Consider the following 121,506-nt stretch of genomic DNA (forward strand, 5'->3'; position numbering starts at 1 on the left):
ATGTTTTGTTTATAAAAAAATTCATTATATTCCTTATGTTTTTTCACCGAATGTTTGAGGAACATGAGATTTTGCATGTCTTTAAAAATTGATTCGAAACTAATTTGATCTGATTTTGTTTTTCTTCTAAAAATGCATAAACTTTTTTTTTATATTCTACGTTTTGGAATGTGTGTAAATTTTTCCACATGTTGTTGACTAAGTTATTGACTAAAGCTTTTATTATAGGCAAAGGACACGTTACAATTTCACTTGCGGTTAATCTTTTCAATCCACCAATTATTACAATACGAATATTTCTTAAATTAAAAATTAAAATTAAAATAATTATAAATTAATTTTTATTAAATAATATAAATATACAATAATATTTTAATTTAAATTATTAAAATTAAAAATTAAATGTTAATATTAAATAAGATGAATAATTTAGTATGTAGAGTTAATCATTTATCTTAATTAAAAACTTAAGAAAAAAATATATAATTGGATATTATATATATATATATATATATATATATATATATATATATATTGATAAAAAGTAAAAAAAAGTTATAAAAAATAATGATGAAATAGTTCAAAAATCTCACAGTAAATCAGTCTTCTTCTTCATTACGTTTTTGTGGTTTTAAACCATCGTATAAACGTATTAACTTAGAAATGACAAACAAAATTTGTATAGTAAAATACACAATGAATAATAAATAAATATTTTTAATGATATCGAATATAGTTATTTAATTATTATTTTTTGTTGATGAGGTAGATATAGGTGTCATCATCATGCACATAATAAATTGTATTTGAATATTCTTTTCAAATTGAGTAATAAAGTAAAGTTAATAGTAAAAAAAATATTAATAAAGAATTATGAAAAATTGAGTTTATATTTTTTATTTGAAATTTAAAAAATAATGTTTTAATTATTTTAAAATAATTTTATATAAAATTATTATTATTATTATTATTATATATATATATATATATATATATTAGATATCTGTGAATATTTTTTCACATGTATCTCACAAAATACTGAATGAATAATAGAATACATTTTTTTAGACGAGATAAATAATAAACAGACATTATCAATATCCAATCATATCTGTTATTTCTAAATAACCTTTTAACATTTTTATCTTTAAAATTTCTACTCCCATATTTTGTACTAAATAAACCCTTACTTACAATATAATTTTCAAGACAATTATTAAAAGTAATAAAAACATAGGAACCAGTAATACGTAATTAAATAATAAAAGAAAAACCTTTCCAAATGTATATAACAATAATAATTGCTAAGGGACGATATGGTTCAGGAGTACTCTCTCCCTTAATTCTTTCAATCATTTTATGAAAGCAATATAATTAAAGAGTCACGAAAGTATTTAAAATGATTAACTTTAAAAAAAAATCTTGTGTAGTACTTTTTTTTTGGAAAAATATTTTCGATTAAAAATATTTCAAAACTTTATATAAAAAATAATAGGATTATATAGGTTTCTAATTTTTAAACTTTAACTTGAAATTATGATTGATATTCAAATTTTAAAAAATAATGAATTAGTAATTTTAATTTAATTATAAGTTAAATTTGTTACCATGGAGCGTAGTTGTATTTTATAATAGTATATAAGTTATTATATTTATTTAATATGTTATTATTTTAATATTAGTTAAAAATACATTATTTGATATATTTTTGTTTTAATATTAATTGAAAAATATATTAACATGGAAAAGAATATAATTAAGATAAAAAAGTATATATTTATTTATTTTAAATTAAAAAATATATATCAGAATTAAAATAAATTTTAATTTTACGTATGGACTGAAAATTCATTTCTCCCACCATAATAATTAGATAAAGTTTCAGAAGCGCGTAAGAAAATTTTTAACACTTTGCAGCGCGTAGATGTTTACACTACAGAATCTGGCAAAGCAAAGCACAAAATTTGACGGTGGCATGTTCTGGTCAATCAAATCATTATGTCGCATGCAAAATCCAATTTTTTTATTTATATATAAAATGTGTTATGTAAGCACAAGATACAACAAATAAATCTACTCCGTGTGTTTCGGAAATTTAATAAATTCTGTATTTTAGTTTCTGAGAGTTTGACGTGTGGATTTAATTGAAATATGAATTTAAGAAATTTTAAGACATAGTAAAAGTATGAGAGACATCTTTGTTATTTTATTTTTTTCATATAATTTCTTCGTCTATCAGTTTATTTATATATATAAATATATATATATATATAAATAAATAAATAAATGTAACGAAATATAAATTAAATAATTTTACGTGATTCTTTTAAAAATAAAGTCACAATATTATTAATCTGAAAATTTCTCTCTCAAATACAAATTTAGACGAAATACAAATTTAGATAAGTCCAAATTTAAGCAAATATTTATTTAAACAAGTCCACACAAATTCAAGGAGTAATTATCGTACAACTTTTTCGGATTTTAGGCATTAATTACTTTAACATCTAATTTTACCAAATTTTCAGTTTAATCTTTAATTTATAATGTGTTCATTTCTAACTTTTATTTTATTTTATTTGTATCGTCTCTTTAAAAAAAACTAGTACAGATTATATTTTATAGATATCTTTAACATAAAAAAAGTTGACAGAGTATTGTTCAACATATTTTTCTTTCACATAAAGCTATCATCGAACAATAATTGAAGGAAAATAGTTGGTAACTGTTTTCTTCCATGCTGAGTATATTTTCTTCACTTTAATCATCTTAGCTTAGAGTTTCCTATTAAATCATAATTTCCTAATTACATTATTCAAAATTTGTTTACAAGTTAATGAAACTTTTACTAGTGCAAAAGCAACACCTTTTTTACCATAACCATTTGAATATGTATCAATTTCCATCTGAATTTACATTTATGAAAGTGTAAACTTTTCAATCTTCGACATTTTTACTAAACATACTATACTTAAAAGTTAACATGTTATTTTAATTGGAATTTAATTGTTATGAATGAAATAAGAGTTCGGTTGAATTACTTGATTTTAACTTATTTTATTGAATTTCATGTATATTGGACTGATTGAATATAAATTTTATTCTATGGACTAAAATGAATGTATATGATGAAGATGAGTATTTAGAATTAGATTATACTTAAGTAACTTATTTTGAAGTACGAAATTTGTTTTTAATTACATTTACAAGATTTAGATAAATACGAGTAAAAGCAAATAGGGGTTGCTTTTTGAAGTATTGATTGATATGAGATTGTTTTGAATTGAAAGATTTAGTTTACTTTTTTTTAATACTATTTCAATGATTTATTATATTTAAATGTAGTTATATGATTAAATAGGATAAATTTCATCTAATTGATTATATTATAATACGAAAAAAGTTATTATTGAAAATTATTATTAAGTTGGCGAGACAATTTCTATTATTAAAAGATTCACAAAAATATTTAATGAAAAATTGAATAAAATATGTAATTTTGATTTTGAATTATGCAATTTTGGTATTTATATTTTGTAGAACTATCATTTTAAGTCTCTCAATTTTTGTATGCAATTTTAATATTCTTATTTTGCTAAACACGTAGTTTTGATCCTAAATGTGTTCACCTAAATTTGATATTTAACTTTTCTTAATTCATAAGTTTGTTCAATTTTTAGTTTTGGAAATATTTATATTACATTTGACCTTTACTAACTATCGTCTTTGTTTTTAATTATGGTGTCGGTATAACTATTCATCGTGAGAAATATTCATTATAATGGTAGGAGATATTGAACATATGGAATATGCCTATCTTTTCCTTGTAATTTGAAAAGTAAATTAATAGATGATTTAATTAATTAAAATATACAAAAATATTATTAAAAGATTATACTTTTGGTAGGTTTAGTGATTATTATTTCTCATTTAATTTGTACAAACTAGTCTGAAAAATTAAAATAAACTTATTGATCTCAAGTCTTACAAATATAATTTATAATTTATTAAAAGATAATTAATATAAATGATAATTTTCGTTTCTAAATTAAAATTTCATTTTCGTATCCAATGATTATAATAGTATAAATTTAAAATCATAGTATCAAATATTAATGGGATAAATTTGAAATAAATATATATAATATTTTATAATTAAACATAAATAAATTTTTATAACAACCAAAATATTTAAAATTTAAAAATATTTCAAATATTTCTTTATTAATTTATTTTGTTATATACTGATAAAAATTATATTAAACAAAATTACGTAGAACAAAAATATTAAACTAACAATAACTATATTTTTGACATAATACTTCAATTTATATTGAACGGTGTAAAAAAAATAATGACAATAACATAAGAATGAATTAGAAAATAAAAAAAAATTATATATTAAATCATCAAAATAGTATTATTGATAGTAAAAATAAACAAAAAATATAAATATTAAAATTATCAAACGATTTGATATTTCATTAACAAAATTGCACACTAAACAAAATATAAATATATTTAGTGTGATAAAATAAAAAATACCTTAAAAATATGAAAAAACTAATCAGACGTCAAAATAATTAAATTATTAAAAGATAATGAAAGTTGTTATAAAAAATAAAATTCAAATCAAACAAAATTCAAGAATAAAATAGAAAAAAAAATCAAATTTTTATATTACTACTAGTAAATGAATTGAAGACTTAAAATTCAGAATTAATTTTTTTTAATATAAAGAAAATAAACAAAAAAAATATTAAAAAAATTGTGAGATTTGAAATTTTTTATCATTGAAATTGATAATATTCTATTTAAATATAACAGCACAAAAAAAACATATAATTAAGATTCTGATAAAAAAAATACATTGAAGAGGTTTGTGAATTTTGTAAATATAGAAAAAACTAAATAACTTAGAAGATAGAAGAGATAAAATTATATATATATATATATATATATATATATATATATAATATCAAATAGAAACCAGTTCAAACTATACCTCGAAGAAAGAGTTATTTTGCCATCTATGTTAATGAACTTGTTATCAAACTGTATTTAAAGAAAAACAAAATTAAGTTTACAAATAATAAAAAAATTGAAACTAAAACTTGCTAAATTAAGAGTAAAAATTTTAAACTTTATAAAATATAAGAACTAAAACTTTAAAAACCAAAATTACAAATTCTGTAAAATATAGAAAACAATTTCAATTAAAATCCCGTCAAAATATTACTATTCACTTAATATATTTTTTTCCATAAAGTTTTGGAAATATGAAACATAACACCACAAATGTATGTTAGATCAACATCGTACAAGGTGACAGTTACATGCATCTGCGCAATAACTGAGACAGAGAAAGAAAAACAGAGACCAAACTCTGATCTGGTTTGGTTGTTTTGTTTTATTGGAATAAAACTTTATATATATATATATATATATATATATATATATATTAATTAGTTAAATGGTATTTATTATTGTTTGGAGGTGTCACTTTGTTATCTACTTTAAAAAAAAAATGTTAATTAACTTTTAACTTACGAAAAGATGTCTCAATTAAGTTATTTTTAAGAAAAAATTGTTAATGACATCAACGGTATTAATATTTGAAATGATTTATAAAATTAAGTATTGATATTTATATTAAAATTTAGTGGTAAAAGTGATAAATAAAGTTAATAGCATTAATATTTTTTTGTCTGAAAGGAATCTAATTGAGACACTCTTTGAAAAGTTAAAACTCGATTGACATATTTTTAAAATGGATACCAAACTGACACATTCGAACGAAAAAGTGTATACCATCCGACTAAATATATATATATATATAAAGAGAGAGAGAAAGTTGAATGAAAAGTTAAGTGTGATGGTCACATCTCAACTACAAATATGTTGATGTTCATTGCATCCATCCATGGAAACAAAAAATGTAGGTCTAAAATTTGACTTTTGCAACTTCAATTTAAAGTGTTCATATTGCATAAAATGTTTAAAATGAAAGGGAAGAAAACAAAATACACAGTGTTGGGTGAGTACATTTTTATGTTTTCCTCAAATTAAATATAAAATTTTTAGATTAGTTGTTTTATATTTTTCATTAGTTTATAGTGCTTTTTAAACTAAAAGTTGCGTGGTAAAAAATAAATTTAAATTTAATTTGAAGCCATTTTATTAATTTAAGAAAATATAATATATGAATTTGATTTAATCAACGCATGAATGTCATTTAATGATAATAAAATAAATAAAAGTATTAATATATATATATATATATATATATATAAGTTTAATTTAAAACTTTCAAAAATATCTTAATTAAAAAAAGTAAAATATAATCTATAAATAATGATATTAACTTAAGAATTCAAACATTAACTACAGGAGATAAAATGTTTGGAAATTGTATATTATTGCTGGATAATATTTTGAAAAAAAATATTTAAACAAAAATGAAAAGTGTAAAACTATGTTAAAATGTATTTAATAAATTTATAAAATATTTAGTAAATACATCGTTGTAATAAAAAATTAAAAAAACTTAATAAAAAATCTCTTTGACCTTAAATTCAACTTTCAAAATGCTGCATAATTTAATGAAATTATAAAATGACTGGTTAGTAAAATATTTAAATCATAATTATAAAAAGACCTTAATGATTATTATTAAAAATGCATTTCTTCTATTTCATTTTTTATTGTATTGCTAAAATGTTACTATAATATTTTGTCTCAACGTATTTCTCTTTTTTAACGACTTTAGCTAACAAATTGACTTCGGTAAGATTACTATTTTTTAGTTTAAGAAAATAAATTTTAATTAAATGAAAAATAAAAATATTTTTTTTTTAAATTTAGAGGGTCAAATATATTTTTAATCATTCAATGTGAAATTAAAATTCATTTATATGTGAAACATTGAAATATTTTGGTTCTCAAATCTTAAAAATTAATATTAACCTAATTATGGTAAATGTTTTTAATGTGCCAAAAGTGTTTTTTTGTTAGCATTTAAGTTATTTTGAGCGTTTGACACATTCAGATCTTACTGCCATTAATGTATCAAATTTTTTGACAAAGATGAATTCCAACTTTAAGTCAAAGTTCAAGAACTTGACCGAAAACATATTCAACCCAAAATTAAAACAATAAATTTTTTAAAAAACTATTTTTTTTCCTAAATCTTCAACATTATTTTAAAGAGATTGGACTAATAATTCAATATTTTTAAGAATATATTACAACATAATAAAGATAACGAAGATGAAATACACTTCATTATATCAAAATATTGACTTGAGTTTGTATTTTAAAAGTTTCTTTTTTGTTTTTGTTTATTTATTTTTTTAGGATTTAGGAGATATCACATTACTTTTTTTGCACACCAAATTATCTACATGTTATGTTATGGGAGCAAACTTGAACCTATAATTGAAATTAAGTTTCTAAGTGTGTGAACTGAAATTGGATGTTTGGTTTATTGAACTAATGATGCGATTTTGAATTGGAAATGCATATCGGATAGAATTATTTTAAATGTAATTTTGGTGTTGGATAGAGATTTGAGTCGTTGTCTCTGAGTTGACTAGTCAGCTCACTCAAAATAGGACGATTCAGTATCAAATTTTCAATCCACTAAGTCATTTTAGTCCAATTCGTATAATTTGTGAAATTGGAAGACCAAAGACGACATAAAGTGAATTGACCCGCTAGGCTTTTTTAAAATTTAAAATTAAAAAAATAATAATTTAAAAGATTAAATTTTCTATATTATATATATTTAAGGATGCAAACATGTAACATTATTGTAACTTAAATTATTAATATTTACAAATTAAGTTGCAATTATTAGTATAATAGAATAATTTAAATTGTAAATATAATAATTATTTTAATTTATCTAATTAAAAATATTATTTAATCAATTAAAATTTTTTAAAATATTTATATGATTAAATATATACATATATGTGTGTGTACACATGTTATAAATTCTAGCCTGTTTTATTACAGTTAACTAATTCAAACAAATCTATTTTTTGATGAGCCAATAGTAATTAAAACTGATTTGTCTGATTTGTCACTCTTATTATTGGATAACAAACAAAAGAAAACAATTTGAAAAAAGTAAAATTGTACTAAAGTAGTCTAGTTATACTTTTACCATTAAATTTTAATATAAACATCAATACTTAAATTTTTAAATTATTTTAGATACCAATACCATTAACGATGTTGATGATTTATATCAAAAAATGGCTTAATTGATACATATTTTCAAAAATCTAAGTTAAGACTTCACACTTTTTTAAAAGTGAATATCAAAATTACACATCAAAACAAAACAAAGTAAGTATTATCTTACTAATTAAATCCAATAAACGATATAACATATAAGATAGAGAAATATCAACTATCAGTATCAATACTAATATGAATTAAGGTTTGTAACGAGTGATTAGTGTGGTGTCAAATCAAATTCGCTTTCCGTAAATGTAGAATTTAGTTTTGTTGGCCCATCAACTTATGGAACTCTCTGGTTAATCAGAAAAATGAGTTATATATTTCAAACTTCAAATGCAGCCATACACAAAATTTTATCTAATTTGTTAAGCAGTCAAATCCAACGGTGTCCACAATTATGTTTCTCTATTTTTCAGCCAAAAATAGTGCTTATCTATAAAATAGGTCGTGTAAAGAACCTCATGAGAAATTTCAGAGAAAGAAAATAAAATATATCAAAAGAAAAAACAACACAAAAACCAATACAAATTCTAAATTCAATTTTCTAATCTGCTTTAATACATCCAATAACTTTGATTTTAATGTTCAAAAAAGAATAACAAAATAGATTTAATAAAAAATCTAGACATATATACAAACAATACCAAACAGAAAAAAAGAAAAACATAATCAAAATTCGAAAAGAAACCGTTAGAGGTATTTTTCAATAAACAAAATTATGTGAGTTAAAAAAACGTTCCGTCTGAATCCATACATGAACATAACTGTACTCTTAGGCTCGTGTTATTAGTATCTATAATTTTATTTAGTTGGTACTAATATATATATTTAATAGGCTAGGCAAATTATGATATTATTCTTAAAAGTTTTAAATTATTCTTGATAATATTAAAGCAGTATCTTTATTAATAAATGTAAACAATCTACACAATAAACAGGAACTTTTCAGATGAAAAAACTCCCTAATAAATAAGAGGGAAAAAGAAGACACGTATTAAATGTTCTGACTAAGATTTCCATACTTGACTACATCAATGACAAAAAGTTGAGAAAAGTGAGAAAGAAATTTGATTTAAACTTTGTTTTTTATTATCAAGATAACTAGAAAAAAGTTATACCAGTTTAACCCAAATTAGGTTTACTTTAGAGTTTGAAATAGAATTAATATGTAGTTGTTTGTTACTAATAGATTTGATCTTGATTTTTTGTTGAAACATGTTCTGACATGTCCGTGGAACATTGGCAAGTACAAAAGACATAATGATCACAAGTTAATTTAAAAAAATACAAACGTACCATAATCATCGATCTTAGATAAATAATATTTATTCTTTATAGTTAAAATTTTCAACTACCTATTAACACGTGTGTGGTAGTTATAAGTATTTTGATAGTGTCCCTTAATTTTGTGTTTGGGTCTCTTTTGTGTGGCTCTCTTTCACCGGTCAACAAAAAAATGTGAACAGGAAAATAAGTTTGTTTCTAAACGCAACCCCTCTCCTCAAAACTACCCATTAGATGCAATTTTTGTTCTTCATAAAAAATTGTTTACTTTTAATATGAATGGACAAAATCCTCGTCAACAAAATGATATTAAGAATTTGTTGATGTAACCAATAATAATGGCATATGTGTATCTATGTTTTGACATGTATGTATTTACGTCAGCACATGGTATATACATGTGACAACATCCTTTCATATCAGTAAATTGAAGACACCAGAGGCGCATCAGTAACACAGGAGCCATCAGAGAAGATGACGACAACGAGGATAAAAGGAAATGACAATGATGACGAAACGACAAAGGAAGAGAGGGGAGGAGAAGTTGGAAGAAGAAAGAACGAAAATGTTGAAAGTTTCACATCGAATAAAGATAAGACAATTTCATAATATAGAAGTAAGGTGCAAATCTTATTTTACAAACTAGTTTTGTGGGAGTTTAGTTAGACTTAAAACTCACTCTTAACAGAAAGATAAAAGGAAGAAGTAATAGAAGGGAAGATAAACTAGATCGTGATAATTATCAATAAATTTTAAGTGTTACTAATAAATTTTGATCGTCGGTAATATCAAATTTTCTATAAAATATTAAGATATAGACAAAATTTAATTTCATATTAGAAACTAAAAACATTTAGATTTATTTTTAAGAGATATAAAAGAATATTAGCTTACTATTTTCTTCACTTAAACACAATCTAATTCACGATTTTTACATATTTAGGGATATCTTTTTAAAGGATCAAAATATGCAAATAATATATCTTAAAACGTACTAGCTTCTAATATTTTATTTTATTTAAAAAAAAATCATATTACAAAACTGATTTTATCTTAAAGGCAAATTAAACAATGATACCCTTTCATTTCACAAAAGAAAAAACATAAACTGAATCAGTTTACTTTGTCTCTTATATGAATTTCTCTTAATGGTGAATTTATTGATCGTTCAAAAGGCCCTCAACAACCAAAAACTGAAAGAGGAATATAAGGCAAAAAGATTTGATAAATAAATTTCAGGCTTAAGTACATTGTCATAAAAAATTTAAAAATTGTGAGCTTAGTATCTAACAATTTTATTATTATTATTATTATTATTATTTTATATTTTACATTTGGTCTTCCTAATATGTATTATTTGTACCGAAATGATAAGTCACCGTATAAAACATATCATATAAAAATATCAAAAACAAAAACAAAAATTTTAAAATATTGTAAAGATTATATACTTAACAATAAACAGTAATTGTAGTTGAATAAAAATAAAGAAACATATTTTAGAAATCAAATACAAAATCTGTAAATATTTTAATAATCACAAGTCAATAAATATATTTACTAAAGACTAAATGCAAACTTCTTAAAATTTTCAAAAAATAAAAATATAGGCTTAAATACCTTTTTGGTCCTCATTCTCGTAGTGTTTGTTGCGAATGATCTTCATTTTGACAGAATATTTAAAATGATCATCATTTTTACCAAATGTTTAAAATGGTCATCATTTTCGCAATTTGTGTTTTATTTGGTCCTTTATTGTAACGCCGTTTAAATCATTAACGAAGCATTGTACATGTGACACGATTTGTATTAGGGTGTGTTATGTGTACAGGTGTGGTAATTAGATATTTGGGGTTAAATAAGTGAGCTAGGGTTTTGGTAAGGAATGTTTCGACAGTTGGTGAGTTTTGGCAATCTTGTTTCTCCATTCCCAATTGGTGTTGTTGCAATCTTCTTCTTCCTGCAATCCCACTATATAGGTATGTTACGATCCCAATCTTTTTTCTTCACCTCTGGTGGTAATCATTGGAGGCAACCGTGTTGTATCACTTCGTGCACTGTTGGTGGTTCAACGAAAAATGGATCAACCCCGATTTGTAGCTACAGAGAGATGACAACTTTGAGGATGACAAGAACTCCAAAGAATATTGGTAGAAAATGTTGGGTACAATCTGTTTTTATTTTTGTGTTAATAATAAATTGATTTTAATTTTTGGTTTATTGATTTACAGAGTGGTGGTTCCAATAATGTGGGCTGCAACTTTTTGCAAAGGGTGGTGTTGATGAAAAGATGTCATCATCATGACACAAATGAGGCAGATTAATGATTTTAAAGTTTTGTACTATTGTTAAATGAAGAAATGAATTAGTTTGATTATGTTGATATTAGGTCCCAACATGTTCGAAATGACATCTTAATCTGAGCATTGAAGTAAGTAAGAAGTTAAATTCATAACATTAATTCATCTTCATCAAAATGCACTACATCAATGTTTGGCACAAGTGAAATTGAACGAAGTTTAAGGAAAGTCAAAATGTAGTATACTGCTTGACTCTCCACTTCATTCTGAGATCAAGAAAGATGAAGATGAAGAAATTTCCCTAATTGCAAAATTTCCCCTAAATTAATAAATTAATATTAATTAGCCACCTGTACAGTACACGTAACACACCCTAATACAAATCGTGCCACCTGTACAATGCTTCGTTAATGATTTAAACGGTGTTACAGAAAAGGACCAAATAAAACACGAATTGCGAAAATGAGGATCATTTTAAACATTCGGTAAAAATGAGAACCATTTTAAACATTCTGTCAAGATGAGGATCATCCGCAACAAACACTACGAAAATGAGAACAAAAAAGTATTTAAGCCTAAAAATATATTTAAATATAAACTTTAACTTAATTAATGAACTTCAATTTTTTTTAAATTAATTACTTTTAAAACACCGGATCTACTATGATTTTTAAAAAATAATTAATAAAGCACACTTAAATTGAAACCATATATCCTTAATAAACAGAAGTCATATTTTAAAACAAATATTTGTTTAGAAATTACATTTTTTTAATAATGATTTTTCTATTAATTAAATTTTTATTTAAAATTTACAATTTAGAGACTTAAAACTTAATTAAACTTTTATTTAAAACACATTTATTTTAGTAATTTGTGTAAATAAATTTCTAAAATTGTAAAAAATTCCACGAATACAACTTCGACTAAGAAAATAGGAAAACCATATTTTGATAATTCTTTTAAAAAATCACCTAAGCACTTATTTTATATTAAAATAATAATAATAATAATAATAAAAGTTTTAAATGTATTTGTTTTTATCATTACGTTAGTAAGGTGAGTTGTTATTTTAAAAGGTAGGTGAAATGAAAATTTATCATTGCCCAACAAAATAATGGTAAGATTACAAATATATCTATTGAATCTAAAAATCTCTTTAACCTAAAAAATAATTACCATCCTACTGAAAGAAGTGGACAGTGCCGTAACTCATACTTACGTTTATACAAAATTTAACACACAATATCCTAATTGAACACGAATACACGCAATCTCAGAAACATATTATTTATAGTAATCTAAACAAATCAAACACACTAAATACGAAAAAATCCCAGAATTTGAGCCAAAGTTCATAACTATTTATGGTAGTAGGTTTTGCTTATTTCTTTCTACCTCAACACACATTAATTAGATGAAAGGAAGCTCCACCCTCTTCTGAGTTTTCTTCCCTTCTACTCAAACGTGAATGAAAATGGAAGCAAAAGGTCCATTTATTCAAACTCTGAAAAATCACTTCCTCCTAATAAGTTACACACTCGCTTTCCATTCCTTTCACTCCACCCTCTTCCTGCATGCAACAACATCTCTATATAGTATCTCTAAAACCAAACAAACACACCACAGAACAAAGCATTGTTGAAGGCAAAAGAAAGAGAGAAAGATGAACCCAACATGGGTTTTTGTGGTGAGTGTTGCAGCCATGTTGGTTGTTGTTGCGAATGGACAATCGTCGGTGAAGCCATTGGTGAAGACGGTGAAGGGGAAGAAGGTGTGTGACAAAGGGTGGGAGTGCAAGGGTTGGTCTGCTTATTGCTGCAACGATACCATCTCTGACTACTTTCAGACCTATCAGTTTGAGAACCTCTTTGCAAAGCGCAATTCGCCGGTGGCACACGCTGTTGGATTCTGGGACTACCGTTCTTTCATCACTGCTGCAGCACAGTATCAGCCCAATGGCTTTGGCACCACCGGAGGAACCACCAGTGGCCAGAAGGAGGTTGCCGCTTTCCTCGGCCATGTCGGTAGCAAAACCTCTTGTGAGTGATCACTTTTCTTTCACATATATACCACATTTCATATAGAGTCTAAGTCTCCTATACTATAAAAAATGAGAAAATTTAGCATAGAAGACCATAAGTTTATTGTTTTTGGATCATGTTCCGCTGCACCCAATAAGTTCACGTCGCTTAAGAGTCGAGGTTAAACGAAGTTTATATATTCTTAATTCTCTCTGCCATTCGAGATGTTTTTCAAGGTCAAAACTGTGTGATGGAGCTCAAACGCTCCAAAGTCGGAATCAGAATATTGACACCACTGTGGTAACGAATAACTCCCCTTCAACTTCTCTTGTCCTTGACTTTTTTTCCGGTACACCCATTAAATCTCATATTGCTCAGAAGTCGACCGTAAACTCCAAAGGGGAATACCTCGTATGTCATTAGTATTCTTTCTTCTCGATTAGTTCTGGCCTTGATAGACCAAACATCTTGGGATGTCCTTGATCTTATATACCATGAAGTTGTGTGGTAACCATTGTAGGAATAATGTTTCAGGTGGTTACGGGGTGGCTACTGGGGGACCCTTGGCCTGGGGTTTATGCTACAACAAAGAATTGAGTCCTGATAAATTCTACTGCGACGAGTACTACAAATTGACCTACCCATGCACTCCTGGTGCAGCATACTACGGTCGTGGTGCAATCCCACTTTACTGGTTAGTCAGAAGCATTATTTCATGCAAAGATTTTACCAAATCTGGAGCAATATATAGTCACGATCAAACAAAGTCCTTGTGTTTTTGTCCTTTGATAACAGGAACTACAACTACGGAAAAGCTGGGGAAGCCCTGAAGGTGGATCTGCTGAACCATCCAGAATACATAGAACAAAATGCAACCCTAGCGTTTCAGGCTGCGCTGTGGCAGTGGATGACCCCACCGGAGAAGCACCTACCTTCACCCCACGATGTGTTTGTTGGGAATTGGAAACCCACCAAGAACGATACTTTGTCCAAAAGGGTACCTGGGTTTGGTGCCACAATAAATTTACTCTACGGGGACCAAACCTGTGGGCAGGGACCTGATAATGAGGCCATGAACAACATCATTTCTCACTATCTTTATTACCTTGATCTCATGGGTGTTGGCAGAGAAGAGGCAGGGCCTAATGAAGTTCTCTCCTGTGCTGAACAAAAGGCTTTTAAGCCCTCTGGTTCACCATCTTCTGCCACAAATTGATTCTTCCTTGTTGCCTCAGATTTTTGTTGGCTGGTCCATTCTTGAAATCCTGCTAAAGATTCTTAATAAAGGGGGCAAGTAGACAACATATTTCAACTACGTTGGCCTTCGCATGGTGAGAGTTAAACAACGTTTGGAGTGGACACTGATCATGGTTAATTTGTGTATAGATTCTTACTTTGCATACAAATATCTTGGCTTTTGAGATGTCTCCTTTCTCTTGTATAATTTGAATATATTTTGGTATAATGTATACAATTGAATATTTGATCATCAAAGACTGTACCAATTTTGTTGATATTTGGATGTTGTGCAATCAAAATGATACCAAGCTTCACACGAATAAAAAGCTTTTTCGTAGACCCCATACAAAAAACTTATCATTTTGTCCTTTTCGAATTGTGTAATCTAAAAATTAAAAAAATAATTCAAATTGTACAATTTAGAAAATATTTATGTTGTATAATCTGAAAGTAAAAAATAGTTTTAAAAGAAAATGATGGGGTGTAGGAAGTAATTACCTCGAGACAATTGGAACACGAGGACTAGTTAAAAATGTTGCGTTCTTCAAGCCCAATATGCTTTCTTATTGGGTCCTAAAATCAGTTCTGAACGGGCCTTTCAAATTTTTTATTTCATATGTTAAACGAAAAAAACAATTGTGTTGGCAATCGAAATATAGAACGCACTACGAAGAAAAATTAATATATTTTCTTAACACCTGAACCAATATTATAAAGTAATCTATTAACTATGAACATTAATTTAAGTAATTTTTGCTTCCTTAAATTAATAGACACATATGTATGAGAAAGTTCGTCAGTAATATTTTAATTGCTAATGTAGTGATATCAAATAGTCATGTAATTGTTATCATTCAACGTTTTAGTACATCTATTTGAGAAGTTATATATATGTTTTTAATACTTATAGATTTATCTTCGATTTTTTTTATCTCTTAAAGAAAATTTAGAATGAATGAGAATCAAGTGCTGACAAATCTCTACAATTTAATGTGCTTCATAATCAGGTTCTTCACGGTGTTCGTAAAAAAAATCAATTGCTTTTAATAAAGTATGAGTCGTAATGGTTGTTGAAAAGTATTGAATAAAAACAACTAAAACTTCAGACATTAACACATATTAAAGTGTTTTTTCAATCGTCTACAAAAAGATATAAAATTATCCATGGTTCAAAAAAGCAATGAATAAAAGGAATAATCTGCATAAGAAATCCATTGTTTAAAAATATTATTTAAACCTTCGAATAAAGGAAAGAGAGGGAAAAAAAGGAGGATTTTTAAAAGAAGAAGAAGAAAAAAATATACTTACTTTGTTAGTACTTTATTATTTACTTACTCATGTGCTCTATATAAATCATTAAATTAAATATTCACATTTTAATTTCATAAAAAGGAAATAGGTTACCTTTACTTAACATAGTTTGAACTTAAGTTCTCAAAGCTATTTTGCTTTGGCTCTTTTCTAATGTAACTTTTTTGAACTTAAGTTTCAAAGCCTCCATGGATCTTTCGTGATGAAGCTTCTTTTACCAAAAGTTGAAGCTTTGGATTGTTGAAGATAGAAACTAATCCCACCAACACATCTAACAAACCTACCATTTTAACCTAAAAAGAAAGTATAGATGAAGAAATAGGAAGAAAAAATGAATGAAGGAGAAGAAAAAACTCACCTTGTGAAGAAGGGAATGAAGTAGTAAGAAGCTTTATATATAGTTAAAGTTCATTAGATGGATTAAACTTGAAGAACCTATGAGAGTGGAAGATGCTTGGCCAAGAGAGAATAAAAGTATAAATTTTCATTGTTGTTGTGTATGTGTGTGGGTGGGTGTTAACATGATTTAAAGTTTGTGTTTTTAAGTTATATATATAGCTTTTAAAGTTATTTCCTTAATTTTGAAATAGTCATAATTTAAGTTCTTTGTCTTTCTTCATTTAGTCAAACTTCAATTTTATTTCAAAACACCAAAAATAGAGAGTGGAAGAAAGTTCAAAAAGACTGAAGTGGTTTATTTTTTTGTGAAAGACAAGAAAAATGTGATTTACGAAAGAGATAACTTGCATTTTTTTTATAAATGAAAAGAAATAAGCGAAAATTATCCACATAATGTCATACATATTTTAATATTTATATTTTATAATGATAATAAATGATATTTAAGATAATAAATACAAATTAAATTAATAATAATAAATTATTTATTTATTTGTTTAATTTTATTGTTTTCAATCAATTTAAATGATCTCATTTTTTTTTTATTTCTCAATTTTCCATCTTTCAAGCCAAACAGAGATAAAGGAAATCTATCCAAGGAGATTAAGTTTTATTGAAGTAGGTTTAAGGCATTTACCAAATTTAAGAAAAAGGATTTAACCATTATGTTAACCAAGTTTAATCTCTCATTATATTATATTAGGTTACATCAAAGTAGAATAATAATTTAATGAGTTTAGTATGAGATGTATCTTTGGTCCACATTAAATTGTTCCTTATGTATTTACTATCATACCAATTAAACAATAATACTTTATTTTAGAGTTTAAAATTTTTATAGAAAGTTATTTATGTGGTTAATAATCTTATACTCATATCAGTCTTCGTGAAATGTTTGAAAGAAATAATTTGGAAGAATCTCTTACCATGTCGTAACATTTTTAGTTTTAGGTTGATCAAATTAACCGTTGAAAGTCACACAACTTTATAATTAATTATATTTTTTTGTCTAATTAATACTTTTAAAAAAACATTAATTAAGTTAATGAAATGAATAGTAAAATTTAGGTGCTATACTTTTGCAATTAAAATTTTCTTCAAAGATCTCCATGAAATCATATAGGGTCCAAGACATACTAAAAATGAATCTTATCCAATTTATCATTTCACCTATTTTAGGTATATAAATCCTAAATTGTAAAATAAATATTTTTCTCATAAAAACAAATAATTTTATAAATTATTACAGTAAGCACGTCTAGTCAAAGAATTTGTAAGAAAAAAAACAACACTCCTGTTTAAGATAAGAACACGTAGAAAAGACTTTGTGTTTTGTTTACTTTAAAATATTAAAACTAATTATATATGAAACCTCTTTTTACACATATAATTTTTTTATTATATAAATAATTTACTCATTATCATTGTTGGATGTACAATTTTATAAATTTTAAGATGAATTTACCAAACAAGCTAGATGCTCATGAACAAAAAACTTTTAATCATTTTTCATCAATTATTTTTGAGTTTTATAGGATTAGCAATTATAATAAATAAAGTGATAGGATACAAATGAAAACATATAAAATTCAGAAAATAAAGAAATAAGATAAACATTTAAAACAGACAGAAAAAGAGTCTATATTTTTTATTGGTTTTTTTGTCTTGTTTTTTGACATTAAAAATATATTGTATTAATATTTTAAATATTTTTTTAATATATTTTAAAATATTAAAAGTAATAGTAATCGATGTATTATAAAAACACAATAAACAAATAACACACATAAAATAAAATAAAAAAAAAATCCAAATTCAAAAGTATGATAGTCATCATAGTGGATAACTTAAAAAAAAAAAACTAAAAAAGAGTTAATGTTTGGTCTGCCACTACCTCTTCAGGGGCTTTATTCTGACAACAAAATTCTCTATATTTGTAAATATAAATCTTTATCATCTCCGAAGACAAGTACCAACATAGATATTACTCTTCTTGTCTCATTTTACATGTCTATTTTAAGTGTTTCAATATATATATATATATATATATATATATATATATATATATATATATATATATATATATATATATATATATATATATATATATATATATCATTTTTTCTTACGGTTTAAAATCACGAAAACTAAAACGATTAAAAATGAATAAACTGAGATTAAATGGCAAAATATAGAGACCAAAATAAATAATTTAATCTTTAACGGACAAAAAATATTAATAATTTTAAATAATATCCTACTACAACTAATTAGGTTCACATCCATATCTGAACTCTTTGAATAACGATAAATTTATAAAAAGATATGCATGATTGAGATGCTATGTAGATCAATCTTTTTGAAAAAATGAAGTAGCGTAGAATAAAATCAAAGCATGTATGTGGATAACGCAAAGGTTGTTTCAAAATTGGTTATTCATATGATTTCTATCTCTTATAACTACCATGATTTGATTGATCCATTAAATCTCATGAAGATGTTACTTGCAATATTCTCAAACTCTTAAGTACCAATTTTCTATCTAGAAGGACCCACAATGCATTATTCCATCGCGATCGATATTATAGTAAAATAAAAAAAGCAATAATTAATATATTATTAGGTAAGTACAACTTTTGAAAAGTCAACTCAAGAGTTTGGGTTGATAACTCAAAGCATGTAACAATGAATAAAGTATTGTTCCTTAGAATGTTAACATGAGTTAACTTCATCTTGCAAGAAAAGTTTGAATCGGATGAAAAAACAATGTGTTCACGTCTCCTTGTACAGATTTAAGGATAAGAAGGTATACCAGATTGTTGAGCAACCATGTTTGTTGTTTGTAGAATCTTCATTGAGAGCATTGGTAGTGAATAAATTTTGTGATGACGTGGTTCTCGTCGGAGTCCAAATTTTTTATTGATTTTTTTGATATTATTTTTTATTAAAAAAAATACTATATTAATATTTTAAATATTTTTTTAATATATTTTAAAATATTAAAATTATGGTAATTAATGTATTATGAAAACATGGTAGAAAAATAACATCAAAAGAATTAAAAGAACCCGACAGAGAATCCATATTCTTCTCATCGGTATCAGATATGAACCATCCAACTAGGTTTATGTTGTGTCTAAGGATTGTGGATTTGGCTTCAATGTGCACACTCATAGCTTGCTAATCTTTGTTCTAATCCAGAAAAAAATTGTCAAAATCCACACAGTTGATGGATAGGATTTGTGGGCCCATTTTATTTATGATCCAATTGGGTCTGGTTAGGCCCATTTCCTTTTCCACCTCAACAATTTATCCGTTTTCTTCTTTCGCTTTCATTCTCTTTGTATTGCATGAAAGATGTACGCAAGTCTCCATGATAGCATTGATACATGATGTTGTTAGCCACCACAAGAACTTTTATATATCCATCTCATATGTAATTTTTTCTAAAATTACAATTCATTGAATTTTTTTCTCTTAATATGAAATTAGAAGTGATTTTTTAGCATTTATTGTAATAACTTTTTGTTTTCTTCCATAGATGTCATGGATGAAAATTCTAACTTATGCTAGTAAATTTTGAAATGGTTCGACCTTTTCTACTATTTTTACTATTTTTTTTTTGTTTAAAATGATCGTTAATTTAGGAAGTACTCGTGTTATTCGTTATTTTTCATGTTTGTAGTTGTTTTTTGATATTTTTTTCTCATATAAATATGAAGCTTCTAATATTTTTATTCAAAACAGTTCAAACTCAACTTAGAACCAAAGCTAAGTATTTAAAATCTAACAATGCAAAAGAATTTGCTTTTACCAATTTTCTAGAAGGACGAGAAACCCTCTTAAATTTTCTTGTATCGAGAGACTTGAACAAAATTCTATAAATGTGAGAAAACATTATCATCTATTGTCATTTCAATTATGGAGGAATGTATGTCCATTTTTGTTTTTCTAATTAATAGGATTTCTTTTGCCATAGAAATTAACTTATAGCGTTATATATGGATTCAAACTATCAATCACCGAAAACTAAATAATATTATTATGGACAATTATACTATCATTTTTATTTTTTTATTTTTTTACTTTCACCCTTTATTTTTTACGTGATTTAGTATAAATTATTGATTAATATACTATTATCTTTTTATTATCTATTTTTTTAAAAGAATCAACGACACACGTTAAATAATGTCAGAGAATAAAGGATAAGAATCAAAGAGTGAGAGTTAAAGTATAATTTTTCTATTATTATCTATAATATTTAATTATATTTTATTTTAGTAGTAAGATACAATCAAAAAATTGTATATTAATAAATATAAATTTTATTTTATAAATCGATTTTATAAAATTGAGTTAAATTTAAAATTTATACTAAAATTTTATCCTACTAAAATTTATTAAATCTATTAATTGAACTATCTATAAATACCTACTTTTATACTTTGAATATTCATAAATGAACATAAAAAATCTATATTAATTATGAATATGTTTAAATTATAGCATGCACAAAAATATTTATATTAATCAATTTTATTAGATTAAATTGAACTTTAAATTCAATTTTTAATATTAGAGAATCTACTCTAATTATGTAATTATGTAGTGGTCCTGTATTGTACACACATGCATGCCACCACACCACATAAATATTTGACAATGAATTGAATTATGTCACTATGTATTAGAAAGTAGAGAAGAAAAGCTTGCTTTCATTTAATTGATAACCCATTCTTACGTATCTTCCCTGGAAATAGGGTTCATATATATTCAAATAGAAACAAAAGTGAGCCACATAATATAGATACACATTTTAATTTTTTATTTCTTATTTATTTGTTTATATTTGATATTGACTAGAGATAAGATAATTCTATAATATATAACACTTTATAAATTGATTTTGTAGGATTGAATTAGATATAAAATCCAAATCAATTTCCTTCACCAAGCTTCCTTCTGGCATACTGATTAGATACTTGAATTTTATTCCAGATTTCTTCCTAAAAATACATAAAAACCAGAGAGATTTTAACAAAGAAAACATCAAAGAAAAACACGACAACAATTTGATTAAGATGATAAACAACAAAAGTCTAAATTAACTTAAAAAAAAATGTTTGGAACCTGGAACCCATATTAAGTTTTTGTTATCTATTTTTTTAGAATCTAGATTGTAATTTTTTATTCTATTTGTAGGGACAGTAGAACACCTTGTCATTAATGCATAATTATCTGTAAACAATATTTCTGATTACATGTTTACGTGGTTAGATGTATTTTTCACATCTATTAAATATTATGCATATCAATAACATCTCACTAAATAAATTCTATTAAAATACAATAATGTATAAATATGCAATTTCAAATTATATACTATTTATTTACTGCATATTTATCATATTATTATAGCTTGTTATTTAATTTACGTGTACATGTTTCTTTTTAGTCCTAGAAATGACATCCGAGGTATTAGTACAAGTATATCATTAACAATTAATATAATACTCTTTAATAAAAATATTTTAGATGGTTAGATGTATTTTCACATCTATTAAATGCGAATATATTATTACATTAGTCCTAATTATAATATATTAACCTAATTTATCGTGACATTACATTCTATAGCTATCTATTACGGTTTGAACATATCTTAAAATCTTATATACACTTTTAGAACATTATTGGACAATTTCTTGCATGTTCAAATATTTGAGAAGTGAAAGACACAAAAATGACTTAATATAAAAAAAGAAAAAATAAAAATTGGTTGCCATGACTTGCTACTTTAAGTTTTCAAATGAAAGCATAGTTTTTTTTTTTTAAAAAAAAAAGAAAAAAAATGAGTCAAAAATGCATGTCCCCTAGTGCCATCTAATCAAATGGTTGCATAGTCTCTGTAAATTCTGTTAAACAATATGGTCCCACCCTACATAACGTAACTTCAGGTGACTATGAGTTTTTTAGTTTCTTGAGTAATTAAGAAGGAAACAAACAGAGACAATGTACATTTATTTGTCTTTTTTTTTTGTTTATTTTGAAAATTCATTATTTCTATGAATAAGCTTATCACCAAATTCTTAAGTTAAAGTTGTATCGAATTTTATTATTTGTTGAAAATCAAATCTCAAAGTAGAGATTGATAGACTACATATGTTTATAATTTTTTTAATAAAAATTTTATAATATTAATGGAGGAAAACTCAACAGATTAAATAAATTAGTAGAAAATAACTCTTCTCATGTATATGTTTAATTTACAAAATTTTGTAAAACTATTCATGACTAAGGTAGTAATTAGGTACTATTCAATCTCTTTTTCTTTTCGTATTTCGCTTTATAATGCCCTCTTTTCGAAGTTAAAGTTTTGAATGGCACTCACAAAAATTTTGCATATAAAAGAAACAAAACCTGAGTTATTTTTACTTGCACATAATTACTATTTCCACTTATAAATATAGTAATTTCTATCAGTATTCTATAGATCTGACACAATATGCATATTATATTAGTATTAGAAAGTAGACAATATATTAAAATAGCAAACCATTATACTATAATTTTGCCATCATCTAGCTCACATTTATGGCTTTTAATAATGCTGTGTCGTACCCTTTTTTGGTTGATTATAGCTCTAACTAAAAACTATAGCCATGAAAAATGTTCAACTACAAAAAGAGTTTACCATAATTGCTTCTTTTTTTTTCTATGCTTCAAAATTAAGCTTTCCCTTTTAAACTTATGGTGATTCATTCATCATTTGTTGAACTTTACCCACTCATGAATACAATACTTTCTTCATACTTAAGCGTTTCATAGTGTAATCACTTTTCAAAATTCTTTTTGCGAAAGAGAATATTACCTAATGCAAACATTGGAGCAAAACTAATATTGCTCATACCAGAAAAAGGCACAAAACAATGACTTATATTCAAATATTTTTGTTCACATAACAACCTCGAAAATTCTAGTTCACAGATGTCGTGTTCGTGGTCTTCCCAACACCAAATTATTCAAACATTTGTGTTTTTCTTTCTAAAAAACAGATCATATGTGTGTTCTTAATTCAGAATTATGGAAAAAGATGAGACGAAAAATTTGTTCATGATTTTTTAAAGAATAAAAGTTGGATTGGAGTGGCACCTATTTCTAATTAATGGACTATCTTTTCTGTCATTGTAATAATAATAATACCTATTTATATTATTTTAATTAGGTTGGTTTGGCATCAGTTGCTGCATGAAGAGTTTGGTAGTTACGTTCTATATTTTTCACTAATAAAGAAATTTAACATTACCAAACATTTTTGTTAAAAAGATATTTTTTTATACTAGAATCATGTTTATAATTAATTATAAAAAATCACGGCACCCATTTCGTAGAGGATGAGAATTTCACCCTATTACTCTTTGTTTTTTTGCACTCTTTTAATTAAGTCATTCTTTACATTTTTCTCTTTGTTATGCGAGTGGAATTAGTTTTTTTAATATTTTATATTTTTTCAACTTTAAACTATTATTGTATTGAATACTATATATTATCTGGAATATCAACTTTATATATTAAGCAATATTTTGTTACGAATACCTTTATTTTAGTAAAAATAATACATTTTGTTGTTAATTAGTGAAAAAGTGTTCATTTTTTTTAACTTTAAACAAACAAACAAACTGATTTTCTTATAATTTTACTAGACGTCAAGCAAGAAAAAAACTATATATATTATATCGTGTATTAGTGAAATGATTATTTTTTCTCAACATTCAAGCACGAATTAATGATTCTGTAATTAATGCACCAGATTTTCGATCCAATCTGATAAATACAATATTATGTTTGCACAAATTAAAATGTTGAACTAGGATGATCATAATCTTTTTCAAAAATCAAATTTTAACCACACGAATTTGCATTCCAGTGGTGGCATGTGGAGTTTGGAATCTTGCTTAAGAACCTCACATGCTTGAGTTGGTTGGCTATCACATAATTCACAGAAAATGAAACCAAATGGGACGTGGTGTTCGCAGATAATTTCAAATTATTTCTTTGGTCAATGCTTTCAATTTTTATATTCGGAACGTCTCTTAATTAATGAAATTCATAGAACCCTACGATTTATTCTCTATTATTATACTATTGCACTTTATAAAAGATATTATATACACTAATTATAGATAGATATATATAGCATTACCTTATCCAATCACAAACACAAAATGTCTACAAACCTATCTATGTATGCACTTCTCAAAAGCACGTGGGACCCTTACAACTTGGCATAGAGTTTGATTTACATGCATGCATATATTTATATTTAACAAGAAATCAATAATCATATTTTATTAATTATTACAATTTTCTGGGGTAAGTAAAGACTCACCCACCTCTGTAGAATAATCAGAGCTGTTAAAAAACACAACAATTTTGGACCAAAATGCCATGCATAGGTGGAAACAGAAGTAAAAACACGACAAAACACACATATTTTCTTCTAATGTTGTCACGGGCTTTTGATATTATTTTTCTGATGCTTTAGTCAATTGCAGAAACATCACGGGGATGAAAGTGAAAGCGTTTATTCGTGAATCATAGGTAAACTCCCAAGTATTTTCAACGTTCTGAAACTGGTGTGCAGATTTATTTTCTGATATGTATTTGAGATCCTAAGGGTTGGATTATAATAGCGAATGAAAGAACCAAAAAAATAGTGTTCCAAACATTATCGGTGAATAACAAAAAATGAATGGATATTTTGAGCTAACGATAAAGTAAGAAAGTGAGAGATTCTTTCGTCCGTGAGTGTCCATAACTCGATTCTAAAACGATTAATAGCTCTCTCTGTTTTTTTCTTTAAATTATTTTATCTTCTACGTTTGTAAGTTATGGCGTGTAATATATTTTAATGAATGTATTTTAGCATCTACAACCACACTAGTAAATGGGACCAACCCAGCCACCACCCACTGAGCCTAACTACGTGTTACACTCACTCACTCTCTCTTCTCACGAACCTTGTTATGGTTATATAATTAACCGACGTGGAAACGCAATCATCAAAATTTTATTTTTCTCTCTGCGCCCCCACACCGAAATCAAACTCTGCAAAAGACGCAACGTTCCATCTATATATATCCCACACCACTCACTATCACTCTTCACTCCCTCTTCTTCCTTTTCATTTTTTTCAATCCATGGCTTCTCAGAACCACAAAAAATTACTACCCATTTTGCTAGTGCTGCTCTGCGTCGCACTGTCCTTCCCAAGGCCAACCCAGGGGAGGGTGCCCTTTGCATGCGACCCTAGCAACGGACTCACGAGGGGGTTCAAGTTCTGCAACACGCACGTCCCCATCCACGTGAGGGTTCAGGACCTCATAGCCAGACTCACATTGCCGGAAAAGATCAGGCTCGTCGTCAACAACGCCATCGCCGTGCCCCGGCTCGGTATCCAGGGCTACGAGTGGTGGTCGGAGGCGCTTCACGGCGTCTCCAATGTGGGCCCCGGCACCAAGTTCGGTGGGGCCTTCCCCGGCGCCACCATGTTCCCCCAGGTCATCACAACCGCTGCTTCCTTCAATCAATCTCTCTGGCGCCAAATCGGACGGGTCAGATATCTTTTTATCCTTTCATTCATTCTGCTCCTCTTTATTCTATCATATCCCTCGCACGAAACTCATAACCTCAACTTTTTCAATATTCATTTCGGTTGGCTAATAAATAACTAAAAGTAGATTCCTTTATTCTCCTTTTCGGCCATTCATCATAATTTTACTCATTTATCCATCACCTTTTATATCCTTAATTAATACATTACATACATTTGCATGCATGCCTTTAATACAATTCCAATATAACACCACACACACACGACCCACTTAGGTAAAAGTGCCTTCTGCATATCATCATCATCGTCATCGTCATTACATGTTTCTATTTATAGTGCTCTTTCACTTTAATTCAATGATATGACAAATAGATAAATTCCCACATCTTGAATAATTACTGTGTAATTATAAAAACTTTTCTTCTTTTGTATAAAAATTCACTATATATATTACTTTGGTTAATTACTTACTTTCATAAGTTTTGAATGTACTTTCAAGTTTTGACTCGGTAATAAAATAATCGAATCGGGACTTTTTATACATTTTTCTACTGTTTAGTAACAAAACATCTGAAGAACGACAGAAAAAGTTTTTGTTGGACATGTAGATAAAAAAGGGAGTGGATATATATTTTTTTTATGTTTTCATCCAAAAAAATTTTATGTTATTTTTCTGAATGCGTGTGTATATATATGATTAAGAATGTGGTGGTACTGTTTTAGCACTCGTTATACACTCACCTGATTTAGCTAATTTACATGGTAGCTGACGAATTGTGTCCCAACCACCATGTGGCTTGCATGCATTTTAATATGAATATATGAACAATCTGACAATAATGTCATTTTAAAGGTAAAGAAAATGATGATAACGTTGAAAATTCATGAACCTAAATTGTCAGCAACTAGAGGGTAAAAGAAGTCCATTACGCCATTGATTCATTCATTAACTACGAAAGCAACAATAGATGGTGGTTTCGCTTGTCCTTGTCTTCAGTCTCTCTTTACGTCATTAGTTAAATATTCATCGGTTAATAAGATTGGAATAATAATTAGTTTCACTTTGGTGGTGATTAGTGGATCCTTTTCATACTTACATCTAAGTTAAATATATGTTGAGGAGTCGTAATTTCTTTTACGTGTATTCACTTAAAAAGTTTTCCCTTCAAAATTAATTAAGGTTAGTGAAGATACAAATCAATTATCTTAATTTGCATGCTTGAAGTTGTTGACTGAAGCATGAAATTTGATCTCATCTTTATTAATTATTTGTTTGGTGAATAATTGAAGAACAAAGTAGGTCTTCGATGTTGCCCACCACACCACACCAACCCCTTGCCAAAACTTGCGTTGATCTTTCCACAAACGTCTTTTTGCTTTTCATCCTCGTTTTGGTCCAGGGCTATACATGGCTAATGATTTTAATGATCATGAAAAAAAGTTGCGATTATTGTTGTAACAACGAGAGTAAGTAATAGCCAATTACATTAGCCAAAGTTGTTATATTAATATATTATTGGTGAAGTGAAGTTCTTCTCTTTAGATGAAGTGATGATGAAAAGAAAAACCATTGGATGCTGATTTGAATATTTACTTTGTGATATTTAGATTCCAGAAAATGTCAAAAATGGGGTGTTTTGTTTGTCTCTTAGTGTCAAAAGCAACTTTTTATTATTCCGGTTGGTAGTTTTAGCTAAGAGACAGAGAATAAACCGAGAGATAAAGATTTTTCTTTTCAGAAAAAAAGAAAAGAAGAGTGTCTATTGAAGCAACTAGGCAGAATCACAGTGGTAGAGCCAGATTTAGGAGACAATGGTAAAACAAAAATATCTCTATATTTTTTTTAAAATTTTGAATGAACTAATTAAATCTCTCTCTAAAAAAATAATTAGGATTTAATATGATAACATTCTAAATAACTATTATTGTTATTTTAATGTTTTAATTAATCACATGTGTACAAAATATATCCAGAGGGTCTAACATTTTTAATATTTCAATAAGTTTTAATGAATAAAAAAAAAGGATAAACATCTAAAATGGTCCTTCAGAATCGAAAGCGATGATTGGTGGATATTTGTTTGATTAAGATATTCATATAAACAAGTACTTGATATTTAAAATACATGTATAAATTTGTATTTATATTGAATACGAAATGCCACATACCTAAATAGATACGTTTTCCAAGAATTCATGATACTTAAATGAAAACTTTAATGAAGAATTGATATGTCGCATATTGAATTCATAGGTAGTAATTTAAGTATATATTTACTAAAATAGATGTACCTAATGTATGGACCTACAGCTAGAATCGAAAAAAAAAATGTAGGTAATTAATGATGCATGAATAATATGCAGGTGGTGTCTGATGAAGCAAGGGCAATGTACAACGGTGGACAGGCTGGTTTGACGTATTGGAGTCCCAATGTCAACATTTTTCGCGACCCACGGTGGGGCCGCGGCCAAGAGACTCCCGGCGAAGACCCAACCCTCGCCGCAAAATACGCCGCCAGCTATGTCCAAGGTCTCCAAGGCGACGGCGCCGGCAACCGCCTCAAGGTCGCTGCTTGTTGTAAACACTACACTGCCTATGACCTTGACAACTGGAACGGTGTCGACAGGTTTCATTTCAATGCCAAGGTATTATTATTATTATTTCTTTCATTATTTGTCAAATTATTTTTACACACGAAATTGTTGGCATTGTGGAGTGCCTCCAATGATCACATGTTATGGCTATGTTATGTCTATCTTTCTATGTTGCCGAGGAAGCAAGGCTAAATGTGTGTATATTAATAAAGTGGATCTACCTGTCCATGTTGTCCTTTCGATTTAAATTAGTTGTTTTTGTATGATTCAAGAGAAAAATGGAACTCATGCAAGTTGTTGTGACAACGACTTCCCCCCACTTGCAAATTAGTTGGATAAGTCACACCACACAATTGCCATAAACCCCTTCTATTTTCCCCACATTCATTATGGTGTGACGTGACCTTAATCAAAAGGTGCCAATAATAATAAAGCAAAAACAAGCCTTATCTTAACCTAAATAAACTACTCAAAGTAAATAAAAAGGGCGGGCTTTAAAGCCCAAATAAAACCATGGGCCCAAATTGAAATTGTGTTGTGGGATATTTTTTCACGTGCAGGTAAGCAAACAGGATCTGGAGGACACTTACGACGTGCCATTTAAAGCGTGTGTTTTGGAAGGACACGTGGCGAGTGTGATGTGTTCTTACAATCAGGTGAATGGCAAGCCCACGTGTGCCGACCCTGATCTCCTTCGCAACACCATACGCGGCCAATGGGGCCTCAATGGGTTAGTCCAATATACTCAATTGGGCTTTTGGGTTTCCATTTTACCGATTTTCTGACGATATTTTTTTTATTATTCACTAAAAATAGGTACATAGTCTCGGACTGTGACTCGGTTGGGGTTTTCTATGACAACCAACACTACACTAGAACACCCGAGGAGGCCGCAGCGGAGGCCATAAAAGCGGGCCTGGACTTGGACTGTGGCCCATTCTTGGCCATCCACACCGATGCTGCCATCAGGAAGGGACTCATTTCCGAAAACGATCTTAACCTTGCGTTGGCCAACCTTATCACGGTCCAAATGAGATTGGGCATGTTCGACGGCGAACCCTCGGCCCAACCATACGGAAACCTGGGCCCCAGAGACGTGTGCACCCCGGCCCATCAAAACCTGGCCCTTCAAGCAGCCAGAGAGAGCATTGTTTTGTTACAAAACAAAAGAAACTCCTTACCACTATCCCCTGCGCGAATCCGCACCGTAGGTGTCATTGGACCCAATTCGGACGCCACCGTTACAATGATAGGGAATTATGCGGGTTAGTTAACCACTTAACAAGCTAATAATCAACAATTAATATCCTATTTGTTATGAGAAAAATGTTAATATGGAATTAATTAATTGTGGTATAGGTGTGGCGTGTGGTTATACGAGTCCTTTGCAAGGGATTGCGAGGTATGTGAAGACTTCACATCAAGTTGGATGCAGGAATGTGGCTTGTAGGGGAAACGAACTATTCGGGGCAGCAGAGACCGTGGCTAAGCAAGTTGACGCCACTGTCTTGGTAATGGGCCTTGACCAGTCCATAGAAGCCGAAACGAGAGATAGACTTGGGCTTCTCTTACCGGGCCTTCAGCAAGAGCTCGTTGCCAGGGTGGCTAGGGCCGCCAGAGGCCCAGTCATCTTGGTGATCATGTCCGGTGGCCCGGTTGATGTCAAGTTTGCGGTAAACGACCCAAAGATCAGTGCCATTTTGTGGGTTGGTTATCCTGGTCAAGCCGGAGGAACTGCCATAGCTGACGTCATCTTTGGTCAAACAAACCCAGGTAAATTTAGTCCCACATCGGCTTTTTCATCGGTTTGTTTTACATAACGTGTGAATATAAACGTAGAATATTCTGATTGAGTTTTTGTGACGCAGGAGGAAGATTACCCATGACATGGTACCCTGAAGGGTATCTGTCTAAGGTACCCATGACAATCATGGACATGCGTCCGAACCCAGCAACAGGGTACCCAGGAAGAACCTACAGATTCTACAAAGGGCCTGTGGTGTTCCCATTCGGACATGGATTAGGTTACTCAAGGTTCAGCCACAGCTTAGCCATGGCTCCAAAAGAGGTGTCGGTGCCCTTAGCCACTCTCCGAGCGTTGACAAACTCAAGCCTTTCGAGCGAAGCAGTGAGGGTGAGCCACGCCATTTGTGATGAAACATCGGAGATGGAATTCCACGTGGACGTGAAAAACGAAGGCTCCATGGATGGCACCCACACCCTTCTCGTATTCTCGAAACCACCACCTGGGAAATGGTCTCAGATCAAACAACTGGTGAACTTTGAGAAGACCCATGTTCCTGCCGGGTCGAAACAGCGTGTGAAGGTTGGTGTTCATGTCTGCAAACACTTGTCCGTCGTGGACCAGTTCGGGATTCGAAGAATCCCATCTGGTCAACATGAACTCCACATTGGTGATCTCAAGCATTCTATTTCTGTCCAAACTGTGCAACAGATTAAGAACTGAAGCATTCGTTGTGCCATTGATTAATCCTCTGTCAAGCAAATTTGACAGCTCTAGCCAAGTTTTGCAAATAGCAAAAAAACATCATATGAAGAATAAACAGAAAGAAAGATGTTACTATAATCTGTAAAATGCAAATGTAAAATAAGGATATATAGGTCACAACTGTAATTTGTAAACCATGTATCATTATTATTCATACTTCATATGTGAAAAAGGGATTTAAACAAACTTCAAGTTCTCTTTTTTCTCTTTCTTTCTTTTTTTTTCTCATTCAATCTTGTTTGAAACGTATCATACATATTTTTATTAGACAATTGAACCAATTTGGTCAACTTCAAAATGCATGACTGGTTAGAAATTTGAATCAACATGTGTTCGTTGTTTAGGCAGATGAATTTGACTAATAAATGTATTTGACAACTCATAGTAAATCAAATTTAAAGTTTAAACCAATTTCTGCTCAGAAATATAAAGTAAAATAACAAAAATATGAATTTTTAGGTCAATTCTTTTGTCTGTTTGTGAAGAGAGAGAGGTTGCTTGAAGCTACCAGAGTTGCACTTTGAGTAAACTTCGTTTTCTATATTAAAAGTTAAATATAGGTAAGAGAATCTACACTAACTCTTAGTTAACAAAATGAACTAAACCCATAATAAAACTGATACATTAAAGAACGGTAACTTAAAATAAGTTATTCCTTGTAAAAAAACACAGTAATTTGGTAAAAAATCAGAGTCACAGGCATGGTTGGTACCACGATGGATATCTATAAATGGTGAGAGGTATTCATTTGCAATTAATTAAGAACAGGAGATAAGGATAGGACTACAGTAGGACAATAATTTTGTACGGATTAAATCCACCGTCCAATAATTTTACACTTTTATGATATATATATATATATATATATATATATATATATATATATATATATATATATATATATATATATATATATATTCTTCCCCATTGTACATTTACAATTCTCAATAGAAAAGAGAGAAAAAAGAATATTTACATGTTTTTTTATCATAAAAAAATACAATAGTAAGAAAAGAAAAGGACAGAAATATGATAAGATGATTGAAATGATGAAAAGAGACAGTGGAGGTGATAGTTTTGAAAATAAATAATATAGTTTTTTGAAGATATATTATTAATGTGTTAGGGTGAAATTAATAATTGTAATAAAAGGTTAGAGTAGATGAATGAAATATTAATTGGGGTGACTGTTATTGAACACGAAAAATAATTGTTAGGTGGTGATAGTGTATCTTAGGCTTAGCTGGTGGATCTTGTGGTTAAAGTATCTCTACAAAATAGAGTGTTAGCTTGATAGAAGTTGCTGGGGCCTTTGACAAGTGGCAATTGTACAACATTTCCTAATTTCCACATTTTTTTATTTTTTTAATAAAACTTTAGAAGTTTAACATGTCATTAGATTAACTAAATTTAACATATTACATGTTAAATATGTTTTTTTCTCTTAATTTTCAATAAATTTTAAATTAGTCTATTTTAAAATTTTGGACCAATTTAGTCTTTTATTTTTCGAAATACGTGAATTTAGTACTTTTAATTAAATTTTGTTAAGTTTATTTAACATTTCGAACGTGTTTCATAATAATATTTGACTTAACATTAAAGTGAAAATGTGTCAAACAATATAAATAACTGAAATATAATTTTGAAATGCACTTGAAATGTCAAATAAACTTAATAAAATTTGATTAAAAGATTAAAAGAACTAAATCTACGTATTTCGAAAGATGAAGAACTAAATTAGTCCAAACTTTTAAAATGAACTAATTCTATAATTCACTAAAAGTTAAGAGACAAAAACATATTTAACTCTAAAATAAATATTGACTACATGATTATGAATTAGAAATGTATTTTTTTTATCTGAAATTTTTTGTTGCATAATTGTATTGCTAATCCAATATTGAAAGGTTTAATTTATCTGACAGTATTTAATACATACATATATAAATTATTTAAACAAGTACATATTCTTAAAAGAATTTAACGTCTTCTTAACACTAAAAACCATGAGATAAATATTGATTGATACAAGTAGAGTATTTTTTACATATTTTAATCAAATGGCCCATTCAAGACCGATTGAGGGTAACCCTTGAATTGAAAGGACAAAAGAAAGTAATAAAACATATTTCTTTTAAATCTTTATTATATTAAAATGAAAATCTGTATACATAGATACCCTTATTTAAAAAAAAATAGTTTCAATATATTTTTAAAAAATTACAAGTAAAAAAAGTATATATATATATATATATGTATGTATATATATTTATATTATATAATATTCTCATTGTTTATTATTTTGCTTTATAAAATGTGAAAATTGACAACATATTGTGATATAACTTTATTTGTTGAACTGACTATGTTGACCAAAATAAAAATAAAAATAGTATTTCATTGCAATAAATTATACTAATTTCAATAATTCTGGCAACATTAAATTTTGTATTGAGCCGGTATCATAATTGATTGTAACAATCTTTATCACATTAATAGCATACGTAATTTAAAATTAGTATTGTTGTATTCATTATAATTAATAATTGGACCTTAAGTATTAATTATTTAAATTATACTACAATTATTATATATTTATACTTTTTAAATAATCAGTAATATAAAAGCTAATTTTTGAAAAAAAATCATACTTTTATTTTTAATTAAAAAAATAAGCATAACGAGCGAACGGATTTACGAATTAAGATCCATTTTATTAGATTTAGACAAATGCAAATTATAAAATAAAAAACTCATATATATAATTAAACTTTCAAATTTTAAATTTTATTATTAAGAGAATAACGACTAATACAACATGATCACTCATAAACTTAACTAAGATATATGTTAATATAATAATGAAGAGTAATTAAAGCTTGTAAAAATAAGTTAGGTAAGACTTGTTTTAGAGATAAATTTTTAGTTAATACATTGTATTACGTTTGCGCAATTTGCTGTGTTTTTAAGTGAGAATATGACACTTGTGTAAGGTAATAGTAGAAAGGAAAAGACAAATAAAATTAGGAAGACATTTTTTACTACTACGTAATTATAGAATTGGGTGTTACCAGTTGTACATGTTTACTAATATAACTAATGAAATTTAATATATTTATTTAAAAAATTAATTAACATTCCAAAACTATACATAAAAATATATTTAATAGCATTATTTTTAGCTTATACTTATATTAATGATTTAATATTTTTTTATATTTATTTTTGACTTAATAATAAAAAACATTCAAGAGAAGGTACTCTATTACGATCAATAGTAAATTACAATGACAAGATAATATTATTCGGATTTGATGGACTCTCCACTCACAATATTTTATTTGATTGTCTTGATGGTGCTTATTGGTTTTTCTCCAATATCTTGAAAAACTAAAAAACAATCAACCGTTTTTGACTTTTTTGTAGAGACTGATTATAGTTCCATGACAGCGACTATGTAAATTAAAATGACTCAAATAGTTAGTTTGTGATTTAGGGGCTATTGATTCTAAAGGGGTATAATTATATTCTGATAGTAAATCAACATTACATATAACTCAAAATCTGATTTTTCATGAAAGAACAAACTACATTGAAATTAATTGTCATTTTTTTTTTTCATAATGGAGTTGATATCATTTGTCTTTCAATATCTTCACCAAAGAACAAATAATGCATTTTTCATGAAAAAACAAACCATGTAAGTAGTAATATTTTACAAAAGTTTGAGAAAAACACAATTTGAGTTTGTTCTTCATAAGTTAGACATTCAAGATTTGTATGCTACAATTTGAGGGGATATTGAAATACTATTATTATGACTATTTATTTTATCATATTATTGATTAAGAGATATATTCTTAACTTATATATGAGCATTACGGTGACATTTATGAACATTATTTGATGGGTATGTTTAGTAATTGTAATTTTGTCATACTTTGTAGTCTTTGAAATTTTATGCAAAACTATAATTTGTTCTTGTTTTAAATTTTGATAAATATTTTTATCCATAAACTTTAATAATGAATTGATGTAATCCTCTTAATCCAATAATATTGATTTTTTAGGTATTAAATGATGTTTCAAGGTGATTTTTGAATTGAACGTGTTAAACGATGTAAATAAATCAAATAACAACTAAAAACACCGTTTGATACGTCAAAAAATATAATGTAATTGAGATGGAATGACAATATCTATTTATGTGTAAAGTTTGAAAACCAAACTATATCAAAACTCGGGACAAAGAACAAATTTCAATTTTCTATCTTTCACACTATATCCATATATATAATAAAGGTAAAGGTAGAGTAAGAATTTGATAATAATAACGTCTCTTTAAATTTAGTTGTAATTATAATCGGAAAAAAACAATACTAAAGTTTCGATACACCTCTAATTTACTCATCACAACTTTTATTAAACATTAATTATAACCATCTCAGTTACACTTCTAATTTGTCAACCACAAACATAATAAAAAAATAGTAATAATTACCTTAAATATACTTCTAATTTGAATGTTATTAAAAATCAATATTAAATTAAAATTAAAGTATCCAAAGATTAACAAATTTTAACATACAAGTATTTCCTATAAAAAGAATTACGTATTTATGATATTTTTATTACACTTAAAGATATCAAATGCCATGCGAAGAACATTTCCTAGATTAAAATAGTATTATTTAAAGTTGAACTTTATCAAAAATGAATATATTAAATAAATCATAAATTTTTATTCTAATTAGTCTTACTAATTTTAAGGGGTAATATAAATAATTTTTAAAATTACTTAACTTTTTGGTATTTGATTACAGGTAACGTTTTCGAAATTACGCAAGGGGGCTCATATACCTTAGAATCGACTTTGAGATTTAAAATTTGGTATTATTGTTAATTTTCCTTTTAAAGTTTTTTTTTTTTTAATTTTCATTAAATAAATTTTAATAACGATTACATTAGTTTAAACTTTTTTTTCCTCTGGCTTTGGCCTTAGCTCTTTAAGTGATTCTTAACATGTTATATTATATATATATATATATATATATATATATATATATATATATATATATATATATATATATATATATATATATATATATATTTTTAAATATATTAATCATAACAATCAAAATGTTTTATACCATTATATGAATACATGTAAGGTAATAATGTCAAGTAACAAATACCTAAAAATAAAAACTATTAAAGATTAAATACAAAATTACTAAATTTATTAAAAAAAATACATTTAAATAATTTTATTTTCATTAGTTACTTAAACTATGATTAATCGAACCAGCTTAAATAGTTAGTTTTTTTTAATAGTTAAATATGTCCACTACATTTATGAACCAATATTAACAATTTTTCAAACTTCCACCAATTTACATATTCTAAATACCTTTAAGTTAATTTTATCAATTTAACAGTTAAAATTAATAAAATTATATCTTATATAGATATTAACTAATTAATTAATTAATATAATTGGGTTATCAATGTGTGAGAGTCAACTCTAAAACCTAACTGTGGAACTGATTCATCAAAATCTCCTCTACTATTTATAAGTCAAATTAACGTTCAATTTTGAAATCATTATTGCTTAAGATCTCACACTACATAGTAGTTCTAAACAAACATTGGAATATTAGGGTTTTTGAGTGAAAAAAAGAAACGATTTAAAGATATAATAATAAGATGACATGAAATCGTAAGTGAGAAAGTGTCGGTAATGAAGATTAGCAGCACATGAGAAAATTGTACGTTTGGGGTATCAGATGGACCAAACGATGCTGATATTCTAACGTCTCAAACTACATCACTTTCTCTTCTTCTTCTTCTTCTTTTTTTCTTCACCATTTTTCATTTTCAAAACCATTTCTTAAACCAAGTCACACCAACAATAATTTCCTTGGATCTGGTCTCACTTTACAAAAATTATAAATGTTCAACAAAATAAAACACGTGCCATCTAGCCACTGCAAAACGCCCACGTAAACACTTTTATACGAATGGATATTAGACATAAAGGATCCAAATTTAAGTAATTATTATTATTATTAATATTTTTTGGTGCCTTATTTCTTAGCCTCTCTTCGTATAAATGGACGCATATTCTTATCTAACCCTCTCACTCATACCCCTTATACCTCATTCTCTATACTTTCTTCTCTTTAACACTTTCTCTCACTTTTTTCTCCTTCTTGCATCTCTACCTTCCTCTTACCACAAGGTAATTATCAACATCATCACCCTTTTATCTATTTTCATTTCTTTTCTTTTTTTTCTGTCTTTTTATATAATTGAGTATTCCCTTAAACCATTTGCTTGCAACTACTTCCTCCTTGCTCGATTGGGAGACTACTCTGTTTCTATTTCTATTCTCTGTTTTCTCTTCCTCTGTTTTTCTTCTTCGCTTTTCACACAAATCAAAGGTTGCATTTTTGCAGATGAATAATAGTCTAACTTTGAATATTAGTTTCTCTGGCTTTTTTTTACTCACCAATTGGGTTTGTTGAATAGGTAAACAAAAAATGTCAGGATGTGACAAGGAAGACTATTTCACCGCCCAAGATGCTGAGGTACGTAACACAACCAAACTCCAATTCCCATTTTTTTTTTTTACATTTTTCTGCAAAAGGGTCTTCATTATTTTCTTCAGAATAATATTTCGATATAGGAGTTAGAAATAGGATAAAAGTTGCGTGGTTTCATGGTTGTTGTGAATAATGTGAATGAATGCTGTGTGTGTGAAATGAATGACATTGCAATTTGAAAAACTGGAACAGGGCTACCACACGTAATGCAAATAACACCAAAAACTAGAGAAGAGAATCAGACGGAAAATCTAAGTGTCTATTTCTGATTCAGTGACAGAACTGAACTGCACGTGTCTGTTTTCCTTCGTGTACATTACATTGTACCCATGTACTCCTTCATCATGTACTTTTGTGCCGTGTATCATATGGGTACCTCTGTTTTTTTTTTTTTTTTTTTCGATTAGGTTACAGAAATATCAAACAAATCATCACGCGTGATAGAGAATATTGTGTAAATTCAAAGTGAGATTCGAAATGAAGAAAAGAGAATTTAGGGTGAAGATATTTTTGGTGGTGCTCCAAAATTGTCGGTTACTCTGTTCTAGGTTTTAAGGTGTCCCTACCAAAATTGATGCTTACAAAACTCACTGTGCAAAACAAAACAAACCTAACCAGCTTTTGGGCTGTCAAGCAAATCATGTGAACTTCGTTTTCCCCCAAACATCACCTTCTCATGGCCATCATTGGAACATAAAAACAGAACATTATTAAGGTATTATGGAATATTCTCTTTCCCCACCCACGTGAAAGGGTTTTCTTTCTGAGCTGCGTTTAGCTCAAGAGACTCTTTCAAATTCAATTTAGGCTGTAATTAGGTTAGTGATAGAATTGGTCAAATGTTTGTGTTTTTTTTTTTTTTTTTGTTGGTTGACAAATAGGTAATTTTAGCTTGTTGGACATCTTTGTTATGCTTTCAAGATTCAAATTAAAGAAGGGTCCAATTGCACAAAATAATTTTCCACTAGGAAAACATTGACTGGTGTACAACGAATACCTTTTCTGATATCATGGTTTTTCTTGTTGAAGACAATTCTATTTGGTGGTTGGTGAGATATGGTCCCAGGATTCAAAATATAACATCTGTTACCTTTACATTGTTTCGTTTTGGTCATCAACTATCAATTTTTTAACATTACATTCTCTTCCTTTTCTTTTCTTTTCCTTTCTTTTGGTTTGATTTTACAATTTCTGATATCAGACAACATCTGGGGGGAAGTATGGTACACTTGTCCCAAAGAAGAAGCCTTTGATATCGAAAGTAAGCCAATGCTGGAAAAATTAACTACATTTTCTTTTTCATTCTTTTTCACATAACACATTCATTGTTTTGATTTCTTTCTTACTCAGTTGTATCTAATTAAACTCTATGCTTCTTTTTGGGTTTAAAAGGATAATGAAAGAGCCTTCTTTGATTCAGCAGACTGGGCATTGTGCAAGGTATATTTGAATTTCACTTCTTAAAACTGAGAAATTACTTTGATAATGTTCCAAAACCTTTTCTTTTCCACAAATATAACTCTTTGTTGTGTCTAATCTCAACAGCAAGGTGCTGGAGTGAATCAGCAATCTACAGCAGCAGTGGAGACACTGCGACCAAAACTACAAGTATGTTTTGGAATTTTAGTACTAAGCATATTAAGTTTTGGAGTTTCAGGACTAATCATTAAGTTTTGGAGTTTTAATTAACTAATTTTGTTTTGTTTTTTGTTTTTTTTCTTACAGAGAACTCCACACCAGCAACTCCCTCCAAGACGACCTGCATGCACATCTGGTTGAGATAATTTCGTGAATAACTCTAATATGTAATGCTCCAACTGCAGTAATTTTTTGCAGCATTTGCATCATGAATGTGTAATAAATAATTTAAAGTCCATTGAAATGCAGGGAGAATAGATTTAATAAGTGGAACAAGGATTGCTCAGTCAATTTCAGTGTTGCAAAAACTAATGATGTTCCTGATCTCTATGTATATTACAATTTACTTCATGTTTTCTATTAACTAGCAGTTCAATAATAGTTTCATTTCGATTCCCTTTTGTTTCTTCCTTTCGATCTGTTGAGTGCAGTAGGAATTGCAGATAGAACAGGATCAAATCTCAACATAACATGAAATTGGGAGAAAATTCTTCACTTAATTATCCATCAGTAATACTAAGTTTAGATAAATCCTTAAACATGATTACTCTCAAAGTCATTTTAGTCCTTAAATCATATTTTGATTACAATCTTAACCTTTCATTGTAAGCTAATTCCTTTGTAATAGAATGGTTAAATATGTTTTTTTTCAATCAACTATAATACAAAATCGAAATTGATTCCTCCTTTAAATTTTAATTCTGTTTGGTCTCCAAATTTTAGAAATGATTGAATATAGTTCCTTTACCTCAACGAGATTGACGTGTTAAACGGTGCTCCAATGTTGTATACCACGTTTTTCTTCCATTTGAAATCCTCATTTTCCATCTACTTCATCTTCATTCTACCCCTAATTTTTTACAACAACATTTATATGCATCTTTGCCATTCGTTTTGACCTCCGCAGTTAATCATACGACTATCGAAGTTTCAAGGATGGACTAATTTTAATTTTGTAAAAAAAAAAATTAATCCATTTTACAATGTTTGAAACAAAAGACTAAGTCCTTCTAATTTAACGTAAAACTAAGAATCCAACACAAGAATAGAAACTAGAAGATCAAACAGTAATCTCAAGCAAATTTCATTTTGACATGTTCATCCTTTTAGGCAATCTATGAATCAAAATTTTCCACGAAAAGGCTAACAACTTAATCAACAGTAAATTTGGAGAGAAGAAAAGCATATCAATTTTTGTAAGAATCTGGCATCTAACTTTTCTGAAAAGTTTGGTACATTGCTTTTAATTTATGAAAGAAGTTTGATTGTGAGCATGTGAGATTGTCTAATTTCCGTACTGATCAGTCGTCTGAGCTTTCATTGCAAATAGAGAGTGAAGCCAATAAGTTTCTGAGATAAACCAATAACTCACCTTCATACACAAGGAATCTCTTCCTCAATCTCTGTTTCATGCTTAAACATTATGTGACAGCAATCACCCTATGTGGCCTACACCAACATGTTTATCTCCCAATAATTGATGATACAACCTTTGGACCCATCACAAATATATATCATCATTTCATAGTTTCCTAGCCACTCCTTTTTGAAACCATTTTGGATTTACATTTCTCACATGTTTGATACTGCATAGGTCCCTCCACCATGTTAGAGCAAGTTTAAGGATTCCACCTGTGATTGTCCATCACAAACCCAAACACTCCCTGTAACATATAATACAAAGCTTCTCCTTTTTCAACAAGAAACATCATCCACTTTGGATCCATTTTGCCTAAGCATCTAGCTTTTCAACAAGACTCTTCCACTTCCCTTTGGATAACATACTTTATATATTTACTAACTCCACCTTTCTCTTTCTCATCTTCCTACAACCTCCACAAAGAAATCATCATCATGCAAGCTTAGCGATGTATCTATAGAGCATCAAATACAGTTCAACAAGAAATTCAAATATAGGAAAGACAAAATACAAAAAATAGGAAAGAAACATAAAGCATAAACACTCAATCATAAAATGATTGATAAGTTAACAAGAACATATATTACTTTGAATTAATAACCGGTAGAAATCCCACATTGATTAGAAAAAGCGAGTTTATAATATATAAATGAGTTCAAACCTCATTTTACAAATTTTTTAGGGTTGAGTTAGACTTAAAGTTCACTTTTTAACATGGTATCAAAGCATGAGTTAGATCTATCCTAATGAGATTTTTTGTTTGTTGGGTCTATTGTGTCACCTGTTATCGAGAGATTTGTTTTTTGTCAGACTTATCATAGTCATGAGTTAAGCTTAAAGTCCACCTTTTGTGTTAGAGTCATATAGAGTCTATCCTAGTGAGATTTGTTGTCTGTTGAGCCTATTGTGCCACCCGGAGGATTTGTTGTTTGTTGGACCTATCAGAGTCATGAGTTATACTTAAAATCCACATTTTAACATGGTTTTAGAATCATGAGTTAGAGTCAATTCTAGCGAGATTTGTTGACAGTTGGATCTATTGTCCCATCTACTATCAAGAGATTTATTATTTGTTAGACAGAACTATCAGAGATAAGATTAAAAGTCCACTCTTAACATGGTATAAGAGACAATAGTTTGAATTTATTCTAATAAGATTTGTTGTTTATTGTGTCACTCGCTATCTGCAAATTTTTTGTCTTCGACCTATCGTATCACATATTATAGTGTCGCTATCGGACTATATTGAGTTAAGCTTCAAGTTCATCTCTTAACAATATCAAATATGAAAATTAAAGTTAGGAAGAATTTCACTATAATTAAAACTATTTATACAAGTTAATAAATTACTACTTATATCGAGGATCTAGTTAAAGTTACTCCAATAATCTAATTAATTAAATTCATGGTCTAACAAATTATTTAGGGTTAAATATGTTTTTGGTCCCTCAAGTTTGAGCGAAATTTGGGTTTAGTCCCTCATCAAAACTTTTGACCAATTTAGTCCTTCATCTTTCAAAATGCGTGAATTTAGTCCTTTTAACCAAATTTTGTTAAGTTTATCTAACATTTCAAACGCATTTCATGATAGTATTTAAATTATTTATATTGTTTGACACATTTTTGCTTCAATGTTAACTTAAATACTATCATGAAATGCGCTTGAAACGTCAGATAAACTTAACAAAAATTGGTTAAAAGGACTAAATTCACGCATTTTGAAAGATGAAGGACTAAATTGGTCAAAAGTTTTGATGAGGGACTAATTCCAAATTTCGTTCAAACTTGAGGGACCAAAAACATATTTAACCCAATTATTTATAGACTTTTCTAACTAATGTTTACACAAACATAGAAATAATTATAAAACATTACACAAAAGTCTAGTACAATATTAGCTATTTAACTTCATATGTAGGCAGGCTGAAGTGTCTTTATTTATTTATTTATTTATTTTTTAACTTTGTTAATTCTTTAGACTTTTTACTTTTGAAGAGAAATAGAAATACAATGACGAGTTTGTCAACACAGAATTCAATATTACAAATTGAAATGCATACCTTTCTACGTAGCTAACCTTTCTATAGGATCTATAATTAGTTACTAAGTAGCTTGGCTTCTTAGATTAGCTTTCGACCTTACACTTAAACAATTAAATGGACTACTCCTAATTTTATATCTTTTCACATGGTAGCCTTATGTCATTACTTCTATAATGTATTTTTTAATGAATGTCCCATAAGTGTCTTTCTAAAAACATAATTTTTTAATGGTGAGATATCAAATCCATTCATGAAAATAATTTTAAAAATTATAATTATATTTAAAAAAATAAGAATTAAATTTTGTAGACTAAATTCAAAAAAAAAAAAAAACTTTTCCAAAATTTGTTGAGAAAGTAAATTTAAACAATTAAGAAAGTAAATTAAAAGAAAATAGTAATGATAAATTAGTCGGAGGACTTTTAATTCATTAAGCATTGATACTATCGGTAAAGAATATTTCTTGAATAAATCGTAAATCATTTATAAAATTAATTTCATCTCTTCTATATTTTGTAATGGATGAATTTACATGTGTATAAACTAAATAAATCATAAATAAATTCTTTCGTCATCTTTAATTTAAAATATGATTCACAAATGATCTATCAATTTTTCTAAAGATACAATTTAAAACTCCCTTAAGTTTTTTTTATTAAATATGTTTTTGGTCCCTCACCTTTCAATAAATTTTGGAATTAGTCCATTTCGAAACTTTGAACTAATTTAGTCATTCATTTTTCGAAATACGTGAATTCAGTCATTTTAATCAAATTTTGTTAAGTTTATTTGACATTTCAAGCACGTTTCATAATAATATTTGAATTAACATCAAAGCAAAAATGTGTCAAACAGTATAAACAACTCAAATACAATTTTAAAATGCATACGAAACATCAAATAAACCTAATAAAATCTGATTAAAATGAGTAAATTCATGTATTTTAATAAATAAAAGACTAAATTAATCTAAAATTTTAAAATAGACTAATTTCAAAATTTACTAAAAGTTAAAGGACAAAAACATATTTAACTTTTTTTTTTCTAGTATCTTACAACAATCACTTAAAAATATCATGCATTCCTCTTTTCACGTGGGAAGGTATTTGAGAATCTGCTCTATACATAGTGAGTCGGTGACATATAAATTAAAACTCACCAATACACTGTTTTCGAACAAAAAAGAAATTAGCAAAAGTAAAAGAGAAAAGAAAAACTTGTGGTTAATAAATAAGCAGGTGCATTTGTGTTTTGACGGCAACAAATGTTACTTAAGGCTGTAAGAAAAGTATTACAACACAAGTAAAACAAATTTTAGGTTTGATTTATGGAACAGAAGAAGAGAAAAGTTGGTGGCTTGCAATACAACTGCTACCCTGTCCTCATATTTTTAGTCATGTCTTCCATTAATTTTAATGGCGACTGCCATCAAACCCTTTGACTATAGTTTTCCTCTATCATCAAAAATTTCTTCTCATTTATATCACTTAATATCTCCCTCATGATGTCCAATATCATTAAATTAAGTATAGAGTTAAATATGTTTTTGGTCCTTTAAATTTTAGTGAATTTTAGAATTAGTCTATTTATAAACTTTGGACCAATTTAGTCATTTATCTCTGAAAATACATGTTTCGTATGCATTTCAGGATTGTATTTGAGTTGTTTATACTGTTTGATATATTTTTGCTTTAATGGTAAGTTAAATACAGTTATGAAACGCACTTCAAATGTCAAATAAACTTGACAAAATTTTGATTAAAAAGATTAAATTTACGTATTTCGAAAAATGAAGATTAAATTGGTCCAAAGTTTTGAAATAGACTAATTCCAAAATTCACTTAAAGTTAAGGAATAAAAACATATTTAATCCTTATATATATATATATATATATATATATATATATATATTTTGAAATCTTTCAATACCAATTAATGTTAGTTTAAGATTTATTTTCTAAAAAGTCTATTCTTTATTGAATTTGTCGATTTAAAAATATATAAATCTTCATGTACAACAATGTCTGAGGTCAATGTTTATTTGTTATCTTCTTAATTACGTTGAGCCGTTTATCCAGTTGGAGGTTAACTGTGATTAGAAAAACACATGCAAGACAAAGAATGAATATGTTCATGCGCAACTTCGCTTTATTAATAAAGTGTGATTAAGAAAAAAGTGAATTTAAGTGGTTGGTAATGCTGTCAACTAATTAACTGTTTCTTGTAGTTATGTGCAACCGTGGTAACTTTGCATTGCTATATAGTGTGCTCAAATTCAATTATTTTCCAACGTAAAATTTTGGATATTGTACGTAATAATAAGCGTGGACGATGGCATTCGGAATCAGTTTCAAGCGTTGGATTTTAGCTTTTGTTCTTCTTTACGTTTGTGTGTTTGGGAAAAACTTTGGTACGCCATTAACAACATTAGATGAAACTTTGTTTTATTTGATTTCATTATTTTTTTTTTTCGTTTCACGTATTAAGCCATATTTTGACAGGATATGCTGATGAGGACGGGTCGGAGGGAGAGGATGGTGGTGATGGTGAGATCGGTGGCGGGTTCGACGGTAATGGTGGTGGAATCGGTGGGATCGGTGGGGCTGGTGGGGCTGATGGTGGGTTCGGTGGTGGGGCTGGTGGTGGGCTCGGTGGTGGGTTCGGTGGTGGTGGTGGGCTCGGTGCTGGGGGCGGAGTTGGTGGTGGGCTTGGAGGCGGTGGTGATCCTACTCAAATTTTCTCTAGAGCTTTGCAATGTTTCAATGATAGATATGTGAGTGCCTAATTTATACTACTTTTTTTTTATAATTTTTTTCCTCTTTTCTTATTTTACATATTACTTTTAGTCCTTCATTTCAAAGAGTTGAGCTAATCATTTTCATTAGAGTATTGACTATAAAATTTGATGAAAAAAAAATCTTTATAATTAATTAAAAATTCACTAAAAAAAAATCGTGTATTATCGAAGAGGCTCTTATCCAATTACTTCTGGTCATTCCGAATTTTATTATTTTTAATCAATTTTAAATGATCACGAAGAGATGGCCAGTCAAAACATCTCAAATAATATATTAGTAAATTTCTCATAAAAAAGTTATTAATTAGCAGTCTGAAATAATTTATTTGAGCCATATATTGTGTATATATTACTAATTTTTTTCTAGTAAAGTAAAAAAACAATGAAAAAACTTGAATATCTATTATATAAAGATTGATTGAAATCTAAACAAATGACAATACGAAATTATGTATAATTTTTCCTTTTCATGTTTATATAAATTTACAAAATTGTATTGCTAAACCCCCTTAAATTTTGGTCAAACTATACAAAATGCTATTCTAATCTCAATTATAGTTTCAGTTTAACCTTAAACTTGGGGGATTGTTTAGTAATACAGAAAAAATAAAAAAGAAAAATTTAAAACTCTACAGTTAAAACTTGAAGGATATATATATAACACTGTAAAATATTTACGAGTGCATGCATGTACTGAACTTGGTCTTTTTTTCAAATAAGGGTTAATTGTTGTGATAGAGTTTGATATTTTGGTGAGGGGTATCAGATATATAGCAGGTGTGAAGAATCATGCAGATTAAACGAGAAAGGAACCCTGAACGTGCCTAAAGAGAAAACTGATATGTTCTGTCAAGGACCATGTCTGTCAGAGACTAACTTGGTCCTCAATTGTCTGAACAACGTTTTCAGCAACTTCATGTTCTACAACAAAGCAACCATACACGACATCAGAAACACAATCGAAGCTGCATGTGGCTATGGCTCTCAAAGAGGTACATCTTTTGCTTTAATATTGCAGATCGAAACAACTTCGTCATGTTCATGTTAGAAATTTAAGTATGAGTTTAAGTCCCGACGGTGAATAAAAATGAGAAAGTAGATCGATATATAAGGATAAAAATCTAAAATCCATTGTCTTAACATTTTTTGTTAAAAGTGATGTCAATACTTTATATGGTTGGATTTAAGTCTCATCGGTGTTGTATTTTTCGAGTAAAACTCTCTCTATAAACCTAACAATCGGTGCTAATGTTTTGGTAATGCAGGAAACTTCAATGTGGCAGAGCACATTCAGAATGAAGGAAACAATGCTGCTCCAAAGGCTACTACTAAGCATGCTGTAATGGGACTTGCTGTTATCGTAATGGGACGAGCTCTGTTACCTCCAAATTTCACATAATATTATGCTCATAACACTTATCTATGCTTCGGATTTTCAGTTTTATGTGTAATTAATCACTCATATGATATGTAGTATAATAACCTATATACATGGGAAAACAATAGGTATTATGTGTGTATTATGTGTGGAACTGATTAATGATATATTAACTATTTCGTATTGGAGCATTTTAAAACCTCTATATCCATTTTATTGATGTTTACTATATTCTTTTTCCATAGTCTTCTGTTATATAAAAATGATTTCTTCATTAAGAGAACAATTATTTTAATAGTTTATACGATCCTATATCTATCTCATTTGGTGATGTTAAACATAACAGAAAAAACCCAAAAAGAAAAAACAAAAGATTATTATGATGGGTTGGGGCATTCCGAGAATCGAACTCGGGACCTCTCGCACCCAAAGCGAGAATCATACCACTAGACCAAATGCCCACCTTGAAATTGTAAATATCCTTTAATTAAACATTATTATTATTTTATATTGTTATTATACTGTTATAATTATCAAATATATCTACTATATTATCAGTTCTGAAGTACTGTTTCCCACTTTTCACATTAAAAAATATCTTTTCCATGAAAAATTGATTTTGCAGTGCAAATTCAAAAACCAAAAATTTGGAAACATTTTGTCCCCTAGAAATTGAGATATGCTTGTACAACCAAGGTAAAAAAGGTTTGGGTAATTTTGGTATCATTTTTTGGTAGCTAGCTTAGGAGAGGTTTTGTTATGCAATCAGAAATCCAGACTTAAAAACTAGGGGTGGCAATGCGGGCCGGCCCGCCCCGTTTAGGCCCGCCCCGCATAAGGCCCGCATATCGCGGGCCGGCCCGCCTCGCCCCGCACATTTTATGCGGGCCGCATACTCTGGCCCGCCCCGCATACACGTTGGCCCGCGGGCCCGCGGGCCGGCCCGCTTTTTTTTTTATTTTAATTTTTTAATTTATTTATTTTTTTTATGATAAAACTTTCAATGTTTAAAAATTGGAAAACTTTAAGAAGTTCACAAAATTAAGTAAAGACTTTGGGGAATTAGATGATAAATTGATAATTCAACATTTTCATCATATTCATACTATGACATACACAATGTATTCTTTAAATTTTAGCACATTAAAAATTACATAATACTTGTCTTTTCCAATTATACAAAAATTTGAAATATTAATGCAAGAGTCCATAAAAGAAGTAATTAATATACACAAGTACAAGTTTTTTTTTTTTTAAATTTTATGCGGGCTTGCGGGCCGGCCCGCGCGGGCCTGCGGGCTCAATATCCTGGCCCGCCCCGCGTTTTTTTTGCGGGCCTGCGGGCCGGGCCCGCGGGCCAGGCCCTAATTGCCATCCCTATTAAAAACTAATGGAGGGTGAACAAATGAGAAAGTTGTGCAAATTGCATTAATTATTTTTGAAGTTTTGTATGCTTTTCAACAAATTATTTTACTAACAAGCTTAGATTAGATTCACTTTTACATTGTTAAAGCTTCCTTTTTCTCTTTTCACCATTAAATGCTATAATTTTGTAGAAGTAAACTAAAACCAAGCTAGGGTGTGGTGTAAGGATTAGAGTTTTTCTTACATTGTATAAACCCACTTTGGCTAGCCCCAACCAATTGCAGACAAGTCATAAGCCATATACATTAGATTATACTTCATTCAGTTTTAGTAGCTCAAATATATCAAACTATGTGCAATGTGTCAGTGAAAAAAGCAGCAGTTTCATTATCCAAACAAATATTAATAAAGACTTGATAATGCATTCTACTTCTATAAATGAATCAATATGAAGACAACATTTCATAATCAAACAGCCTCAAAATCAATCATTAAGATGTTTACAATTGCAAGATTTCAGTGACAACACCATCAACCAAAGAATTAAATATTTGGTCCACAACCTCTGATCCGAGTTCAGAAGCATCAACCTCATAATCTAGCCATCTTCCAAACTGGCTGCTCATGTCCTTGCCCACAAGCTCATCCACCATTGAGTCTCCCATTCCTCTCCAACATGAGATATCCTTGTACACATCTTCTGCTAACCATTCTTTTCTTTTAACCATTTCAAGCCCTTTGGTCCACATTTTGAATCCTCCACCCACATAACGCCTGCATCTCAAGTCCAAACATTCACTTACACAATCAAATGTAACTTTCCTTCTCATCCTAGCCTCCTCATCATGCTTAAACCCTCCCTTCCGACCTTCCAACTGTTTGAATAGATGAGGGTTTATAACCTCACTAGCTTGGCCAAGGGAAAAATCTATATACATCAACTCAACAGTACTCAATATATCTTTCACATAATCCAACTCCCACGTGCTTGAGCTGCTACCAAACCTTGTGACGGTACTTGTGTGCTTCATCATGTTCCCAGCTGAGGTTGAAGAAGCTGAATCGGATAACTCAGCATCAGTTTCACAAGCATAGAACTTCCTTGAAAAATTCAAGCCTTGAACTTCCTGAGCTTGAAAAGATGACCACAACTTGCTTCCTGAAAGTGGATAGTATTAGCATTCTTGAGTCATGAAATAATTAATTTCAAAATAGGTAATTGAATGCCATATTTAGCATAAAACTACCTTCTGTACTAGTAACATCTGTGCTCAATGAAGATTCACAGCTTTCAATTGAAAAAGAAGGCTCGAGAACAGAGATTGGACTTGGGTGTCTGCAATTGAGTAACTGTGGCTCCATCTCATCAATCTGTAAACAACTTGAGTTAATCACCTAGTCAATGTGCAGAAATCATAAGGAATATTCTAACATTAGTATAAGGGTGTGGGTGATTAATACTGATTATTCAATACAATTGGACTTGTAATTTTTACCATTTTATTTTATCATTACAAAATCGGTATTGAATCAATTGCCTCGTAAAAGTTAGCTTTTTGTGCATTATAAAAATCAGTTGTTTATCATAAGATTTAATCACGCGTCTAAGTTGGCTAAAAGTACTGATAATATCATAGAACCAGCTGCAACATAAAACCAAAAGAGTGACGATTATTTCAAGCAAGCAACCAAACACCAAAGGACACCAAAGGATCATTAAGCCATGAAATAGCCAAAGAAATTGAATGTCGTTTCACTTTATTCGCACATAACTACATTTCTCAGCTACAATGTACTTTAATTTTTTAAAGTATACTGACTTCGAAGTGAAATGCCCATTTGTATATAAAAGTAACATGCAGCATCAAAACTATGTTTACCTGTAACTATATATTTCTTGGCAAACAGGCAATGAATCTATATCTTTTGTTTTCTTTTATAAGGATATTTACAACATGAAACAAACAAGCCTAACTTATTATTTCTATCTGGCCATTTAACAAGTGATCGTATACTGTTCTAACTAACATGCTTGAACGAGAAACACAACAAAAGAAAAGTAATAAGAATTAGAAAGAAATTTGTCACTTGCCCATGAGTTCTGCTTCAATGATAATTCAGGAAGACCCCTGAAGGAGATGTCTGAATCATAGTTGTTTCTTAATTTGTCTGTAAATAACACATCTTGGTCTTTTTTCTGTTGCAACCTTGGATTGAGGTTAACTACATTCAAGCCGGTTACTTGATCATCTGATACAGTAGGAGTAATGGCAGGTTGTCTCATTTTAGAAGAGTCATGACAAGTTGTTTCCATACATGTTAATTCTCTCAATTTCTGTTCCAAAAGGACACCCAAGGCATCACCACCACCAATCAAATTGTATCCTATTGGGGACCTTGTATTGTCTGGGTCAAGCAACACCCTTTTTATGCGTTGATCCAGGGAAAGACCATTATTAGTAGTTTGGGCAGCTTGTCCAGATGTCTCAAAACCGGGATTGCTCCTTGTTAATGGTGTGGTGAATGTGAATGAAACTACATCCATGTCTTTCTTTTTTACATCTTCAGCCCAACTATTTTGTTTATTACTCACTAGGTTAGACTTAGCAGGCTTTTGAGTTTTTTCAATGAACAAATTGTCCACAACCCTATCATTCCAGTCCTTGTCTGTAGACCTTTTCTTTCTAGGAAAATTGTTTGTGCTGGTGTATAAAACTTCCTTTTCACTATCAGTCACCTCCATAGCTGACTTTCTGGATCCAACTTTAGATTTTGCAATGGATTTATTACTGGAGCTTCTATGACGTCCGTAAGGGGAATCCCCAGTCAGAACTTTTCTACTGTGGGAATTGGTAGTCAATGGCTTTGATGGTAATTTGTCTTTGTCAGTAGAATAATTCTGTTTCAGATTATTCTGTCTGAGAGCACCAGATGAATTCTGAGTAGAAGATTTCTTGTGCAAATTTTTCTGCACGTTTGTCTTCATTGGTTGGTTGGATTTCAAGTCAGGATTCTCCTTTTGGGTCGTCATACTCCTTCCACCAGTCATACTCAAACCTTCCCTTCTTTGAACATTCACTTTTGCTTGGATTGCAAGCGAAATGGACTTCCCCTTATTATTCTTCAAAGAAGAAACTTCTTCCTCATGTGTAGGAGATTTGATGGATATATCCTCAGATCCATTCCAGCTTCTGTTCAAAGATTGCCCTTTGAGATACTTGGCAGCATTTGACTCGACCGATCTTTGACAAGATACGGAAAGCCTGGCCGTTCTTTGAGAAAGTTCTCTTTTCTCTTTTAGATCTCGAGCTCTAGAGGTCATGGAGGATGGCCCAATTAGAGGTCCCTTTTGTGAAGCCTCCACCTTATCTTTTAGTTCTCTCACTCTCAGTGGTGCTGATGATGCTACCAGAGGTGTCTTAGCCCTGGTACTAGCTTGGGAACCAGGCTCAATAATTCTTGCCGCAGCCTCCATTATATATGCAGCATTATTGGTGGGAACAAAGCTGGGACTCTTAATGGGGGACAAAAGTTTATGGTGTGTAACAGGAATTGATTTAGCTGATTTTGGAGGCAACACTTCTGTTTGGAACTTTTCAATTGGCCTGGTAATGGCCTTTTGTGGCTTTGGCTCAATGAAGCTCCTAGATGAGCCCTCAACCTTTTCAACCAGCTTGCCAGAATATGGGGTCTGATGGTCATGCTGGTGACCAAAGTTTTTCTTGAAGTACTGGGCATCTTGAAGGGACCGGGTATCAAAATATGGGGTAGCATAAGGATCAGAAAAACTTGAAGAAGGCAAAGAATCTAATCCCATAAGCCTGGCAACAACACTAGGAGCCCTTGTACCAAATGCTTCATCATCTGTAACAGATGAAGCATAACTATGATCACAACTTCCTCTTAGACTCGCCCCAACTCCATTTTCATCTTCATCAACCTGTGAGAATTAAACAAAATAACCACAAATTTCATAAAATAAATATATACACAGAAACAACAGATGAATTTGCAAGACATATAATACCAGATAGGAGGACTGTGTCATTGGCATTGCCACATTGTAACCGACTCTTCTTCCCTGTTTTAAAGTCTCTGCAGATGATTTAGAAAAAGAAAAAAAATCACCAACAGTAAAACACAAAAAAAAATGACTAGACCCATAAAATTTTGGTGTAACCGATTCCAACAAATTTACAAGAGAAATAAAAACGCCAGTATGTTCTATGAATACAGTAAATTTACCTGGCAAATCTGACTTGGCCGCAAATAATTTCTTACGGGACTTCGACGTCCAGTCAAACAACTGGAAAAAACCACCAACATAACCTCCACTTTTCGTCCCTTCTCTTTCAAATCCCATTTTCAAAGCAGAATGCAGTAGTACACCTTCAACACACAACAACAAAGCCTCACCCCACTAGATGAGACCAGCTACATGGATCACACGTCATTTGTCTCACTTAAAGACAGTAAACCTTCATGACACATCAGGAAAGCATTGGCATGAAAGATTAACATCATTAGTCAAATGATAAGAATATTAAAGATTTACTGAAGCTAACATAATGATAAGAATATTAACAGGGAACATCATAACAAAAACTTCAAACAAACACAATCATGGAGATTTGAACAGTATGTTTCTCTGTATCTCTAGATCTCCTTTGGAGGAAAGCAATTCACATAATATTGCACCAAACCTAAAATCCACTGCATAGTTCATATTTAGCTTATGTAAATCTCCTTTTTGATAACCAACCAGACAATCAATAGTCAAATTTATCTAGACAAAATAGTATCATAACTTAGTTGGTGTTGCTAAACTTGAAAGTAATCATATTAAGTCCAAATCAATGCAAATAGACATCGATAGCCTGGTTCAACTAACTAATTAAGAAGAAAATTCTAAAGATCCAGAGCAAAAATTTGAGTCAACCCAAATGTGGAAATAGCAATCCTAATAATTTTTTATCATTGTTAGAAAAAAGAAAAGGTTGTTTGGATCTTAAGTATTTTACAAAAGTCCAATCCTATACAGCCCTATCGACGGATTCAAAAGTTTGAACAGAGACATACAGAGGCTGTAATTACACACAAGCATTTCTTCTCACCCAAATGAATCAGATATAAACGTGTTTCCCATCAAACAACGAATGGAAACCCAAAAACAGGAAATTCAGGCATTTCAAAACATAAAAACTTGAACTGAATCCAAACACTAAAAATAACACACATGATGACAATACAGTACCAGCAAGGAGAAAAGAAAGTGGCCAAATTCAAACGCAAATCAGAAAGGAAGAAGCCAACGACAAGAACCCATTAAGAGAAATGAAGAAAAGCTGCAATCTTTGGAGACTTACGTTGAAACAACGAGTTTGGTCAGCTAAGTATTTGAGTGGAGTGAAAGGGAAGAAGCACGCACCCACCGCAAGAGCACTGTATTGTTTCACTGTGAAAGACAGGGAGAGCACTTAATTGAAGCAATGAAATGGATAATCACAGTCACAGAGGAGAAGTTCAAGCAAACGGAAAAATTTTGGGGAATTGAGAGAGAGAGAGAGAGAGAGAGAATAGAGAGAGACAGACACAGTTTGAAGTGTTAATAAATGGAGACAGAGAAGAGAATTTTATTGCATGAAGGAGTAAATTTAAAACTTTGCATCAAAATTTTAAAAAATGTATATTTTGAAATACGTTTGGATTATATAAATAAATAAATATAAAATAGGAGAGTTTATAACGTCTCTCTAGAGAGGGATGGGATTTCAAATTCCAAACGGAGAAAAGGGTGGTCCAAGGGAGCTTGATAACGTCACCGAATCTCTGGATTTCGAGGTTTGATTCACCTATTGAAAAATGACACGTGTACCACTCCCCGTATTGGAATGTGTCCTTCAAATATAAGGCAGGTAGAATAGTAGTTCGCTCTCAAAGTCGTGTGTTGTCTGTATATTGCTTTTTATAAAAAAAAAAATAATTTAAAATTTTAAATATTACTTAAAGAATACAAATAGATAATAAAATTATAATTTAAATCATTAGTATCTACAAATAAATTAAATTGCTATTGTTGATTACAATAAAATATTTTAATATACATAAAATTAATAATTCTCTCAATTTTATTTTTAAGTAGATGGATTAATACTTCATCTAGAATAGAACAATTCAAATCGTCTCAACCTATTTTTGATGAATTAACAATGAAATCAACCAAAATAATCAAGTTTGTCCATTCTAACACTTAAATAAATATATTCTCAAATGCAACTAATAATATGCATCAAATTAAAAAGAAAAAAATTGATTACAATTTACAATTTATAAATAACCTTTTCTATTTGTCTTATTAATTACGAATAGGTTCATAGATATTAATTTATCCAAAGATTTTATTAAAAAAATGATTTTATTTTATTAACATGTGACGTTAATATAAGGCAGACATTAAGATAATTTATTTGTTCACATGTTATTTTATTTATATATTGATGAGAAAGTGATACTTTGTATTTTCATTTTTTTAATAAAAATAATAATGATGATTATTTAAGAATAACATTGAGTGATTTATGATGATGAATTTGGAAAAAAGTGTGTGAATAAATTTTGATGAATTTAAAGATGAAGTTTTTGTTATTTCTTTTAAGTGATTTGAAGGTGAATATATGAGAGGAATTAAAGCTGGAATTTGTAAAAAATTTATAATTTGACTGATATGATAAATTAAAAAAATATAATAGATAGAAAAGAAAGGTTACCATTGTTAGTTTTATTTATTATTATATTATTATCATTAATTATTATTATTGTTATTATCATTAATTATTATTATTGTTATTATTAATTCTATTAATATTATTATTGTTATTATTAATTATAACACGAATAAAAGGGCACAACACCACCTCACGTAGTTTGTATGTAAAAAAATAAGTTTGCAAGTGAAGGTCAATAAAGTGAATTCATTGAAAACACTCACAAATTCCTCTCTAATTATAATATATCCACCAAAGTAAACATATCATAAGTATAGAAAAATTAGTAAAAATATATGGTAAAAATGAATTCAAATGACCATGATAGTAATCAAAGTGAACTCAGCTTATTTACCTAATAATCGAAACGAAATTGGAAATTTCAATTTGACTTTAATTAATTATGATTGTAACAACATGGAGAAAGCAATGTGACTTTGAGTTTATCCTTTCTAAGTGGGAATTTTTAGTCACTCATCATATACTTTTAGGAATTTAAAATGAGTTTAAGTTTGATATAAGTAAATTTCAAAAAGTTGAAGTTCGTCAAAAAAATTCACAAACTTAAAATTTTCAGTTGAAAGTGATATTAATATTTTACCTGTGAGTTGAACTCATATTTGATTAATATTGTGCATTCCAACTAATTTTTTATCAAAAGACTCATCAAATAAAAATATATAATAGCATATTTGATTATTGTAATTTTCAATTTATTTTTTATTGTTACGTGTAATATGTTAGACTGGTGAGAAGAGATGAATGGATCCACTACTCTATTTTTCAAATTAAAGTTTAAATACAATTTTGTTTTGTATTATATTATTTAAAAATACAAATAAGTTGTGATGATAATATTATAACTTAAATTATTAAAATATTTACAAATTGAGTTATTATTAATTATAATAAAATATTTTAATAGGTTAAAGTTTTGAAAAATAGGTTAAAGTTTTGAATTCAGTTATTATAAAAAACCAATTTATCATGTTCTATTTTTGACGCATCGTCAAATGGGACTAACCCACATTCTTATACATAGTCTTATGGAATTGATTTAAGTTAAAAAAACAAATTTTCTATTTTCCTAATTTTTATAAATAAAAAAATTATTATATTAATCAACAAAAAAAAAAAAAAAAAGTGCTCCAATTTTTAAGTTCCCATTCTCAGTTTTCTTGGATACCTCTCCCGGTGGCATTCTCTCTTAAATGAATATTGACATTACAGTGGATACCTATGTGACATTTATTAACAATTCAATAGTTTCAACGTCTATTTTGACTTCTTTATTTTTGTTTTCAACTAGCTTCTTCTTTATTTATAAAAAAAGAAAATACAACAAAAAATGAAATGTTATTGTTGATTATAATTTATAGATAATAACTAAAATTTGTTGATATACACGATTTACTAATAAACTAACGAGGTAGAAATTTGTCGATGAAATGTTCGTTGATAAAATTTATTAATGAATACAGTAATCTATTAGTAATTATCGACCTTTATAAATTTGTCAATAAATATTTATTTGTAAATTTATCAGTAAAATGTACGATTGAACGGAGATAACATATATGTAAACATTAAACAACAATGAAGATGAGTCACTGAAAATTTAAAATTTGTCCATGAATATGAATTCTAAAACTAAGATTCATAATAAAGATAAAAGGTGAAACTATAAAATCTAAACAACAATGAATGCGAAGATCTAAATAGAACTATTATTATCTTATACAAAATATTTCTTTTATAACAAAAAAATATATATAAAATTAAATGGTGTACTTAATCAATTGAAAGGTGTAAATAGGAAAACCATAAAAGTTTTGGGTACAATTTGTCAGAATGGTCCAATAAAACATTGAGATATGTAATATCCAATCCAAAACAGATTAGAAAAAGAATCAATTATTTTGACAGACACCCAAATTAATACAATCACATTGATCACACTGGAAAGGATATCATGAAGTATATTAACCAAAAAAATTGAATTTCTGAGAAAATATTATTTTACAAAAAAAATATCAAATGAGTGATAATTAATTTTGAAATAAATTAAACTAACCACACATTATAATTAAATTAAACAAGGTTTAAAAATATATAAGACATTATGCTAAATAATCTTTAGCTTATGGGAGGAGAGTGAATGAATCCGTAATAATATCTGATTCAATCCGTCTTGGGAGATTGGGTTGGGTAGTTATGACTAGGTATGAATGATTAATTTATGAATAAATAATACACGAGATGAAAACACCATTTTTTCTCAAAATATTGCCTTAGATTTGGATAACATACTCTATGAGTAAAATTTTTTTTTAAATTTGAAATATTTTATGATTAAATATGTTGTTTATGTAAAATTTGTTGAAAGAAATTAAAATTCAAGAATTTTATTAGAGAAATTGGATTAATTAAAATTAAAGAATTTCAAATTCCATTTGAAAGACAAGAATTTAAAATGTTCATATTTTTGAAATTCTTATTTTAGTCTTCGTAGTTTAAGTTAACTTGATTACTTATTGATTTAACTTAATTGAAGTTCATGTAGACTCGATTCAATTTGAGATTGACTTAAAACAAGCCTTACTCAACTTGGCCAAACTTGACCCGAATTTCCTTGGTCCCACTTGGACCCAACCTTACCTAGCCTGAGTTGGACTCAGCATGGGCCTAACATTGATTTGAACTCGAGTCATCTTAGTCAAACTTTGGCACAGTAGACTCAGTTTGACCTGACATGACTTAACCTTGATCATGCTAGACTTAACCTAGTCTTGACTAGACTAGGAATGACATGGGCCTTGCCTAACATGGTTGAACATGAATTCACCCTAATTTGATGTGGGTTGTCCCGACATAGCTTAATGTGAACCTAAACCAATTTTGCTTGACTTTGGTTTGAGCCAAGTTAATTCGATCAAGGACCTAAGCGAACTCATCTCAAACTAGGGTTGTACCTAAGCCTACTTGACTCGACTATAGCACATGCCTACCTAGCTCAAGTTGGGTTTGAATCGACTTAACTTGACATATGCTTTGATCGATTTGTCTTAGCCTTGACCTTCGCTAAGTTAGCCCGACTATTGAGTCCAAATTACTGCTATCTTGTTTGGATTTGACACAATATAACATTTCATAATGTGAAAATAATATATTTAAACATAAGTTGAGAAAAAAGTTTTGCAAAAGTAAAATGAAAAGAATATTAAAGATTTTTAACAAAAAATAAAATCAATCAAGATAAAAAATATATATCAACATTGATTTTTAATTTTTTTTATCAAATATTTGATATTTAAATAGTTGGTTTTGAATTTGGTGATAATTGAAATACTTTATAAAAAAAGTTTAAAATTCACTATATTTGAATTGTCTTATCCAAATAAAACATTTGAAAAATGAAATAATTTAAACTAAGATTAATTTAAATTTAATGTATTTCTAAACATGGTCAATGTAGGCAATATTGTCTTTACATGAAAATTTTATTAAAAAAGAACAAAAAGAACATAAAAACATACGATATTATATCAAACTCATAATAAAATTACATTGCACACGTAGAAGAAAATGCTTAGTATGAAAAAATTAAGTAAATAATATTCATGAAAAAACAACTCAATAATCAAATTCATCAATATATCACCACATTTATTATCATCAAACTCTCTCACATTTTTAAATTAATTATTATTTTTTACAAGTCCTTACTTTGATAGATTTAATATTAACTTTCTCTAGCCTACTTCTACCAAGTTTTGTCGTAGTTTGAATCAATTCATCATTCTATTTGATATTAGAATCAGCTCTCTCATCAAGTATATTATACCATCTATAAGATAATTTTAATTCTTCCACAAAAGACTAAAAATTGTCTCATAATTACTATGAAGTTAATCGATTAATTTCAAATTTAATGTATTTGAATGTCTTAAAATTTATAAAATCCAGTGAGGTATTTCAAAGGTTATTATTTAGGAATTAATTATTTGTGGATTAGGAATAAATTATGTGAAGAGGTAGAATTATTCGTTCATGAAAAAAAAACGGTAAACACTCTTCATTGATTTATGATTTTAATATTAAATATTAAGAAACAAAATTATGCATAAGTATGTTAAATGTTTATCAGTATTTATGTAAACAAAAAAAAAAGAATATTAACCAACTAAATCAATACTATTGTATGTATAATATAAACGTGTTATATTTATATTCTGACTTCTTATTAATAAACTATATTGTTTCCAACAAATTAATATATAAAATCTTTATTAATATTTATATTTAAATATTAACAACTATAATATCAAATTAAATAACTAAACAATGTATTGTACATGTAAATGTTCTAAGTATTTGACAGAATTAATGAGATGAATTTCCACTGTACACACTCATATATATAACATAAACCAAATTTTATTGAGAAAAAGGACCAAATTACAGAACGAAGTATGCATTATTTCATGAATACACTATAAGTGAAAAGCAGAAAAGAGAAAGACGAGGCAAAATCACGAAGACACAAAACTGATATGATAGACTTTGAAGTTGAATCACGAAAGCAAAAACACAAAAAAATTAAGTTTTCACTTCCAACTTGATTCTGGTGTAGGAATATTGTGATGAACCAAAAAATTGTTTTATGATAGATTCTTGTGATCTATCTACATAAAAAACAAGGCAAAATTGGTGATTTTGTTGCTGTCTTTGAGGATCAGCAATTATGGGTCACTGTCCCATACTTTTTCTTCGTCAACCATGGTATCTTTCTCAGTGATCCATTCATCTCCGTCTCATAAGAGTTGTCCTTTCCCACGCGCCACTGCCTCTTCATTTCTGACTCTGTCCTGTTCATATAATTTGTGTACCCAGAAACCACCGTGGACGGCGGTGCATTGCTTGTACCACGACGGCGACGCATATTTTCGCACTGCATGCCCCAATTGCTCACATACCCATGACCAACATAATGACCACATTCCATCTCTTCCATCTATCTCGTGTATATCTTTAACCGTATATGAATGACAACTACGTATATACGGCGGTGATATACACCGAAAGATAGAAAGAGAGATGAGAATGTCTGGTGAGAATCATAATAGGTGCATCTTAAAATTTATACGGATGAAACAAAATTCTAAAAATAACAATAAAAAGTAAAGACAATTATAGCTTACCTATTTGAGTTTAGAATGATTTAGTCACAAACGTGGAATCATAAAGCTCATGTTCTACGAATTTGGTGGAAAAATTTTCTAAGGCGACACATTATATATATTTAGAACGAGGAATAAGAGGAGGCCTTGGCAACTAGGGCAAATATAAGGGAAGGGTCTACCTTGAATCTCTCTGGGTTCATTCATTTATAGTTTCATAGATTTTTTTTTTCTAAAATGAAACATTAGTTTATATTTTTTTTGAATCTTAAACTAATAAACCATTTTGAATATTAAATTCAACAAGTTAGAACCTCAAAAATAGGACTTTTAACTGTTAGTTAAATTATAAAAATCTTGTCAAAGTACAAAAGAATAGAGAAGAAAAATCAAAAGAGAATTCAAGGTAGCTCTTGTTCTAGAGAATTCCAGACCATAAATATGTTGTTCCATCACCAGAATACATACATGCATAGATTTTTCTCTTTCCCTAACAAATAAAAAGAAAACTTTATAAACTATATAGCTATTTATTTACAAAAACAAAGAGAGAGATATATAATATACGACACATAACATAACCTAACCCTGATGATACAAGTATAGGGTTGAGATGAAATACCCTTAACAAAGGGTGTGTACCTACAGAGAGAAGAGAGGAAAAAAGGTACTATATATAAATCATGGTGTTGGAAGCAAAGCCAAAACATCCCTATCGTGTAATTTGGGCAGCGAAAGTGATAAGCACAAAAAGTAGTACTGGGAAGGTTTTTGGGTCCATATTCAGCTTCTCTTACACCTGCCAAATTCCTTGTCCCTAAAATTGAAAGCTTTGTTAGCCAAACTCAAGTTAAGATCAACACCACCATTACCATCATCACCATCATTAATAATATTGTGTACTTCCCTCACTCTGTCAATGCTAACTGCACCTGCACCCATTGGCCTCACTAACCCAACCCTACGATCATCATCATCATGATCAGTGTCCCACGAGAGCCATGGTCGCTGAGCCCTGTCACGTGGACCAACCAACGGTCTTGATCCACCGTGCGGAACCACGATCGGAGAGTGAGCCGGCGGTGCCGTGAGGCGTTGATGGTAGCGAAAGTAACCGAAGGGTGAGAGAGCAGCTTTCTGGCGTTCTCTCTTGTGAGCGTTCTGGTGGCCACCGAGAGCTTGTGAATTGGCGAATTCACGGTAGCAGAAGTGGCACTTGAATCTCTTGTAAGGGCAATGAGGAGGAGGAGGAGGAGAAACGGCGGTTCTCGCTGCCGCCGCCGCCACCACGTGAATCTCTTTGTTGATGGGGTTTTCCGATGAAGTTAACGGAAAACCAAAGAGTTTCAACGTTGTTGATGAAGAAGAAGAAGCCTTACCTTGAGTACTGTCATGAATAGGGTTTTCTGATGCACCACTCATGCTGCTTTCTTATGCTTCAGTGGATTGCTTCACTCACTCTTCTGCCTGCATATATAGCAATAATAACCCTATTTATCATAATTAAACCAGATAAACATTGTACCAGGTTAATTAATTTTGTCTGCTACTGTTACTTAACCAGAAAACTCGTTATTAGTAACTTTTCATGATCAAGTTAAAACCCTTAAAACCAAATTCATTTCATTGCAGAAGAATATATATATAATAAAACGAAATTTATAAATTTTACCAATATAACGTACAAAAAACTTGTCGATAAATATTTAGGATCGATGATGGGACAGAACTAACTCTCACTGAGTTCTGTAAATTTCAACATTGGTATAAGTCTTGCGCATAAAGTTTTGACGTGACACTGCAAAAAGAGAAAACCCACCTCTGCACAAACCCTATATTTCCAAAAACCTAATTCACCATGGGTAATATTTTGTATTTTCTAAATAAACTGTATCAACTATTGATACTCAATTATTCTAATTGAAGTCTTTTATATATAAACTATGTTAAACATTCGAAGATTTGTATTAAATGAAATTAATCGGGCTAATTTGTAATCTTAAACCATAAACATTGAACAAATTAGAGAGAGTGATGAAAAATTTCTTTCTCAGCTACATTTTCTGATCTACCATCTTCAACAACGGATCATGTTGTCTTTGGCCTATCTCAACCTTATAGTAGGTAAAGAGATTTAAAAGGTAATTTTGGATGTAAAAAAAAGTAAGGGAAAAAGGCTATGAAAATTTAGGTGTTGGATATGGAATCTGAAAAAATCAGGAGAAATCTTCATATATTCAAAGTTTGTTTCCCATCACATGTTAGACAAATGGAGTCTTAAGTCTCTAATTAATTATGAAATTATGATGCCTGTAGTGCCACTGATCAAATCAATGGCGAAAGCTATAGCTATATATGTCACGATATTAGGTTTTTTAATTATCAAGTAATCACATTTAATTTTTATAACCATGTATGTTCCTATAAACGATGCAAAAGGTAATAAGACTTAAATAAAACAAAAGAGTCACTTTCGAAACTCTCACCTTCACATTAAATAAAATCCACCGAGTATACACTTTTGTAAAGTTCAGACTTTTAATCATCGAGTTAAGTTTATGTTGCTTAATTTCAGTTATATGTTGTGTTATTCATTAAAAAGACCAGTTAATTAATAGCCATTGTTAAATGAGTTAGACGTGTCAAATGTTTTTTATGTTGCAATTATTTTTTTTAAAAAGGTTAATATGTTTTTGGTCCTTTTTTTTTTTAATGAAAATTGGAAGTTCTTCTTGGAAACTTAAACCAATTAGTTTTTCAACTGTGTAAATGTATAGATTTAATTTTTTTTTTTATCAAATTTTATTAAGTTGATTAGATGTTTCAAACACATTTTATTATAGTATTTTATTTTTTTTACACCGTTTGACACATTTTGCTTCAATGTTAAATGAGAAACACGTTTAAAATGTCAAATAAACTTTAAAAAAATTATTTAAAGAATTAAATTCACGCATTTCTAAAAATGAACGACTAAATTGGTTTAAAATTTCCAAAAAAAATTAATTATAATTTTTACTAAAAGTTGAAAGACCAAAAACATATTTAACCCTAAAAAGGAATTCATCTCATCTTATTGCAATACTAAGCATGTACCTTAATCAGACATTAGATGAATTTTGACTAAATCCTGTTTTTCAAAAATTTAATTTGATTAGGATTCAAGTACGATAAAATGTTGTATCAAATTTACGAGTTAAATATCTATTTGGCTTAAAGATACCATACTCTTTTGAACTTTAAACAATTAATAAATTTACATTGAAACTTGAAAAAATAGTGTGCATAGCCTATGATCACAGTCATGTTTTTATGTATACATTTAATTAGAGTCTAATTTGATTCATGTACTAATTATATATTTCACCAATTTAAGATACACAGAATTTCTTACAAAATCCATATATAAGATATATACAGCAGAAAGCCTCAATGAAAAAAAAAGAAGGTCGCATTAACATAAAATTTGAATGTCATGTACATTGCTACACAATGTGTCACTTGGCTATATAAATGAAGAGTTTATATATTTAGATTTTTTTTATAAATACTTATAAAATAAAAATAAATAAAGATGGTAAATTATTTTTTTAGAATTAAAATTAGCTTATAAAAATTATACAAAAAAGGTCTAACAATTAATATAGGTATAATTTAGTTTTAGTTTGTGAAAGAAAAAAAAATTGTAAGTGCGATAAAGTTTTTGGAGATGGAGGCAAATGGAATAAACTTTAATAAATTTTGTCACGAAGAAAATAGACTAAGATTTAATAAATTTGAATTTTCCTTTAGTTTGGAGTCTATTCTTGTACCCGTCAAAGACCCCTTTTTTAAAGGTTTAACCTACCACTTTTAAAAGTATGATCTTTTTTGTAAGTTTCTTTAATAAAATCTTACATATTTAGTTGGAAGCATTATACTAAAAAGAAAAGAAAAATACAAAATTCAGAATAAACTTATAAAAACTAAAAAAAAAAAAAAAAACAAGTAGCGGTTATAATCAAATAAAAATATTCAAATTGTCTGAAAATAACCTTATGAATCATGTACTTGAAAGGATAATTAGTTATTAAGTTTTAAAGTGTTAATATATATATATATATATATATATATATATATATATATATATATATATATATATATATATATATATATATATCATTAAAATTGTACATACCAACATGACACTTTTTACGACCTTAACCTACAATTATGTTAATTTAATCAAGATGTAAAACGGTGTAGAATAAGTATATCCCACATAAGTTATCATTTTTCTAAGTTTTATTATCTTGATTTGTCCACATGTTAAAAAAGAAGTATTAATGCATTTTGTGGTTTCAGCCAAACTTCACTTACAATTAATAAAAAATTTGTACCTCTCACAGTTCCATAAAGAATGACTATATAAGAAAAATTAGAAATAAAATTTAATAGCAGTGTTAAAAGATACAAGTATACTTCTTAAAAGAACCCTAAAAATCAATAAAATATGGTATGTTGTCCAAAATATGTGATTCGAAATAGTGATAACGCTATAATTGCATAACAACAATAATTCTCAAAAGTTTATAAATATTGAAAATCAAGTATGAAAAAGTATGCAAACTATGAAAATATTGAATAAATTAGATTGAATATTTATAAACTAGTTCAATAAAGTAAAAATATCAGTATGTTTTAGTTGAAAATCCAAGTATAAATTTAAATTCAATCATTAAATAAAAATAAAAAATTGAACATCATATAAAGATTAAGACCCATATTTAGTTAAAAGTAATATAAATATATTTTTTATGTTTGAATTGGACTCATATCTCATAATATTAGATATTTACAATAACTATTTCTAGAAAGACCCGACAATACTACCTAAAATAATATTAAACTTGTATATATACATTTGAAAATTAAAAATTGTTCCCGCATGATAAGGAAAAACAGTTTTTAGAAGAAACAAATATATATCATAAAAAAACAATAAAATATTGGTTTGGGTATATATATATATATATATATATATATATATATATATATATATATATATATATTTAAAATCATCAAAGATCGCATATAATATATTCACATGAAATATATTATATTTTTTTAAAGATCTAAACTTCCAAAAAGACAATCACCTATCCCATATTTCAGGATAAAAATCTTTATGAATTTATAATAAAATTTGTTTTTTTTTATAATATATTTAAAAATAATAATAATTAAACTAAATAAATTTGAAAAAATCGCATTACTCACAAGATTATCTTTTAAGACAATATAGTAATCAGTCATAACAAAAGAAAAAAATGTTTGACTTAAAAAGAGAAGGTACAAAAAACAAAAAACAAAAAATAATGTGTAAAAATAATAAATATGTGTATGTGTTCCATTATTATATTCAATCACTGCATTTAAAGTCAATTGCATTTACAATGGTCATCTTTTAAGAAAATACAATTTAATCTTTGAGCGAGTGTGATTTTCATATAGGAGCTTAGAATTATATCTTGTGTTTTTTGGAATTGACTCTTTGTAGTCTTTTAAATATGGCTTAAATACCTTTTTTTCCTCATTTTCGTGGTGTTTGTTGCGGATGGTCCTCATCTTGACAAAATATTTAAAATGGTCCTCATTTTTACCGAATGTTTAAAATGGTCATCATTTTCGTAATTTGTGTTTTATTTGGTCATTTTCTATAACACCGTTTAAATTATTGTACAGGTGACAGTTTGTAACAGGGTGTATTATGTGTATTGTACATATGACTAATTAATGTTAATTTTTCAATTTAGGGGGAATTTTGCAATTAGGGAAATTTCTTCATCTTTCCCGTCAATGGTGAAGTCTTATGGAAAAAAATCCCTACCCTGACATCCATCCACCACATAAGAGGATCTTACCAGGAAGACCAAAGAAAAAAAAAGGTGGAAGAGTGGGAGTTGAGAAACGATAACACACAAATCAACAAAGGAGGTCATAGAAAAATATGTAGCATATGTCGTCAGATTGGACATAACAGGAACAATTGTCCAAATAAGCTTGTGGATGAGTAGATTGCAACACCTGCTGAGACTGCACCAGATGCCCAAACTGCTGAGAATGCACCAATTGCTGAAACTCAAACAACTCAACCACCAAGGAATGAAGTGGAGAGTCAAGCAGCACCACTACCAACACCAGAAGAACCATCTCAGCAGTTTAGGATGAAATTACAAATTAGGAGGAGGCCATGATAGCAGCTACAAACGTCTTAGTTATTTTTTGGAATTTCTGATGTAGAATTCATTATTAATGTACTGCATTTTGACTTTTCTTAAACTTCGTTCAATTTCACTTTTGCCAAACATTGATGTAGTGCATTTTGATGAGGATGAATTAATGTTATGAATTTAACTTTTTGCAGACTTAGATCAATTTAATTTTTTCCAAGCTTAGATCAATATCACTTACTTCAATGCTCAGATTAAGATGTTATTTTGAACATGTTGGGACTAATATCAACATAATCAAACTAATTCATTTCTTCATTTAAAAATAGTACAAAACAGATTGGACTTTAAAAGATTACACACAATAACAGTACGAATAATACAATAATAACACAAGTGAACCCTATTACTAATTGCAGCATCTTCTCAGCAACCTTCAATGACTTCTCCAAATCATCATTAATCTGCCCTCATTTGTGTCATGATGATGACATCCTTTTCATCAACACCACCATTTGAAAAAGTTGCAGCCACATTATTGGAACCACCACTCTGTAAATCAATAAACCAAAAATTAAAACCAATTTATTATTAACACAAAAATAAAAAATAGATTGTACCCAAAATTTTCTACCAATATTCTTTGGAGTTCTTGCCATCCTCAAATCTCCGCAGCTACAAATCGGGGTTAATCCATTTCTCGTTGAACCACCAACGGTGCACGAAGTGATACAACACGGTTGCCTCCAACGATTACAACCAAAGATAAAAGAAGAAGATTGGGACCGTAACATATCTATATAATGGGATTGCAGGAAGAAGAAGATTGCAGCAACACCAATTGAGAATGGAAGAACAAGATTGTCAAACTCACCAACTGCCCAAACATTCCTTACCAAAACCCTAGCTCACTTATTTATCCCTAAATATCTAATTATCACACATGTACAGTACACGTAACACACCCTAATACAAATTGTGCCACCTGTACAATGCTCCATTAATGATTTAAACGGCGTTACAAAAAAGATCAAATAAAACATGAATTGCGAAAATGATGACCATTTTAAACATTCGGTAAAAATGATGACCATTTTAAACATTCTGTCAAAATGAGGATCATCCGCAACAAACATTACGAAAATGAGGACAAAAAAAGTATCTAAACCTTTAAATATTTACCTAGTAGCACATATAAAATATTCTTGAAATTAACAAATGATTTAGTGTTAAAAAATATTTGTTTTTTTATCTGATATATAAATAAAAGGAATAATATTTAAAAAGGTTATGATATTTTCAACTAAAAAGGTTTGGATTTCCTTTTCTATAACGTAACACTCCTCGTTGAGCAGACCTTATAGGTTTTGCTTTCTTATCACATTAATTCTCTCTCTTTTTTTATATAAAAAAATATTTGTATTCTTCGAGCTATAATTCTCGTCCTATATAATATTTAAACTCATATTAGTTTTTTTTTAAAGGCATTTTCTTTCTAAAATAATTTGTTTTGGCAACATGTAAATTTTCACCGCATACACCTCTACAGTTTTGTAAGTCAAAGGATTAGACATAGGATAAGTTAATAATAGATATTAGTATGTTGTAAGTATGTTGTAATTCTTTTGTTGTGGATCTCTTGATGTGTCCTTACTGTTAATATATTAATAATACATAGTCTTTGGGTAAGGTTACTGTACATTTTACTTAGAGTCGTAATATCTTTATTTAATATACTTGTTATCAGTGAATAAAATCCAAGACATTAAATAACTATTAGCTTTAATTTTGCGTCACACATGTATGCGACGTTAAAATTATAGATGTTAATTTATTAATATCGACTTTCAAAGACCGATTTTATTTATTGTCAATTAAGCCAAATTATCATTAATTTTTTAATTAAAGTAATTTAGTGTCAGCTTGACGACATTTGTAATGACAATAACTTAATAAAAAATATAATACATTCATGTTTAAATAATATAAATGAAAAAGAAATGGATTCTGAGTGTAAATAAAAGATGAATGTGAGTGAAGGAAATGGGTATGAATAAAGAAGATGAGGAGACAAATGTCCATAAAGAAAATGAGAAAAAAAATGTAGGTGAAAGAGATGTGTGGAGAAACAAAAGAATGAGTGTGAATGAAGAAGATCGATGTGAGTAGAGGATGAGTGTGGATGAAAGATACGAGTATTAGAAAATTTATGAATGTTAATGAAGATGTGTGTAATGAAATTTATATAGAAATGATAGAAAAAAATTACAAGTAAAGAATTTTGTTATCTTTAAATTCAGACCTTTAAATAAAAATAACTGTGATGAGAATTATGTTTTCTTGTCGTGAAAAATTTACATTTTAGAATTATTAGTTTTTTTTTTAGAATATCGCATATTACATATCATCGTGAACTTAAAAGTTATGATTCCACATTCCCATGATTCTTAGAATTGTGTATGTTAAAAAAAAATACATAAATTTTGAATGACTGAAATTAAATAATTATAAAATGTTGATGCAAAGAGTGTTGGTAGCATAGAGCAGTGGCGATTGTCCTATATACTTTAAAATGTGCCCCTACTTTGTGGGATATATGATCATCACTCAAAAGGTGACAGTGGTTTTGGATCATGATGATATTTCCAGTTTCCACTAAGAACGACAAAAAATAAAAATAAAAAGGCATTTGAAGAATTAGCACCTCCATGAAAGCACTAAGAAGCAAATCTAGATCCTCATGTGGGGGACGACTCCTCCCAACCACCACAAAGTGTCTACATAAATATGATGACATAATAAAGGTACTCAATAGATGCGACTCATCAATTTTTGGTACAACTAGGGTTATCATCATTTTTTTTATTCACATTATTTACCATATTAAATCAAATTAAATTCTTCTACTATTATAAATAAATTTGTTATAATATAATTCGAGTGTAAGTCAAAGTTCCACGTTGAATAGAAAAGATAAAGTTAAAGTTAAACGCTATATTAAATGAAAGACTCATGACCCTATTGTCTTAAGATTTTTAAGTAAAAATGGTATTAAATGACTTATATGTGTAAGACTAATATCATATATATACAAAATGTAATCTCTCAATGATTATAATCCAACCATCCGAAACATATCCCAACAAAATTTAATATTTTGAAATTGTAAGTTCAAATAAGTTTGGAAAGAATTAATTTATGAATATATGAACATTTGGTGTGTTTCAATTCATATACAATTGTACAATTTATAAATTTATATACTAATTTTTCTTTTTAAATTTTCCTTTTTAAGAAATCATTTATTATACATATTTTTTTCTATTATTGTACACCAATTCAATGAATTGATAGTATGAATGTGTGAATATTGAACATTGTTCGATGTTCTAAAAAAGAAAAAGGTAAGGGGAGGTGGTGAATGAGGACAAAATATATCATTTCTGGTTTTCTTTATTTCTTTTCTTTGTTTCTCTTTATTGCACCTAAATTCAACAAATTCATGTTAAAAATGTTAAGCATTATCTCCACTCCAAAAAAGGCAAGGAGAGGTGACTGGGGACAAAACATTTTGGCCACAGAAGGATAAGAATATGGGACTACCTAAATAATAATAATATATATATATATATATATATATATATATGCCATTTTTATTTTTCTTTTTTCACATATCATATTATTTTTAAACCTCGTCAATATTTTAGAAATATAATCAATTTAATCTTTTTATTAAAACTACTTTACTCTAAAATATCATATTTTAAAGCACAAAGAAGTTATACTTAACCAACACAATTAAAATAATGTCGTAGCAATTAATCAAGACAAAATCTCATGAATATTTAGAGTTTGAGTTATTAAATAGAAAATAAAAATTAATATTATTTTTAATTCAAAATCTTAAAATAATAAATTTATGGGTTTTAATTCTGTTTAAGATATTTTTCTTTTACTTTTATCTATTATAAAACTCATATCTACACTTGAATTATCAACATTTCCTCTTAAGAATGAATCTCTTTCACAATTTCTAATTTTTAACACAATTTTGTGTAATCTCATACATGTAAGACTATAATTATATAAGTTGATCAAAATAACGAATTAATCCACAAATCTTTTGTAATTTAATCTATTCTACCTTTTTCTTTACGAATCAAATGTAGAACGAATAAAAAGTAAAATATATCACCTATAACTAAAAATACTTTTTTTATATGAGAATGACAGGTTGACAACTAAAATTTGACAATTTTTTCTTACAACTTGATATATTATTTTCTAATTGGTTTAAATATATAAAAAATGAGAAAATGAGAAATGGAAGACCATTTAAAAGATGACACATGAAGTTGTAAGAAAAAGTTATAAAAATTTAATAGTTAAAAAATCATTTTCTTTTTTATATTCTATTATTGCATATAACTTCAATTTTTTACCTTATGGCCCTCTTAGGTTCCTTTCATTCAAGTTTCATTCCAAAATGATTTTTATGTCCCCACCCACTTTTTAGAGGTGGAGTTCCTATATATACCTATATGAGAAAGAAAAAAAATTAATTATTTTCCTCTGAAGAATTAATATCTCTCCTCTTCCTATTTGTACCTAAACTCCCCTAAGATTTTATATCACAATAATAGTCTCTCCATTCTCGATCTTCCAAATCTTTTCGATAGTGAAGTTAAATCTTCACACTTATTTATCTCTACTAGTGTGTTATGTGTTCATATAATTTCTCCCATTACAATTTCTTAAAAGAGGGTTTTCAGTAAAAGAAAGAAAAATATAACTATTCAAAAGCATCAAAAAATGAGAAAAAGACACACACATGAAGAAATACTCTTTTAATAAGTATAAAAAGGAACCAATTAAGACAATAGTATTTTTTGTTTATATGATGATAATCTCTCTTTTTTTCTCTCATTTTATTCATATCAAAATTTGAAAGATATACATATATAGAGAGAGAGGATTCACAATTGTAGGTAATCATATATATACTTTAAGGGTGTCAGAGAAATCGTGCAATTTAAAACATCAATTTCCACTTTCAATCATTGGTTTTTTAAGTGAAAATTATATTTATATTTTATAGAATATTTAATAAATATATCTTATGAAAAAATGTAATAAAAGAAACATACATTAATAATAACAGTTGAATTATAGTTACATTTTAAAATAAAATACTAAATAAGCTAAGAATATTTAACTCTACTATTAGGCCTAAATCAACTGTCATGTTAAAATTATTATACTAAAGTTTTTAAAAGAAATTCTCATTGATCTTACATCTTTCATTACTCTAAATTCTTCAATTGCTATATATTTATGACTAAACATGTTTCTTATACATTTGCTTTATTTTGCAAACTCATTAATTCATACGCTCCATGATGAAAACTAGATACAAAAAAAAAAATCAACTTTAAAAAGCATATAATCTTCTATTGGCTTCCTTTTTCATCATCCAATAGCATGTTAGCAATAAAAGCATTTTATTTTTTGGATGACTAGGTCAACACCTTTTAAAAACACTTTATATGCAGTGCTTCCATTCTAAAATAACAGCATTATTTTAGTTTTTATTTTTCTCAAAATCAGCAGTCTTTATGATTTTCTAAATTACTTTTTAATAGTGCACTTTTATATAATTAAAGATAATAAAACAATAGAATCAAGATTGAAAAGGGACACCAAAATAGTTAAAAAGTTAATTTTTTTTTCTTCATCTATATGCTAAAACTTAAAGACCATTGTTTCTATATTTTTTTTTGGGCACTGCCACAATAAACTAACTATTCAATCTTGTTAACAATTAATACACTATTTAAATGAAATTCCTAAAAAAAAAAAATACTTGTCTAAAGTGGTAGCCAATACCATGTTCCTCTTCACCTACCTTGTGTTGAGGAATGGTATGTATTTGTGGTTTCAATTAAGGTTGCAAAATGGAAGTTGGAAATTTGAGCATGACAGTTTGAAATGATGTTTAGGTTGAAGATTTGTGTAAGTTGAAGTACGGATACAGATTAAGAGTGTGAAGAAGGGATTGGTAGTTATAAAATGACAAAACACAACTAAGAATGAAATATAGAGAAGATAGTGTAGGGGACGACACCAATGAAATTAGGGTTCCATCTTTCATGTTGTATTAGACTACTTTCATACGTAAACACAGGCACGATACATTTTTTAAATATGTATAATATTATATTAGTAGGTGATGATAATGTAATGTTATTAAGTTAATATATAAAATAAAATTATATTTATTAAAAATAAAGTAAAATATATAAAAAAATATGAAAAAATAACTGTTGATAAATAAAAAATAAAGAGAAGAAGCAGAAATAGACGGTTTTATAAAAAGATTGTAAAAGTAATGGTCAATTTTAAAAAAATTAATAAATAATAATATTTCAAAAAGTAAAATTAGTATTTTAAAATATGGACCCAAAAAAATGAATCATCTTTATATATTGTTATAAATATATAGATCATCTTTATATATTGTTATAGATATATAGATTTTAAATTAAAATAAGACGTGTGTCATCCTTTAAATGGAATAGACTAATGATTATATACATAATTGTATAACTTTTTAAGTAAATTTTTTAATTGACATTAAATTTAAATGTATATTATTGATATATTTAATAATTTAAAATTGGTTCGATTAAAAGTAGTTTATTACAATTTAAAAACAAGACAATATATATAAATACTCTTTGTTGTCATGGTTTTGTCTATGCACAATTTACGCTTTTTTTTTTAATAAGAGCACTACTAGAAGAAGTACTTTTTTGTGTTATTTATGAAATGAGACGAACTTTAAGAAACCTAACACTTTTTGCTTCTTTAATAAATTAATAAGAAAAATTGTAGAATAATATAAAAAGATTTCCCCAGTAGTGTGTTGGTCTCTATGAAATTGACTTCATTTAAAAAACTGTCACAATTTCAAATATTAAAAAAATTAATTAAAAGAGAAAATTTCATCAATAATAGTTAATCAAATTTTTCGTACCATCCAATATATTAATTTTAATATTACTACTAGAAATTCTCATATTACATGAGATTTTTCTTGCAAATTTGTTAAAAAAATTGTAAGAAAAGATTTTTTTCTGTTATTTAAAAAAAATTTAATTTGTATGTAATTTTTTCGTGGATAATCATTTCCTACAAAATTATAAAATTTGCAAGTATTTCTTACAAAATTTATTGCGAAAAGTGTTTTATATAAAATATTTTACAAGAAATTTGGTAACAATTTTTTGCAATTTTTTTTCATAACAAAATTTATAAATATTTTCTATGAAAAAACTTTTAAAACAAAATTAACAGAAATATGAGTTTTTTTTAATAACGTATACTAAAAAAAGTTATAGGTAGATAGATGCGAAGAAAATAAATTAATTCTCTTATAGAATAAATAAATTAAAGGAATAAGAGACGTTAACCTTTTTTTATTATCATTGATTTTGAGATAACGTTCATCGTTATCATCTTATTTACCTCTTAAACATTATCGGTTTTGAATCTATCTTTCTTTTTTCTACTTTCTCAAACTTTTCTTTCATTATTCTTACAAAATCTATTCTAAGAAAATAAAAATATTCTATCAAACTGGTAACCATATAAAGTTAAAGACTTTTACACTACACTAGGTACAGTATTTTTTTTTTTCAACAAAAAATAAATTAAAAGTTAAACTGTATAAATTAATACACTAATTTGAAGTTATAACACTAACTAAACATATATATGCCAAGAACAGGAAGTGACATTGTAAACCAACTTAAAATCCAAAACAGAGGTGGAGTGATTTTTAATAAGGATTTTAAAAATGACATAAATAATAATTGTATGGTATACATAATAAATAAAGTGTACACCCTTAGACGTATGAATAGATGAATTTTATTGCAAACAGTGTGAATAGAATAAATATCTGAGGCATAAACCCTAAATGGAGTGCACAACATTGTGTGGTGTAAATTAAAGCACCCCACTACACGTAAACAGAAAATGCAACAACCTAAGACACTAGCAAAAAATGAAAGAACACGAAGAAGACACACAATGGGGCCAACATATTCCTCAGAAAATTCAATGATCGCCTTTCATTGGCCTCACACAAGTACCATGAAACATCTGAGATTATGTTGCTCTCAAAATAATGCATTGCCACACAAACTTTAAATAGTGCTCATGCCAAAGCCTTTACATCTCAATCCAAAACCTTTTTAGATATATAAGCCATTCTATACACAAATTAAGAGACTAAAACATTTAATAATATTTCAATCATTTTTGTTTTTGTTAAAAATTGACTAATATCATGTCCCATATATTTGATGATATATAATTGAGTCCATGTGATTAATTGTTTATGAACTTTGGGAGCACTTAATTTTTATTGGTATAAGAAAATAGTGTCTCCATTATGGGAGATACTAATTAGGTTAGTAAATAGTTAAACTATGTCCCCTTTTTCATCAATCACATTATTGTTACTCTTGAGTATTATTGATGTTTGAAATTCAGACATTATTTTGTTCTTGGTATATTAATTATTTCTTTTTAAATCTACATACGGTTGATGGAATTCTTAACTAAAGGAGTCTAGGAAATGTTACCATTGGGTGATTAATGTGACAAATTTCATAAAAGAAATTATTTTGATGTCATGTTATGAAAATATTCTTAATACTTACTTTTAGGTTTAATTAGTAAATTCAGTCCCTAAAATTTAGATGTTTGATTTGTTTTGGTATTATATTTTTTTTACTCAATTGAGTTTTTATTTTATAAAAAAATCAAGTTAAATTCTTATTTTTTTAAGAAAAGATTCAATGTGATTTTTTTGTTAAAAAGTGTTATGTGATAAGATTTAAATATATTGTGTGTCCAAATATAAGTTATTTTATATTTAGAAGATGTCATGTGTGTTAAAACGAACTGATTTCGATATAAAGACTACATTATTAATTAAGTCTTATTTTTAAATGAAAAATATAAAAAAATGAAATAATTATTTTCATAAGTTAATTTGTAGAAACCTTTTTGTTTAACTTTTTACGATTCTTATTTTTGAGTTGTATTTAAGTTAACCTTATCTTATAAAGAATTTCGTTTCATTTTTTTTTTTTCTATAAAAGTGTTAGTGGACAATTTTCAAATAACCCTATATAAACAATGTTGTAGTTAGTGATATAGATTTGGTTCCTTAAGTAAATTCTAAAGTTTGATCCTTGTGGCATGAAAAAATGTGATTGGAGGGAGCCCTCAAGGTGACAAATCAAATTTCTTGTATAAAATAAAGTTCATGGTTGTACCTATATTATTTCAAAATATTATTAAAAATAAAAATCATATTAATTAATTAGTTATTTTTTATCAAAATATATTAAATATAAAAAAATACTTAGGGATACTCAAATCTTTTTATAAACCTAGACATATACATTAATTAAAAAGAATGTAAGTAACCTTTATTACAAAAGTGCAAATAACTTTGACACTAAAACATAATAAAGACTTAACCAAAAGACTCGTTATCTCCCCTTACGATTGGTTGGTGACTCTTTCACTTATTTCACCCCCATAATATTATATAGATACTTCAATTTTTTTACAATTAATGATATAGACTCCAAAGGTTTCTACAAATTTTAAATACGAATTTAAATTTAAAAAATCATCTGTTAAAATAAAATTAAAATGACTAAAATATGTATAATTATACACACTAACATAAACAAAGTTTTTAACATGTGATGTTTTAGGTTTTTGACGTCTTTTGAAGCTTCAACTTCATAGCTGATAACGTTAAATTGACCTATATTATCTTTGAACATATGTCAATTAATGTTTATTTAATTGTACCTTAATTGACATTTGTTACATGGATAACAGACATTAATTTGTGGATTTGTTTTTGTTCACCGATATTTTCTTCACTGAACCCATAAAAAATTAATATACAATACAAAATACATTTATAAAAAATTTAGAATTTTCTAAGTATTATGGGTATCTCAAATAAAGTTGTAAAATATGAAAAAAATGGTTAAATAAATACTACGAGAAAAAAAAAACCCTTAGATGATGAATTTTTGAAAATTCGAGAACTTCAACACTTTTCATTCTTTTAGTGTTTTCATCTAAGTCCGTAGCAAAAGTTATAACCTTTTGAAGTTTTTTACCACAACAATTATGAATCTGAGATAAAATATGTAATATGTGAACACTAGTTATTTTACAAAAACCCTAAAAGTAGGAAAGAAGATAAGAAAACACTAACCTTTGCGTAATACAATAAGAAAGAATGAAAGTTTTAGCCCAAACAACCACCACAATGTTAACATGGAGTGAAATGGGTTGAAGATGAAGCTCTATGAGTTCAAGATGAAACTCCAGCATTGAAAGAGCTTTCACGCAATCAAGAAAGAGATAGAACAGTGAAGAGATTTCACTTAAATGGTCTCATGTTGTTTCTTTTATGTTTTTAAAACGAGTTTGACGTTGGATAGGATGTGTGATTTGTCATAAAGCCTTTTGACATCAGTTTTAGGGCATGCTGACGCTAAATTTGATTTCAACATCTATTGCAATGGAGTTAACATCATTTTTTGTGATTTTATTTGCAAAAATGTCAACGATCATTTTTTGCTAGTAACAATGGATATAAATATTTGAAGTTTTTGCATATACCTAACAAAACTAAATCATTGACACAACAATTGCTTGAAGGATGAATCACAACCAAAACCCTTATCTTATATCTATTTCCAAAAAATTTTTTGATAACGACTCACAACCTTCCCTTACACATTCTCATTCAACACCTATATCGACATCAAAAAATTTCATTATCATTGTGCAACACTGCTAATTCTTTGATGCATTAAGAAGTGGACTTTATTAAGCTTAATTCAATCATATAAGATGTTTATAACTTCTATGTTTTAAATTAACTTTATTTTTAATTGTTGTGAGACTTTCAACACTTTTTACGACTGAAATTTGTTTATTAAGATAGATGGGAAAAATTGACTATCTTTGAAGAATGAGTTATCCATATAAAATATCTAACACCACCTTTAATGCTTAAGGGTTTTGTTTCTTTTATATACCACTCAATTTGTTTATTTTTATCTGTTGCAAGTAGAATCAATTGTTTTATGGCAGAGACCAAATAGAAAATATCACATCGAATCGTGATACTTGAACGGTTACATTCTTTAGTAAAAAAAAGTACACCCTGACTAATTCCAACTCATACTTAAGTTACTCAATGTTATCGCACAATTTTTGGGTTCATTTAGTTTTTGGTTGTAAGTTTGTTTAATTATGATAGTTTGTGCACTCCTTTTTCACCCTGTCCTCAAGAAATTGCCATCAATTTGAGTTGGTTTAGTTTCTGTGATAGTTCAATTTGTTGGCTATAGTTTTTTTGTCTAGTACATGACTGTGATAACGAATACAAGGCAAGTTCTGAAAAACAAAGGCAAGGAAAATGGTAACATCTTCTTTGTTTACTGTTGTTTCCACTTTTCCTAGGTGTGGCTTTGTCCGCACCAACGAGAACACGACAGCTTTGAAGAAGAATTCGGGCTTATTTCTCCTCGTTATCGTACATGTGTTTCTAGGTAACACCTGGTATCCACCATGTTGCAAATTTTTGTTTAAGTTATATTTGTACAAGTAGTGTATAACATTGCTGAATAATTAAGAAGATTATCGTAAAGATAGAACAAAAAAACAAGAAGAGTTTGTGTATCTTAGGTGGTGGAGATAGCAACACTATGGTTGCATAAGAAGAAGAAGAAGAAGAAATGAGTGGTGCAAGTGTGAGAATGACAGTGACTTAGGTGCAATTAATGATTGAAGATGAAGAAATGGTTGCAGTCGCATTTGGGGTTAATCTGGAACTTCACACCTTAAGGGATTGATTGATGAGTGTTTGGAGTTTTATAAACCTTCAGTAGTGTTTGTTTAGGGTTCTTTTGAATTTATGACAGAGAAGTGGAGGGGATAAAGTGGGGGCAAAATTAGTTTTAGTTTCTCTAAAAAATAAAATCTGTGTTAGTGTCATATTAACGTTGATTCAAAATAAATTTTATAAAACGAAAACAAAAAGAGTATAAAAATATTTTTTATTAAATAAATATTTGTATTAATATTAATTTAGTAAACCTTAAATAAAATTAATACTAAAACTAAATAATGTTACTTTCGGCTTAGAAAATTTAAAAAATACTAATCTTATTTATTTTAATATTTATATTTATTTGGTTAAGAAAAATGTTAATCTTAAAAAAACTAAAATAAATAATATTAAATCAATTCGACAAACATTGACTTTATTTATTTTTAATATTTTATTTATTTAAGTTATAATCATTTAAACAAATCTTAATTAAATAAAAATAAATAAAATTAACATCTATTTAATAAATTTGTTTTTAATATTTATATTTATTTAAGTTTGTCTCGTTTAAACAAAATTTAATTATAAAAAAACTAAAATACATAATAAAAATAAATAAAATTGGTGTCGATTTAACAGATCCAAAAATCATTCATTTCTAATATTTATATTTATTTATGTTAGTGTTACTTTAGTTTATACTAAGTTACATATTTTAAACATGGACTCAAATTTAAAGATGACTAATCTAAGTATATTAACATGTTTTTCATATTAAATATATTAAATATAGATTCAAATTTAAAGATGATAAAAATTTATCCACTCTTAATTTTTTTTTTATATATATATATCATCACATTCATTTTCTTTACTCATTTATAAATCTCATTAGAGTCTTATCTTCTATCTACACTCATATCTCTCATCAAGACACATGTATTTTTCGTCTATATTTTTTTCTTTATTTTTTCCATCCACATTCCTCTCCTCATATATTTCTTCCATCATCTCTTTAATCCATTATAATATTTTTTTCATTTATATTATTTGCACATGGAAGTACTATATGAGGCTTTTTTTTTTTACAATACTAGAATTTGTCATAATACATGAATTTATTATAGTATATGGGATTTTTTTTTTTTTGCAAATTTGTTAAAAAAAAATTTCTAAAGAAAGTTTTTTTTTTACATATTTTAAGAATTTTAATTGACATGTAATTCTTTCATGGATAATTATTTCTTACAAAATTATAAAATTCACAGATATTTTCTACAAACATTTTTGCCAAAAATATTTTACACAAAATATTTTGCAAAAAAATTGATAACAATTTCTTGCAAAAAAAAATTTAATAACAAAATTTATAAATATTTTCTAAAAAAAATTAAAATAAAATTTGCACAAAATATAAATTTTTTTAATAATACTATGTTATATTTGTTAGCATCGATCAAGCTGGTGCAAATTAAACTAATACTAAAAATAATAAATACATCATAGCATTGGTGAAGTTGATGCTAATTGTTTTAATTAAAAATTAATTGATGAATTAGTTGGAGTTAGTCTTCAAAGGTTAAAGCTAGAAAATTAGCGTTTATGGTTTTGTTGTCCATTATAATTATTTATTTACTTCTTTTGTTTATATTATTTCAACATAAAAGTGTTGTACAAAGTTTTTTCTTTCTTTTTATGTAAATGTCATTAGCGTGTGTCAAGATAAATTAAACTAATATTAAAATAATAAATAAGTGTAAATATGGTCAAACCGATGCTAATATGCTTTAATTAAAAAATTAAGTCAAAAATTAATGATGAATTAGTTAGAGTTGGACTTCAAAGACCGAAGCTAACAAAACCTCTTTGATTGTAGTGTGTTGATATAAATATTTCGTTAAGTCGATGTAAAATAAAATTTAGTTATAAATATTCCACTTATTTAAAATCAATAAAAAGTAATCGATTAAAATTAATATAAATTAATGTTTTACTCTCTTTTTTATCATAAGAAAAGATTGAATACAAATATGTACAAACATATCGAATACCTGTTTCCATAAATTTTTATTTTTCATTAATATTTTATTCACAATATAATTTTTAATTGTGGTTCTTATCTTATTAAAAATGAATATAAATATTTTATGATTGATAAATTAAATTATATTGCTATGTTACGCTAAATTGCAAATTCATTTTATATAAACTTATAAATGTAACATATTAATAAATTGTGAGCGAACATAGTACTTTTTTAATCACATGGAAAATTTTAATTTAAAAGTATAAAATAGAAAAAAAAATAGTTTCACCGTATTTATTTATACAAACTAAAAGTATATAATTATATAACTCTTTTGAAAAAATTAACCAATTTTATGTTTGGGCTTTTGCACGAGGTCCAAGCTTGTTCAGCTCAGCTCAGCCCATTTCATTCACTTTAGTTTTCAACCATCAATTTAAAAATACTTAAAAGAAGTTTGTGAAAGTTCCAGTGCCTTGCAATTATCATTGAGATATTGATTAAGATATACTAAAAAAGAAGTTAATTAAAAAGTTTCATTAATACATCATAATTTTTGAATGAATTTAAAAAAAAAATATCCATTTTTTTAATTTTTTAAAACTGGTGTCTAAGATCACTTAGTAACAGAACTCTTAAGAACGGGAATATTATAAAATTAACGTGATTACAGTGAAATTATAATTAATCTCATACCTCGTCTAAATCTTAAATAAATAAACAAAAAATAATTATATTTAAATGGAAAAACTTGGGGAATATCTAGAACTTGTATATTTATATTTATAATCCATGCTCTATATATGAATGATAAATAATTTAACACTTTCATAATCTGTTATTACAATATGGAATTATACTTACCTTAACTACCTATCTAAAACTTATTCTGCATAATCTTCTTGGAGAGAAACTTTACTTAACCTGCTAGGCAAAGATTTAGCAGTGTTACTCGCAACTTTTCTTCTTCCATTTTTACGTAGATAAGATCTCAACACAGCTCTTCTCGCTAGTTCTTTCCCCATGCTGGGTTTGTTGGGAGAAAATTCTTGGGAACAGTTTCCTTGGCTGTTGCTACCGACATCAAAAGAGAGCTTCTCAGAAGCCATTAATTATACTATGATGTTGAAGACAGTGTGAGAAGGTGAATGTTGAAGAAGAAGAAGGGTGATTAAAACACGGTACTAGGTGTCATATTTTAAGGTGGTTTTACAGACATTGTTCTCTTATCATGATGCGAAAGAGAATATATGTTGGATGACAGCAAGGTTAATGGGGTGCTCCAGGAATCACTTCCAAAAGTTCATCACTCTTGGAATAAATTAAACGAGAGAGTGTGTGTTGTCTTGTTTATGAAGAAACTGTGTTTTCAATTGGAAAATGACTTTTAGACTATTAAATTTTAACAATTTTTTTTTACAATTTTAGATATTATTTTATAAATAATTTTTTTTATTTTTTTACTTTTAATATTTTAAAATTATTTAAAATATAACACTTTATATTATAAGATAAATTTATCAAAAAATTTAATAATTAAAATATCGTTGTCATTTTTAATTATATTGACGTGGCATTAACCAACCAAGAAGATGCTCCTTTTTCAGATCTTTTTCTTGTTTGGTTACAGCTTTGATTTATCCTTTAATTTAATAGGTCACTTCATGGTAGTAAGAATAAAAGGACTAATTCATTATTAATGGTACCCATTTGATGTGTCAAATAGAAGCACCAACGTCTAATAAATTCACTATTTAATTTGTAAAGGTGAAAAAAAAGGAGTCAACCTATCATATATTCAAATAAAAATGGGACAATTCAATTCGATTTATTTTTTAATAAGACAAAAAATTCTGTAATACAATTTCACCCGCTACAAGTTATCAGATTAATAAAATCAAATATTTATATATTTCATTAAATGTTATTATAGATATAATAGTTAAAACTTAAAGTTACATAATATGTAAATAAAATATTAAAGAAAATTGGTTATTAAATATTAATTACCAAAAATTTTGCTATAAAAAAATTAGTTTCTAAATTAGTCTTTAATTAATTAGTAATCAAATTAATAATTAATTATAATTTTTTATTTATAATAGTGATTATTTTAGTGATTAATATTTTTTTATTTTGTAAATTAATTTTTAAATTGAATGTGTGATGAGATGAAGTTCAATATCAATGTATTCTCTAAATTTGGGGTTAAATTGACTTTATTTACCGTGTTATATATATATGAAACAAAAAAGAGAAAGAGTTAGGGTGTGACCTAAATGATATAAACGTATAGTATGACTATAGGGTTGACAAAACAAATGGCTTAGCAAAGTCTGATTGAACTAAGAAAAATATATATATGTAATGCGATGTGACCTAAATTCTAAATGACTCAATAAATTTGGTGAAACATGACTCTATATTGGGCCAACAGACAATTTTAACCCTTACAGAATAAAAAATAAATTCGAAAATTAATGTTTTTTTTAAAATCAAAGTAACATAAATAAAATTAATATCAATTTTTATATTTTATAATTATATATATATATATATATATATATATATATATATATATTATAACTTGGACAAAATATAAGTCATTTTAACGCTAAAAAAATAAAAGCACCAAAAGGAAAGTAATAAATAAAATAATGAATAACTAAACCAAATTACTCCTAATATGCATTGATTTTACTCTTATTTGTTGTGGGTGATATGAAGGCATTAAAGTCTCAAATATTATGCATAATTACTATAAAGGATAAACAGAAAAATAATATTTCTTACAAATTGAGTTCCATAAAAGGAATTATTAATATTAAGGATTTAATTTTAAAATTCCTAATAAATTAGAGTATTTCCCATTGAGTTTTTATTAACTTTTCTGATTCATTGAGTGTTTAATATTTTTATATTTTTCAATTGAATTATTATTTTATTTTATTACGTTTATATTTTTTATACATTAAAAAATGAGATTTTTAATTAGTATAAAGTGACAGTATTAATATTATAAAATTATGTGTAATTTTACTAGTTTTATTGTAAAATTTAATTGGAATTCAATTGAAAATATTTAAATTTATCAAAACTTGAAAACTTATTATTATTATTATTATTATTATTATTATTATTATAAAAGTGGAACAAAAGAACAAAATACAAATGGGTAAAACAATGGTGTAGAATGAAAAGATCTTGTTTGTCTAAATTGAAAACAAATAATGTGGCCAACAAATATGTTCCTAAATTGCTAAATGAAAAAGCTAAAACTAGTAACTTTTATTTTACTCCTAGTGAAAAATTATGTCTGTGATTCACTTTCAAATACACTATTAATACACATAAAAAAAAAGTTTATTATCAACTACGTGTTTGGATAACCCAAGCACTTCTAAAAGTATATTAAATATAAAAAAGATACTAAGATTACATCTTAAAAATACACTCCCACCCACATACGTTCGAAACAATTACTCAATATTAGTCTTTAAGTATTTTTTTTTACTCCAAAAGTAGCTGTATTTTGAGAGAAAAAAAAAACTAGCTTTAACTATGTTTTCTTTATTTTCTTGTGACATCTTTTAAATAATTTTAAAATATAAAAAATGAGGAAAAATAAAAAAATTACTTAAAAAATATTGTCTTAAGAGAAATATGTTAAAAAGTTATTTGTCGTTTCTATATATATTATTTTTTACTTAAAAAAAGACAATGAAAGTTTTGTACGGTTACCACCATAATTTCATTCAATAATATGGATTAGATAACTCTTTAAAAAAAAACAGCACAATATTATGAAATCAATGAGTGTGTAACCATGGTCTATTTGTTTCTCATGTTTAGACAAACTATAGTGACACAGATTGCATTTTGGCATTAAAGATAAGCCTAGGAAATGGCCACTACAATTTTTTATATGTTGGACAACTATCCAATGCATTTTCATAATTAACTCTTGTGGAGAATAGGATCTTAAAGATTTTCATTTAAAAGAATTTGAAAAAATCTTCGTTTTTTTTATTTTTAAAAGGATAATGATATTTTGACTACTAAATTTTGACAATTTATTTTATAATATAAGATGTCATCTTTTAAGTATTTTTAAAACATTAAAAATAAAAAGATAAAAAACTACTTAAAAAATAACATCTAAGATTGTAAGATAAAATTATCAATTACTCCAAAAATCATTTCCTATAAAGGAAACCAACATCAGAAACATGGTATGGTTACCGCCAACATCACACTTCCATTTGGTGTCTATTTTTGTCCCTCTCACCCTCAACTACATTTTCCACCTCAGAATACCACTTTTTCTCAAGCTTTGTTATTATGCTCACCACTTAGGTTTCAACGAAAAAAACATCAACTTCTACACAACAATAACAACCGTTCATCTTATAATGCTTTTGCCCCAACTCAGAAGCACAGAATTCATTCCCTTTCTAATTAAAAAATTAACACTTTGTGATTCCTTTTCTTTCTCCCTGCCTTTCTCACTTCTTCATCAACCATTTATGGCTCAACTTTATCACAAAGAAAACCATATTCTCATCATAAAAATTTGAGACAATAAGAAAAAGAAAAAAAAAAAAAACTGAATTAACTGAAAGGTAGGAACTCTGTGAAATGGCCATGATGTACACATGTTTGATGTGTCGTGACTCATTAGCACTATAACTTTGTCGTCTTCGTCAATGAAAACACTCGAAACATAACATATGGTGCTAATTAACAATTCCCTGTGTGGGAACTGTTTGGTATTAAATCCCACACAAAGTGGGAATCTTTGGCCTTTAAGCAACCTTTGCTCCAAGCAATTCTAACCCTTTTCCCAATTCTTCTCTTCAAAACTCAAACTTTCATCTTCTTCAATTCTACCTTTCTTCTCGAGCTTCGAAAAATGGCGATCACACACGCTGATCTTGAACCCAGCCGAAGAAAAACAGATTTGAGTAGCAAAACCGGTGCCTTTCTCATGGTTCTCACAATTCTAATAGGCCTCTTCTGCTTCGTCCTATGTCTCATAGCAGAAGCCACACGTTCCGAGGTACAAGTTTAATATGAATGAATGAATGAAGGTGTCGTGAAGTTTAATGTTGTATAATGTGGTGGATGATGTAGGTGACGTGGATGAACAGAGGTGGAAAAGAAAATGGAGCGAAATCAGAATGTGTTTATAGTGGTAGTGGGAAAGTGCCATTACTGTGTGCTGTTTCTGCTTTTGTTGGACTTGCCTTTGCCATGGTTATGCAACACACTTACATGTTGATAGCTGTGAGTAAATCATCACCTTCTTTGCTTACATGGGACCCTGATTCTCCCTCTGCCAAGTCCCTCACATTGCAAGCAGCGTTTTTCTTCGTTACAACTTGGTAAGACAAACACACCTTTGTTCTTGTGTTCTTGAATATCACACAAAATATATCTGAAATCAGATGGAAATAAATTGAGAAAAACTCTGGGGAAGATAGAGTGAAAAGCAGAGGAGAACAAACACAGGTTGATTGCATGGTCCCATCAATGATCAATTATTTGAAATCTTATTTCCATACATTATTATTATTGTTATCTTATAGTAGACAAACTTCAGCCTTATATTATTAGGAAATTAGCATTATCTTTTCACCTAACTTACTATCCTTAATTTAAATTAATCAAAACCTAATTCAGTATTGATTCCAGCATATGTTAATCATGTGAAATAATAAGGGTTTGATGTCTTGAATTTTAATTTGAAATTGAGATTTGTTTCTGATTTAAGTTTTTGATATATTTTGATTTGAAAGCTATGATGGTCTGACATGTTTCATAAATGGGTGTCCTGTGTCCAATATGCATTCAACATCGACACTTTTACTATACTTGTAGAACACATTATATTCAATTTGAAAGATATTTTTTTATCTTTTATATGATTTTAACAATTAAAATAAAGAATAAATCTTATATTATCATTACTTTTTGCATATTAGATATTAGATAAATAGATTAGATTCGTTCTTGTGTTAGTTGACAATGTGTTAATTGATAATTTCAAACTTAATAATATATACATGCTGAGTCTTGTGTCTTGTATTTTTCCAATTTAGCCATATTTTCATGTCCTTATCCCTTTCATATCTGTACCTGTTTCTGTATCTCGGCAAGATACTCTGAAAATGAAATTCAAAATTGAGTGTTGTAGGATTTGTTTCGGAGTTGCGGAGATTCTGTTGTTGGCAGCACTGAGTGTAGAGTCAGGACATCTGAAGAATTGGTCGAAAGCGAGAAGAGGTTGTTACAGCATCAGAGAAGGGTTGTTTTCTGCAGCAGGGGTGTTGGCTCTGACCACAGTTTTCTTGGCTGCTGGTTTATACCTGATAGCACTTCGTGCACAGAAAATGGTAGAGGAAGTAGCCAGTGTTCGAAGAGAGGTTCTAGAGGCTTCTGTTTTGTATGCTTCTCCACCGAGATCACCCCAACCACACTACATGTCAACCGTTGCGAGAGAGAACCCCACAAGCAGAGAGAACCAGAACGAGCTTCTCTTATCTGTTTTTCCAACTCCGTTTGTTAAAAGTTATGACTTTGTTTGAATTGGAAAAATGGAAGGGAGAAAGTGGGGTGAGGAGTTTTATTGTGTAAATTCATTTCATTGTGTATATAACTTCTGAATATGATTCAGTGGCTCTTATTATCTCCGCTCGTAAAAGGTTATTGTTATGCTAAGAATTTAATTATGAGTTTAAGTTTTACATAATGAGAAAATAAAGTATTATATAAGGATAAAGACTCATAAATTTATTGACTTAATGTTTTTGGTTGATAGTGGTGTCAATGACTTAAGTGGTTGGATTCATGTCTTATTGGTAGTGTATCTTTCCAGTGAAATCTTTTCTGTAAACTTAACAAGTGGTATCAAAGTCGATGGTTAAAATAATCGGCTTAGACAAGTGTGGTATGGTCTTTGTATCGAAAGTCTTCCTGGAAAGAGTTTTAGGTAAGCGTGTCCCGTTAAAAAGAACGACGGTACAAAAAAGGACAGAAAATGAGTACTCGTTGTTGAAAATATTTTTCCTAGAGGAAGAGTGTACCAATATTGTTAAAGAGACTCACTCTTGAGGAAAAGATGATTAGAAAAACAAGTGTGAGTTTAAGTACCACATTAGAAAGGATAAAAACCCATAAATCTATTACCTTAAGATTTTGGGTTAAGAATGATGTCAATGTCTTATGTAATTAAATTTAAGTCTTATTAATATTATATATCTTATCTTTTCGGTAAAACTTCGTCTGTAAACCTAATAATTATCTCATTTATTTACTTATTTATTAAACTGAGATTTTAATTTTGATTAAAAGTAGTATAAACATAGAAAGATGCATTCAATATTTCAACTAAATTTTGGAATTATAATAGAAAGTCTCAGTAGTTGTACAATAATTTTATTCTATTCAATCAGAAAATGCCTATAAGCTCTCCCTAGAAATGTCTAGAACCTTGGGTACTGAAAAAATTCTGTAGCCAGATTTTATCCGTATTCTTTTGTCTTGTTTCACTTTCTTCATTTTTTTTCGTTTTATTTTTGTGAGAGTAATGTATTTTTTTGATTTATTTAAATAAATAAATTACGATTGGATAAGAAAACATAATTTTATTGTAAAGCAGTGGTAACGAAGTAATACGATTTTAGTTTAAACATATTTAAAGTTTAAGGTAGCACGATTTTATTTGAAAGTTTTTTAAGTTGACATTGTGTTATTTGAATACAATTTTTATGAAAATTAAATTAAAATTGTGTCATTCGACCATAATTTTAATTTAAAAATTAACAGAATTAAAATTGCATCATATTATCACAATTTTAATTTAAAAATGTTAACATTCTCACATTATTCCTTTCTAATAAAATCGCTTTGAAACGACACAACTTAAAAATATCTTTAATTTTTTAAAAATTATCTATTTTAATAAATTTAAAAAATTATACAAGTTTTGTAAAAAAAAAAAAACATATTTCTCTTTTTCAAATTAAAAATTTTGTAACATCTCAAAATTGAAACACTTGTAACATCTAAAAAATACCTAATTTGAAAAGATGTTCTTAAATATTTATATATCTCCATATTTAATAAATAAAAATTTATTATACACAAATATTAATAAACTATTGATAACAATCAATAGTAGAGATACGATTATATAGTTATGATAAAATTATTGTTATTTTTCTTAACATAATGAAAAAAAAGTAACAGAAGAAACAGAAAAATAACATAAAACACAATTTTATCATAACCTTAATAATCAATTATATCTTTAATTAACTTATTATATGATAAATACTTCATTATATCTCCAGATATAATCAATTATATAAACTTATGAGTAAACAAGAAAAAGTTGAATGCACATATCTTTTTCGTTTCCTTGTTGGTTAACTTCTTTTTCTTTTTTCTTGCGGATAACTTCCTTCGTCTTCATGATACTATCTTTCTTCATTGGTGTAAGTGTAAATAAGGTGTTAAATTTGTTCTGGTATCATCTACTATTTGTGGGTCAATCATTGCGTCTTCTGTTTGGTAAATTATACAGAATGTGGCAGAAAATAAGGCCTCTTATTTACTCATATAAAACAAACATTTTTATGCATTCTTTTGGTGAAAAGTCCCTTGCGAATTCTCCGAAACAATGTCAGAGAATGAAAACGAGAAAGTTTCGTTACATTGCTGAAATTTCACAGAGAATGGTTTGGTTTTCATTCATTGTATTTTATAGACCAAACAGCTCATTTTTCATTATTATAGGTGTCAAGTCAGATTTATGTGAGCACGTGAGCCATCCCAACATGTTCCTAACACTTCAACTTCTACAACTGAGAAAGAAAAATATATTAATTTTAAATCTAAATTAATTTTTTAAAATTAATTTGAAAATAAAATTTGTATCTAGTTATATTATAAATTTGTCTTCTCAGACTAAACATAAATAAATGATCAAATAATAATTTAATAATGATTGATATAATAGACTTAATAAATAATAAATTTTATTAGAATAAAATCAAATTTATGTCTCTTATATTATGTTAAGTACTAAATTTTAAACTTAACTTAATAATACAAAATTAGCTTATAATGTAATAAAATTAGCTTCTAATGTAATATTTATATTTATTTATATAATATAAATTTGTCTTATTTTTAATTATTTTTAATTATTGTGAAATCTCCGATAGATAATCGATGAAGTGAAAATTTCAGAAACAGAAAAAAAAATATAAAGTAATTAATAATCTAAATAATTTTGCAATAGTGGATTTTATTTGAAGAATTATAAGTAGTACTTGTTAACAAGTTAAAGACAATGTTGGAGTATCCCAATCAACAATCACAATGAAGACCAAAACAAAACACTTTAATGATTAAAAAAGTTCTTTCGATGAGTTGTTGTAATAGGTTGTTGTAATATTCAAATGTAAATTTTGAATATAATAAAAAATAAATACAAACCAAGAATAAATATTTTCGTGTATATATATATATATATATATATATATATATATATATATATATATATATATATATATAAAGTATAACACATAAATAATTTATTAAATATAATAAATTTCAAATATAACTATAAATATCTCGGAGTCCATATTCAGTTTTCTTGATTTTTAGTATTGTTTGATGTAGTATGATTTAAAAATCTTATTTATTAATTTAATATTCTCTGGTTGTTATTAAATTTTCCTATGAGCACCTTAATAAGATGATCTTTTATGGACACGATGAAAAGGTTTTAAGCCTCTTTGATGCAAAGAATACATATTTATTTCTTTATCAAATTAAAAATAGTGAATGGATTGTCTTATTTAAATTTAAACTTAATTTAATCCAAATTAAATTAAAAAATGCAATTAATTAATGTGCATTGATTCCATCATTTTTTATTGAAAGTTAAAATAATTTGTTTTATTAATTAAAATAATATAAATATATATAACAGATTTTACAATAACAAATATATTCTTTAAAATTTTCAAGCAATAACTCTATGGTAAAAAGTAAACACTTTGAAATCTATAAAATTTCAACTAAAAAACAACAACAAATACTTTTCTTGACCCTTCAAGATTTCAAGAATCTAAGTAACATGTGAAGGTGTCTCGAGATGCAAATTTAAATCCAGTAATTCACTTTAAAATTTAGGTAATTAAATTTTTTATATTACTAACTTTATGTATTTATAATTAATAATTTTATATATTGAAATATTGTTTACTTATTTAATATAAAGAATTTTGTTAAACTAACAAGAATGTTGTTGTAAAAGGTCATCCAAAAGTTAAAGAAAAAAAAAATCAAATGTAGTCTCAAATTAATATTTTAATTATTTTTTTTAAATTTGATAAACATTTTAAATATTTAACATTATTTTTGGTTGGTTGGTTTTTTTTTAACTTAAACTGATTTATGTTTTATTATATTTTTAATTTTTAACGACATTAAAATATAATTATATTTTTTAACTTTTGTTGACGAGCATTAAATAAAATATTAAATACATGTGTATAATGTTTATGGACATTTTTTTCTTTTAAATAAAATAAAATTGCATTAATAATTATTGGATTAAATTTCATTTAATATCATAATTAACTATGATTTTTTTTAAGATTCAGTGTATATTAAATATAATTAACCAGTGTCCTTAAAATATTGGTTAGGAGAATCCAATTAAATTAGATCACCTAATTAATGATATAAGGGTATTGATTAAGAATAATTAATAGTACAATTTTTATTTCCAAAAATTTATAATTAACTATAACATTAAATTAATTATGTCATTAATAATCATTAATGTAATTTTATTTTATTTAGAGGATAAAAATGTTCATAAGTATTATACATATATAATATATAATTGATAATTAATTTGATGTACATCAAAATTTACCATCATTTTATCACACGAAAAATTAATAACATGAAATAGTGGTAGAAAGTAATATGAAAAAAAAGGAGAAATTATCCATAAAAAAATATAATATTTTCATTATAGAAGAATTTGGAAAAGACTAAAAATTTCATTTTTTTTTCAAGGATCGAAGATGATACATTTCAAACTTTTTACATTTCAAGTTTTCACCGAGAGACAAATCGTCAGAGAACATTATGTTAATTATTTTTTTATTAAAAAAAAAAACAATATTTTAACTTTTTTCTTTGTGTGTAACAAATAAATTATCAATTATATTATAGATGTATAATTATTATGAGTGTTTTTGTCTTCTAAATAAAATACAAATGCAATAATAATTGTTATATTAAGAAGGTTAAAATACTCCGTTGGTCCTCGTTTTTGTCGCAAAATCTCAATTTGGTCATCGTATTTTCATTAGTCTCAATTAGGTCCTTATTTTTGTAAATTAGTATCAATTAGGTCCTTTCCGTTAATAGAGAACTTACACCGTTAAGTAGGTGCCACGTGTTAGCTCCTCGTTTTTTTTTTGTTTTTTTTAAATATTTATGCCACGTGTCACGTCTGTAGTGTGTCACGTGTCAATCTAATATGGTGACACGTGTCAAATTAATCTACGAATCTCAATTTGATCCTCATATTTGTTAAATTGATTTGATTTGAGTCCCAATTTTTTTTAAAAATTTTCAATTTCAGGCACTCCAAATTTAGATCAAATTTTACTTTTATATCATGTTATGATTATTTTTATTAAAATTGATATTTTTATTAAATATTTTAATAATATTAATTATATTTAATATTAAAAATTTAAATATATTTATTTTAATTTTTTATAAAATTATTTTAAAATTTTACATTTGAATTTATAAAATTGTTATTTTTAAGCCAACTCTAAAATATTGTTGATATTGAATATTATACAAATATTTCGAATATAAATTTATTAATCTATATATTTATAATTTTAAAATAAAATTTAAATAAAGTTTAATGTAAAATATAAATTTAAATAAATTAAATGTTGTTAAAAATATGTAATAGAAATATCACTTGTAATAAAAGTATCATCATTACATTTATAAAAAAATTAAATTTGTTTTTAAAAAAATTTTGGACTGAAATCAAATCAAATAAACAAATATGAGAACCAAATTGAGATTAATAATTTGACACGTGTCACATATTAGATTGACACGTGGCATACTACAAATCAAAAAAATGAGAAGGTGACACGTGACACCTACTTAACGGTGTTAGTTTTCTACTAACGGAAAGGACCTAATTGATACTAATTTAAAAAATGAGGACCTAATTGAGACTAATAAAAATACGAGAATCAAATTGAGATTTTGCTACAAAAACGAGGACCAACGAATTATTTTACACTATTAAGAATTCATTTAATATTTAAGTTATTTATGAACTTTTACAAATTTTAATACTTATTAATTACACTTTAAACAGTTTTTTAGAACATTGATTAGCATAATCTTTTAATAAATGAGTTAATTATTTTAAATTTCAACATAATAATAAAATTAATGATCATTAATTATATCTTAAATGTCATTAAGATATTAACTAACATTTATCATAAACTGATATCATATTGTTGAATAAAAAAGACAAAGGTTAAATTAAAGTATATCTTAAATAAATATTGTCATATTACACGATATAATATTTGTTTAATAAAAATATTATCAAATGCGACTTAAAATTTAATAAGAATTAGGTAAATGGTATTATTGCCATAAAAATAAAATAATAAACAATTTAGAATAACAACGATAACAAGTATTTGAAAAATAGTAAACTGATTAGAATACTTCGAAATATTAAAGAAAAAAAAACATTAGCAGTATCAGTACTTGTAAAATACTTTATAAGATCCTATTAATAACTTCTGCTGTTTGCACAAAATAATTCCTCTTAATACATATTTTAATAAAGAAAATGGATTGAGTCAACACTTCACGTATTTTTACTAGTCAACGATTAAATAAAGCAGGATTCTAGCAGGTTCAGCCATTCGTACTCAACAGCAAAATTCAAGCTTCAAGTATTTATTTAACCTTTTTGGTAAATAAATATTAAAAAAATAAGGCTTGAATTGGAATTTAATTTAATTCTATTAAATACAAAAAATAAATAATATATAGTTGAAATTGGATATTCTTGGAATACCGTGGAGAGATTGATATGATTGAAGTGAGGGCCCATCTCTCCGCACTGAACCGTAACCCGTTCGCATGATATCGGTACGATCCATTAAAAAAATTGAAACATCTTTCATTATTATTATTATTGTCAAGGACCAACGGGCCTGGATCCGACCCGAAACACCAGATCCGAGATCCACAACCACAACCACAACCACCGCTACACGCAACGCAACCCCAGACCCCACTCCATACACAACCCACCGCTATTTAAATTTCCTGAGAATATCGTAGGAACCATGTCGCTCTAATTCTCAATCGAAAACTTAGGGTTTTTCCCCTATTTTCAATTCCGATTCCTTCGATCTTTGATTGTTCTTAGGGTTAGGGTTATTGTTGTTGCAGCGAAGATGTCGTTGAGGCCAAATGCTAGAACCGAGGTTCGTCGCAACCGTTACAAGGTGGCGGTGGACGCCGATGAGGGTCGTAGGAGGAGGGAGGATAACATGGTGGAGATCCGGAAGAGTAAACGGGAAGAGAGCCTCCAGAAGAAGCGCCGTGAAGGCCTTCAAGCTCAGCAACAGTTCCCCACTCCTCTTCAATCCTCCATTGTCGAGAAGAAGGTATTGCTGTTATCGGCATCGCATGGCAGGAAATTAGAATTCCACTGCGATCTTGGAAATTTCAGATTCATGTGCTTTGCATCGCGCAGTTGTGATTTGATTTCTTTGAGTGCGATTGGGGTTAGTCTGTTAGTTATGAAAACGGTTATGATGGTTGCTTTTGTCTCTTTGTTGTTGGCCGCAGTTGGAAAGCCTCCCTGCGATGGTTGCTGGAGTGTGGTCAGATGAAAACAACCAGCAGTTGGAAGCGACCACGCAGTTCCGGAAGCTGCTTTCGATTGGTAAATGTGGATTGATTTTGTTCGATGTTATTGTTTAATTGTTGTGCTGCTCTGGTTCTGTGTGTTAACTTTGTTTCGTTTTTGTGTGACTTATTCTATTGTGTAGAGCGCAGTCCCCCTATTGAAGAAGTTATTCAAGCTGGAGTTGTGCCTCGATTTGTGGAGTTTCTTGTTAGGGAGGATTACCCTCAACTTCAGGTTTTGTTTTATTTCGTGCATGGGAAGTTGTTGTGTGGTGTAGTGTAGTTTGGATGGAATTTGATTTCTTGATTGGTTGCTTGTGTAATTTGTTTTTGTGGTTAGTTTGAGGCTGCATGGGCTCTCACGAACATAGCATCTGGAACTTCTGAGAATACCAAGGTGGTGATTGATCATGGCGCAGTTCCGATATTTGTCAAGCTGCTTAGTTCGCCCAGTGATGATGTTCGAGAGCAGGTATGCTGATACAAGAATGTAGTAGTTCTAGCTTTTCCTTTCTTGGAATCTTGACCTAGCTTGCTGGAATAATAGAACTCTGAAATTCCAGGCAGTGTGGGCGTTAGGAAACGTTGCTGGTGACTCCCCCAGGTGTCGTGATCTTGTTCTTGGCCATGGTGCCTTAATCCCACTGTTGGCCCAGTTGAACGAGCATGCAAAACTTTCAATGTTGAGAAATGCAACATGGACCCTGTCAAACTTCTGCAGGGGCAAACCACAGCCTCCATTTGAGCAGGTAATTGTCTATCTGTTTAATTGAAACCAAACCTGTAAGATAACCTGTGTTGGCGTACAACGATGAGAATTTTTTATGAACAGGTCAGGGCAGCACTCCCAGCTCTTGAGCGATTAGTATTTTCCAATGATGAAGAGGTCTTGACAGATGCATGCTGGGCGCTATCATATCTTTCTGATGGAACAAATGACAAAATCCAAGCTGTTATTGAGGCTGGTGTGTGTGGCAGACTGGTGCAACTCCTTATGTGAGTGCTAAATCTACTGTACCTGGCCAATCATTGCCGATTGTTTCAATTAATTGTCTTGGCACTAACTTGTCTGTTTGTTGTAAAGGCACCCATCCCCTTCAGTGCTGATTCCTGCACTTCGCACAGTGGGAAATATCGTAACCGGAGATGATATTCAGACTCAGGTAATGACTTGTAAACAGTCATCCATTACTTAATTGTATTCTTACTCAAGGTCTGTGAAGCTATAGAAGTTGGTGGGTGTTGCATAACTAATTTTTAAAATTTAAAATATTTAAGTAACTTGACCCCAAATTGTCGATAGGTTAATTTTGCATGTTTCATGTGTCCCAGGAATCTTGAAAATTTAAATTTAAATATTAAAATAATTTTACTCAATTCTTGATAGGTTAATTTTTCTAGTCTAAGATGATTAAGTCGATAATATGCTGTTCTACTATAATATGGCTATAATATGAATATGAGTGCAATGGACTGTGCGCTCGACAAAATTGTAGTCTTAAATTCATAACTTTGATGGTGAATTTGTGTTGGCTGACTTGGGTGGAGTGTTACAGTTGGTCGTTCTAGTTTTGTACTGAATAGAATCCTTTGAGGGTTTGGGTAGAGTGAGAGGTTCGGAAGAGTAAAGAAGTTATACAATGATATTCATTGCATACATTATCCATTATCCACTATCCACTGAAGAATTCAATTTGCATGTCTTTCTTGGCTTTTAGCACTATGAGTTGCCACTGTGACACCACCACTACTCGCCATGAATCTAGGTTTTACTTCCCCAATGCATCATTGTTGAGGATTTCCTGTTTTTGTTATAACTATTTTCATCAGACTATCATCAATCATGGTGCTCTCCCGTGCCTTTTGAGCCTGTTGACACACAATCATAAGAAAAGCATCAAGAAAGAAGCTTGCTGGACCATATCGAACATTACAGCTGGAAACCGAGAACAGATACAGGTAAGCCAGTATATCTCTCAATTGTTTTTACTTGATGTAATGGAAATTGGATATCCCTTTCTTTAGCTTGATGTTAGCTATCTCCATGATATTAAATTGGATATTTCAATGGAATGGAAATATTTATCTCTTAAAAGTTTTTAGTCTCTTCAACCATTACCGAGTGCTACTAATGCTGTGGCTCTGTAATAAGTAATATAGGCAGCTAAGATGTTCTTGAACATGAACATGTGGTGCAGTTAGGGATGGCAAATATATGGTAGGATTAATTCCATTGGATAAAGTAGTTCGTTAATTTATTTTTGATCTATCAATGATTAATTTTAAAAAAATTAATCCATCCATATTTTAAGAATTAAATATTTTTATAGTTATAATATTACCCCCCGTTCTCTCGTCCATGTCTTCCAAATGCAGCAGCAGCACTGAAAATAAATGAAAGAGTGGTCTATTTATTGAAGGAAGGTGGGTGTAAAATGTGGTAAACATATCTGAGGAAACATAATGGGAGAACATAAAATGGGCCTCAGAAAAACTATTGTATTGTATCTTTAAACAAGAGAAACGATAAAAAAGTTGGTTACAAAGATAAAATGGGTGATCAATCATAGAATAAAAATCCTGTATATTCAAGTAACAGAGCATTGGTATTTTGTATTATAAAGCTTTGTATTATAAAGCATTTTACACTGTTTGGGACCTTGAGAATGTTCTATTGGCACTTGTGAAGGATTAAGGATAAAAGTTTTAGTTGGCTTATTTCATTAAAATAGGTGCTTTGGGCTTTATACAATTTATATGTGATGTAGGCTGTTATTGAAGCTGGTCTGATTGCCCCCCTTGTCAATCTTCTTCAAAATGCCGAGTTTGACATTAAAAAGGAAGCGGCATGGGCAATCTCAAATGCTACGTCTGGTGGTACCCATGAGCAGATCAAGTATAACTTTTATATATATATTTTTTATTTTTTAATTCCACATCATAATAAAAAGTTGGTAATTATTGGAAATTATGTATTGACTTATCACATGTGGTTGTTAGGTATTTGGTTAGCCAGGGTTGCATTAAACCACTCTGTGATCTGCTTGTTTGTCCCGACCCAAGAATTGTCACTGTCTGTTTAGAAGGTCTTGAGAACATTCTGAAGGTTGGGGAAGCTGAGAAGAGCTTGGGTAACACTGGAGATGTCAACTTGTATGCTCAGATGATAGATGATGCAGAAGGATTGGAGAAAATCGAAAACCTGCAGAGTCATGACAACAATGAAATATATGAAAAGGCTGTTAAAATTCTTGAGACATACTGGTTGGAAGACGATGATGACACACTACCTACTGGAGATGGTGCTCAACCTGGTTTTAACTTTGGAAACGAGCTTCCAGTCCCATCTGGTGGATTCAACTTTAGTTGAAGACTGTTGTGTGGGTAAATGTGCTTTGTCTCAGTATTATTTTTTCTATAGGGTCATCAATCGAAATTTCCCCTCATTTTTTATATAAGTTTTCACAGTTCTCTAAGCCAAGTTGGTTTGAATAATGTAGGAACCTGGTTGGATGGAGCAGGGTTGATGCTAGGGTAAACTGTTGGAGTCGAGTCTCGGGTGGGGTGGGGTTGGGGACCAGGGGGTGAGTTCGGTCAGTTTGGTCCTTGCACTTCATGTTGTCTGGTTTAAGTCTGGTCTTGTGTCCGTGGTTAATGAGGTGCTGGGGTGGGTCAGTCTAACTACCATGTCCAAATAAGAAGGGTGGTGGTGGGTTCAACAGCAGCATAATGGCCTTGTTAGAAGTTTATGTTGTGTTAAAAATACATATGCTGTGGGCATATAACTATTGGAAGGTTCTATGTTGCAGTAGCAGGGAGCGTATTATATGGCAGTGGATGGGTTTTTCTCGAATGCGGCTTTTGAGTCCTATTTTTTATTGAGTCGTGTAGTTGAATTGGTAATTTATTTATACAGAGTCCGTATTTGATTTGAGTATTCAGAAATCGTGGTTGTATTCAAATGAAAGAATTAGAATATTTTTGTGCTTGCATTTCTCTTTTAAAGTCTTTTCTCTCGCATCATGTCAGGGCTTAGAATGTATAGTGTCAATAAGAAGCCTAAATCGAGATTGCTGCCTGAAGCCCAAACTCTTACTTATTAGGAGAGCTGAAAATTGTATGCCCCCAATGGAAAGGAATGTGTATCAACTGTAGTCAATTTGTGAAACTATGTTACAACAATTTGTTATTTTTGTGAAGGTTGTCTTTTTGCTTAATGTCCGTGCGATTTATTGACAACTCTTCTTTGGGCTCTGATTTGAGTTTTGAAGAAAAAATGAGGATATTCAAGACACTTAAAATAGATAACTTACAAATTAATTTGTTGTAAAGAAAAAGTGATTTCTTTGACCAGATATACGGAAACTGAATAAACATCAAGAGATACATATGCGGCCAGATATGTAAAAAATTACTTCATTATAGAATGTCACTTGATGAGATTTATATTATAGAGATTAGATGTTAGACAAACATGTAAATTTCTAAATTCATATTTAATGGTTTTGAATGTTAATTCTTTGACAAGTGTACCAATTTCTCAATGGAAGTTCAAATATTATTTTTTCAAGAGATTTGTGTCTGTTTGTCTAATTACAATTATTTACTAATTTTAGATTGTCTAATTACAATTGTTTACTAATTTTAACAATGGTGATAGCATTAAAGGTTGATTTAATTCACATGAAAAATTACTAAAGATTAAAGTTATGAAATAATTTTAAAAAGATTTTACTAAGGTTGGATTCCATGAACCGTAATAATACAATATTTCTTACACAATCTCTCTATCTTGCTCAAACATCTACATCATAAGCATACTAGCTCTAATTCCTTATAAGCAAGTTCTAAATCAATGTGTCAAAACATTAATTTTTTAACTATTTTAACATAAAATTTGCATTAAGATTCAATATCTTCTGGAACCCAATCTCATGGTTGTTCTATCAAAGTTTAAGTTCCAATTCATTTCCTAATGATTAGATATAACCAAATAGTAAAGTTTCCATCATGCATATTAATAATTAAGATGAAACATATGAACCAAGACACAAATTATATTGCATAGGACAATTACAAAGAGTACAATCCAACCCCAATGAAATATGAGTTAGTCACTCCTAAGCATCTAAAGCACAATGGAATGAATGAAGTAATTTGAATTTTTCTTGTCCTAAAATGGTCTTTTTGGCTCTATTGCGTTCACACACACTAGTACACCAATTTTGTGTAACTTTTGAAATTATAACCACTTTTGTTGGAAGTCTCACATCGACTAGAGATAAGATCATTTCATAATATATAAGTAGGGTGTTAACTTCACTTTAAGCCGATTTTGTGGGGTTGAGTTATGCTTAAAACTCACTTCTAACATGATATTAAAGCCAAGTTTGTAAGGGGGTGTGTTGGAAGTCCCACACCAATTAGAGAGAAGACAATTTCATAATATATAAACATGGATGCAAATCTTACCTTACAAATTAATTTTGTGAGGTTGAATTTAAATTAAAAGGTACTTCTAATAAATAAAGCAATAATATTTTAAAAAACATATTTAACATGAAATTGTATTTATTTTTTTCGTATAAATAAGAATCTATTAAAATTTTCAAGTAAATACTTACTTGGGTATTTTTATTTAGTGAGTATTATATTCTATTGTAAATAATTATAGGGTCTACATCATATCATTTACAACATACAAAAAAAGTTCAAGGGCCACATTTAATATTTAAAAATTTTTTAAAAAGTATTTATAAAAAAATGGAGAAATTAAAATGCATTATTTAAAATAGTAAATGGAAGTTTGGTATGGGTTGGCATTGGAAACACAAAGGAGAAAGATGAGTTGGATTTGGATGTAAATGTGTGAAGAATGAGAAATATGAAACAGAAGGTGGCCCACTTCACTGTTCTTCATCATAATTACTAATCAGATAAAAATTCAATAATTCACACAGCCACAACTCTAGATATATACTCTTAAACATACTACTTAAAAAATATAAAATGTACATTCAAATTTAATTACTGTTTAGAGATTATGATTATGACATTATAATTTTTTGTTAGAAATGCATATTAGAGATACACGTTACAAAAATACGTTAGGTAGAAATATATGCAACAAAATTTATTAGCAACAACACATGTTAAAAAAACATAGAGAAATATTTTGTGTAGATAGAAGTAGTCATGTGTTCACATTGAAATACATATTTATTTTATCTATATTTATTATATTTATTATTTTTTGTCTTCTTATTACATTATAAATCTATTATTTTTAAATATATTTCTAAACCTCTCTGAATTTAGACATTTCAAATTGAGAGAATGAGGTTTGTATTTTTCTTATCTAAAATTCTAGGAAATAAAATTATAGACAAATCAAACTATTAACATACAATACCAATCCTCTATCTACTATCATCAACTGTAATATTTTGTAGAAGGACAATATATAAAATTGATTTAATAAATGAATTAAATTCATATAAGTGATTCAACGTTTTCTTTATCCAAAATTTAACAAACTCTTAACACTCACAAGGGTGACTTCACTTAGGAAAAAAGGGTGTGAAACATCAGAAAGCAACCACACTACTTACCAATAATGTTGTACAATGTTGATGATGATGATGTGTTCTCTTCATTAGTTTAATGTTATTTTTCTGTTTGCACATGATCCCTTAATTATCTGTTAGGAAACTCACCACCAGCGCTTCTTCATTGCCAACCATAATAACGTTATGAATAATATATTTCTTCATCAATTGTTTGCACGTTTTAATTATTCTAATTTAATAAAATATTCTGATAATGGAAAAAAATTATTAACGTTTTTGTAACATTTATTCTCTAATTGTAACCTCTAATTGGTGTAAACTTTTATGCTAACTATTAGATGAGATTAACGATCATGAACTGTGTGTGAAAAATTATTATCAATTAGTTAATTAATTAATTGTATTTAATTCCACGAAAAGTTGTGATAAAAAAAAACGCATTTGAGAAAGATAATAATAATATATTGACATAAACCTAACATCAGAAAGTGAAAAAATGGAAACTAAAGGAACCTTCTTGAATTTATAATTTTCTCATAGTAACCAAAATCAAAAGGCTAAATACAGTTACAAATTAAATTGCAGATCAACCTAAATTACATTATAAAAAAGTGATATAATAGAAATTGAAACAAGTTTATGCTACTCCAGGGGCAAAATGGGAAATACGCACACTGTCTTTGCAGTGACTTCACTTCCACTTTCCCAAGATCTGCTAATTTCTGCACTTATTCCCACAATTTTCCTTTTTTCTCCTTTTTTTTTTCTACCAAAGCAAAGCAGCAAGAAAAGGTAACAACGAGGTTGCACAGACTAACCAGCTTTTCGCCGCCGGAGGAGCGGCGGTGGACGGCGGAGGAGGGGTGTGGTAGTAGAACGGGAAATAAGGGACAATTGGGTTCGGCGGTGGCGGCGTCGGGTAGTACTTAGTTGGCGGCGGGTAATACACGCCGCCGCCGGAAGATGCCGGCGGCGGTGGAGAGGAGTAGGTGTACTGAGAGGGCGGCGGCGGAGAGGAGTAATAGTAAGTGCCGCTGCCGCCGCCGGGGCTTGAAGGAGGGGACGGCGGGGGAGGGCAGTAGGTGGTGGTGGGAGCTGGCGGCGGCGGAGAGGGCGGCGGCGGAGAGGGAACAACCTGGCCGCAGGGGGTGCATTTGATGTCATCCTTGGACGAAGTTTGAAGGGTGTGATCTGCTGCTGCTGCCATTGTTGTCGAAAGAGCAGTGAGAGACAGAAAGGTGATGAAACAACACCACAACACTGTGGTTCTCATGTTGTGAGAATCCGAGGAATGAGGTTGTTACTTGCTCAGAAAAGAAGAGAGAGAGAGAAAAAGAAAATGTGTAGAGATAGAAAGAAAGAAAGAAAAGTGAAGGGAAGGGTGTGGTGTTGCTATTTGAGGTGCAGTGTTGTGGTGTGGTTGAAACAGTGTTTTATTTATCCTCTTTTCAACTCTGCTTCAAACCTTTCCATTATTATAAATAACACAATAGAATAGTGAAAAAGGAATAATAAAAAAAAAAATTGTGAACACCGACACGTTTTTACTTTAACATAAAGCAGCCATGTTTGAACTTTGAACACGATTAAGAAATAAGAAATAACTGTCGGAAACATTTACATAAAAGAAACATTTAGGTCCGTTTTGGTTTAGGTTTAGTTAGATGAGTGATGAGTTAGTTACTAGTGTGTCGACTCTGACATTAATGAATTAACATGGTTTACGAAATTAGGTTAAATTAGGTTAAAGTATGGATGTAAGAGAAGGAGGTAAATAGTAAGAAAGTGTAGGAATGGTCCTAAAGAAGAGACGTAAAGGGAACGCAAGAAGTGTTTGGAGTCATCTCATTGTTTATTTCTTTAGATCTGTGCTATACAAATTGCTTCTTCTGTCCCTTTGTGTCTATATATCTTCGTTTTTGCACTGTTGATGAAGGCACAACAATGTCACTGATCCCAAAGTTTATGGTAAAATCATGAACCGTTTTGTCAACGCAAAGGATGTTAGAAAGCCAATTTTCCATCACAAATGGCCGTCCATGCTTCCTTTCCAGCCTGGTTACCCTTAAATAAATAACCCTAAAACTTTCACACTCATTCATCCATCCATTTCCATCCTCATCACCCATAGGCTCCACCATCCAATAATCATTTTTTTTTTCTTTTAACATTTTACATTTTTTTTAAATCGAAGTGTGAATAATATTAATTTCTTATATGCAGACTGAGTTCATATCTCATTAATATTGTATCGTTAATATTCGTTCAAAAAATTCATTGACAAGTAGTGTCTGCATGTAAGTTAAATTTATGTTGTATTGTTAGTGTATATCTTTACTAATCATCTCTTCAAAATCGGTTATTTTATATGGTAACTTCAAAATTCTCTTTTAAAAAAGAAATGTGATCAAATTTTAAAAATCTCCCGAAAAAATAGTGCTATTTTTTTATCATGTTCCAAGAAAATAAACTCGTAATTTCATTGAATTTAATGAATTGGTCGACATATATATCATTCCAATTGCACAAAAATAAATGTGGGGTACTAGTTTAACATTATTGGAAAAAAAAAATGAGATGATTGGTGATAATATACCAAAAAGCAAAGAAAATGAACAACACATGCATATTGTCTTCGATATCATAGCAAGTATCAAACCACATAACAAGGCTTATGTTATTCACATCATATCAGTTAAAATTATTCTACATAATTATTGATTAACTCATTTTTAACATATGAATTTTATTATTAATATTTTGTTAATGAATGAGTTAAATCTATAACTCCTCTCTTAAAGTTTTCTTAAATCCACTAAATCAATTTCATAAAAAAGAAATACTCATATATGAGAATCCATTTCTGATCTAATAATAATCGAAGGGAGATTGTGTTATTTTGAGGGTGAATCACTGTTATAGCTGGAAAATAATAGTTCTTTGTTATGGTCCCCACTCTAACACTATCTTCTCTTTCTTCTTGTGTAGAGCATTAGTCATACACCACTATATTTTTCTTTTATCTTTTTCTCTTATTATTAGATTAAATATCAATCTTTTTTTAGTAGAGTGAAACATGTTTACATAGGCTACTAATAAAAAATGTGTATGTTTTTTGGCTCAAGTATTATAAGAATCAACTGATTTATTATATATGATAACGATACTTTATCATGATTTGTGATTGATACATCACATATATTTTTTTACTCATACCTTTACTTCTTTCTATGATTGTCACAATTGACACCTTTTTTCTTTTCTTTTAATCATTCTCTTCTTTCGATAAACAAAATTAATACACTCATATATTCCTTAGTCTTAGCCAGCATGGACAAGCAATGCATTATTCAAACTTTCACTTGCTTTTATGCTTTTTCAGTGCCTTTTTGTCCAAGGGAATTTCTACCCTTTTTCAGATATAATAATCATAATGTATACGTATTTTTTTTCCTTCCAAGTTTTAATATTTCATGTAATTGATCATCTACCAAATATTTTAAAATATGTTAAAAAAAATCTCAATTTACCAATATCAATAAATATTCAATAAAAAGACAACACCCAAAAATCTAACCAAGAATATGAACTAAACTAATTTCTGTTGTTCCAGTACAACCAATAAGTTTCACATCGCTTAAGAGTCGAGATCAAGCGAATTTTAAATAGTCCTATTTCCCTCCACTCTCTGAGGCGCCTTTTAATAACAAAATCGTGACGGAGCTTAAACGATCCAAAGCGGGCAATATCTTGAGAACGCGGTGGTTATTTCTAATGATGACGGTCGGATAAACTTAGGTCGAAATCGAAACATGAAGATAACATAAACATGCAATAATAAGTGCCTCTATTGTGCATTCATCAAGATCATAAGTTAATGATGATGATTATGATGTGAGTGAAATTTGAGATAATGGATCTTCTTCAATAAAACTCTATTTTATAATTTCATTAAGAACCATCTAGATAATAGATAATGATAAGTAAGTGATAATTTAATTTTCATTGTATAAAAGAGAAAGATCATGTAATTGTGTGACTTTATGGTGTATCATGTTCACCTCAAATACCTAACTTGTATGCTTTATACTAATGGCGGAAAAATATGTTTTTTTTCATCATCAAATTTGGTCAAAAAATGCCCTTAATTAGTGCTTAAGTAACCTGAATTTGGAAAAAAACGAAAACACGAAGGGATGGGCCACGAGTACTGGCCCCATTGGGCCCTTTATGATCCAACCAGCCCAATTAAGGTCCTTTCCCAAATTATTCATGGGTGGGTGGGTCACCCGTATAATTTTGTTCCTCAATTGAATTTTGCAGGGCACGTGTTTCATGTCATACTATAAATATTATTTTAATTTATGCAATTTCTTTATGTTACACCATTTTCAAAATCATATTACATTTTTTCTTAACATCAGAAGATTATAATATTTGTAAATTAATTTTTTATTCATATTTTAGTTTTAATTTATTTAAAATATTTTTTTCTCATAAATTATAATTTTATTTTGAAAATATAATCTTAAATATTATATTTCATCATTTTTTTAAACTTAAGAATTTGATTATGAAATATTTGTTGAAAGTGTGTTAAGCTTCATACATTGGAAAATATAAAGGTTAAAAATGGAGAAAGATTATATATGGTTTTTGTTTACAGCCTATATGTTGCTTGCAAACCTAATATTGTCCCTAGTAAATATTTGGGTTAAATATATTTTTAGTCCTTCAAATTTTAGTGAATTTTTAGAATTAGTTTATTTTTGAAATTTTATATCAATTTAGTCATTTATCTTTAAAAATATGTAGATTTTTGTTATTCTTACCAAATCTTGTTAAGTTTATTTGACATTTTAAATGCATTTTATAATAATATTTGAGTTAACATTGAAGCGAAAATGTGTTAAACAGTATAAACAATTCAAATATTATCATGAAATTGCTTGAAACGTCAGATAAACTTAACAAAATTTGGTTAAAATGACTAAATTCACGTATTTCTAAAGATGAATGACTAGATTGGTCAAAGATTTTGAAGAAAGACTAATTCCAAAATTCACTAAAACTTGAAGGATAAAAACATATTTAACCCTAAATATTTTCTAAATTTGTTAGTCATTGCACATCTAATGTTACTTTTATTTGTTCAAATACATTATTAAATTATAACTAGAAAGATGCGTTGTTAAAGTAGTCAACTAAAAATTCAATGGATAAACTTAAATGACATAAGGATTAATGTTAAATGACACCATATTTAAATGAGAATGGATCTTAAATGACACCATATTTAAAATGAGTGAAATTATGGTGTATATTTTAAAGAAATTTAAAAATATTTATAGAATGGAGTTTAATAGGTGTGTGTCCATAATATATTGGTGAATTGAACCTGGTCTTTTTTAACACGGTGTTGGTGAATGAAATCAGAATGTTCACACAGTTGGCACGTGCAGAACATATATTGAGAGAGTTGATAAAGAAAGTGGACCACAATAAATTTACTCGCAAAGTCAGAAAATTCATTACCAATAACATCACAATGTATCGTTCATGCAATGGCTGGACCAAAGTACTTTTAAATTTAATAACATTTAACACGTTTTTAAAATGCAGTTTATGATTTTAAGTGTTGTATAGTTTTCTCAAATTCTTATATTAAATGTGATGCAGCACGAGCTCAAGATCTATAAGAATCCAAGGTAGATGGATAGGTTTCAGAAGAAGAGTTTCAAAATCAAGAGTCATGCTCATTGAATTTTTTTAAATTTATTTTCAAAGAGGTGAGTGAAAATTTGTTTTTATGGATTAATATAACATGTTATTGTATTATATAATGCAAGCAAAAATGTGCCATACTTAAAATCCTAAATGTGGTACTAATTAACTGACTAATGAAAGTACTTTTTATGATTAATTTAAGGGTTAAATATGTTTTTGGTCCCTTAATTTGTAGTGAATTTTGAAATTAGCCAATTTCAAAATTTTGGACTAATTTAGTTATTCATCTTTCGAAATACGTGAATTTAGTTATTTTAATCAAATTTTATTAATTGTATTTGGCATTTCAAGCGCGTTTCGTAATAATATTTGACTTAATATTTAAAAAAATGTGTCCAACAGTATAAATAACTCAAATACAATTCTGAAACATCAAATAAACCTAACAAAATTTTATTAAAAGGACTAAATCCACCTATTTCGAGAGATAAATGGCTAAATTGGTTTAAAATTTCGAAATGGACTAATTTCAAAATTCACTGAAAATTAAGGGACAAAAACATATTTAACCCTTAATTTAAAGCTTAATTGTGTATCCTATTTTCATGCTTACTTTCAATTTTACATCGATATTTTTTAGAAGTGTAATTTCATTCATCCTATTATTTTTGAAAATGTAATGTATTTTTTGGTTCAATAGCTTAATTTGAATGATAAAATTACCTTTTAATTTCAATTGTTTGTATCTTTCTTTTCTTATTTTCTCATTATCTCCTACTTTCTTCTCTTCCTTTTCGTGTTGTCCCCTTTAAAACACTCGGTCTTTAATTTCAATCTCTAATCCCTTCTAAGTATAGAAATAATTGAATAAAATAGCATTTACTGTAATACTATGAGGTTCACCCAAATCTTTTCAGTACACATGAAAAAAAAATACCAATAGCCCAAATCCAACAAAATGGGCCATGCAATAGACCCCTCTTTTGAACTTTATTATTCTCACTCTTGTTAAGTCCACGCTACACTTTTTGTTGGGGTTTCTTCCTGCACCACCAACTGTTTTTCTGCACCTCCAATACTTTTCAAAATCTTCTAAATGACTCATGACTTTTTGATTATGGTAATAAATAGGTATTGAATTTTGAAATTCTATTAAGATGATTACCGGATTTCGAAATCTAGTTAAAATATATATATTATATATATATATATATATATATAGAAAGAGAGATATTTTAATTTATGTTTTTTAATTTTGATTTCAAATAAGGTATTAAGAAAATTAAATAAAATTAAAAAAGAAATAAACATTAAAATAAAATTTAAAAAAACTAAAAAAACAATTGAAAAAAAAATACATATTCCAGGAAGTTGAAATGTGCTGGAAGAAACTTCTTTTTTTATATAAAACTTTTAAACAGATGTACCAGGAAAATATGTTTCTAAGTTACATCCCCGTAAATGTCGTAAATATAACAGAAAAGTGGTTGAGATATAAAAAGAGTACATTATTTATAATTAAAAATAATTGAATAACAATACGAAACGTTTATTTAACAGCAGTCATCAACTCAATTATAATAAAAAAAAAATATCATATTTGTCGTAATCAAATTAATTAATTAGATCCTCAAGCAGTGAAATTAAATTAATTGGACTGTGTTTGATGCGTAGGGCATGAAATGAGAACACAGAACTAATGGCACAAAACAAACACCATTTCTCCTTCTTCACTTGGTCACCCTTTAAGAATCAGTAAACAAAACAACACAAAGTCTCAACCCAAATTTATAGGTACTTTCTTCTTTCCCAATTTATTAATAGATTTCGTAATAAGAATTTTTCCTTAAGTGTTCATTGGTGGTGACTGTGAGGAATATTGAAAACGCAAATTCCAACCCACTCTCAAATACCATTTCAACTCAATAAGCCATTTGGCCAAACCATAACATCCTTGTCCTTGACCATGTCCATGTCCAAACATACACAAACAAATACCAATACCAGACACAAAAACCTCAGAACCAAAATCTGTCACCATTTTGAAAATCCAAAACTATATAACAAAACTTATAAATCAACACCCTTGAATCAATCAACTCAAAGACCATAACAACCTTAAACACAATATTCCTATATTCATACCATGATGTTCTAACATCTAATACCAAAAACACGCGTATACTATACACCATTTTTTTGCTTCAGTAACTTTGTTCAGAGTTCTTAGCCATGTCCATGCATGTCCACGTCTTCGTCTTCTTAACGCTTGCCATCTTTTCGGCAACGCCGTCGATGTCACAGTCGCAAACCGCAGCTTCCTGCAATGGAATATTCGTCTCGTACGTCTACACCGGCGGCGAGCGGCTGCCGCCGAACGTTTCCGACGCGACGCAGCAGCCGTACCGGTTCGAGTCGAGGCTGACAGTGCTGAACAACGGTTTGCAGGAGCTGAAGTCTTGGAAGGTGTTCGTGGGGTTTCAGCACAGCGAGTGGTTAGTGTCCGCGTCCAACGCGGTGCTCGCGGACGGTACGAGTCTTCCCGGTGCGGTTGGGAACGGCACCGTGTTAAGTGGGTCGACGGTGAGGGATCTGAAGACGGCGGTGGCGACCGCCGGCGACTTGACCCAGATGCAGGTTCAGGTGGATATGGTGGGGAGCTTGCTTGGGGTTGCGCCACCTTCTGTGCCGATGCCTCGGTCGGTTAATTTGACTAACGATGGATTCGTGTGTGGTCAACCCTTTGGAGAAGGTAGTTTTTATTTGCCTATTTTTGGAAGAGAAAAAAAAAAAGTGTGACTGTGACAACATGTGACATGTCTAATTTGATCCGGCAAGTGAATGTTTGAATGTTTGATTTGATTTTCAGGGAGCAATGAAACTCATGTGTGTTGCACAAGTGATCCCAGTTCCAGAACAAACACGAGCACAGAGGAAGAGTTTCTACCCCGCGAGAAGGGTGATCTTAGCATCACATACGACATCATCAGAACCTACGATTCCAATTACTGGGCAGAGGTTACAATCGCAAATAACAACCCTTTAGGTCGTCTTGACAACTGGAGACTAAGCTGGGACTGGCAGAACGACGAGTTCATCTACACGACAAAGGGTGCATATCCATTGAAAGTGGATTCCTCTGACTGTGTTTTCGGTTCTCAAGGTAATTTCTACAAGGAACTTGATTTTTCCAACGTCTTGAACTGTGAAAGAAGGCCAACCATAGTGGATCTTCCTCCCTCAAGGTTCAACGATTCAGAACTGGGTCATATCCCATTCTGCTGCAGGAATGGCACCATCTTGCCACCGACAATGGACCCTAGCATGTCCGCTTCAAGGTTCCAAATGCAAGTCTTCAAAATGCCACCAAACCTTAACCGCTCCACGCTCGCACCTCCTCATAACTGGGAGATAAAGGGTACCCTTAACCCTCACTACGAATGTGGCAACCCTATCAGGGTTAGTCCAACTCAATCCCCTGACCCCACTCACTCTCCATCAAACAAATCATCAATCGCAACTTGGCAAGTGGTCTGCAACATCACAAACACAAACCGTGAAACACGCAAGTGCTGCGTGTCTTTCTCAGCTTATTACAACGAATCGGTTGTCCCATGCAACACGTGTGCATGTGGATGTCCAAGTAATCCGGAGAGAACATGCAGCGCAACTTCACAAGCCATGTTGCTTCCACCGGAGGCACTTCTTGTCCCTTTCGAGAACCGAACTCAGAAGGCCGTTTCTTGGGCTGAGATTAAACATTTACCTGTGCCTAATCCCATGCCTTGCGGTGATAACTGTGGTGTGAGCATAAACTGGCACGTGGCCACGGATTACCGCAAAGGTTGGACCGCGAGGGTGACACTTTTCAACTGGGGTGAGACTAGTTTTGCAGACTGGTTTGCTGCAGTGGAAATGGACAAAGCTGCGAAGGGGTTTGAGGAAGTGTACTCGTTCAATGGAAGCCTTTTGAAGAGTGTGGAGAACACGATCTTCGTGCAAGGGAAAGAGGGGTTGAACTTTCTTGTGGCGGAAACCGATGGATCTAACCCTCGGAAAGATCCTAGGGTGCCGGGGAAACAGCAATCGGTGATCTCGTTTACGAAGAAGGAGACCCCTGGAATCAATGTGGCTGGTGGTGATGGGTTTCCCAGTAAAGTGTTCTTCAATGGGGAAGAATGCTCTCTTCCTTCGGTGTTACCGAGCAGTGTTGCGAGAACAGAGGTTTCATTGCCTACTATGATGTTCTTCCTGATTTTGTTGTCGATATTCTTCATGTCGTAATAGAGGCACTGTTTGATTTTGTTGTTGTTCTCCGACAGCCATGTGTTGTATATCCGTTTTTGTACGATTCTTTACACGATATTAATTCTGGAATTGTGTTAGAAAATATAGAGATATACTTTTTCTAATCTTTGGACAGATCCTTATTTTTCTTTTTCTGCAGTTAACACTTATGAATTATTCATTGTTTTGGACATAAAATCCCATAAGCATAATTGAACAAGTACTATCCAAGTAAAGAAGCAACCACAAAAGAATGGGCAGACTGAATGTATTGGGCAATGGAATATTTACATACTTACAGCAGTTCTTCAATCAATTTGAAAAACAAAAATAGGAAAAAAAAAAAAAAAAAGGAGCAGAGGAAAAAACACTTCATAAGGGTGTTATTAAGGTTAAAACTGCTCCTACAAATCTGCAGCAGTATCAAAACCTTGCTTCTGCAGTTCTGCCCTAAATCAATGTCATCATGTACACTTCAACAGTAGAAGCTTGCTAGGACTTTTGCAATCAAAAGCAGCCAAAAACTTGCAAATATGCCTTCTGCATAGATGCATTTAATGTTTGTTATTATTCATCTTGATGGATCACTTAACTGATCTTGAGCATCCACACTAAATCATAATAGCACACTACTCCCTGATGCCTGAATTTTTTACATCAACTAAATTCTATTTGTTGAAAAATTTAAACTAAGAAACGAAGTAACTAATCGCAGATGATTTAGTTCAAATGGAACGCCAACTATTTACATTGGCGTCTGCTATTAGAAAGATATCTGACAGGAATCTGTTCTAAACTGGAATGTTGTCTAAGGAATATCCATCAAAGTCTAAATCATGATCAGATGGTCCTACACCTTCCTGCTGCAAGAAAAACAGAAGAAAATGATTAGTTTACAAAGGAAAACTATGTGAAAGGGTATGTGTACAGAAAAGGACCAACCTGTTTCAGAAATGCAGTGACAAGATCCTCCTGACCGTACTGATCAGAGAAGAGGTTATTAATCTGGGAGCTTGGATCAGGAAATGTTTCAGCCTTAACCCTTACTGAATTGTCAACAAGGGTATTGAGGTGTTGACCAACATTTTGGAGATTACTTTGATGTATGGCTTCCCCAGTGGAGGAGAACAGAGGTTTTCCAATTGAAGTGGAATCTCTAGTTTGCACAGACAGTTGTTGCATGCAGGGAAAACCCTGATGGACTAAAACTGATGGTGAGACATCAATGTTACCTTGTAAAGGATTTGCATGCTGAGAAGAATCATATGTCATTCCCGTGTTTGTTAAGTCCCAATCATGGGACTTCTGATGGTGGAGTTCATTAAACATGTCATAGCTTGACACAAATCCACCAGGTCCTTTAATTCCTGAGGTACCTTCTTCATGAAACATGGATTTAGTTGGTATAATACTAGTTATACCCGGAGTGCTTCTAAGAGGAAAATTACCGAAAGACATTTCATTGGTTTGGTTGATGGGAAAACTCAACAATGAAGAGTTTTGTGGAACTGTACTATAAGCAGTGGTTATGTTGCTGGAGCCAGTAATTCTATTTCCCAAAACATCATTTGGTACTGTAGGCTGAACCAAAGATGATGGAAACCTGGTTGCATGAGAATCAGCATTTTCACTTAGAATCTGACCTCTTGGTTGAGACTGAGCCATCTGCATCAACAAGGGGTTGTTCTGTGCAGCAGGAGCGTTGACTCGCATGTTCAAGTTACCAAGGGTTTGGGTAGATTGGTGCAAATTTACAAGCTGTTTTGGCTCCATGTTGGTAGGAATGCCATGAAGCAAGTTTATTGGTTTACTGTTGCTTAAATGATGCAGTGACCCTTCTGCAAATCTTAGTCTTGGGCTCTCAAAACTGAAAAGGTTTTTCTGATCAGATAGAGGCATAGACACACCTGCTTTAGCAGTTGTTCTGCCAAGTGCCGCTGCTTGAAGCTTGGCTAGACTTTGTGCTGGAAGCTGAGCAGCAACTGAAAGAGTTTGAAGATCAATTCCACTGATTGAGGTTGCCCCAAATGGTGCTTCTTGTGAGCTCATGAAGGAGTTGCTCATGTTACCCTGCTGCTGTGAAACTCCACTCAGTCTTCGAAGATACAAACGGTATTTCTGTACCAAAAAACAGGTAGAAAAAACATCAATTCCTAGATTTCTCCCAAAAGTATATGTTTTATGAAGCATAATAGTATCAAACCTGGAGGTGGCTAGCAACATTTTCTCTAGTGAGACCAGGAACATTCATCAACTCCAGAATCTTCTTAGGAACTGCTTCTGTATATGAATGAACAACAAATTTAAAACATCAGATGAGGCATTTATGTTTGTTGAATATGGTCAAAACATGATATATAGTTAGAAAACTGATTTGGCTAGAAGGGGTCATGCCAAAATATTGCAATCTGACATGGAAGATGCAAGTAGTAAAAATGTGTGGATTTGATGCTTTCAGGATTCTTAACCAGTTCAAGATTAGACAGAAAGAATCCAAAGATCAAAAGTAGTGGGAGGCATTGTTTGTTGTGTCAGATAAGACAGCATGGAAAAGCAACAGAACATTTTTTTTGCAAGGAGGTGATTGAGGAACACATACTATCAATTCCAAGTTGATTCACAGCAGCCATAAACTGCTGATGAAGCTCAACAGACCAAACAACTCGTGGCTTCTTCAACGTGGAGGAATCATCTCTCTCATCTCCTTCATCCTCCTCATCCCTCCTCTTCTTTGAGCCTTTTCCTTCATTCACTGAAGATGAAAAATCCCCATCGTCACACCCTTTTAGAACACGATCTCCTTCTTCCACACTACCCGATTGCTCTGCATCTTTCAACCCGTTCTTTCTCTTCCGAATCACATGCTGCCATATGTTCTTCAGAGCCTCGATTCTCACAGGTTTAATCAGATAATCACAGGCACCATGTGTCACCCCTTTCATCACAACACTTTTTCCATCATCAGCAGACATCACTGTAAAAATCATTCACACAAAGTTTGTTACTGCATTATATCAATGCAGTGTCTCTCAATAGCCATAAACCAATCAAAACGACGCTTACTAATAACCGGAAGGTCCATCTCCAACCCAATATGCTCCAGAAGCTTGAATCCATCCATGTCTGGCATATGCACATCGCTCAAAACAATGTCAAACCCGTTTTTGTTCTCTCTCAGAAGCGACAATGCAACCTCAGCTCGCTTGCATTTCGTCACTGAACCCAACAAGAAACCGAATCAAATCGCAAAATCTCAAATTTCACAAATCAAAATTCAAAAAAGGGAAGTAAAAAAAAGAGGCCCGACTCCAACTTTACTTCAGAACCAATTCCAAAGGTTTGAAAAAACAATTAACAAACAAATCTGTCAGCACGAGATGAAAACAAACACCATCAATCACTTCATGCCATGCTATTTAACCATGCCAAAAAAAAGCATCAACTTGAAAAGAAAGGCTGCAGCAAAATCCAAAATCACAGTAAATACCGTATCAAACGACATGTTTGGAGCAAAAACTCCATAACAAGACACAGTTGGAGTTGATTGACAAGTACAAGTACTATCCACGACCACATAAACATTGAAGAAAAAAAAGGCAAATTGCATTTCTTTTCTGTACCCAAAAGGAAGAAAGTGATTAAGCACCTTCATAGAGACAAGCACGCAGCATCCTCTCAAGTATCCTGAGGCAAGTGGGATCATCGTCCACCACCATCACCCTGAGACCCGCCGGAAACTGGTCGGAGACGGCGTCTCCGGTTTTCATGGGAGAACTTGAAGTTGATCCCTTGCCGCTGCTGAGATTCATGTTTGTGAAGATCCAAAACAGTTGACAGCAACAAACACAGACTCAAACAGGTTCACATGGTTGAAACTGGCATCATCATGAGAGTGTTAAATATAATAACACAAGAGTGAGTTGTTTAAGAGTTCAGGCGAAGAAACAGAGAAAAGGGTAATGGAATTTCTTTTGGCTGCAGATAATATAGCATATAAATAATGGAAATGATTGAGGCTCTGATTCTGAAAGAGTTTTTTTTTTTTTTTCTCTGTTTCAAACCGATGCTCAGTTTCTGGCATATTTTATTACTTTCCATAAAATAATGTTGTCAAAATAATAATAATAATAATATTATTAAAACGTTGGTGTCTGTGTAATTATTTTGACATTTTGCAAAGTTAATATTATCATATTTTAAGGTTGCTCCTGAAAGAGTGGATCCAGCTCATTGGTTAGATTGGATTAACTAACCCTCCACCTCGGATCTCAAAACCACTTCCAACTCTGTCACAAAGTCACAACATTTCTAAAGGGGCAGTTGTAAACTCTGCTCCTCTTGTCTCACTTTCCTTTTTCTTTGTTTTAAAGGTTATTTAATTAAATTTATTTTTATCTTTTAACTTTTACTAAATTAGAATTAGTTTATTTTGAAATTTTAAACTAATTTAATACTTCATATTTCAAAATATATAAATTTATTCTTTTTAATCAAATTTTGTAAGGTTTATTTGATATTGTAAGCATATTTCATAATAGAATTTGACTTAACATTAAAGTAACAATGTGTCAAACAGTATATACAACTCAAATACAATTCTGAAATGTGTACCCAACATCAAATAAACCTAACAAAATTTGATTAAAATGATCAAACTCACGTATTTCAAAAGATAAAGACTAAATTGGTTAAAAGTTTCAAAATGGATTAATTTCAAAATTCACTGAAAGTTAAGAGACCAAAAACATATTTAACTCTTTAACTAATATCTAAAAGGAAGTGAAAAATGTTATTGATTGTTTTTAAATTTATAACTTTTAAATTTACGGTAACCAGGTTTTAATTTACATGTATAGTGAATACTTTAAAGTATGATATAAATTGAATATTAACAATTTCTATTATCTAAAACAATTTTTGGAATGGAAATTTTAGAAGGTTATCGAAAGAGATAATTGGTTAAGAATATAATTATACCTATACGCATGTATATAGGTTTTCACATTATTTTTTTAAATGTATTACTATAGTTTAAAAAATATTTATTATTATAAATACAATTATTTATATGTGTGTTTATTTATATACACACATACGTGCACACATGCACACATGGGCAAACAATTGTTCACATATACAAGTGTGTTAATGTTATTGTACACATTAATCTCTTCTTTTTTTTGGGTTATTATTTATGATCTTACCCACTAAACATGTAATTTACTTAGCTATAAATTGTTTTATAGAGAGAGAGTTTATTGTCATCCCTAAATTACAAACCAGAAGTTTAGAAACATGTTCCAATTCCTCTATTTTTCTTCCAATGTTTTCCCTCGAGGTAATTTCTTTTTTCAGTTTTTTCTCAAGGTAATATTTCCAAACTTTTACATTCGAATAATATTTTTGAAGTTTCCACGTCTATCTTACCGTTTAACATATTTTCTTATCTTAGTTAATCGGTTAATGAAAAGTAAATAAATTATTGACTTAATTACGTTGTAAGTCATGATAAATTTGAAAACATTTAAATGAGTTACATATGATTTTTTGTGATTTATTAAATATTTAATAAATTTAATTTTTTTCAATTTAATCTCGTTTTTAACCTTTCTTATTATTTGAATAATGTGATTTAAGTACAGGTGTGATGTACAGTAAACATTTGTTTAAGTTTGTATTTTTATTTTGAGAGTTTGTTGCGGATTTAACTAGGATCTTAACTTATGAAATTTTCAAAGTCATATTGTAATATGGAATATTATGGATTATATAATTAGAGTATGGAATATTATGAGTGTTACTTATTGTAATAATATGAGAGGTATTAGATATATAATAAATATAAAAAATATGTTACAAAAGAAACTTGTTATTTCATTTTATTCATATACTTTATATATATATATATATATATATATATATATATATATATATATATATATATATATATAAAGTCACAAAATTATTAATCCTATAATTTTTTCTTTTCAAATACGAATTTAGACGGAATGCAGACTTAAATGAGTACGAAGTTAAGTGAATGTGTACTGTAATTATTATCTTCTCATGTCATTGATCGGTGTGATATGTTGTCATTTTATTATTTAATTATTTTTAAAATCGATAATTTTATATTTTTATAAATTTATAATTTTAATATTTTAATTCAAAATTGTATAATTATAATTATGATTTTATGAAATATAAAATTGTTATATATTTTCATTTTTTTATTCAAATCATAAAATCATAATTTTATGATTATAAAAGTATAAAATTATAAATTATAAATTATAAAGTTTTAAAATAATAAAATAACATATAATAACTTATAACAAAATAATAATTTCATCAACCACTTAGTACTCAAGGCACCTAGTTATTAAAAAAAAAAAAGCGAGGATTCATTTGAAAAAGAAAAATTATTGAGTACTCGATCCATAAAAAATTTAAAAAGAACTCAATTCAAAATTCTTAAATTTAGCATAAACTTAACACATAATTAAACATAACAATTGTAAATAAATATTTTGTCAATGGTCGAAAATAATCCATTATATATTCATAAAATTCATATTCAACGTATAGTTTTAATTATATGAATAGTCAATTTTTGTTAGGGATAATTAAAAAATATTGGTATAATGAAAATTTCATTCAAGTAGGCATTGTTATATTAAATTATTCAATTTCAATCAACATATCATTATCATTATTGTTCATAACAAGATGTAAATTCATCATTATTAATGCAGAAGATTTGACGTCCATTAAAGATAAAAGTCAAATTATAATACATAAAAACAAACAATATTATCGGTTGAGTTTAAGAATGTTGCCAATAATTATTTCATGACATTTTCGTCACATTTCATCTTTTTCTTTTTCAATATTAGCACAAGTGCTAGAATTTGATTAATTTTTTTTAAAAAAAGTTGATACCTAAAATAGTTTTTGAGAAATCAAAAATCTCTTAAAATATATAAATGTTCTAATTAACATTAATGTGAGTCTCATTAAACATAATATAAACTAAATTGACTACTATAACAATAAAATATATTTTCATCTTATTTACCATTTGCTATACAATTTTTATTTTATATAATACATTTTTAATGTTGGTAACAAAAATTATTATTATTATATCTATAAATAGAACCTTTATCACAACCACTTGAAACACAAATCATATATTATTCATTTATTTATGAGAAATAAAAAAAAAACTAATATAATAACTTTGATTTTTCTTTAGCAACTTATTATTTTGTTCTAAAAATAATTTAATTATAAAATCAGTAATATAATATAGAATCTAGATAATAAATAAGCTTATGATCATTCTAAACGAAATAACAATAATAAATATTCCAAAGAAATTTGAAAATTGAATCACACCTAATACTGACCAAAATGTTAATTAGAAAACGTGACTTCTTCATATTTTTTAATTCATATAAATTATACATTTGAGATATAGATAGATAAGAGAACAAGAGTAAATATAATAAAATATTTTTCTTGTATATTCTTTACGGGAAAAGTGTTATATTTATAAATGACAAATATAACTTTAAATGATATAACTAAAAAATTATTAATATAATAATTATCACATTGCTAGAATTCTTTGAAACATTTAATGGGATTATTCAAAACCGTTAATAGTTTGTCAATATTCAAAACAATTTTATATACATTCTCAAAAATAAATAAAAAGCTCTGATATAGTAGCTTAAACAAATACTAACAAATTTCTTGTCATTATTTCACTATATCTGTTATCATTATTTAGCCATTGACATAGCCATGTTATTATTGTCGCTTCTCATAATACAGTTACACAGAAGACAGAGACGTAATCTTAAGTTATTTCACAAAATAGAAAGCATCAAATTTTGAAACTGAAAAAATAAAAATAATCTCTAAAAACTTCCGACAATCAAAATCACTCTAAAATATACGCACGAACTTAGTTACTCCCTCCCTCCATTTTCTTTCGTACAATATTTTCTAAAGACTTGTTTATTTTTATTTAACTATCATCCATAAAATTCAAGACAATATTAACTAGTTTACATACATGTATTCAGTATAATATAAGCATAAAAATGGTAACTAAAAATTTGATTAAATATGTTTTTTGTTCTCAATTTACAGAAAAATTTGAAATTAGTCCCTCAACGAAACTTTTGTCCAATTTAGTCTTCAAACTTCAGAACTGCGTGAATTTAGTCATTTAAAATAAATATTGTTAAGTTTATTTAAAATTTCAAACACATATCATGATAGCATTTGAGATATTTACACCGTTTGATACGTTTTTTCTTCAATATTATCTAAGAAACTATCATGAAAGGTATTTGAAACGTCAACTAAACTTAACAAATTTGGTTAAAAGGACCAAATCCACGCAATTTTGAAGTTGAAGGATTAAATTATACCAAAGTTTCGAAGATGGACTAATTTTAATTTTCACTAAAAGTTAAAGAACCAAAAACGTATTTAACCCATCAAAATTTTATAAATATTTCATTAAAGTAAAAAATAATAATAAATTCATTATTTTTTTCTAAAAGCCTTAATCAACATCTCAAAAGAAATAAAATGTTTTTTTTTTATTTGGGCATTGGTCACACCTTTTTTTTTTCTAAAGAGGTACACATTTAGTGAAAAAGAAAATACCTTTTATATATTTGGCAAAGTATGCTCAATTGCAAGTGGCGCACATGTCCCTCGTGAGAGTTCAATAATTTTGTATTTATACATATATATATATATATATATATATATATATATGTATATGGCAACTTGACAGTACAAACATTATGTTGATACTGTGTCACCCCACCCATGTGTGATGGATTACACAAATTGATTCACATCTCATACAATTCACAATGTACATAAACTCCATCTCCATACTCATTTGTTTTTTTCCCAGGTTATGTGTTTTTGTTTCTTAAGTGTCTCCTCCAAATGGATATGTATGTTTTTACAAACAAGAAAAAAAGGTTTGATTTAAAACAAAGTAAAGCATGAAGAAAGTAAAATATAAGGTATAATTCAGAAGTACCTTAAAGTGCACATTTTCTGAAGACAAATGAAAATTGACATGCATTGTACTCTTTGGTCTCAGTGTTCCACCTGTTTGGAGCAATACTTATCTTCTTTTAGGTTTTCAACATCCTTTTGTCTTTTTATCATTAATAATATGATTGCTATAAGAAGAAAAAAAAACATTAGGGTACAATTAAAGCAAATAAAGGCAAGTGAGTCAAAATAATTTAATGAAACGGTGTCATGCAAGGAAACTATAAATGCCACGTACAATGAACATCTTTGCTCATAAAATAGTTGTAGCCAATTTTGTGTAAGCAAGAAGAAAAAGAACATGACAACTTGGTCTCTCATCTTTGACAACATTGGTTTGGGCCCATAATCATGGCAATCACCCGAGTGGACTTTAAACAAAAGCCCACCATAAACATGGATAATGATAACCCTACCTGTTTTGTTATCCAATATATATAAACTCAAAAATTGAAGGATTTTATGAGAAAGACATAGAACTTTTACTATAAAATTTGTTTGTAGAAAGACTTCAGACGATGTGAATTTTATTTCATAAGTATTGTTTTCTTAAAACTCTTTATAATCTTTTTTTTTTCTTTTTTACTTTATTTTAAACTTGGATATTTTTTTGTTTGGAGATCAAAACATGTCATATGACTCTTGAGGTTGAGGTTTACATTCTTCACCAATCATAATCTTCAATAGGATAAGTTCATAATTTTTTTAGTCTTTTGTTAAATGTGTTGTAGGTGGGGTGTTTTGAGCTTGTATGTGGCGTTTAAGGGTCCAAGATAAATTTTTGTTCAGTTATAATTGTTAAAGTGTGTTCTGATTGTGGATAAGAGTTTTTTATGCACAAATAACCTGAGTGAGGTAGAATATATGGAAATGTGAGAGTTGAGTATGTGTAAAACATATTTTTGGAGTA

The 121,506-nt window shown here is 28.9% G+C and overlaps 11 protein-coding genes, 1 long non-coding RNA gene and 1 other non-coding gene across 16 annotated transcripts; 7 read left to right on the top strand and 6 right to left on the bottom strand.

Annotated features, from left to right (window-relative positions):
• The first annotated feature begins 13,325 nt into the window (after positions 1–13,325).
• LOC114164114 (chitinase-like protein 2) lies at positions 13,326–15,441 on the top strand. Its single transcript, XM_028048642.1, has 3 exons — positions 13,326–13,876; positions 14,393–14,552; positions 14,654–15,441. Exons 1-3 carry the CDS (start codon positions 13,501–13,503, stop codon positions 15,072–15,074), a joined length of 957 nt encoding a protein of 318 aa, XP_027904443.1. The 5' UTR covers positions 13,326–13,500; the 3' UTR covers positions 15,075–15,441.
• Positions 15,442–25,932: 10,491 nt separating this feature from the next.
• LOC114162984 (beta-D-xylosidase 1-like) lies at positions 25,933–31,713 on the top strand. Its single transcript, XM_028047017.1, has 6 exons — positions 25,933–26,424; positions 28,788–29,069; positions 29,579–29,748; positions 29,835–30,283; positions 30,378–30,791; positions 30,887–31,713. Exons 1-6 carry the CDS (start codon positions 26,011–26,013, stop codon positions 31,483–31,485), a joined length of 2,328 nt encoding a protein of 775 aa, XP_027902818.1. The 5' UTR covers positions 25,933–26,010; the 3' UTR covers positions 31,486–31,713.
• A 5,935-nt stretch (positions 31,714–37,648) lies between these two features.
• Positions 37,649–40,171, top strand: LOC114162751. Of its 3 annotated transcripts, XM_028046718.1 has the most exons (7): positions 37,649–37,771; positions 38,062–38,120; positions 39,337–39,396; positions 39,528–39,575; positions 39,681–39,743; positions 39,861–39,940; positions 40,023–40,169. In XM_028046718.1, exons 2-6 carry the CDS (start codon positions 38,073–38,075, stop codon positions 39,912–39,914), a joined length of 273 nt encoding a protein of 90 aa, XP_027902519.1. In that variant the 5' UTR covers positions 37,649–37,771; positions 38,062–38,072; the 3' UTR covers positions 39,915–39,940; positions 40,023–40,169. The 3 variants fall into 3 exon arrangements, with proteins under 3 accessions (XP_027902519.1, XP_027902517.1, XP_027902518.1); XM_028046716.1 differs by having other exon boundaries at positions 39,861–40,171; XM_028046717.1 differs by lacking the exon at positions 37,649–37,771 and adding an exon at positions 37,799–37,973 and having other exon boundaries at positions 39,861–40,169.
• Positions 40,172–45,411: 5,240 nt separating this feature from the next.
• LOC114162853 (protein unc-80 homolog) lies at positions 45,412–47,601 on the top strand. The gene is made up of 4 exons (XM_028046834.1): positions 45,412–45,645; positions 45,737–46,008; positions 46,799–47,024; positions 47,298–47,601. Exons 1-4 carry the CDS (start codon positions 45,567–45,569, stop codon positions 47,429–47,431), a joined length of 711 nt encoding a protein of 236 aa, XP_027902635.1. The 5' UTR covers positions 45,412–45,566; the 3' UTR covers positions 47,432–47,601.
• A 198-nt stretch (positions 47,602–47,799) lies between these two features.
• On the bottom strand, positions 47,800–47,871 carry TRNAP-UGG. The gene has a single exon. It is a non-coding gene; the product is annotated as a tRNA-Pro (tRNA).
• Positions 47,872–49,182: 1,311 nt separating this feature from the next.
• Positions 49,183–54,384, bottom strand: LOC114196153. Its single transcript, XM_028086704.1, has 6 exons — positions 54,142–54,384; positions 53,021–53,253; positions 52,803–52,870; positions 50,868–52,715; positions 50,023–50,146; positions 49,183–49,934 (listed from the first exon to the last, which is right to left on the bottom strand). Exons 2-6 carry the CDS (start codon positions 53,136–53,138, stop codon positions 49,276–49,278), a joined length of 2,817 nt encoding a protein of 938 aa, XP_027942505.1. The 5' UTR covers positions 53,139–53,253; positions 54,142–54,384; the 3' UTR covers positions 49,183–49,275.
• Positions 54,385–60,078: 5,694 nt separating this feature from the next.
• On the bottom strand, positions 60,079–60,828 carry LOC114164833. Its single transcript, XR_003599602.1, has 2 exons — positions 60,741–60,828; positions 60,079–60,646 (listed from the first exon to the last, which is right to left on the bottom strand). It is a non-coding gene; the product is annotated as an uncharacterized LOC114164833 (long non-coding RNA).
• A 674-nt stretch (positions 60,829–61,502) lies between these two features.
• Positions 61,503–62,141, bottom strand: LOC114162545 (zinc finger protein 6-like). The gene has a single exon (XM_028046468.1). It carries the CDS (start codon positions 62,139–62,141, stop codon positions 61,503–61,505), a length of 639 nt encoding a protein of 212 aa, XP_027902269.1.
• A 23,410-nt stretch (positions 62,142–85,551) lies between these two features.
• LOC114162433 lies at positions 85,552–87,607 on the top strand. Its single transcript, XM_028046320.1, has 3 exons — positions 85,552–85,963; positions 86,038–86,288; positions 87,101–87,607. Exons 1-3 carry the CDS (start codon positions 85,817–85,819, stop codon positions 87,489–87,491), a joined length of 789 nt encoding a protein of 262 aa, XP_027902121.1. The 5' UTR covers positions 85,552–85,816; the 3' UTR covers positions 87,492–87,607.
• Positions 87,608–94,273: 6,666 nt separating this feature from the next.
• On the top strand, positions 94,274–99,116 carry LOC114163132 (importin subunit alpha-2-like). Its single transcript, XM_028047248.1, has 11 exons — positions 94,274–94,673; positions 94,858–94,954; positions 95,061–95,152; positions 95,258–95,389; positions 95,481–95,666; positions 95,750–95,913; positions 96,002–96,080; positions 96,748–96,876; positions 97,686–97,813; positions 97,918–98,301; positions 98,418–99,116. The coding sequence occupies exons 1-10, from the start codon at positions 94,461–94,463 to the stop codon at positions 98,285–98,287; spliced, it is 1,590 nt and encodes a 529-aa protein (XP_027903049.1). The 5' UTR covers positions 94,274–94,460; the 3' UTR covers positions 98,288–98,301; positions 98,418–99,116.
• A 3,136-nt stretch (positions 99,117–102,252) lies between these two features.
• Positions 102,253–102,693, bottom strand: LOC114162547 (extensin-like). Its single transcript, XM_028046470.1, has one exon. The coding sequence runs from the start codon at positions 102,691–102,693 to the stop codon at positions 102,253–102,255; it is 441 nt and encodes a 146-aa protein (XP_027902271.1).
• Positions 102,694–109,050: 6,357 nt separating this feature from the next.
• LOC114162818 (COBRA-like protein 7) lies at positions 109,051–111,852 on the top strand. Its single transcript, XM_028046797.1, has 2 exons — positions 109,051–109,965; positions 110,083–111,852. Exons 1-2 carry the CDS (start codon positions 109,446–109,448, stop codon positions 111,495–111,497), a joined length of 1,935 nt encoding a protein of 644 aa, XP_027902598.1. The 5' UTR covers positions 109,051–109,445; the 3' UTR covers positions 111,498–111,852.
• Positions 111,742–115,484, bottom strand: LOC114162817 (two-component response regulator ARR2-like). 2 transcript variants are annotated; one of them, XM_028046796.1, is made up of 6 exons: positions 115,147–115,484; positions 114,564–114,716; positions 114,100–114,474; positions 113,704–113,780; positions 112,443–113,618; positions 111,742–112,360 (listed from the first exon to the last, which is right to left on the bottom strand). In XM_028046796.1, the coding sequence occupies exons 1-6, from the start codon at positions 115,307–115,309 to the stop codon at positions 112,292–112,294; spliced, it is 2,013 nt and encodes a 670-aa protein (XP_027902597.1). In that variant the 5' UTR covers positions 115,310–115,484; the 3' UTR covers positions 111,742–112,291. The 2 variants fall into 2 exon arrangements, with proteins under 2 accessions (XP_027902597.1, XP_027902596.1); XM_028046795.1 differs by having other exon boundaries at positions 111,752–112,363; positions 115,147–115,483.
• Between the last annotated feature and the right edge of the window lie 6,022 nt (positions 115,485–121,506).

The sequence above is a fragment of the Vigna unguiculata genome, chromosome 9, assembly GCF_004118075.2.
Source record: "Vigna unguiculata cultivar IT97K-499-35 chromosome 9, ASM411807v1, whole genome shotgun sequence".
Classification (NCBI taxonomy): Eukaryota; Viridiplantae; Streptophyta; class Magnoliopsida; order Fabales; family Fabaceae; genus Vigna; species Vigna unguiculata.

What these genes read in the sequence shown, in the direction of transcription:
- LOC114162545 (XM_028046468.1), bottom strand. Translation starts at nt 62,141, where the DNA reads ATGAGTGGTGCATCAGAAAACCCTATTCATGACAGTACTCAAGGTAAG.
- LOC114162751 (XM_028046716.1), top strand. Translation starts at nt 38,073, where the DNA reads ATGTCAGGATGTGACAAGGAAGACTATTTCACCGCCCAAGATGCTGAG. An exon ending in TCACCGCCCAAGATGCTGAG is followed by an intron (nt 38,121 to 39,336) that starts GTACGTAACACA and finishes TTCTGATATCAG; the next exon opens with ACAACATCTGGGGGGAAGTA. An exon ending in CACTGCGACCAAAACTACAA is followed by an intron (nt 39,744 to 39,860) that starts GTATGTTTTGGA and finishes TTTTTCTTACAG; the next exon opens with AGAACTCCACACCAGCAACT.
- LOC114162853 (XM_028046834.1), top strand. Translation starts at nt 45,567, where the DNA reads ATGGCATTCGGAATCAGTTTCAAGCGTTGGATTTTAGCTTTTGTTCTT. An exon ending in TGTGTTTGGGAAAAACTTTG is followed by an intron (nt 45,646 to 45,736) that starts GTACGCCATTAA and finishes ATATTTTGACAG; the next exon opens with GATATGCTGATGAGGACGGG. An exon ending in AATGTTTCAATGATAGATAT is followed by an intron (nt 46,009 to 46,798) that starts GTGAGTGCCTAA and finishes GAGGGGTATCAG; the next exon opens with ATATATAGCAGGTGTGAAGA.
- LOC114162984 (XM_028047017.1), top strand. Translation starts at nt 26,011, where the DNA reads ATGGCTTCTCAGAACCACAAAAAATTACTACCCATTTTGCTAGTGCTG. An exon ending in TCTGGCGCCAAATCGGACGG is followed by an intron (nt 26,425 to 28,787) that starts GTCAGATATCTT and finishes AATAATATGCAG; the next exon opens with GTGGTGTCTGATGAAGCAAG. An exon ending in GGCCAATGGGGCCTCAATGG is followed by an intron (nt 29,749 to 29,834) that starts GTTAGTCCAATA and finishes CACTAAAAATAG; the next exon opens with GTACATAGTCTCGGACTGTG.
- LOC114162818 (XM_028046797.1), top strand. Translation starts at nt 109,446, where the DNA reads ATGTCCATGCATGTCCACGTCTTCGTCTTCTTAACGCTTGCCATCTTT. An exon ending in TGGTCAACCCTTTGGAGAAG is followed by an intron (nt 109,966 to 110,082) that starts GTAGTTTTTATT and finishes TTTGATTTTCAG; the next exon opens with GGAGCAATGAAACTCATGTG.
- LOC114162817 (XM_028046795.1), bottom strand. Translation starts at nt 115,309, where the DNA reads ATGAATCTCAGCAGCGGCAAGGGATCAACTTCAAGTTCTCCCATGAAA. An exon ending in GATGGACCTTCCGGTTATTA is followed by an intron (nt 114,475 to 114,563) that starts GTAAGCGTCGTT and finishes TGATTTTTACAG; the next exon opens with TGATGTCTGCTGATGATGGA. An exon ending in TCACTGCATTTCTGAAACAG is followed by an intron (nt 112,364 to 112,442) that starts GTTGGTCCTTTT and finishes TTTTTCTTGCAG; the next exon opens with CAGGAAGGTGTAGGACCATC.
- LOC114164114 (XM_028048642.1), top strand. Translation starts at nt 13,501, where the DNA reads ATGAACCCAACATGGGTTTTTGTGGTGAGTGTTGCAGCCATGTTGGTT. An exon ending in TGTCGGTAGCAAAACCTCTT is followed by an intron (nt 13,877 to 14,392) that starts GTGAGTGATCAC and finishes ATAATGTTTCAG; the next exon opens with GTGGTTACGGGGTGGCTACT. An exon ending in GGTGCAATCCCACTTTACTG is followed by an intron (nt 14,553 to 14,653) that starts GTTAGTCAGAAG and finishes CTTTGATAACAG; the next exon opens with GAACTACAACTACGGAAAAG.
- LOC114196153 (XM_028086704.1), bottom strand. Translation starts at nt 53,138, where the DNA reads ATGGGATTTGAAAGAGAAGGGACGAAAAGTGGAGGTTATGTTGGTGGT. An exon ending in GGCCAAGTCAGATTTGCCAG is followed by an intron (nt 52,871 to 53,020) that starts GTAAATTTACTG and finishes AATCATCTGCAG; the next exon opens with AGACTTTAAAACAGGGAAGA. An exon ending in AGATGTTACTAGTACAGAAG is followed by an intron (nt 49,935 to 50,022) that starts GTAGTTTTATGC and finishes ATCCACTTTCAG; the next exon opens with GAAGCAAGTTGTGGTCATCT.
- LOC114162433 (XM_028046320.1), top strand. Translation starts at nt 85,817, where the DNA reads ATGGCGATCACACACGCTGATCTTGAACCCAGCCGAAGAAAAACAGAT. An exon ending in CAGAAGCCACACGTTCCGAG is followed by an intron (nt 85,964 to 86,037) that starts GTACAAGTTTAA and finishes TGGATGATGTAG; the next exon opens with GTGACGTGGATGAACAGAGG. An exon ending in TTTTTCTTCGTTACAACTTG is followed by an intron (nt 86,289 to 87,100) that starts GTAAGACAAACA and finishes TGAGTGTTGTAG; the next exon opens with GATTTGTTTCGGAGTTGCGG.
- LOC114162547 (XM_028046470.1), bottom strand. Translation starts at nt 102,693, where the DNA reads ATGGCAGCAGCAGCAGATCACACCCTTCAAACTTCGTCCAAGGATGAC.
- LOC114163132 (XM_028047248.1), top strand. Translation starts at nt 94,461, where the DNA reads ATGTCGTTGAGGCCAAATGCTAGAACCGAGGTTCGTCGCAACCGTTAC. An exon ending in CCTCCATTGTCGAGAAGAAG is followed by an intron (nt 94,674 to 94,857) that starts GTATTGCTGTTA and finishes TGTTGGCCGCAG; the next exon opens with TTGGAAAGCCTCCCTGCGAT. An exon ending in AGGATTACCCTCAACTTCAG is followed by an intron (nt 95,153 to 95,257) that starts GTTTTGTTTTAT and finishes TTTTGTGGTTAG; the next exon opens with TTTGAGGCTGCATGGGCTCT.